We start from the raw sequence: 106,806 nt of genomic DNA, 5'->3' as shown, positions 1-106,806 counted from the left end.
TTGTTATGCTGCCTTTTTTGTGTGTTTTCATGTCTCTTGGGTATCAGTATGTTTTAATTAATTTTTCATGTTCTTTTGTTACAGGTTTTTGCCTTGTGGTTATCATGAGGATATTTATATAAAATATCTTATAATACTTTCGGGGCACCTGGGTGACTCAGTCGTTAAGCATCTGCCTTTGGCTCAAGTCATGATCACAGAGTCCTGAGATTGAGTCTAGCATCAGGATCCCTGCTCAGTGGGAAGCCTGCTTCTCCCACTCCCCGTGCTTCTGTTCCCTCTCTCACTGTCTCACTCTATCAAATAAATAAATAAAATCTTTAAAAAAATTATAATACTTTATTTTAAACTGATAATTTAGATAGCATCCCTAAACTTTATACTTTAAATTTTCTTCCCCCTTACCTTTTAAATTATTGACATTACTGTATTCATGTTTTTATGTTGTGAATCCAGTAACAGATAATTGTAGTTATACAATTAGTACAAATGTACAAATTGTACTATTCTTACATTTGTTTTTCAATTTTGAAACTGAGTTATAATAAGTGAATTATGCACCACCAATACTGTAATGCATAATCTAATATGACTATATACTTAATACCAGTGAATTTATGCTACCTTCTTATATTTTTATGATGTTAATCAGTATCCTTTTATTTCTACTCAAAGAATTCCCTTTAGCATTTCTATAAGGCAGATTTATTGGTAATGAATTCCCTCAGCTTTTGTTTGTTCAGGAAAGTTTATCTTTCCTTCATTTCTGAAGAACATCTTTGCCAGCTATAGAGTTCTTAGTTGACAGGAGGTTCCCCCCCCCTTTAAATTTTTAAAAATATCATCTCATTCTCTCCTGACCTAATAGTTACTGTTGAGGAATCCATCAATACTCTTATGGAGATTCCCTTATACGTGACTTGTCTCTTTCTTGCAGCTTTCAAAATCCTTTCTTTGTCTTTTGACAATTCAGTTATACTATGTCTTGGTGTAGCACTATTAAGATCCAACCTACTGGGGGTTCTTTAGGCCTTATGAATCTGGATGTCCATTTCTCTTCCCAGGTTCAAGTAGTTTTCAGCCATTATTGCTTTAAATATACTTTTTGTCTCTTATGCTTTTTCCTTCCAGAATTCCCATAAGGCATATATTGTTTCTTTTGGATTGTGTTCTATAAGTCCTGTAAGCTTTCTTTATTCTGTTTCACTCTATTTTCTTTTTGACCATCTAACTGGAAAATTTCAAATGTTCTGTCTTTGAGGTCACCAATTCTTTCTTCTTCATGGTCAAGTCTCCTTTTGAAGTTCTCTTCAGTCTTTCAGTTAAGTCATTACTTTTTAGCTCCAGGATTTCTGTTTGGCTCCTTTCTTTTTCTTTGATGGTTTCTATACTTCACTAAACTTCTTTAATATCATTTTGAATTCCTTGTCTGATTGTTCATAGATTTCCATTACTTTAGGGTTAGTTATTGAAGCTTTATTAGTTGCTTTGGAATTTTCATGTTTATGTGCTTTTTTATAATCCTTGATTCCTTATGTTTGTATCAGTTCATTTGAGTAAGCCATCTCCTCATCCAGACTTTACAGATTCACTATGGCAGAGACCATTCTTCACCAGTCAGCTCAGTTTGAGCTTCTGGATGTGTCCACTTATAAAGCCCTTGGGGGAAGTGGAGCTTGTTATCAGTGTCTATTTATAAGTGAGGACATTGCCCATGTTCTGAGGTGGGGGAGGTAGAGTTACTGCTGGCGGATATTGCCCATGTTCTGAGGTGGGGGAGGTAGAGTTACTGCTGGCTGAGAAGAGTTGGATAAAACTCCTGGCTTTGTTCCCTGCCCAAGCAAGGCTGTAGGACAGTCTCCACAATGGCCTGGGTTCTCTAGGTCGGGCTTACTAGATGGTCAGGATTGGGAATTATATTGAATAATAGGTGGGGATACAAATTATCCTCCCTGCCCTGGTGGGGCAGCAGAAGAGGCCCCCAAGGGCCTGCATGGCTCTTTGTTTGGGAAACTGAACCAGGCAAGATTCTGTGCTGAATTCCCTGGTATTGAGGCCACCGGTTTTGCTTGGGGAAAAATCTTGATCTGTGCTTTCTGTTCAAGTACCCATGTAAACATGGATGTTTGGTGGACTTTGCAGCTTCTGTGTGCAATATTGACATTCAGTGGTTGAGTGGGCTGAAGGCTATATTTGGCTATGAGTGGGGCTACAAATTACTTTTCCTGACTGGGCAGAGTAGGAAAATTGGTTCCAAGGCCAGAAAGGCTCTTTGTGGTCTTGACTCAAGTTGACCTGTGCCCCAAGTTCTCTGGATGACCAGGGACACTGGATTTGCTCTGTAAGCAATCAGTCTGCCTCCTGGACTCTGCTCAAGTATTGTTGGGCTATATAATGTTTGAGATGTTTTTGGCCAAGCTTTCTGGTAAACCAGTTCTAGGAGCTACACTTAGCTGTGGGTTGGGCTATGACTCAGCTCTAGGGCCAGCAAGACCTTTATTTGAAGACCCAAATCAGGCAGACATGCATCTTGTTAGATTTCCTGGTCAGACTACATGACTGTCTTGGCTCTGCAGATTAGCAGAGCTGTTGGCTGAGACTACAGCTCAGCCCCTGTATGTATGAACTTAGTCTCTCAAGATCCAAACATTGGTTAGTGCATTCTGAGAAAGGTTATTATATATATATGTGCTTATGTATGCTTTTCAATTGCCCTTGACAATAACTAAACAAAAGGCATTTTTTTGCCCAAAGTTCAAGAAAAATGACACTTCTTCAGAAAATAAGGAATAGGCCTATTAGATAAACTCTTTTGCCAAATTTGAGAAAAATCATGTTGATCTAGAACCCTGGGCTGGGACTGCAAGCCAAGTGTGTGAAGTCCTTTGCTGCTTAGTAAACAGAGTGACTGTGATTTTGATTATCCACACACTTATGCAAAAACAAAAACAAAAACAGTAACAACCACAAAAAATAGGCCTAAAATATGAAGTTAGTCTCTGAGAGATTAGATCTCAGGATTGATACTGCTGTTTCTTTGTGGAACAGTACTTTTTCCAATGTGAACCACAGTGATTTAAGTAAAAGTAAGTTCATTCTACTGATTTAGTGACATAAAGGGTAGAAACACACGGAATTACCAGAATGAAGTTAAAACTTGTATTCATGTGTGCATGATGATTTGATTAAAAAATTTATTCTTTAAAACATTATATTGTTTGATATAAAAATAGGGAGATAAATTTACTTGATTCTTAATGCCTTTATTGGATATATAAAGATTTAATCAAGCTACAATTAAGTTTATATAAAAATAGGGGTTTTTTCTTCCTAATTGTTAAAGCAACTTAAATAAGGTTTAATCATTTGGGCTCTTCCAAAACTTAAAAAATATACCTAGATATTGTTCTAAAATGCCTAGTGTCTTGATGGTTTCAGCTAATGACAAATGAACTTATTCCCATATTCTGATACTGCTAACTTTTATTTGGTGCATGTTGTGCCACATAGAAAACTGTGGTGTTTCTCATGGGGTGACTTATACATGTATATTCTAAAGAGGAGTGTAGCTAAAATATGCACATATGTATAATAACCTTTCTCAGATTGATGCTATTGAACTAATGAGCTTGAATCCTGAGGGAAGTTTGAGAATCTAGAAAGCTTCAATTGTATAGATAAACAGATGTGATTTTATTAAAACTTTGAGAAAAGATGCGATCTTCTTGCTGACTTTTGTCTTTATCAAAGAACAAAATATGCATCAAAGGCATTGGAATATTTGATATGCTATTATGATTTTAGTCCTGCAGAATATGAAATTCCTGTCCTCCTCTGCAGCTCCAGGGAAGCAACTCTTTCTGAAAAAAGTTCAGAAGCTTTTTTAATGCATGACTGTGCTCAGCCCAGTTCTGTAGGAGGTGTGGAGGAAGAAAGGAATTTGGCTAAGGGAACTGAAACATATTAAAAAACAAAACACAATAACAACATTAAAAAACAACAACAGCAACAAATCTTGTGATTTGGCTAAAGAACAGTAAAGAGATGGGTTTGTAAACCAGGGCTTAGTAATTTTCTGGTACCCTGATGGGTCTACTTCTACTCCATGTATTGGAACTAAAAATAACAACAGAGCTAATTTAAAAATTCAGTTTTAGAGTATGGATTTTTAAAGTGTGTATTGCTCTCTCTTATTACAGCTGACATATTTGAAGTGAGAATGAGCTAGGCCCCCTCCGCCCACAGTAAAAGGCCATACTACATCAAACCATACCATTTCAGAACTGGAATAGTCTTCACATCTAAGCTTTTTATCTATGGTATATGCTTCTCTAAAAAGTTGGGAACTTTCCCATGGAATGCAAATCAAGTTGTGGAAGAAAAAAAGTGTTTTACTTTTCAAGTAGAAATATAATTCTAGATGCTTGAATATTTTATATATTGCAGTACCCTCATGAACAATGTAAGAAGAGGTAGAATTCTAAAGATACATTTCATTTAACCCATTGTATCCAAAATGTTAGTTTAACATGTGCATTCTTTTTTGTATAAGCTGTGTGTGTGTGTGTTGCTCCTACTGCCCATCTCAGTTTGGACCAGCTATATTTCACGTGCTCTGTAATCACATATGGGTCATAGCTGCTGCGTTAGCACAGATCCAGTGTTGGGAAAACAGTGGATTAACATGCTAGGCTTCTTTTCCTGCCTTTCCACACTAGACACATTGCCATTTGTATGCTAGTGTGCACCATGCACACTTAGTAACGTCTGCTTAGGCAACAGCATCGGAGATACGCTGCTGTATACCTGTGGCACTCAGGGAAAACATCTTTATGCCACCGCATTTTGAAAACACGGTCAACAAATGATCTGAGGCCCTGAATTTTAGCTTTCTCTGCCACCTTACAAGTGGTCAGCATTCTACCAGATACTTAATCTTTCTTCATTTGTCTCCTTATCTGAAAAAATGGAACTTTAATCAGTAACTTTGCAGGACTCTTCTAAGGACTAAATGAAAGCATCAGTAATGCCCTGTAAATGCCTGTTACTTCAGGCGCTGAGTAGATATCATATCTATGCATTTTTAATATATACTTAACATGTTAGAGGAGATATTATCTGTAGTATATTTAAAACTATGTACAGGTTTATGGTCTTGAATGAATCTTATTACACTAGTAAAATTTTTCAAGGGACTCCGTTTGGAACTCTGTTGTTTTAAATCTACACATAGAAGTCTTAGGTGCAGAAGATTAAAGGTGGTGGTCTTAGAAGAAAGGGTCCCACTATAGTGGCTCCAAGTTTTCCCATCTAGCTTCAGTCATTAATTATTAGACTTTAGATAAGCTTCCTTTTGAAGAACAGATGCACGGTTAAAATTAATTGGTACTCTACTGTAATAGAGAATTTTGGAATGGAATAAAATGTATGCCCAAGCCTGCACAAACATTCTATTCATTAGAATTAATTAATTAATTAACTAGTTGATAGAATTAATTAAAGCTGTCTTGCTTGAGAAATGGTCACTTATATTGACAGGTATTTATCTTTTTTATTAAAAACAAATAAACAAAAAGACCTATGCTATTCTGTAGTAGAATGCTAAAAAGTGAGTCCAGCACAAATTAGATGAATGAATTTGCTGCCAGGATGGTTTGCATTCCACAGGCTACAGATTACTGATTCACATTTTCTTTCTCCATTCATCCATGGAGAAGCTTAGATTTCTTCCATCAACACTTGTTATTTCTTGTCTTTTTGATAATAACCATCATGGTTTTGATTTGCACTTCCCTGATAATTAATGATGTTGAGCACCTTTTCTCAGACCCATCGGCCATCCATATGTCATCTTCAGGAAAATATCTATTCAGATCCTCTGCCCACTTGTTTAGTTGGATTGTATTTTTGCTATTGAGCTGTAGGAGCTCTTTATTTATTTGCAAATATTTTCTCCCATTATGTAGATTGTCTTTTCTTCTTGTTGATGGTTTCCTTTGCTGTGCAGAGCTTTATAGTTGGATGTAGCCTTACCTGTCAACCTCTGCTTTTGTTGCCTTTGCTCTTGGTGTCCGATCTAAAAAGTCATTAAGGCCAAAGTCAAGTTACTTACTGCCTATGTTTTCTTCTAGGAGTTGTATGGTTTCAGTCGTACGTTCAGGTCTTTCATTCATTTTCAGTTACTTTTTGTGTATAGTGTAAAATGGTGGTTCCGTTTCATCCTTTTTGCATGTAGCTATCCAGTTTTCCCAACATTATCTATTACAGAGACTGTCCTTTCTCTGTCATGTGTTCTTGTCTCCTTTATTGTGTGTTAATTGACCATATATGTATGGGTTTATTTCTGGGCTCCCTGTTCTGTTCCTCAGATCTGTTTGTCTATTTTCATGTCAATACCACACTGTTTTGATTACTGTAGCTTTGTAATGTAGTTGGAAATTAGGCAGCATGATGCCTCCAGCTTTGTTGTTCTTTCTTAAGATTGCTTTGGCTATTTGGAGTCTTTTGTGGTTTTATGCAAATTTTAGGATTGTTCATTCTCTTTCTGTGAAAAATGCTTTTGGTATTTTGATAGGGATTGCACTGAATCTGTAGATTACTTTGGATAATCATTCTATTTATTTGAGTCTTCTTCAATTTGTTTGATCAGTGTCACAGTGTTCAGTGGGCCTCTTTGCTTCAATTTATTCCTAGGTATTTTATCCTTTTTGATGCAATTATAAATGGGATTGTTTTCTTAATTTCATTCTCATAGTTTGTTATTAGTGTATACAAATGCATAGAAATGCAACAGACTGTTGTATGATTTTGTATCCTGCAATTTTACCAAATTTATTAGTTCAATCAGGCAGCAGTTTTTAAAGTGTGAAAATATATACAGTTCTGTGGGACTACAAGTCTGAAGTCTTACTGGCCACCACAGCCAGGTGTCCAAGAGGTGTCCTCTGGGTGGCAGTGGCAAAAGTTAGGTACCAAATGACTGGATAAGCTCCTTTCCAGGAAATACTGATGACCTGGAGTGAGGCAGAAAGAGAATGCATAGAGGGACGGTCCACTGCCCTGGCTCCCTAGAGAGCAGCTCAGTAGAGCCCTAGAAGTGTGCTATATTAGGAGCCTGTCTCTTAGGCTGAGGCTTCAGGAAAAGTAAATAGGCACTTCCAGAAAGACTGTTTTTCAGTCTGTTGTTGGTGTCATACCCCGAGGGTGGTAACTAGCTGAGAACTGTTTCTCCATTTTTTTTAACTCCCATGAAACCCACGAAAGCAAGCTCTCTTGGGCTACCAGAGACAAGGAATCAAGGGGCAACCCCGGGTGACAGTCACAGAAACTGGGACACCAGACACATGTACAAGCTCCCCTCTAGAAGACTCTGTCACTCAAGAGCAAAGCAGAGAGAGAGCACAGAGACAGTGCCAGCTCTTCAGGGTCACTGGAGAGGCTTACGGCTGGCCCTCAGATGTGTGTTCAATTAGCCAGACTCTCGGGCTGGGGGTATGACGAACTAGGGGGCCTCTTTCACAGAGGTACTGAGGGCCTCAGTCTATGGCCTCGTGCAGTGCTCTAGGGGCAGTAGCCAGTTAAGAACACTTCCTCTGTTCCTCTCCTGTGTGAAGCATGAGCATAATAAGCCCCCTGGTCACCAGAGCAAGGTGTTCTGGAGCTGTTCTCTGGGCAGCAGCCATTAAAGTCAGGGCACCAGATGAGGGTATAAACTCCTTTGCAGGAGACAATAACAAGCTGGAGTGAGGCAGAGGGAGGGCACAAAGATGGTGCCTACTGGCTTCCATCTCCAGAGAGCAATTCAGTAAGATGAATGTTGACTTAGATGCCTACCCTCAGGCTGATGCTTTAAGATAAGCAAACAAGCCTCTTTCATAAAAGTCTGGGCACTTTTCAGTCAGCTGTCTGCGCACTGGGTACTGGTGGATGAGTCTGTGCACTTGAGAGCCCTTTAAGAAGTGTGTTCTCCGTTCACTATAGTCTGGTGGGTTTCATGGATGCAAGCCCCTCTGGCTTTCAAAGCTGGATGTTTCGGGGGCTCATCACTCAGGTGCAGGTGTTAGAAGTTGTGGTGCTCAATGTCAGGTTAGTTTTTCACAAAGAAGTATGGGGTTTTGAGATTTTTCCTTGTTGTGGGTAGACCTGCTAGGAATGGGTTTTATGGTGAGATTGTGACTTCATCTCTCCTACCCACTTGAGTATGGGGTATTTTCCCCTCATTCACTCAGTGTTTAGGAGTTGCACAGCTCGTTTTTGGGGTTTTACTGTTTTGTTCTGTATTTTTGTGTTTTGTTTTGAGGAAATTGTTCCATATGTAGCTATAAATTCAGTGTGTCTGTGAAAGATGAGCTCAAGATCTTCCTATGTTGCCATCATGACCTGGAACCCAGTACTATTTAATGTAATAAAAATTAAGGAGAGAATTGTCTGGAAATAGTTTTAACTTCACACCTATTTTTATTTCAAAAGTAAGGAAAGGATTGAAGCTGTACTGAGGAGTTGCACAGAAAATAATTAAAATTCGAGAGTGCCTAACATAAAATTCTAGGTAGTATCTAATCTTCCAAATGGCTTACTTTAAGACTAGCTTTACAGTGAAATTGTACAAACATCTCTCAATTTAGTAAAAATGAACTCCAAAATTGCAGATCTAATTAAAAAAAGAAAGTCCTGGTAAGATAGGGAATGCGAATATAGCGTATGCAGGAATAAAATTAATTTTAAGAATCTGTTCAAAGACACTGCCGTTGGAAGAGCTTTGGCCTTAATTCTTAGGTTATCGACAGTCCTGGTCTGTCTTACTCTGCTTTCTTTTAGGTGAGGTGCTAAGCAATCCAGAGGAAACAGCACCACTTTCTTTAAAAGTGGCACTTATCACCTGCTAAAATGGTCATCAAATCAGTCTCGATCTTCTGTACATGCTTTGCTCAACACTACTGTCTCCATTTTCATCAATGAAACCATGCATTTTTAATTTAAAGAACTGTCTCTTGGCAATGGAAGTGTTTGCACTCACTGTTGGTATGGAGCTTAGGAAGACAGCCAGTAAATCAGGGAAGCTGGAACGATCTGTCCTTCAAAATGGTCCTGAGAAGATTTATTACATGGAATGCCTGTGTCCCAGGGCGGGGCTCTTCAGCCCCGCTCTGTGTGCTGCCAGCAGCTTCCTGCCTGTGCACATTTGGGTGTTTCTGTACTTGATGAAATGTGTTTCACAACTTTTAATGTAACTAAAAAATCCAAGTAAATAATAGAAATCACAACAGACACCAAAGCAAGCGGTACTGGTTAAAGGAAAAATGCCTGGGAAACAGGCCAATGGAGTTGTGAAATCTAAAACTCGTGATATAGAAGGGCATTTTAACTATTAAGACAGGGTTTGGGAAAGCAACTAACAAGAAAAAAACTTCCCAAACTTCCCAAATCAACTTTAAAATAACCTAAATCTCTCGTATTTTTGGTTACATGAAAACAAGACGTGGATCCTGAAGTTGAATTAAAAAAAGATACATTTTCAGTCCTGCTTCACTTGTTCCAGTCTATCAATATCCATGTGAGACACTCAGAGGTTTTCACTATGAAGATGAATCACAGTGGTTATATTGCTTCTGAGGCATTTCATCCAAGGCTCATAGCAACAAGCACTGGTCAACACTGATTATGATTTTAAAGGCACCACCAAATTAAATATTCTTTATAATCAAATAACAGAGACATTGATTGTCCCGTGCCAGGCTCACTTCTCAGAGCTTCATATGCATTGTGAACTTATTAAATACTGACAACCATTAAGATTAGTGGTCTGATTAGTTAATCTCTATTTTTTTCAGGTGATAAAAAGGGAATAGATAAAGATTAAATAAATTGCCCAAGGTTACCCAAGGAATAAGAAATAGAGCCAAGATTTGAAGCCAGACTGGATGCCAGAGCCTAGGCCCCCATCACCATTCTCTACTGGCCTCTAAGAAAGCACACTGAGCAGTGAAAATAGTAACAGCTATAACATTGATGACGTTATTAATTAAATTCATTTACACAAGGCATCACGGTTGGTTCAGAAGATCATACATGAAGTAAAACATCTAAAACTGTTCATACTCTTAAGTAGCTTCAAATCTAATGAATGTTAAGATACCATAAATAGGTTGGGTATAAGATATAACAGGTATCATATTTAAGTTTTTGTTGAGATATATTTGACATATAGTATTAGTTTCAGGTATGCAATATAATTTGATATTTGTGTATATATTGTGAAATGATCACCCAATAAGTTTAGTTGACATCTATCACCTCACAGAGTTACAAAACTTTTTTCGTGATGAGAAATTTAAAGATTTACTCTCTCAGACTTTCAAATATGCAATACTGTATTCATTATCATTGTCATGCTGCACATGATCTCTCCATAACATATTTTATAACTGGAAGTTTGTACGTGTTAACTTCTTTTGCTCATTTTGCCCACCACTCTGTTCTGGCAACCACCAATCTGTTCTCTTTATCAGTGAGCTGCTTTGTTTCTCCCTCCCTTCCTTCCTTCCTTATCTTTCTTCCTCCTTTCCTTTTTTCCTTTCTTCATTTCCTCCTCTCCCCTCCCCTCTTCTCTCCTTCTTTCCTTTCTTTTAGGTTTACTTATTCATTTGAGAGGTGGGGTGAGGGGGCAGAGAAAGGGAGAGAGAGCACACGCAGGGGGAGGGGCGGAGGGAGAGAATCTCAAGCAGACTCCCTGCTGAGGGTAAAGTCCGATGCAGGGCTGGATCCTGCAACCCACCAGATCATGACCTAAGCTGAAAGGAAGAATTGGATGCTTAACTGATTGAGCCAGTGAGGGGCCCCAGTTTCTTTTTTCTTACCTTTTTATTTTTTTTAATCAACATATAAATGAGATCATATAGTATTTGGTCTTTTACTCTTATTTTACTTAGCATAGTGTTCTCAGGGTCCATCAATGTTGTTGCAAAATGCTAGATTTCATTCTTTTTATGGCTGAAAAATATTCATTATGTATATGTATGTGGATATAGATACACACATATATATACACACACACATTTTCTTGATGCACTCATCTGTTGCTAGACACTTAGATTGTTTTCATATCTTGCATATCTTGAATACTGTAAATAATGTTGCAATGAACATGGGGAGAGATATATTTATCTTTTTAATTACTGTCTTTGTTTTCTTCAGAAGTGAAATTGCTGGATGATGTTATAGCTCTATTTTTTAAATTTTTTGGAGGAACTTCTATACTTGTTCTCAATAGTGGCTGCACAAATTTACATTCTCTACCAGGAATGCACAAGTCTTCTCTTTTTTCCCCACATTCCCACCAACTCTTATTATTTCTTGTCTTTTTGATAATGGCCATTCTAACAGGTATGATGCAATAGCTTATTGTGATTTTTAATTTGCATTTTTTTCTGATCATTGGTGATGCTGAGCACATTCATGAACTTGTTGGCCAACTGTAAATTTTCTTTAAAAAAATGTCTATTTAGATCCTCTGCCCTTTTCAAAGTCAATTTGTTTGATTTTTACTATTGAGTTATAGGAATTCTATCTTTTCAATATTAACTCCTTACTAGATAGGATTTGTGAATGTATTCTCCCATTCCCTAGGTTGCCTTTTCATTTTGTTTCCTTTGTGGCACAGTATCTTTTCAGTTTGTAGTCCTACCTGTGTATTTTTGCTTTTGTTGCCTTTTAATTTTGGCATCAGATCCCAAATGCATTGCCAAGACCAATGTTAGGACGTAACCATGTTTCTTTAGTTTTCAGGTTTCATGTCTTATATCCAAGTCTTCAATCCATTCAATTTGTGTGTGTGTGTTTTAAGATAGTGGTCATTTCATTTCATTCTTTCACATATGGCTGTCCAGTTTTCCCAACACCATTTATTGAGGAATGTCCTTTCCTCTTTGTATGTTATTAGCCCTTCTGTTGTAAATTACCTGACCATAAATGCATGGGTTTCTGAATTCTCTAGTCTATTCCTCAGATCTGTGTGTCTCTTTTTATGTCAATTCCATACTATTTTGATTACTTTAACTTTGTAATATAGTTCAGGATCAGGCAGCATGATGCCTCCAGCTTTGCCCTATCTTGTGTATTTTTAATCTAAAAAAGTGTTGTGGTTCAGATAAACTCAGAAGGTTAAGAGTGGGGGCACACTATTTATACATTTTCTGGAAATAAGGTCACATTCTTAAGAGTTCTATAACAGACATGAAGTCAGAAGCCACAGAAGTTTCAAAGATTTGAAACTTTGATCTTGCTCAACCTCTCTGAGCCTTTTAACCTTATTTTTAAGCCTAATTAACCTCTCTGAGACTTTTCTGGTCTTATGGTTACTTTGCTATTCGGGTAAGAACATACACATTTTATTCAGGACTTTTTCAGTAAGTGATTGAATTCGAATGAATAAGATCAAGCATATAAGTAGTCTTTTAGAAGGGTACAGAAATGAAGGGAATTTTAGAAACCAGAACAGCTTTTAGAAACTTAGGGATGAGAACCGGGACTACAACTGGTTCATTTGGGGTCACATGCCTAGTGACAGTAAATTAGTACTGGTCAGGCTTGAGTCCATGCCATGGAGGACTGGCAACTCTACTAGAGCCATGGAGTTCTCAAAAGGGCAGATTAAAGAAGATGCCAGATGAGTCTAAAAAAAGATATCACAAACAAAAGTCCTAATAAATAAAAATAACATTAGCAGATATGAGTGAACACTTCCCATGTTCTGAACATTGTTTTAAGCATATCGCATATCTCACATTGTATGTAGACAGATGCTTGAGGGAAAAAAACCCAGGCTATGCACAAAGTACTATTAAGATGTAGCGCAAGAGAAGAGTGGAAATGTAATGAACTGGGCTCACATGATGGAAGAGCCCTGAATAGGAAGCGAAGTTAAATTTGATTTTACTGACAGGTCAGAGCCAATGCAGGTCAATGCACAGACGATAACACAGCTGCAGTTCTATATTGGGATAACTGGCCTGGGTTAGAGAAGGGAGAAATGGGAGGCCGGAAATTTAATAAGCCATTTCCTGTGGGAGTTAAGCAAAAACTTGCATTCAGTAGGAATGTAAAGAATGTAAAGATAAAGAAAAAAATAAAATCCAGTGAGGCATTAGATAAGTAGACTTGTGAGCAAGATGGTGGCTTATTAGAGATGGAGATGAGGGCTAAAAAGTTCCCCACTAAGGGATTGAATAAATGATGGTACTGAGTGGGCTACACCCGGAGGTGAGAACTAGTTTAATGGTAGAATGAAGACGGTTTGGTGCATATGGGCTTGGAGCAGGCAGTACATTCTCAGAAGGGGATATCAAGCAGGCAGTCCTAAATGTGACACCATAGTTCATGAGGAAAACTTAGGGCCCCAAAATTTACTCAAGCTTCTGGAGTAGATGAAATTGCAAAAAGATAGCAAGGACACTGGAGAAATGGACTTTCTAGAGAGATACTTAAATCCTCATGCAAAACATGTGTTTAGCCAACAGGTTTGTAAAATTTTAAAAATTTAAATTTATTAGGATTTATTAGTAACACAATTACACAGAATAAAGTTCAGGAATTCACCAATGATGGTCACCAAGATGTGCTTCTTTGTGGCTTTTTAAACAGTATTTCTCGTGATTCAAATTTATTCTTAGTACAGGTGAATCTCATACATAGCTTCACGATATGGATGTTACAGGTCTTTCATTGGTAAAATTAATGAGAACATATCTTTTGTGAAAGGCACATAAAGAATCTAAACTAACACATTTAAGAAAAGTGTGATAACTTCAAATTTCTTTACAAAGAAGAAAAACGAATCCCCAAAATAGAACAGGTGAAAATGTAGTCTGTGGTTACCCCCATACACACATACGTACACATACACGTCAAGAAATACACTCCAACAAAATGACAGCACATAACTCAACTTAGAAAGTACTTATCCACAGAGCTTACTGAAGGACTTCTTCAAGATGAAGACACAAAACAGACGGAGCGTAGGGAATGCTGTTCATGTTGTTGAAATGAGGTCACAGAGACACATTGTGAAGAATCAAAAGAAAAGGCTATCAAAATTCAATATCGAGCTGACATTTAAGACTTATTTCAGGATACATACAGTCACTGACTTTATTAAATACTACTACTCATTTTCTAAGTGTAATTGCCCATTTCAGACTCAGAAATAATAGTATAATTTTAAAAGATTAACTCAAGCAAGTGGAGGAACTCTGAATAGTCTAAGGGAAAAAAGTAATTTTAGTATAGTGTGATAATTAAATTTGAAACGAGTTATACGTATGAATTTAAAGCTTGCATTATATCAGCAGCAGAATAATCAAAGGTCTTTCTTGTTATCTTCCAAATAAGGAACTATCATGTGTTCTAGGTACAAGGGATTTCCCAAAGGAAATACACAAATGAATATCTCAAAATTCATTATGCGGACATATTTTTTACCCACAAAATGCTCTCGATAATCCACCTAAACTTAGTTATAAATAAAAATGTAGTTATTTAAAGTGTATAAAAATTAATCTGGCATCACCTTTTAAGGAAATGCATGAATACCATCCAAATATTAAAATTCAAAGTGAAAACAAACCAACTGAATAAAAATTAAGTGTTTACAGTAAGTCTAAGAGTATATCCTCAAAAATCTGAAATTTTTAGTTTTTCAAACCAAATTCAATGTAGAATCAGATCAGCATGCACTCTTAAAAGAAAAATTAAAATGCATACAATGTTTACATAACTGATCCAAAGGCAGGTATAGTCATCCTCTGAAGAACATTTCAGTAAAACACACTGAATTTAAAGAACAAATCATGTTATTAAAATAGTCTGTGCAATGTTTGTACAAATAACTTTAGAATTATAAGTATACATATAATCAAGATAAGGACTGCAATGTTTCCTATTTTTAATTACTGTACTTAAAAATTTACAGGACAGGAACATAAATAAAGCTGTTTAAAACTGGCAAACAAAATAATAGTCTGTCATTCAGTACAAAGTACCTAATATTTCTGATATTACCAAAGCCATCACGCTAGAATCTTAAGTTGCCACTCTTAAAGCCTAAAAGTAGTGTGGAAAACTAAAGTTATAAATACATGTATACATACATTTGCATATTTACACTTACGCAGAAATCATCAATACACTAGAGCCGAGCGTTAACACTGCCCTTAGTTTCACACTGCAGGACCACTTCTCACATTTAAGAAAGGTCCTTCTGCTCCTTTCAGTTAAAAAAAGACACAACAGAACAACTTTGGTCAGGTCCCAGATGCATTTGCCGTATACTACATTCCCGTGTTGCTGCAAGACTCTAGTTTAGAGAGATCCCCATATAAGCACTCATTTGGTTTGAAAATGCATTTTTCCCCCATTAACTGCAAAACTTAGAAGAGACCACAATCTTTTAGATTATTTTTTATGATGACATCTGTTACAGCATCAAAAACAAACTGCACATTCTTAGTATCTGTGGCACATGTGAAGTGGGTGTATATCTCCTTTGTGTCCTTTCTTTTATTGAGGTCTTCAAACTGACACTGAATATATGCAGCTGCCTCTTCATATGTGTTTGAGCCTGAGATAGGAAAAGGCAAGAAAAACACCAGGCGAAGAGTTAAAATGAGTGCATGCTTAAGCAAAATGGACCTGCAAATACTGAAGTCTGTTTCATACATACAAAATATGTGGATTCGGTCCCTGTATTTTTCCTTTGGGGATAAGAGAAATGATTTCTTCTAAATGAAAAATACCCAATGTTAATTACTTTTTCATGACTGTCAGCCAGCCTTTCAAAGAAACCCTACAATCAAAAGCATGGTATTCCATGCTCCCCAGGGTCTCTGTCCCTGCCAGATTCAAGCACCAGATCTCCCTTTCTTCTCCCTTATAAGCTCCATCCCAATACTGAGCCAACTCTCCCTGAGGGTGGCATGTCATTTACTTTCTAACCTAATGGTTGATCAAGGAATGTTGGCTGAATGCTGATCAGAACTTTTTATTCCCTTTTCTCTATACATATCAATTAGCTTTTCCCATTTTTCTTTATTCAAAAATTGTACATGGGTCTACAATGTGGCTTATGGCCATGAGCTTAAAGACTTCTGAGTACAAGAACTGAGGAAGTAGTCCATATCTAAAGACAATCACACACATACTCCATGAGGCAGCCATAGGATCTCAGTGTGCCCTTGACAGAGCCACAGACAAATGTTCATCAGAAGACCTGTAAAAGACTATTCATGGCAGAACCAACTTCAAGGTTAGGAAACAACCCTCAAGCTCATTAGCAGTAGACTGGCAAATAAAGCTTGTGTAGCTGCACAATGAGTTTCCAGACAGTAATGAGAATTGATAAAGTACTATTGCTATGCACAGCATGAAGGAGGTCCAGAACCACATTGCGGAACAAGCCAGACACAGAGAGTATATAACTGTACGATTCAACTGATGTTTGGAAAAAGATGGAAAACAATCAAAATTGATAAAAAATGATGAAAGTCATAATTACGTGCACGCGTGTGCATGTGTGTGTATGAAGGGTGGGGGTTGTGACTGCTTAAGACTGGGAGGAGCATGACAGGGGTTCTGGGGACCTGGTAATATTCAGTTTCTTGATCTAAATGGTGAATATATCTGCATTTTCATTTTTTAAAATCCAGTGAGCTTCACATTTATGCTAAGTGTGCACGTATGTATATATTTTATATATGTACATATATAATACCTCAAAAATGGTCCTTCTGGAAAAAAAAAAAACTCTCTTTTGCAGTAATAACAAAATTACTTGCTTGGCTTCAGGATCCCGTTAGCCTGCTTGGTAAAGCTATTCCGAGACCCTCTCTCCCCCATCTGTGGCTCACGACGTGTCAGGCAGGACCCTATACACCAACTCCCACCTGTGATACTAAGTGCTTTCCCTCCACTTTCCATATCTTGGCTTTTGTAAAGAATGCTGCAACAGATGTGGCGGTGCAAGTGTTTTCATTCTTTTTGGAAATATTCCCAGGAGTTGAATTGCCAGATCGTATTCCAATTTTTATTTTTTGTGGGACTCTCCATACTATTTACCATAGTGGCTGTACCAATTTACATTCTCACCAACAGTGCAAGAGGGTTTCCTCCTCTCTACATCCTCACCACACTTGTTTCTTTGCTAATACCTGTTCTAACAGGTGAAGTGATAGCTCACTGTGGTTTTGATTTGCATTTCCCTGATGATTAGTGATTTTAAGCCCCTCTTCAAGGACCTGCCAACCATCTATCTATATGTCTTCTTTGGAAAAATGTCTATTCAAAGCCTCTAGCCATATTTTAGTGTTTTACTATTGAGCTGAAGCTCTTGATAGGTTTTCAGTATTAATCGTTATCAGATACATGATTTGCAAATATCTTCTCCCATTCCATAGGTTGACTTTTCATTTTGTTGATGGTTTCCTGTGCTGTGTAAAAGCTCTACAGTTTGATGTGGTCCTACTTGTATATTTTTTGCTTTTGTTGTCTTTAATTTTGATATTAGATCCAAAACAGCATCACCAAGACCAATATCTCAGAGCCACTGCTTGTTTTCTTTCAGGAGTTTTATGATCTGGAGTCTTAATTTTAAGTCTTTGATCCATTTTAAGTTCATTTTTGTGTATGGTGTAATACTGTGGTCCAGTTTTCCCAGCACAATTTTTTTAAGAAACTGCCTTTTCCTCAGTGTGTGCTCTTGGCTCCTATGTTGTAAATTTTTTTTATCATATGTGTGTGGGTTTTCTTCTAGAGTTTCTATTCTGTTCCTCAGACATATGTGTCTATTTTTATACCAATGCCATATTGTGTTGATTACTACAGCTTTATAATATAGTTGAAAATCAGGGAACATGCTGACTCTGGCTCTGTTCTTTCTCAAGATTGCTTTGGCTATTTGGGTTCTTTTGTGGTTCCACACAAATTTTATGATTGTTTATACTGTTTCTGTGGGAAAACAAAATGCCATTGGAATTTTGATAGGGATTGCATTGTACCCACAGATTGCTCTGGGTTGTAGAGGTATTTTAACAGTATTTTTCCATGAACATGGAATATCTTTCCATTTATTTAGGTCTTCTTCTACTTCTCTTACCAATGTCTTGTAGTTTTCAGTGTAGAGATATTTATTTATTCCTAGGTATTAATTTATTTATTCCTCAAATTTATTCCTAGGTATTAATGCGGTTGTAAATAGTATTTTAATTTCTTTCTGATACTTCATTACTAGTGTATGGAAATGCAAAATATTTCTGTGTATATACCGTGTATCCTGCAATTTGACTGAATTCATTGATTAGTTTAATAGGTGTTTGGTAAAGTCTTTAGAGTTTCATATATATCTGTCATGTGTAAATAGTGATGGTATTCCTTCTTCCTTTCCAGTATGGATGCCTTTTATTTCTTGTCAAACTGCTCTGGGTAGCACTTCTAATACTATGTTGAATAAAAGCGCCGAGACAGGGATTCCTTGTTTTGTTCCTGATCTTAGTGGATTGCAGTTTTTCACTGTTGGAAGTATGATGTTAACTGCGGGTTTATAATGTATAACCTTTATATACTGAGGTACATTCCCTCTGCACCCACTTTGCTGAGCTTTTATCATAAGTGAATGTTGAATTTTGTCAAAGGGTTTTTCTGCATTTGAGATAAGACTTTTTAATTTTAAGGTGGTATATCATGTTGATTTGCAAATGTTAAACTACTCTTGTGTCCCTGGAATAAACCCCACTACATCAGGTGTATGATCCTTTGAACAGATTGCTGAATTCTGTTTGCTAATATTTCATTGAGGATTTCTGCATTCATGTTCATTAGGGATATTGGCCTATAATTTTCTTATGTCATCCTTGTCTGGTTTTGGTATTGGGGTTATGCTGTCCTCATAAAATGAGTGTGGAAGTGTTCCCTCCTCCTCCATTTTTTTGCAAGAGTTTTAGAAGGACTAGTATGTATTCTTCTGTAAATGGTGGTAGGATACACCAGTAAAGCCACTTGGTAATGGACTTACTTATTGGGAAGTTATGATTATGAAGTAATTGGTCTGAACAGATTTTCTATTTCTTCATGACACAGTCCTGGTAGGTTGTATGTTTCTAGGAATTTTTATACTTTTTCTAGATTGTTAAAATAAGTTTACATTTTAATGTAACTCAGGTTGCTAGTAGATACCATATACTTTACAAATCAAAATTTAATTTATTAAATCACAATAAGGTTGATATTCTGAATTCCTAAAGCAATAAACTGTGTCTTATGGATAGAAGTTAATGCAACCTGTCAATTAAAAATATGCTTTGGGAAAACAGCTTGCACTGAGTGCATAGCTCAACTTGCTGTATATATTATGGGTAGCTAGACTGCTCCGTGCCAAGAGCTACAAGATATATGAATAAACTCATGAGCACATTTCTCATCTGATTTTAATTAAGATTGGCAAGGATGTGGTGGGAAGGTGACAGAACTTTTCTCCATGCGCTAGAACCGTCATGTATAAAGGCAGGGATAGGTGATAACCTGGGTCACGAATGGAGACCTGAAGCACTGAAAGGGAGATAGAAGAGATTTGAGAAAACAAATCCCATGAGTTTAGTTTGAGTTTCAGGGGCTAAAAAGCATGTACATATTCAACAAGCAGCTGGAAATGGAAGCCTGAGGCTCTAGAGAGAAATGAGAATCGACTTTGGAATATAACATGTTGAGAATAAACAAGACTATGAAAGGAGAGTGCGCTCAAGGATCAGAGGTTGCAGATGGAATGTGGTGAAATGCCAACATATGGATATTTAAGCAGAAGAGGGGGAAAGTGGAGCAGGCAGTGGTAGAGAGAAACCAACCACATAGTTTAGAGGCCATACAGGCTTCTTCCGTGGAAAGCCAACAGTCGTGGGAATTGAACGGTGCAGCAAGCAGTGCTTGCAGTGCTGCAGCAGAATCAAAACTCAGGATTATCGTGTCAAGTCCTCATTGCACGCCCTAATCCTGGGCACATGAGGAAATTACGTGACAACATGAGAAATATTCTTGGCGGCTCTGAAATCCCTACTGGTATATGGTATTTATGGATTCATGGGAGCACTCTGGTAGTATTAGCACAGAATGGCTACTTGATAATAGAAAATGACAAAAATAAACTGGAAGATGAAAGTATAGGCAAAACTGAGGCACACTGGTTCTGGCTAACGTCAAATTTGGAGACAGAACTATAATTTTATTCCTAAGAAGCACTACAATGTTTCAGAACAAGGTGACCAGATACTATGACTTTCAAAAAGAAAAACGTTTAAAAGTAAACAACTATGTGAAATAATTATGAAGTCTAACCCTGGAGTACACATCGAAAAACCCTGTAATAATAAATAGCGTGATTCTATTTGTCAAAGAACCTTCCCCTTTGGTTCTAGTGTGGATTTAATTGTGGGGGTCTGGCTGTTAAGGGTCTGGGTGCAGGAGTGCCACAGACATGGGTCTGGACAGTCACTGAGCTCCAGGGTTCTCACCTGCAGGAGACAGATGTGAAGGCACTGCCATCACAGAACTGTTTTATCAGTGACTGTGACAGGGCAGTAAATATTCATTGTACAATGTACTCCCTGTAAGACTGAAATTGTGTTTATAATGAAACAAGTTCTTGAGACTTTAAAAAAAAAAAAAAGGTGGCACAGGTCAGGTTTCCTGTTCAGCAGGGAATCTGCTTTTCCCGCTGCTCTTCCCTTGGCTTGTACACACTCTTTCTCCCACTCTGTCTCAAGCAAAAGTAAGTAAGTAAATAAATATATAAAATCTTAAAAAAAAAAAAAGTCTTAAAAGAAAGGATGGAGTGAGGGTGAATAACTTGTATCAATTAGCTAAATGAACCAAATCCTATAAACCAGTGGTAGTCAAACTCTTTTTATTTGAGGCACAGAGTTCTCCTCACTAAAATAAAATCTTATTCAGAAACCCAAAATGTAAACCAGATTAACAACAAAGTCACTCGATTTTAATAAAAGAGATGCTGTGTGCATGTCCTGGTGGCAGAGAGAATTGTCTCCATTTCTGGGACCCACTTTTCAAATGCAGCCCAAGAGGTTCCAAGAAACACAACTAAAACCAAGTTTTAACTCAACTTCTGATTTCACAAATGGAGTACTGAGACCCAGGTAAATTAATGGCCTTGTTCAAGATCAAAGAGCTCATCATCAGAGGCCAGGACTGTCGCTCAGGCATGCGAACCATTTCCTGCCGCAGGGAAGTGACAGGACCATTAACAGTCTCATTACCAGTGCTAGGATTTCTTGCGAACCTTTGCCTGACTCCCCTGAAAAGTTAAGTAATTTCACAGATTCCTTCTTCAGATATCCCCTACAATTACGGCTCATGTTCCTTTGTAGTAACATGCTGCACTGCTTTAGGGGTATATGGGTGTTTGAGATTCGGCTGTGTGCACAGACTTGTCTTAGGGTGCGTCACACATACCTGACAGGAGATCTGGTCACTGGATAAAAAAACCAGTATTTTAAGTTTCTGAAGACTTGGAGTAATCACAGAAAACGATCTTAACAGCTTTTCCATACAACTATGCTATTTTCAATCATCTTAGTTACACCTCAAGAAACTATCTGTCCTTGAGCATAGTTTAATAATCTACCTTAAAGGTAAGAGTTATTCTCCCTTAAAGGCAAAGACTCAAAATCTATAACTGAAATTTTGCATTAGGGGGACTTTCTCTAGAGATCCATGATTTGACAAGTTATCCACAGAGAGCAGCATACCTGCATATTCTGGATAGCAAATAGTGAGAGGGCTCTTTTTGATTTTTTCTTCGAAGAGATCCTTCTTGTTTAGAAAAAGTATAATAGAAGTATCTGTAAACCATTTGTTGTTGCATATGCTGTCAAACAACTTCATGCTTTCATGCATTCGATTCTGTAACAGAAAAGAATATTATCTGTCATGAGGGCAAGGATTTGGAGAAGCACTACTTTTTAAAAAGCACTAAAATAAAACAGAGCTTAGTCAGCTGAAACCCCGCGTACCATAAAAATACATTCCTGCCATTTAGGGACAAGGACACTTGATTACAGGTGAGGTGCATGTGTTTTGCACTCCACCGGTGCTCATGGAGTGTCCACCACGGGTCACTGGGCCTGGGGACCCCTGGCTTCGGGACCCTGCAGTGTACAGCTGCCGAGTGCTAACATCTGAGGAGAGACCTCGCTGCTACGGGGGGAATCAAAGTTTCCATTAAAAGACAAGGAGAGGTTTTGTAAAGATTAATAAATTAAACTGAGCAAGCTGAGACACAATTAGCCCAATACTCTAAAGATAACGGTGTATCAGGGAAGGAAACCTCCAATCTTGTTTCCAGCCCTTCTAGTACCTGTGTTTTCTAAAAGGGCATGGATACATTTTATAGTGCCAAATTGAGAAATGGATGTATGATGGGATCGTGTACCTACTGCCCTGTAATTGTATGTGCCTGATTTTAAAACACAAAAGTGACATTGTGAGCTCTTTCCCCCACCCCCCAGTGTGTACTAACATTAATTTAAAATGACAGAATTTTAAATTTCTATTTAAAAATATTTCCTCTAACGGTATGTTGGAACACATCTGAAAATTACACATCAATAGCAAAGTATAACCTGGATCAAAGATAACCAGCTGACAGAAGTAACATTTAAGAAAAATGAGCCTTGGACTATTATGGGAACTAACTTTACTTTCAGACATTATGTAGAGAACCACATACAGGAAATGCACAGTTAAGCACAGAGGGTTGAAGTGAGATTAACTATCAGTCTTTTCATCTTTTGGGGGTCTGTGCTTCTTGAGTGAGTATACTTCCCTTTTATTACAAAAACAGAAGAGCTAGAGAGAGAGAGAGAAAAAAAAAACAAAAAAAACCCTGAACTTTCAAATAATTCATGCACTAAGAAGAATTACTCAAGAATTTTTCTCAGAAAAAATTCTTGGCAACATCTCCAGCCCTTCAGATTTCACACTTAATCTTCAACAGTAGCTCTACTTGCCATTTCTTCATCTTCAGCTAGAACCAGGTCATAGTCACTGAGCGCCACACAGAAGATGATGGCGGTCACTCCTTCAAAGCAATGGATCCATTTCTTCCGCTCAGATCTCTGTCCTCCCACATCAAACATTCTGGAAGAGAAGCAATGCATTGGACATCACATTAAATGTCCAAAAGCTCTGGGGGGTTCTATAACATCATCAAAAAAGCTCCAAATTGCAGGGAGATGTGGGATGGAAAGAAAGGAGAACATTACAGGAGGAAAATGATGTCAGAAACTGGTTTTCAAAAAGGGAAAAAAAGTCTGGTTTTTAAAAACTGTTGATTGAAAACAAAGCCCAAAATACCCTCAAAAAACAACACATTCATTAACATATGAGAACACTTAGATCGGAACATTAAAGCAGAAACGAATGAGTGGACTGCACTATGAGTAAACATTGAGAAGTCATAGGAAGCAGCCGGCAATGCGGAGATAATAGGGCATATTCAATTTGACAAAGTCACAGAACATTAGAGGCAGAGGACACAGTCCCCTCTTCCCACTACAGAATGCTTCCTCTCTCTCAGAGGCAACAAGTAGGACTCTGACATGGAGAAGAAACCTTGTTCCATAAGAAAAAGCTGAGCAACAGGGGGGGAAAAGGTTGCCTAAATTAACAAGTAAAACCATGGTATAGAAACAAAAATAAGAGATGGAATGGATCAGTGGGTTAAGACTACTAACAGTCTTAAAATTTAGAGTAAAAAAAAAGTAGTTATACAATATACCATAGTAGACCATTATAGCTTAGTGCAGGGTAGTAACACAAACTGTATATAGACAGTGATCTTTTCCTTATAAGAGTATATTAAGTTAAGCAAAAGTTGAAATTCACATATTGTTATGCAACCTAGAAATAACCACTTATATAATGGAAACACGATGCAAACTGGTACATTCTAAAAGGGTCCATTTATCTCGATGGTGCACTAATTAAAACAGTCCCTATTTAATTCTCAGGCAAAAAGAATTTCCCTGCAGAGTAGCGCTGGCCTATAAACCAAATCTGAGTGCATCAACTAATATTGTTAAGTGTCCTTCATTCTATTGGGTTAGTTAGCGAATTGTTAAGTGTGCTACATCACAAAATGATTCTACCACACAATGAATTAATATGGGTGGGACACAAAAAAGAGAGCTGGTAATAAAGATCAAATAAGAACAAAATAAAAGAACTTAAAATGATTACCCATTTGTTAAGCTGCCAAGAACACGAGTTGAAAATAAGCTTACCGAAAAGACTATTCAATAACTCCTCTGATCAAATGGCACATATATCCCGATTACTCAATGTAAAATAATAACCAAACCAAACCCATCCCATCCCACAATTTCCTTCTGTGGTGGTGAGTTTTATGTGTCAATTTGGCCATAAAGCTAGTCAAACACTGACGTAAGTGCTGCTGTGAGGGTATTTTATCACCGTAGTTAACATCTCTAATTGGTGGTCTTTCAGTAAAGAAGAGCTATCCCGGCTGATGTGGGCAGACTTCATCCAAACAGCTGGAAGGCCTTAAGAACAAAAACAGGTCTCACAGAAGGAAAAGAAATTCTACCTCAAGACTGCAGCATCAGTTCCTGTCCAAGCCTGCACCTGCCAGCCCCCATGGTCCTAGAAGTCAATTCCTTGGAAGGGACAGGAAGTGACTGTAGAATTGAGTAAGAGGGAGAGGCTAGAAGAATCTTGACTTACTCAACAGAAAAAGCCCAGATTGCTCTGAAAAGATGGTCGGTTAGAAACACAGACACAGAAGGTAATAATTTTGGAGATATTCCTATCTTAGGGGATATTTTATCATCATGAACATAATGTTGGGAGGTATTTGAATATTAAAGATGTTTTTGATGAGTTCTCAAAAGGAACTCAAAAGGAGAAAAGGTAATCATTTGCAAAGTCCCAAAATCTTCGCTAGACTGTGCTCTAGTGCTGGGTGTTAGGGGATGAACTAGAGTATTAGTTGAGGAAATTTCCAAGCAAAGTGTGCAGGGTATGGTTTTGCTTCTCTCCTTGTTGCTATAGTAAAATATAAGAGGAATGAGAGAGAAACTGACAAAGGAGCCATTAAGCCAAGAGGAACCAGAGAAGGCCATGTGACACAAGAACACCAAGGATTTCTGACCACAACCAGAAGCAGGAAGAAGCAAGAGAGGATTCTTCCCTAGAGCCTTCAGAAAAGGACAGTCCTGCTGACATGTTGTTTTCAAAGTTCTAGGCTCCAGAACTACGAAAAAATAAATTTGTTGTTTTATGCCATCTACCTTGTAGAAATTTGTTAAAGCAAGGTGGAAGGGGATATATTCATTTCCTAGGGCTGCTGTATTTTTCACTATAGCAATTACCTCCTGATAATTATATTTATTTCATCTCCCCCTGCCCCCTGCTTCCCAACAATGTAGAGACAAAGACTTTGTCGTACTTCATCAATATTTGTTGAATGAATGAATGAACTCTATCTACAGAATATTTTAAAATACCTTCAAGCAATAACAGACGAGCTTTACAAAATTCAAGATCTAGGTCTTCCAGCTATGCTGTGAAATGTTAAAGGTAAGAGAGCTTTAACTTGATGAAATCAAGTAATTTAACTACACACAAAAAAATCTCTAATTTAGAAACAAAGAACCTTTCATCTAAACCAGTACTTCTCAAACGCTAGTATAAAACAGAATCACCCGAGGGATAAAGTTGATGCTGCAGATCTGGGAACCATACTTTTGAATCACTGGTCTAATTCCTTAGCCAAGGAGCAAAAATGACTAAAATCTGATGTTACAAATGATTGTGCCTAAGGCATTATTTCTTTTTCACACATACGTTAGAATTATCTTTAAATTCTGAACTATTTTTTTAACCAAAAACTGAAGAAAATTATAATACATTCTGCTTCACATGAAGAGATTAGACTTTTTTCTAGCATCAAATAGTGGAATGAATTTGAGTTTCCTTAGGTTTTATTTTTAGGGGGAGAAGGAAAAGGTGCAGGGGAATACTGAACATTCTGAAATGTTATGACTTTCTTCAGACTGTGACCTAACAATTCTGGGACCCAGACTGACTGGTACAAAGCTAGCTGACCATATAAGTCCATCAGCCTTATAACATACTCCAAAACCCATTTCACATTTATAGTACTATAAAAAAGGAAGACACATTTGTCTTATAATTTTATAATAGAAGGGGTATTCCAATTTTGTATTTGGCAAAATTATTAGAGCAAAACTATTGATTTCTTAAAGCAAAATAATCCATGTAGACACTTTCTACAAATGCCTAGTCACAAAAGTGATAATATAGATTCTTAAATTATAATGCTTGATTGCCTCATTTTGAATTTAATTCCAATCATACCAAAACTAAGTGAAACTGTTAAAATAAAACAATGAATTACAATACTAAGACACACTTAAGAGTTCCCAGTAGACTTATTCTAAGTAGATTTCTGCCCTCATTCTTCTGAGGCTCATTTAACATACAAAAAGCAAAGTTAGAACCATATGTTAGCAATGATAGTAATTTAACAGAATTCAAATCCAAAATAAGATAAAGTTTATCTCAAGTTCCTGACAAACCTATGTTCAAGGCAGCAAGTGAAAACAGTACCTAAACACGTCCTGTGAAATTCTACCTCACCCAAGGAGACTAGAGATGAATGGACTTCCGGGGAGCAGCATGCTGCGAGCCGGCTTTACTGAATCCCAGCCCTTCTGTAATGACGAAATGACAACTCTGAGAAACCGAGGCTGGAAGGGAAGAGTATGGTCTGGCAGGTGAATGTTTAAGGTGAATCGAACCAAGACTGAAAGTGAATTTTGTACAGACTGCCTAAAGTACTGAATGACTGCACATTTCCTCATCGATAGAGCTCTTCATTTCCCATTGAGGCAATAACCTCATTTGTGTTTACACCTCTGACAACGGGCAAGATGGCAATGCTCTGTGCCAAGAACCTTAACCAAATGGCCACTTTACCTACTAGGGTAACCTGACTCAAGAAGTTGCTCTTGTTAACCCCCAACTCCATGCATTTTCTCCTCAGACTACATTTGTTAGAGCACAGTCATTGCTTGAACAATCAATATTTGCTTTTTTAAAATAAAGCATTTAAAATAAAGCAAAAAGGAAAAATATATGTACATATCAATCAAAGTAAAAAAAAAAAAAAAAAAACGAGAAAACTCTGAAGGCTCATTTTGACTGTGAGTTTCCTTAAAATTATTTTGTAACTTTACAATAAATATGACAATAGTTCCCATATCAATGCCATCTAAATCAGACTATTTAAATATTAATGTTTTACTATTCCCAGCTTTGGTCATCTAATATCCTAGAAACAGTAAACAGATTAAAAGACAGTAAATGATTTTGGTAAGAGCTATTGCTAGCAGCCAAAAAATGTCCACTGACAATTAAAAACTAGTGAAGCAGGGAAGAATTTAAAGCAGATGAAAAACTTGATCATGTATTAAAGTACAAAATTACATGGTCAGATAAAGTAGTTATAATCTATAATTCTGTATTTTAAAAAGCAGCACAATGTTTGGGGTTTTTTTGGAGAGAAGCTGCCATAGAAAATTAAAATTCAATTTCAGTTTTCTGGAAAATTCAATTACATGAACCAGTGAATATGGGATAAATTAGTGACAAATGATAGTAACAAATGTACCTAAGATACTTCTGGAAAGGGGGTGCCTGGGTGGCTCAGTCTTGATTTCAGATCAGGTTATTATTTCAGGGTTGTGAGATCAAGCCCTACTACTATTTTCTCTCTCCCTCTCCCACCCCGTCATTCACACCCATGCTCACGTGCATGTGCTTGCTCTCTCTGAAGTAGATACTCATAGAAGGAATCCTAAGTACAGTTGCATAGATGTAACTGTACTTCCACAACTTATTAACAGTGAGCTTCTTTATGAATATTTTTAATCTTCGACTAGAAATCTTTTAATGCTTTCAGAAGCTCTGCTTTATTATAACTGTTTCAAAGCATTAAACTGAAGCAAATTCCAACAGATTTTTTTCATACTTTAAAAAAAGAGTAACATAGATCTGTACATTAGTGCTTCACTGAACTTCCCTGAGTCTAGTTCATTCCAAAATGAGTGTATTAGACAAAACGAGCTCCAAGATCCCTTGCGTTTCAAAAAGTTACAATTCAGTGCTTCTCTGCTCAAACCTCAGTAATTCAATATTTGGTACACACTCCAAATTAAATGGCATTTTTCATCATGAAAAAGTGCAAACATGTTTGCATGAATAAAAATTTTCATGAAAAATTTTAAGGTACTCTTGATTTTTAGTATTTCCATAAATAAGCAGATAATCAATAAAATTCTTTTTTTAACCTAAGAATATATAACAATATTTTCTCCAAATATACAATAGCAGAACAATTATTTTCCATTAGGCCAACTATTTTATTTAAATCACTCTGAAAAATATAGACAAGAGATCTGCATGGCCATTTTTTCTTAAATATATAAATATTCCTCCTAAGAATGTTTCTTGTCCCCTTTCACTCAAAATATTTTGTCCAGTCACCTAAGAAGAATGTTTTGTAATTTCTAGCTCTGTTTTTAAAAACTTATTAATTCTACCACATTTCTTTACTAAACAAAGTGTTTGATACCTACATTTGTTAAATGATATGCTTTGAAGCTACTCACTTAAAATGAAGATCTTTGAAAGTAAAATGGGTTTCAACAATTCCTGTCGTTTTCACTCTGGTTCTGAGAACATCCTGCTGAGTTGGGATATAATTTGGTTGTGCTATTCTGTCCAAGTCATTCAAATAGCTGAGGAAATAAACAAAACAATATGCTAATAGTTAATACAGCCATTAAAGATCATCTATACCAAGGAGTAAAACATTTTGATTCATACAGGATTCTAAATTATTAGACATTTTTACATTTCTGTGTAATAATATAATATAACCAATTTGTTTATATGTTATGCAATTCCCATTGAAATGAAAATTTTTATACTTCTCCAGCCATAAAGCTCTTTTAACATTTTCTAGGTATTGTGTACTTTGCTTTCCCAGGACATGAATTAGTAATTGTCCTTGTTGGAAACAGAATAATAACTTCTTAAAAACCAGATACAACCAACTGCACACTAGGAGTTTGTTTCTCTTTATCACACTTTAAGGTAGCACTGTGTTTATTTTCCAGACATCTGTCTTTATTTTCCAGACATCGGAGGATTGAGAAAGTTTTAAGTTTTTGAGAAAGTAATGAGTAAACCTCTAGCCAAAGGCTACATTCACTTTTTTAACCAGCTTTAAGTTACACACAGGAAAACACTGCACATGCTCTTTTACTCTGCATCTTCTTGGATCCCTGAATCAATATTCACATTTTACTTCCCACTGATCTTAGTTACCCACCTATTCAATACTCTCTGCCAACAGTGACAAATATGTTGGGCTACTAAAATGTCATGGTGTCATTTTATATGGTAAATAATGTTATTAACAAAGTCCAGGTATGGAGAGATTAATATGAACCTGAGTGGTTACAGAAGCACTCCTAGACAGTGAGGGTTGTAAAAAGAAATCTGAATGATGGGATGGGAAAAACAGTGCCATCCCACATCAGGGGAAGTAGTCAAATAGTATGGAGGCAGGAATAGTCACCTTGTTTTGCAGAAAGTAAGGCCACTAGGAGGTTGTGCATAAACTCAAAGGAGAAGTCTGGAATTGATCCTAAGGTCAGCTGAGCGTGGGGAGGCATCCCTACAGTGTTTTCTGATACCAGAGTGGAGTGGTCAAAGACAAGTTAGAAATATATCTATGTCTATTACAGTGAGGCAGCAACGACTACAACTTTAATTGCTATTATCCTCTGAATCTCTTCCTTAGCCATTTAGAACAGGCCTTGCAAACAAAAAGAGCTCAATAAATATTTGATTCATAGAGATGGAGCTGAAAAGCTATCCAAACACTGAATTTGGAATCAAACGTGTTTTAGAAAGTTAAGTCTAAGTATGTGATAATGATACTAGGATTCATAGAAGATAGCTTGAGTTACACATATTGTATTTATTGAACTGAGAAATAATACTATCTTATTGTTGCACTGGTGATGATCCCCCAGTACTTTAGTGGGTGTTTTTAATTACACATATATAATGTTATACATTATCGTAAGAAAATCTAATTTAATAAACAACTAAACAGGTCATGGCAATATTTTACTAATTGTCCCTCTGAAGCAGTGTGTTACTCTTCTTTAAAATGTGCTCTGATTACTCAGATGCATTTCTTTGCTTAAAATTGCTACAGTTCTAATAGTCTCTCAAAACAATGCACGTTGTATTTCAGCAAGATAAATAAAAAAGACAGTCATCATGAAAAATTCCCAATTGTTTTAAATGATCATGAATTTAAAGCAAATAGGTGGCTAGATAGTCCTAAATTGCAACTTGGCAGCATCCCCCCACCTCTAGTCCAAAAACTCAGAAATCAAAATGCACTGTGACCACTATGGAAAAACATATTATGACTTCCTTCATTCTTGAAAAATGCTCCATTATTGCTGTCTTAAGGTCAGAACTACTACTGATGAAATACTGAGGAGCCCACATGACTTATTTATCTCAGTGTACACCCACACATGTGAGCACAGGAAACAAGTCTTGGTCATTAGCCTGCGTGGTCCAGGAAGTCGACCACATGGGGAAATTGATGTCAGTCGATTATTCCTCAGAAGCACCCCTTATTTACTGAAAAAGCTCCCCTTGCTGGGCTCAGCTCGAGCAACCTTCTCAACTAACAGTGATTCCCATTTAGATCTTTCTGCAGGTGCTGGTGGTGCCAAAGCAAATAATGTGGTCTAAGAGCTGTGTTCTTGCTGTAAATAATTTTCTTCTAATTTCTCTTCTAGCCTCTGTATAGTGTATTCATTCATTCATCATTAAACAAGGGCACAGCGAATGACAACTATGTGCCAGGCAAAAGAGAAAGAACAGAGGGTGAGAACAGACCTGACTGAATTTACAGTGTAGCGTCAGAGATAGAAAACAATCCTTTCAATACAAATACAAATCACGTTACCTCAAAATGTACAAATGTGAGGTGCTCTAAAAGAATTATTTTGTATTATTAGTATATAAAACAGGAAGACAAAGACATAGTCTGTGAGTCATGGGATATACAGCCTAAGAAACGATGATACCAGTTGGAGAGGGGAGCTACGTGCTGGGTAACACGTTACATCCACATGTATAAAATACCTACGAAATAATGTATGTGGTTTACCCACTGTAAAGCACTAAACATACAGATTAGGAAACAGCAAAATAAATATTGGTATGGGTTACACACTAAGGCGTATTACTTACTCCTTCACACGGAATCACTCACGGAACAAATGCCGAGCACTCCTGCTGTGTACCCAGTGACCTGCAGCCGCATGATCACCAGCAAGAACTGCCCCCATCTGTCTGTCTGTTCACTGTGCTCAAGTGCGTGCATTTACCAGACCGCATTACTAATCACCATCTTCTATCTTACCCTCAACGTTCCTGAACACCAATGGCTCGGTCAAGGAAAGGAGTAACATGCAAAGTAAAATGAGTGCACAGCACACGTTTTAAAACTAATTAATGCTACTCCTATCCAACATTTTTGAGTATGTATACTACATTATGGGAACAAATACATGATTTTTTTTTTTAACTGTAGCTAGATTACCAAGCAGAAAGCTCCCTGACCAGGTTTTATCACAACTTGATTTATGAGCTTTCTGTAGCCACCACCTAGAAAATCAGGGCAGATTTTTCTTACAAAATACTATACTTAGCTATCTGTAAACAAGGTCTGCTACAACAGGGCACATACAACTGACAACTTTCAAGCTTAGAGTACTTTACTCCATGAGAAAACATCTTGGGGTCAACACACACACCTTCAAAAGGGGTACATCTCATGCAAGGTGCCTGTCACTGGACAAACAACTCTTCTCAGGCATTATTAGCATAATGAAAAGAACCACACCACATACCCTCCCCTTGGGCTAGTCCCAGGCAAACTAGAGATATACCCAAATTTTCAGTGAACTTTGCAAAGTTCCAATTTCTTGGAAACACTCTGCAAATAGTCCATTCTGCATGTTTCAATGAGAGTTACATAAGCTTTGAGTCTCTTGAGACACTTCTGGACACAAAGGAAGTAGCAGCAATGCTATCTACAAACATAAAAAACATGAAAATCTTCAAATACCATCATCCAGAATATCCTGAGTTTTACAAGAACGTGTCAGCCAATTCTGCAATAACACTGACTGGGAGGTATATTTGACTTGCAAGTAATTATTCATGATAGTTTAGTTCTGAAGTTATGATTACTTACTATGCTGCAGAATCATTAAGCTGGTACTCTCGGGATCTGTTGAAACAGGCTTGTACACCACTATCTTTCCACAATCTCTTTATAACTCCAGCAAGTTCTGCAGTCATAAAGCCTTCTTCAGCAGCTCCAGCAAGCACAAAGAGTTGGCGGGCATCATCCTGAACATTCAAAGACCATTTTTTTTTTTTTTCAAAGTAGAAAGGGCAGACATTATAGATGAAAAGTACAAAGGAAGGCATTACAGATTTACCAAAAGACACAAGGCTGAAATTTCCTTCATTTCTCATTGGGGTCATGACTTTTGTTTCTCTGAAGCACCACTTAAAAAAAATTGGCTTAACTTAAAGTGCATAATCTCAAATCACGTGTCTATGTTTCGTAACATTAGTAATAGCTGTCAAGGCACTAGGAAACTGGAAGAATGACCTACACCTACACCTACAGTTCATGAGGGGATACGTGAGCCAACTCTGCACTGTCATGCAGTTTGTGGTGCACCGACAGTGATCAGTTTTGGACACAGAAGAATAGTGTATGCCCTACCCCTCCCAACCAAAATGTTTCTCAGAAGCACACTAATACCATTAGAGATTATTTTAAAATAGAATCTCATTAAATGTTGGCTTTCCGATAGTTTCTACAGAAGCAAAAGAAATTCAGAGGGGAAAAACCAACGTGGAGTAAGAAAAAGTTTCACAGAATGATCTGAAATTTTCTAGAGACCCTAAAGTGTGTGTACATTAAAATCAGTGGGCCAGGAGGTGGGAACAGGTGTTTGTTAATGCAGGCACAGGAAACAAAAAACACAGGTATGAAGCAGAAATACGACACATGTTGAAGACAGCATGCAAAATATTTTAAATGAAGGACTGCTGCATATCAAGTTAATTAAATTTTCCGTAAGTTTTGAGACTACAAATACTTAAATCATTCTGATCCATAAGTAATCAAGCACATTAGGTTAGGGCTGTCAAAGGAAATATAACATGAGACACTGATGCAATTCTAAATTTTCTACTAACCATGTATTTTTTTTAAGAAGGTAGAATGTAACAAGATACTTCAACCTATACATAAATGTTTCAAAATGTAATCAAGATAAAATTATTGAGATAATTCATATTTTTATTTATATTTCATCTTCAAAATCTGGCATTTCTTTTATACAGATAGCACATCCCAATTCTGCTTAGATACATTTTCTATTTATTTATTTAGAGATACATTTTCAATAGTCTATAAAACTACAATGCTGGATAACACAACTCCAGTTTTCAGATAAAAACATAGTTAATCCAAAAATAGGGGAGATGTGAAGTTGCTAACTTCACAGAGGTTCCCTGTACCCTAAGACTTATAACTTTATGTTAATTGGGTGGACAATCCCTCATTTTTCTCAAGGGGCGTTTTCCCAAAGTACTATGGTAAATGTTTATAAAGTGATGACACACATAATAACAAGGTATATAGTAGAGAAATTTTTGGTGACACAGGAGAGCAAAGAGTACTAGCTGATAGTATGAATTCATTCTGCTGCCAATCTGTGCAAGTTTTTTTTTCCCAGATAGAACCCATAGTGAAAAATAATTAAGTAACTCAGTATGGGAACATATTATTCAAGCATATGTTTCCCTTTTTAGTAAATCACAAGAGAAATGCATGCAAGCAAGTAACACATGTACAACAGCCTTAATTAAAAAAAACCAACATCATATAGTTTCAAGTCACTTTAGTTCCACTTACCTAACCACAGTAAACAACTATTCACTTTTTCAAATAATTACCTTATATGAGAAATTTCTAAATTTGGTCATTAACTAAATAACATCAAACATTATTTTCTCTATCCATTTCAGAGAAGTACTTTTCACTTAGTAATTTTAGGCTGAAATTTCCTTCAGCCTTATGATCTATTTATTCAATTTCAATACAATTTCTTTTTTTTTTTTAAGATTTATTTATTTATTTATTTATCAGAGAGAGAGAGGGGGAGAGAGCAAGCACAGGCAGACAGAATGGCAAGCAGAGGGAGAAGCAGGCTCCCTGCTGAGAAAGGAGCCCGATGTGGGACTTGATCCCAGGACGCTGGGATCGTGACCCAAGCCGAAGGCAGATGCTCAACCAACTGAGCCACCCAGGCATCCCTCAATACAATTTCTTGATAGAAAACACTAATGCCTTCTAGTATGGGCCATAAGATCACATTCTCTTCAATCCTTCTAGGAAGAAGCCTGAAGAAAAGACCTGAGAAACTTTGGAAGTATATTTACATACTATCTCAGTTCCATTAAAAAATTTAACTTCTTCACAAAATGTAAAATACTCTCTCTTCCTCGAAAAACTAGTTAGAATATTCACTTCCATGTCATTAGGAGGACATTATCAGACGTCTGTGGATGAGCTTTACGGTAATAAACTTAAGCAGCAAGTTACCTTAGTAATTATTCTACCTAAATTTGTGTTTGGTATAAAAAGATCCTGGGGCACAGAGAAGTTGGGCAAATTCTTTAAAAAGTTTCACAGGTGGGGCGCCTGGGTGGCTCAGTGAGTTAAAGCCTCTGCCTTCGGCTCAGGTCAGGATCTCAGGGTCCTGGGATTGAGCCCCACATGAGGTGCTCTGCTCAGCGAGAAGCCTGCTCCCTCCTCTCTCTCTGCCTGCCTCTTTGCCTACTTGTGATCTCTGTCAAATACATAAATAAATAAAATCTAAAAAAAAAATAAAAGATTTAACAAGTTTCACAGGTAATTGGTCACCCAATCACACCTACCAGCAAGCAACTAATAAGCAGCCATATCCCAAGGCAAGATAACTGTTAACAATGTACAGTAGCAATGATCCCACCTGGCCATGGGATTAGGTCTTTTCAAAATTTATGTAAAATAATGTTACTTAAGAACATTTAGAAAGCAAAAGATGAGGGTACCAAAACAACCTGATAGAGGATAGAAAAAAGATTCTGATTACTAAAGAAAAGACTGAAGCTTAATCAGAAGGGATACAGGTTAGTAAAGCAGTATAGGTAGATGGGTAGTCTCTGTTGTTGAAAGAAAAGTTGTTTGCCAGGCAATTTCTGAGTAGCAAGGAAAAATCCATGGGTGTGCCACATTAATATGTTTTCAAGCTAATAAGAATGAAAAGAAAATCAGATGGTGGGGAGAATGTACGCTCCAAGTCACATAACTGTGTGCTCTGGGAACTCAGAAAGGAGTTATGAAATGCTTGTGTGTCAGGAGACACGTCATAGGGCCTCTTTTCCCACTGATGGTCAGGAACACTTGGCATGCTGTATTTAGTGACAGCACATTTTATTCAAAGCTGACACCCACTTTATGAGAATTAGGAAGAGTCCTTCTGGGCTGGAGAAGGGAAGACGGAGGGACTGTGACAGCTGTCTTCTGACGTATTAAGTAAGGATCATTAAAGATAAGAGACTTCATTAGTAGGCATAAAGCTTCTATGAATTCTTAAGGCATCAAAGGATATCAGATTTCAATTTTTTAAGAGAACTTTTTAACAAAGCCATCCAAAGAAAACGGGGGATGGGGTGAGGGGGAGTGAGAGACTGAAATTTTTAAACAAAGACTAGATAATTATTTATGGTAATACAGCAGAGAGAATTCATGAATGAAATTCAGGGTTTAAACAGAAAACATGAGAAAGCCCTCTTAAAATACAGACTAACTAATACGATAAAGGAGTCTTAAAAATAGTGACAATTCTAAATTTCTGGCCACAAGGATGATATATTGATGTCCTGATTAATACATGTATAGGAATCTTTAGTTCCAGTGACTTAGCTCTATTTTTTAATAACATTAGTCAACAATACTGAATACCACATATGAGAACTACTCATATTTAATCTACCACATGTCTATAGGATATAATCACCCCCAAAATTTAACACACTATACCACTTTTATCAAAGTTAGTATACCTTTAAGGAAAATCTGAGAGTAGTGGAGTCACCACACCACCCCCAGGGCTCATGGTGCCAATCCCAGACATTTCAAGAATTGCACTGGGGCCACCTGGGTGGCTCAATTGTTTAAATGGCCAATGCTTGGTTTCAGCTCAGGTCATGATCTCAGGGTGGTAAGATCAAGACTCCCACGGGTCTCCACACTCAGCAGGGAGTCTACTTGAGATTCTCTCTCTCCCTCTCCTTCTGCCCCTCCCCCAACTCTCACTGGCACACATGCTTGCTCTCTCTCTCAAATAAAGATCTTAAAAAAAAAAAAGAACTGCTTTAAGAAATAAACAAATGTAAAACATTTCCCCACCTAGAAACACAAATGTAATCAAAGTTAAAATGACTGAAGCAAGGAAATAAGAAGTCATTCTTCTTTTTTCCCATAGCACTACTTAACAGGGTGCGGGGAGCCTAAAAATAAAATAATCTCAGTTAATTTTAACTAAATTGCAGAGAGCAAAATTTTACTAAATTGTAGTGAGCATGAGCTTCTTTATATCAAGAAAGGAGATTACAATAAATGTTAGACAAATATAACCTTTATACACATATTTATGAATCATAAATATGTCTACTTTTTATTTTCAAGTTAATAAAATAAACAATGTTTTAGTGTTTCTTGGATGGACAATAGAACCTGCTATCAAAAGAGATATAAAAACATGTGCTACCTAATATATGAATTGAGGGAAATAGAAAAATACAGTGCTGGAGAGGCACATATTGTATTTCAAATGAAGGTTAATTCTACTTTGCCCCATACATAAATCAGTATTCCTTAGAATGAAAAATACTATAATCCTGTAACAACCTCTTAGTTCTCAAACATAAGCCAGAACAAAAAACTAATTAAAAAATCTATCTGGAAAAATAACAAGTAGAAATAAACTAGGATAAGTATATAGAAGAACACTCTGGTATTAAAGCAGATCAATAGGGAGGAAAAAATCCCAAATCTGAACTTATTATATGATATAGGTGGCAAGATAAATTAGTAGGAAAGGGTATGATTATAAAAAAACAAAAGAAAAACAAACAAAAAAACTCTACTAACTAAATAGCCATCTGAAGACAAAAAAAGAAATAATGTAGTTCTCAACCCTATGCATAAAACATTTTGGAGTGATTATAGGATAAATACAAGAGTAATGTTAAAACTGACTCCCTAAAAACATTTAAAATGAATATTTAGTAAATCTTTGAGATTTTCTAGATTTAAACACAAGAACAAATTAAACAGAACAAGATTTAAAAACCAAACACCATTAAGATTAAAGGCAGTAAGCAAAACGTGAGAGAAAATTTCTATTAGTGGACAAAGGATTAACACATTATGTACACACAAACAACATATAAACATGTAACACATAAACAACACATACACAGATCATCAAAACAAGAAGACTCCAAGAGGTAAATGAGTAAGGCATAAAATAGGTCACTGACGCAAAGATAGAAAAATACAATTAATAAAGAGACAGAAAATTGTGCAATTTACTAAAAATTGAAAATGCAAATTAAATTGAGATAAGATTTACTAATAAATTAGCCAATATTTTTTGACGATAAGACTTCTAAATGTTGGTTTAGGGGGCTACGAAAAGGCACTCTAGTAAATGGGACAAGACAGTAAATTGACACAACTTTTCTCAAAGGCAATCTGGCAATGCAGGCAGAGAGACAGAAACTAACTAATGAAATAAACTACAAAATTAGAGAAACAGAAAAGCGGCCATTATGTGGGAGCATGCTGAAGCCTGGGGGAAAAGGGTGCTCAAAATTTCAGTCAATTCAAGCAAGGTTTTCTGCTCCTTATATCTTAAATATTAAGATATTTTATTTCAAGTAAGTACTTGAATTATTTCAAGTAAGTTCTTCTTAAACTATATGTGACAAAGGACCAGTCCTGTGTTTTATTTCCCAACTATCTCAGAACTATTAGTATTAGAAAAATAAAATTTATGCCACATAAAATATAAATCCATTTTTTTAAACTATCAAAGTTAGCATATAAATTACTCTGCCAATTACTATAAATTGAAGTGCTTACCCTTAATTTCAGAATTCATCTCATGTGCATGCTTGTGGACACGGATTCATGAACCACACTTAGAGTAGCGCTGTCTTAAATGGTGCAGCGCCCAAGAAATGCTAACAGGCCCCTCCCTAATGCCTCCCTAACTTCACATTATTAGAAACAATAATTTATCATCCACAGACACTCATTCTGAGAGTTTTGAGAGGATAATCAGCATGAAATCTGATCACTCTATGCCATCCCAGAAAACAATTTTGTTTCCTCTGATTTTAAGTAACTAATGTGTAATCTGCTTTGCAAATCTGAAAACTTCCAAATATGAAGTATTCCACAGCAAATTAGTCACCATCTCTGAAAATTTTACATCTTTTTAGTTAATTCTCATCAAATTAACCTACACACTAAAGTGTAATCCCAATCAAGATACCAACAGACTTTTTTGTTTTGCTACATCAGGGAGGTGGGGCATTAAGTTGATTCTCTAGTTCACCTGGAAGAGAAATGCATAATCACCTTCACACTTTGGTAAAAGAACAATGGGATAAGTGCTCTTACCTGCCAAATACCAATTAACCCTATGAGACAACAGGAACTAAAATAAACTGATTCTGCCAAGAATGACAGTTGCATAATAATTACAAATGGCAAAAACAGTAGCAACAAACATTTAAAGAGCATCTATTATGACAAAGGCATGTGGTAAATGCTTGATGTTTATTATGTCCTTGTGCCTCACAACCCTCTCAGCTGAATGTTATTATTTCTATATTGGTTTTTTTTTTTTTAAAGATTTTTAATTTATTATTAGAGAGTGAGTGAGAGAGATTACAAGCAGGGGGAGGGGGTAGAAGGAGAAGCACACACCCTGCTAAGCAGGGAGCCCGATGCGGAACTCAATCCCAGGAACCCCGGTATCATGACCTGAGCCAAAGGCAGACGCTTAGCCAACTGAGACACCTAGGTGCCCATTTCCAAATTATTATAATGAAAGAAACTTATAAAGGCAAAGTAATCAATAAGTGACCAATCTGGAAAAAAAAATACATCAATAAGGGAAAAATGGAGTTCAGAAACACATCCAATTTGATGCTAAAGCAGCATTTTCAAGTCACTGAGGAATGGAATATTTAATAAATGGCTATAAGGCAAGGGATGATCAGATTGTAAAATACACTTAGGTCCCACCTACCAAGAGACACAAATAACATTTCCAGATGGGTGAAGTGATAAATCTAAAGAATAAAACAATAAACATTCTAGAAAAGTAAGAATAGTTTGGAAAATAACTATAACTTGAACGAAATCTATGCTACAAACAGAGAAGTCAGAATTGATTGCAAAAAAAAATTAAGTTTTAAAACAGCATAACTACTATTTCAAAAAACTAAAAAAATATATTAAATATACAATTTTAAAATATAAATTAAATACATAAATATATTAAAGAGAATGAATGTAAAAAGAACAAGTAATTTAACAGCACTGAGAGAAAAATACTAAGAGGAATTCACAGAAGAAAGAGAGAAAGATAAAGATTTCCCATCTCACCAACAGTCAGGAAAATACAAATTAAAAAAGAAACAAAGGAAGACAATACTTTTCAGGCACGAGATATTAAAAATTAGAGTGCAGCTAATATCTAAGTTGGCGAGACTCTGGTAAACACTGATGCACAGTTGTTAGAAAAGATTATTCATGTCGCTTTCTTTCTGAAAGGACATCTGTGGTTCCCATCAAAATTAAATATACGGTTTACCTCCAATTCAGGGATAACAGTTCCAAGATCTGGTACTTTAGAAACAGAAATATATTCAGCCTTTCACTATACTGTTTCTTATTTATGGAATGCATTTTCTTTGTTTTTGTCTAGGAAAGTCTTACATGTTTCAATATCCAGCTTCATGTCCCTTCCTCAAGTCTAGGCCATGTTTAATGCATCTCTGTTACTTCTTAGCACAATTCCAAAAGTCTGCAAGTATTTTAAGGCTTAATCAGATGCAAGGCAACACAAGCAGACATGGGGCGGGTTGCCTGGGTGGCTCAGTTGGTTAAGCAACTGCCTTCGGCTCAGGTCATGATCCCAGAGTCCCAGGATCGAGTCCTGCATCAGGCTCCCAGCTCCACCTCGAGCTTTCTTCCTCTGACCTTCTCCCCTCTCATGCTCGCTCGCACTCTCTCTCTCTCAAATAAATAAATAAAATCTTTAAAGAATTAAAATGAAAACAAAAAAAGACATGGGGCAGACCATCAAAAGCAATGTGAGAGCACGAAGACATCTGTGTGAAGGAGTTAGTAACAATGGCTAAAGCAAACAGAAGGAAGAGTCTGAAGGTAGGAGGCAAACAGTTACTAGGCTACAGCCAGAGAGTCTAAGAAGAGTGACTCAAACTGCCACTAAGTGAAACAAAGAGGAGAAAAGAAGTACCACATGTAGATTTCAAAGCATCAGAAAACCAGTAAAAAATAAATAAATATATTTTTTTGAAGTCTGTGGCAACAGAGCAGTTATTCCCAGTCAATTCTGTCCTTCAGCCCTTGAGAGAAAAACAGGAAATAAAGAGACTCCACAAAATACTGCTTGCACTGGCCCTTCAGTTTCCTCAGAAAATGGGAGGCTACAAAACCGAACTAATAATCACATATAACATCTAAATGTAGAATGCCATCTATGTGTTGGGATGGACGATTTAAATCACCATAACTGAACTGGCGTGAAGTACAATCTATATCCATTTCTTCTTCAAGGTGGTAGTCCACTGTAGGATTAAGAGCTCAAAAAGCATTTGCTCAATGAATCAATGATTAGGGAATCAATCAAAGATAAAAAAAAGAAACAATTCTATGAACAGTAGATTAGGCAGAAATGTCTGAATATGATCAAATCCTCTTCCAGAAAAGAAGATTATATGGTAATGAATTCTTATTCAAAATAATCTTGAAATCTGCCTGAACATTTTAATTCAGTATACTAAGTTTTTAAATTTTTGTTTAAAAGATAAAGCTTAGGGCGCCTGGGTGGCTCAGTGGGTTAAGCCTCTGCCTTTGGCTCAGGTCATGATCTCAGGGTCCTGGGATCGAGGCCCAAGTCGGGCTCTCTGCTCAGCGGGGAGCCTGCTTCCCTCTCTCTCTCTCTGCCTGCCTCTCTGTCTACTTGTGATCTCTCTCTGTCAAATAAATAAAATCTTTAAAAAAAAAAAAAGATAAAGTTTAGTAAATTAATATGGATCAATAACTGACAAATGTTAAGAGTAACTTATATTAAAAAAAGGGTTATTTTAAATTTCCCCAATATCTTTTCTCATAATGCTTTTATTTTTTTCCTATTAAGAACAAATTGAGTCTCAAAGTTAAAAAAAAAATTTTTTTTTTCTACCAGACACTATGAAGACAAAAAGGAAAAGTTACAGTCTCAATACAGAAACTCCTCCTAGTATTAGCAGGGAGACAGCAAGCATGCACACACATGCACACATACACATACATACTGAATACATAAAATACAAGGGACTATAAAAAAAAAGTAATAGCAATAAGACACCTACTCTGTACCCCAAAAAAATCAAAATTTAAGCTAGAATTTCAGGTATGGTTTGTGGAAGGGTTAAGTTTTATTAGTTATTAAAAATAAATCAGCGAAGAAAAAAAAACCACACACAAGTAATAAAACTTTAAATAATAGATTAAGCAAACAAATGGGAGGAGTGAAATGAAGAAAAAAGTGTCAGAAGGACTAGACCAGGGAAGCTGCAATCAAATGTAAAATGAGTTACTGGACCAAATGAGGAAGTGCCAGCCTGGTGCCCCGTTCCCACTAACCATATGACAATCTTTCTGTCATGTCGGGTTCCAGTGTTTTTACTGATCAAATAAAGGGGTGGAACTAGCTTTTCTCCTAAGGTTCCCATCCCTTTAAAACTCCAAAATCCTGATCCACGTTTTCTAACAGCCAATATTTTCCTATTCAAAAGACAGGCAAGATTTTATACCATTTTCATTATAGGAGATTAGACTGCTTTTTAAGCTGGGCATAAATACAAATAATTAGATCGTTTCAGCATTTCAGATTATGAAAACAAATTCTGAAGAGTCAGCATTAAACTCAGCAGTAACTACCAAGAATCACTATGGAGATACAGGAGTACTCAGTATCACACATTACATAGAAAATACTGCACTGGTTATTGAGTTGTCCAAATCATCTGATGGATAAGAAACAATTCTAGGTATAAAGAGATTACACAATGCTATAGATTCTTGGGTTATCACTTCTAAAGCTTCTGACTCACTTCACTCACTACAAACCTTTTGACTCCTTTTATAAAATGGTCTTGACACAGTAAATAAATCTGTGTTACATAGTTTGGTATTATCATGTAAGTTATTCTGGCCACTCATCAGGCCTGTTATAATGAATTTAACAACTCACCGCCCGAGCTGAGTCACCAAAGTCGATCTTCAACCTCCCCATGGCCCTGATGATGGCAATGATCGACTGGATGGTGTTGCTGTAGACCACTGCTTTGTACTGTTTACATTCCTCCTCCGAATAACCAGCTTCGTGGATAATTCTAATGGGACAAAAGGGAAAAAAAAAAAAAAGGCAAAACACTTACTTCCTTTGATGGAAGGGTACAGTTAAACATAAAAAACAAATTTAATGTTTTCAATCTACTTACTTCATTTGCTTCACAATTGTACTTTTCCCAGATTCACCGGCACCTAAAAAAAAGTAAAATAAAGGATTTCTAACTTCATCACTTGCACATAACCAACCCCCTCAACACAGCACATTAATGAGTGTGTACACACACGCACACACACATCTTCTCTGTCTTACAGCTAAATTTTATTGTATATCAAAACAAACTTTTTTTTTTAAAGGATTTATTTATTCGTTTGAGAAAGAAAAGGAAAGGGAGAGAGAGAGGGAGAAAGAGAGAGAGAGAGAGTGTGTGTGTGTGTGTCTGTGTGTCTGTGTGCAGGGAGGGGCAGAAGGACAAAATCCTCAAGAACAATCCCCACTGAGGGGCTCCTGGGTGGCTCAGTGGTTAAGCCGCTGCCTTCGGCTCAGGTAGTGATCTCAGGGTCCTGGGATCGAGCCCCGCATCAGGCTCTCTGCTCAGCGGGGAGCCTGCTTCCTCCTCTCTCTGCCTGCCTCTCTGCCTGCTTGTGATCTCTGTCTGTCAAATAAATAAATAAAATCTTAAAAAAAAAAAAAAAAAGAACAATCCCCACTGAGTGAAGAGCCTAATACGGGGCTCAATCCCACAACCCATGAGATCATGACCTGAGCCAAAACCAAGAGCCAGACGCCCAACTGACTAAGCCACCCAGGAGTCCCTATATCAAAACAATCTTTAACATATAACATATGGAAAAACTCAAAAAGGGTCCCATCAGTTTATTACTTCACAATACTTCAACGTAACTGAAAAAAAAAAGCTTTTATTGATGTGTGCATTCTCTAAACCATTAAAAAATTCAATCTTCTATAACTTAAAGTACTATAAATTAGTTTTATTCAAAATTTTGCTCTGTCTTGAAAGATGTTCTGTTTGGTCAGTTATCCTAATTTTAACCTTTGCTTCTTCCTAAGAATGAAGTGGAGGGCAGTGGTGCCAAGAAGCCATATAACGAATAATTGAAAAATATTATGTTGCAACAGCTGTGTCTCGTGCAATATATGTCCAACCAGCATCATTAAACCTCTAACAAACAGCCAACATAACTGGCTAGCATGGGGGATGCAACGGGATGTAGGACAGAAGTGTCTCCCCCACATTCTTCTAGCCTCCCTATCACCCAAGTCATAAACCATTTTCAAAACACTCCTTCCCTTTCTACATATGCAAGGTCTCTCACAGTCTGGGTCCCTAGAATTATGCCACCATAACATAAAAATATTACCAATCAAATGGCCCTTTGTAAAGGGAGAGCCGTCCTATCCTTCACATTTAACAGTAACTAGTCTTCACGTATCACATTATATCAATTACTTGTCAGGCTCCTTCCGATAGCCAGAAGCAGAGAACATCTGAGCACAGGTCACAAAACAAAGAAAATACAACAAGTCCATCACTTGCCTTCGTGTTGTCTTTGGCCAGGGCTACTTATCATAGAGGTATTTATCACGGTTTCAGAGACACAGCCAGGATTTATATTATCTGGGCCCCATATCCAGCAGGACCGAATACCTTACAGTTCCAAGAACACCTACTGTGATCACACCACAAACCTTCAAACATTCTGTTTCCCCTGCCAAAATTTAATTTGCTCTGCTGCTGCTTCTTGCCACCCTGCTTATCCTCCATCAACCATGAATTTACCCCTTCATCAACCACCTTTTCCTGACCCACTCCCCCAAGGATCCCTGCTGCCCCTCACTCTGCACATGTTTCTTGAATTCTGCAATATTTCTTGAATTCTTGAATTCTCAGCAGCTAACTTGTGCTAGACACAAAATCAACCAGAAATGTACATAAATTTATTTAAGCTACTTGTGCCTGTTACAATCAGAAAGCAAACTTCTGGGCTTCGTTCCCTTCATCCCATCCCCTCTAGCTACACACACACAACACACACACACACACAATCCCAAATCATCAGAGGTATATGAGAACAAGTCATTGTTAAATGGCCTATTTGAAAATCTGGGGCGGGTAAAGCTGCTTAAATTTTACTTGTGACTTGATATTCAAGAAATTTTCCCAAGATACCAGCACATTAAGTAGAAAAGCAGGAGCTGAATAAACAATGAGGGCATTCTTCATTTACAGACAGCCTTTGAATGTTTCAGGGCATCTGCCAATAAAAACAATTCCAAGATAAACAACCCATTATTTATTAATCAACAACAGTGTACTTGGCTCTGTGAAAAGCACCACTGTAGCCATTGTGGCTCACACATTTCTCTCATGCAAGAGAGATCCACCCAACTAACATGTCCTAGGTAGTCTGCCGCAGGAGCTATCTTGACGAAGGCCCTCTTGGTTTCTACGGAAATGTACACTAAGTCAGTAGCAACCATGCTGTGATGATGAGACCTTCTAGATCCCTGTAACCACACACAGAAGTGGGGATTCCATTGGTATAGTGAGCTCTGATGAAAAGCCACCCAAGGATCATTCTTTCAGTGAAACAGGTCAACAACTGAAAGGCCCAGAAAGGCTCACATGATATAAGCCAGTTAGGTCTGAGAGCCAAATGGGGTAAAATCAGAAATAGTGAAAAAAAGAAAAAAAAAAAAACCCAACTACCAGTTTAACTATGTATACACAGATAAGAATTTTAATAAGAAAAGAAAATTTCCTGACATTATCTTTAAGTTCTAATACACTTCACATCTCTTAAAATAATTGATAGCAGGGACACTTAGCTTTCTTTGCAATGACCATCTTAAGTCAATGGCCTGTGATGCAAAATATCCTCAAATCTCTTTAACATTAAAGATTGAGAATGGGAGTATTATTAATTGGATTTTTACCTAATTTATTTGCTAGTCACAAGGTGCTCTTTGAGGAACAGATATCCTAGAGGCAGAAATGCTGAAGAGTTTAAAAGCTTAGCAATTTCATGTAATTAGTTTTCAATTCTCACTTCCATGCAGAGACTCCTAATAGGAAAATCAGAAATGCTACATGATCAGGGTTCCAATATACTAAATACTGGTATTCTTTCCACACAGCCTACAGGAAAGAGTTAAAGGTCATTCTCAAAAATCTCAGTATAATCATGTTTGAGACACTGACAGGAAGTAATATTATTTGAAAAAAAAGAAGAGGAGGAGGAAGAAATAATCTCAGACCTAGTGGACAGGCAGGGGAAAGGAAAAAAGTGAATTTTACTAGTAATACTCAATTAGACAGTAGTGTTTTCCCCTTAAATCCAGAAGTGGCATTAAAAAGGGTTGGAAGCACCCTTCTCTCAAGGAGAAACAAGGAATATAGAACATGTATGAAAAGAGCAAAGTGTGTGGCCACTGTGGTCACAACATCAGGCTGGTCAAGGTGACTAAATCATCTACAGAGTAACTGTGAACAAGCTGGTCACTGTCAAATGAGAAAGACTTCAGAGTACTAGGAAGGGAGATTTTACTCCCAAAGGGCAAGAATGTGTACAATATAGTCATGGTAGACTAGTAAGCTAATGCGCTATAAAGTTAAAGGTGGGATCACCAAAAAGGCCCCTTGGCCTCTCTCTTTTTAAAAATTTATTTATTTCAGAGAGAGACAGAGAGAGGGCAAGCATAAGCAGGAGGGGCAGAGAGTGAGGGAGAATCTCCAGCAGACTCTTTGCTCAGTGTGCAGCCCAACACAGGGCTTGATTTCATGACCATGAGATCATGACCTCAGCTGAAACCAAGAGTGGGATGCCCAACTGACTGCACCATCCAGGCACAACCCCCTCCCACTGCTCCTTCAGATCTCTCTCTAAGGAGGAAGTGGCTAATAGAAAACTACTTCTCTGAGGGCAAAGAGTAAGCTCAGCAGGAGTATGAAGCAGAGTTCTGATGGTAATGCACAGACAGATGGTGGAAAGTCAGAGAGCATCACCATGGTAACACCAAGAAGCAACTCCTGGCGGTTGAGGGTCAACAAAGAGATTCAGGAAAGGGAAACACATCAAGTAAGGACAAGTAGGGGGAAGGAACCAAAACACAAACAGTATCCAAGTAAAGGAAACTTGGTTAGATAGATTTTAATTCTAGACTAGAATTACATAATTTGCCATTTAAAAAATAATAATCAAATAGTGTCTGCCCCTGATTTTGTTGAGGAGCAGTATAGGAAATCTAAACTTTTAACTGCAAACAGTTTAAAAACAAAGTACCTCTGACCTCAGAAAACAAATTACCACCCCCCCAAGAAGGTTCTTCATCCAATTCTCCTGGCTTCAGGATTTCAGCTGCCCAATATCAGAGGCTATTCAGCTATTAAGATGGCAATTTCATTATCTTATTCTGAATTCCTGGGCTACCAACTCTACTTTTAAGGAATCCTAAATGTTATATGGAATTTAACAACTTCAAATTTTTACAGTGAATAAAGCTACAGCATAATTTAATTCAAACTGGAATAAAACCAAATTACATGTGAAGTCACTTTTGTTTATCACACTGCAGCCACACAATCAACAAGATTAAGGTCCTTATAAGGTCCTTATATAAGGTCCTTATATTTACGACAGAAGCAATAAAGACAGAAGCAAGTATAAATTAAAAATATGAGGCTTAATTAAACCTGTTGAAAGTAAGGGGAAAGATAACCCTCCCCTCCCTGTCCTTAGAACATTTACTTGAGAAAAATTATAATTGTAAATACTTTCCCTCTCTTTCAAATGTGTGTGTGCACATATTTTAGAAAACAAATAGGCTTTTTTTGGGGGGGGGGTCAGCTTTATAACCCAAAACATCCTTCTTAAGAGATTGGGAGCCACTTCTTTGAAATGTGAACATCAAAGAAGACAGCACCCCTATCTCCCAGCTTCTGTGGAAGGGTAGGGGTCTAACTTGGATGGGTGCCTTGCTCTAAGATGCAAAACTACCTCATGTCATAAAGATAAGAGACATGTTTCTCCTTCAGACAAGGCCAATTAGCTAACCCCAATGATCTACCCAATGAACTGTGTGCATAAGGTGTCAAGCCTCTTAAGGACTAGTTAGGTCTAACTTGAAAATATGTATATAGTACGTTGTATCGTTTAGCTGTATAAGGGGAGGAGATTCCTGTCTTTGCAAGATCTTAGTGCACTGCCTGTAATATACACCACACTCTGGTTCAATGCTTATTCAAAAACAAGTGTTTTTTTTGTTGTTGTTTTGTTTCTGTTCTTGTTTTTTTCCCCTCTGATATGTTTACAAGGAGGATTTCTAGGTTGGGAGAAGATTTTGTTTCTAATTTTATTCCTCAACAGGGGTCATAGCCTAAAAATCCTTTTTACTTACCTACAAAAAGCTCTGAATTTATTTAAGTAAATATATACATATTTATGGGGCATATCTGGCATTCTAGGATATAACGATAACTGGATAATGACTATAAACACCAAAATTTAGACTCCCCAAATGGCCAACCTTCTCATTGTTAACTCTCAATAAAACTAATTCCTAAGGCTTTCGTGCTTGTAAGAGGTTCCATAGAATGGCTCAACCAGAGGACCCTGGCTGGGATCATGACCCGAGCCAAAGGTAGTTACATAACCAACCGAGCCACCCAGGAACCCCAAGAAGGGTCACATTTTTTTCTTGATTAGTGATCAGAGTAACTGTAGTCAGTTAATTGTTGACTACCTATAAAAAACATAAACTAACTGTATCTTCCTCCTCCCCTCAAATGTGAGGTAAGCAATATTGTCTTACATTTCTGCACACAGTTTATTAAAAGGAACCTGGCTTCTCTATTCTAATATATACTTCTGCATTTAATATGGTGCAATTACTTACTACTTTGGTTGAAGTATATAAAGAAAATCTGTTTTCACATAATTGTGTAGTTAGAAAAGGAAAGAGCAATTTCATAACATGTATAGATGACTGTGGATAGTCTTCTTCGATTCTATATCAAAATTTGAAAAGGGTAGCTTAAAGACTGGTTAATAATGCATTTCTATGAAATGTTCATAGTTCTGAGAGTTTAAAGTTCACACATCTCCCTTGTACTTGGATAGGTATTTTACCCATGTCTGATTTGGAAATTAGTTCGCTGAGCTCTGCAGAACTCAACATTGATGTATTTTCAATACAAAATGGTAATGACATAGTAAGAAGAATATATATTACCTATAGTATATGTATTTATTTAATTACTTTTTTTTAAAGATTTTTATTTTTATTGAGAGAGAATGAGTGAGAGAGAGCATGAGAGAGGAGGAGGTCAGAGGGAGAAGCAGACTCCCTAGGAGCTGGGAGCCTCATGTGGGACTCGATCCCGGAAATCCGGGATCATGACCTGAGCTGAAGGCAGTCACTCAACCAACTGAGCCACCCACGCACCCTTAATTACCTTTTTAATATTACCTGTAATTTCATCAGAAAAGAGTCTAGATCTTGGGAAGAGATCAGGCTCTCAGTGCCAGGGACACATTTTTTTAATTTCAAAAAAATTTTTTGCTCAAAATCTCTAATTTTATTATTGGCAACTAACACTGTTAGCTGTTTTCTTTGAAGTGACAAACTAACTCTGCCAAATCCCAAAGTTAGGACTAACCATAATTCCTTTCAAGTCTAAGTGGTATTCCAAGAAAAGAGCAACTAGTTCAAATCACAACTCAAGCAACCACACAACTGTTTTTCCTCAAGATAATCAACATGCTTTGGAACATGGCAAAGTCCTTTGGGCACACTTCCTGTTTGGTTACACCATGTATTACACGGACATTACCTAATGGTCATGATTTCATAAAAATACTGATTTTTACAACTTTAGCATTTTTTATCACAAGTGCATAGTAGTGAAGACTACAAAGACTGCTGGTACAATTTAGGTCCACTGACTTGACTTGGTAGTCTAACTGATTAGTATTTTGGCACTATCATAGCAAAGGACAACACAATTACAAAAGCAAGCAACATCTTAGTATTATTATGAAAATGGTCTCAGAGACCTCAGGGTCCTAGAATCGCTGATTTAATGTCTCTCACAGGTACTGAACTATAAGCTATGAAGAAAGAAAGCCCTGTTTTGCTTTTAAGAGTTTATTTATTTGAGACAGTGAGCCTGAGCAGTGAGGGGACAGCAGAGAGAGGGGAAGATGTGGAGGGAGCGGCAGAGGAGGGGCAGAGGGAGAGGGAGAAGCTGACTCCCGCTGAGCAGGGAGCCTTCCCAACCCAGGCTCCCCAGACAAAGTCAGATGCTTAACCAACTGAGCCATCCAGGCACCCCCAGTGATTTTTTTTTTTTTTTTACCACAATATCCCCAAAGCTTTCTCCTATACTTAGCACATGGCAGGAATACAATAAACACATTTTCTGGCAGGCAGGAAGGAAATACACCATGAAGAAAGTATGACAAAATGTAGCAATATATCCATGAACTACGGAAAGGGAGAATTCTGGACTGCAAAGAAAAAAGAAAGTGTGGTGGGAGCTTGTGATTGCCCATTAAAACAGGTTCTCTTCTATTGTAACAGGAGTACTAGCTGAGAACATGACAGCTAAAGACCGTATTTTCCATCCTTACTTGCTGCTAGGTATAACATCACCACATTTCCCATCAGAGCATATGACGTGTATAAAAGGAAAATGCAGCCTTGGCATCTCTCTCCTGATCCTTTGTATGAGCCAGAAATTAGATATGTCTGTGGTCTTGTTCTAACTATATGGATTAAGACAATGCTGGGGCAACAAGAAAGAAGAAACTTGGGTCCCTGAATGCCTATATAAGGAGAGCACCTCAACACGACTTAACCTCAGATTTGTTACCTGGAAGGAATAAGCATCCATCTTCATTAGGCCATGGTCAGATTAGGTTTCTTTGGTACAGAGCTTGACTTTATACGGACATAAATTTTTTAAAATTTGTTTAGGTTTAAATATATAAGCAAACATATAAGTATATATATATAAACCAAACAAAGAAGTCCCCAAACCTACAAACATTTTTTTTTTAAATCACCATAATGAAGTGGAAAGGCAAAGTACAGAATAGGGAAAAATATCAGTGATAAAAGAGTATCAAAACATAGATCTAATGCATAATGAATTAAAATTAATTGACAAATAAAACAATTTATAGAGGAAAACCAAACATACCTTTTTAAGCTATATGTAAATATATATTCACGCAAAAAATGTATTTATTAGTGCCACGGTCTAACCAACTGAGCTAACTGGCCAGCTAGTGCGAAAAGAACATTTAAAGAGGTATAGCATTAAATACTTGTATCTTAGGCAATTTTATACTTCAAATATTTCTGTAATTTCCGAATTTTTATGTTGTCTATAACACTGACTTAAAATTGTGCAATTTATTTAGAAAAACTTGGTCATATCTCTCTCATGATCAAATCTGAATAAAATTATCTTTTTGAATCTCATTTGCTTCAAACCCACATTCCCTTATCATCACTCATGCATATAAATCTCACAATCTAATCACAGCAAATTACTTTTATTAACAAAACTTTCATGACCATCCCTATCTTCCCCTACTTTATCCTAACTAGAGCCCCTTACCAACATGGAGACTAAAAATGACCACATCATGTTTAGGGAGGGAAGTATCTGAGGCTGAGCCTTTCCGACCAAGGTACTTCCAATTTTCAGGAGTGTGGGAACTAAGATGACAGACACTGGGTTTACCAGATGGCCCATATGGCAGGCGGGATAACCACAACCCTAGAGAGACTTAGGTGACAGATTATCAGGCCACACTTAGAGGCAGCTCAAGCAGGAGGGCTCTCCGCAAGCCATGATTAATAGCACGAGACACTTCAACTGTGCTGCCAGGACCACCTAGGTAAGAGCCACTGTGTTCAAGACCAGAAGAGGCAGAGCATAGCACATCTAAGACTCTGGACCTGCTACAATGAGTTGGAGTAAGTCACTCTGCCCCTTCTTCCCTCTCACACACTGACCCCCCCCCCATACCAATTAGGGATAACAGCCAGGAGTGTAGGATGGCAAATGATAAAACATTTTCTTCTGGAAACTACATAAATGGGCTGTTTACTCAACCATCAAAAAGAAAGAAATTTTGCCATTTGCAACATAGATGGACCTAGAGGATGTTATGCTAAGTGAAATAAGTCAGAGAGCGAAACGCTAATATGATTTCACTTATATGAGAAATCAGAAAAACAAAAATAAAAACCAACCAAACAAAAAAACAAATAGACTCATGAATACAGAAAACAAACTGGTGGTTGCGGGGTGGGGGGAAGGGGAAGCATGGATGAAATAGGAAAAGGGCATTAAGAGATACAAACTTCCAGTTATAAAATGAGTAAGTCATGGAAATGAACAATACAGCATAAGGAATATAGTCAACAATACTGTAACAACACTGTATGATGACCACACTTATTGTGGTGACGGCCCAGCAATGTACAGAATTGACAAATCTAGGTTGTACATCTGAAACTAATGTAACATTGTATGCTAATAATAATTCAATTAAAAATAAATGGGCTATTTAAATAATCTGATTGGACTAAGGCTTAAGCAATGTTGAACATTTTGTAATTTTCTCTACTAATCAGTAGGTAGGAGTTCAGCAGGAGGTGAGTTGATTTTGGGCTAAATTAAAACAAAAATGGTGTACATTAACTCCTGTAACCCTCACTATTAATACGTAAGTAAGGTTTCTAATCATATTTAGAAGGAGACATGGATATTATACTTTCTCCTGTATCCACCCCAAATTTTACCTACCATCCACAGCCTGCTCTGAAGAATTATCAAAGGGACTTGGATGACCATGTGTTACACACCTGATGTGAACTAAGGTCATTCTCTCACCACTTTAAACACTTCCCTCAAGTAATCGGATGCATATACTACCATTCTATTTTTCTATTTTCACCAACTCAGATTAAATCATTTCTGTGTGACACCATGCTTTTGGTGGAATGGAATAGAATAGAAAAACCTAGAAATAAACCCAAAGTTATATGGTCAATTAACCTTTGACAATGGACAAATGACCACACAATAGGAAAAAGACATTCCCTTCATCAAATGGTGTTGAGAAACTAAACAGGTAAATGCCAAAGAAGGAAACTAGACAACTTCTTTCACCAAACACAAAAATAAACTCGATATGGGTTGAAGACGTAAGTGTGAGATCTGAAAACATAAAAATCCTTGAAGAGAGCACAAGCACTATTCTCTGACCATAGACCGTAGCAACATTTTTCTAGATAGGTCTCCCAAGGCAAGGGAAATAAAAGCAAATAACCTACTGGGACTACATCAAAATAAAAGTTTCTGCACAGTGAAGAAAACCATCAACGCAACTAAAAAGCAACCTACTGAATGGGAGACGATATCTGCAAATGACATATCCAATAGAGGGCTAGCATCCAAAATACACAAAGAATTTATACAACTCAATATCCAAAAAACATGTAATCCAATTAAAAAAGGGCAGAAGACGTGGACAGACATTTCTCCCAAGGAGACCTACAGATGGCCAACAGACACATGAAAAGATGCTCAACATCACTCATCATCAGGGAAATGCAAATCAACACCACAATGAGATATCATCTCTTACCTGTCAGAATGGATAAAATAAAAAAAACACAAGAAACAACAAATGTTGGTGAGGATGTGGAGAACAAAGAAGCTTTGTGCATTACTGATGGGAATGTAAACCAGTGCAGCCACTGTGGAAGAGTGTGCAGGTCCCCGCACAAAATTTTTAAAAATAAAACTACCCTATGATCCATTAATCACACTACTAGGTATTTACACTCCCCCCCCCAAAAAAAAACTAATTCAAAAGGATACAAGCACCTCTATGCTTCTTGCAGCGTTATTTACAATAGTCAAACTATGGACACAGCCTAAGCATACATCAACAGATGAATGGAGAAGAGCTGGTATGTTGGAATGGAATGGAATATTTTATTCAGCTATAGAAAAGAATAAAATCTTGCTATTTGCAACATCATGGATAGACCTAGAGAGTATAATGCTAAGCAAAATAAGTCAGAGAAAGACAAATAATTTAACTTCACTTATCTCTGGAACTGAAATGAAACAGCCACATACACATACACACACACACACATACCCTCCAAGAAATAAATTTTAAACCACAGAGAACAAACTGAAGGTTGCCATAGGGAGGTGGGTGCTTGGGGTTTAAAGTATTCCAAAATATTTTGGTTCAGGCAAAGGAAGTGATCTAAATAAGAAAAAGAATGGCACCTCTCCTTCACATAGCAGTCCAAACATAGGCAGTTCAGAGGTCACAGTCAGCGTGATAATGTTAGGAGCCCAAGTGCCTTTTCGCCTTACTACTCTGCCATCTTCACAACTTCACAGGCTTCCAACTCAGTGTGGTTGTCTGTCTGTGATCCCACCTGTACACAAACTTTGCAGACAGTGGGAGGGAGAACAAGCAAGGGAAGTGGAGGAAACACTCTTTCCTTTCAAGTGTGTTAACTCAAAAAATGTAACCATCATTTCCACTCACATCCCCAGGAGCAGAATCTAGCCTCCTGGCCTCACTTGGCTCCTTGCTGTGTGGCCATATTCTAGAAAATAAATACTGAGGGACAATGGATACTGGGGATAACCAGAAGTCTGGGCTGTACGCTTTAAGTCTATTCTTTTCTTCCCTTTATGATCCGTTTATCTTTTAAGAAATTTTTAAAAATTAAATATTATGCCAATCAACATATACAAAATAAAACATTTCAGGGTTTTTTTGTTGTTGTTGTTTTGGTTTTCTTCTAAATTTGATATTTCAGAAAGACCCAATAAAGCAAGCTCTAATCAAGGCTACTGAATCAAGTAAGCCATGAGTTACTGTTAAATGGAAGGGAAAATATTTTTAAATCTAGTAGGATTCTTCATTCAGATTCCTTTGCAGGTATCTTTAAATTCTGACTTATAAGAAATAGAAACCGGAAATAAGAGGTCTATTTCGTATATGTAAAAAGACAATTCTGAACTGTAATACTCAAAAAAAGGGCCATAATCCTTCCGTTTTTCACTACTAAGTATGATGTTGACTGTGCATTTTTCATTCAATCCTACATCAAAAGATTGCTAAATAAAAGTACACTACATATTTTTAAAAAAAAATATTCAAGGTATGTTTGCATTTTTTTAGAATTTTCCCTTAGGTAGTTTTTAGGTTTTTTTTTTTTATAAAGATTTTATTTGCCAGAGAGCACATGAGAGAGAGTACGCGTGAAAGAGAGTATGCCGACGTGGGGTAGAGGGAGAGGAGGGAGAAGAAGATTTCCCTAGAAGGAGGGAGGCGCGGTGCTGGATCCCGGGGTCAGATGCTTAACTGACTGAGCCACCCAGGCATCCCAAGACAGTCAGTTTTTGACAAATACGAATCCCATCAGTACAGAGGAAACTTCCTCCTACGTATCAACATATTCAAAACTTAATTACCCAATCTCCCAATTTTTATACTCCTTCCAAAACTGCTTTTCTCAAATATTTAAATTTGTATCAACTCTTCAATGCAAATTTCTTGGCACAGCATCCCAAAGATCCTTGGATTTTAACCCAAGGCCTTGTAGTGTCCCCTCTTTCCCATGCCTGCAACCATTTTCCAGCTGTGTCAATGTTCAAAAGAGTCTATCTTATCCATACAACCAGAATTCTAGCAACTTGGTGTCAACAAGTATGTCAAGGGTTCTGATTCTAGGAAGGTGTGAAGGAAATGAATAATCACGGTGCTTTTTCTTTCATATGTGAAGTACCCCCTATATGGCAGGCTCAGTGCTGGACATAGACGACAGAGTGAGTGGAAATAAGAGTTGTGGTCCCTGGTCTTACGAGCGGAGAGAAACAGGCTGCAGGAGACACTACAGACTGTGTGGTAAGGAACAGCTACTCAGAGGAAGTGATTAATACATGCAGTTGACTTAAAATATCAACACCTGCTACAAATGTAGCTTAACAAATTAATGTATCCAGTAATTCCCTGGAAGAACTAAATTAATAAAAAGAAAATGAGAGTAAAAAGTTACAGAAAAGTTAATACAAATAAAACATGTACAAGCACGTATAATTCCAAAATATAAGAACTATACCCTATACTTTTCCACTACTCCACTAATATCTGAAATACTTTTTAAACTACTGTTCTAGAAAGGATATTGATAAATGGGAGTATATCCAGAGAGGCATACAGGTCTATGAACTGCTTCATTCAGAAAAAGGCTGAAGAAGTTAACAGAAGAAAAACATCAAGGAAAACAGGCTGTCTGATAAATAGCTGAAGAGCCCTCATGTAGAAAGAGAAGTTACTGTGTGACACTCAAGAAGGCTGAATTAAGATCAATAACTGAAATTACATAGAAGCAAATTTGCTCAGTAAAAGTAATGATCTATTAATAATCTGATGCCAGATCTATTAAACAACATCATCTGTCAATGGGATTGTTATTCTGACCAGTTCTCTACTGTAGAAGGTATATATATATATATAAAATATGTAACATATATATAGTTTTGTTAGATGTCACTTTACATCACATACAAATTAAAAAGAAATGGGGCAACTCCACATTTCCCATAGTTAACAATACTGTATTGTCCACTTAATTATTTTGTTAAGAGAACTGATCTCATGTTAGGTATTCCTATCACAATAAAAAGACAACAGGAGGAGGGAGAGAGGAAATGGGCCACAACAGAACTCTGGATTACACGGCTGGAAATGATTAAAATTATTTGTACCATCCTGACTCATGCAGTTGTGTTAACATGTAGATTTCATATAAACAACAATAATAAATTGTTTTTAATTCTGGCTTTCTCGCTGTACACAGTTTCTGTACAGGGTCAAAGTTCCACAGAGATCAATAAAAGACAAGGAAGGCCTCACTGCTTTTTCTCATCAGCTGTCTCCACCGAATGAGGGTGAGTCTAACAATGATAAATGACCAAGCAGCTTTAACTAAATCCCTGCACTCCTTCATGCACACGGACACACAGAGATCTCAAGTTTATAAAAAAGAAAATAGGCAAAAGTCCCTGAATAAATATCAAAAAAATTAATGTTTTACAAGGAAATAGGGAATTAGTTTTTATTTAAAAATGAGGATAAATAAAGCACCAAATCACCAGCTAGAACATGATAAAATAGCTTCACAAGTACTGGCACACTAATCAGAAGGTTTAAAAAAAGTAAAAAGGCTTCACACCACGAGCTACTCAGAAATTTAATCTGATGAAGTATAAGAGAAAGAATACTTGAACCTAACTTGAGAATACTTTAGGTTCTATATGAACAAGTTGCTCCTGGACTATAGAACCATAATCAGTAAACTTCTTAAATGTCTAGATTTTCTTTTTTCAAGCTGTTTTTACTAAAGCCATATTACACTTGGTGTATGAGGCACTCATATCAAAGACATATCTGATAAAGGATTAGTAGCCAAAATCTATAAAGAACTTATCAAACTCAGCACCCCAAAAAATAATCCTTTGAAGAAATGGGCAGAAGACATGAACAGGCATTTCTCCAAAGAAGACATGCAGATGGCCAAAAGACACATGAAAAGTTGCTGAACATCACACTCATCAGTAAAATACAAATCAAAACCACAGTGAGATACCACCTCACACCTGTCAAAATAACTAAAAATAACTCAGGAAACAATAGACATTGATGGATAGGGGGAAAGGGGAACCCCCTTACACTGTTGGTGGGAATGCAAACCGGTGGACTCTGGAAAACAGTATGGAGGTTCCTCAGAAAGTTAAAAATAGAATCACCTGATGACCCAGCAATTGCACCACTAGGTAATTATCCAAAATGTATAAAAATACTGATGTGAAGGGGCACATGCACCCCAATGTTTACAGCAGCATTATCAACAACAGCCAAAGAATGGAAAGAACCCAAATGCCCACTGGCTAATGAATGGATATAGAATATGTGGTGTGCGTGTATAAATACATACACAGTGGACTAGTAGTCAGTCATCAAACAATGGAATCTTGCCATTTGCAATGGTGTAGATGGAACTAGAGTATATTATGCTAAGCGAAATAAGTCAGAGAAAGACAAATACCATGTGATTTCACTTATGTGGAATTTAAGAAACAAAACAGATGAATAAAGAGGATGAGAAGGAAAAAAAAATAAGATAAACACAGAGGGGGAAATCTTAAGAGACTCTTGACTACAGAGAACAAACTGAAGGTTGCTGGAGGGGAGGTGGGCAGGAAGATGGGTTACACTGGTGACAGACATTAAAGAGGGAACTTGTTGTACTGAGCACTGGGTGTTCTCTGTAAGTGATGAATCACTAAATTCTATTCCTGAAACTAATACTACACTATATGTTAGCTAATTTCAATTTAAATAAAATCTTGGAAGAAAAAAAAAGATGCAATGTGTATCTCTGAATTAATGAGATATGATGTGTTCCCTTGTTTCATCCTCGCCAATGGATCTAAATACCAGGTTAGGGCTTCTACTAGGGATTTCTTATACTTTAAGTTTGAAGAGTTAATAAACATGAAAAAATACTCAGCATCAATAGTTATCTGGGAAATGCATATCCAAACCACAATAAGATGCCACTTCTCACCCATCAAAATAGCTAAATCAGAGAGAGTAACAAGTATTGGGGAGGATGTAGAGAAACTGGAACCCTCATACACTAGTGGCGGGGATGTACAGTGGGGCAGCCACTTTGGAAAATACTCAGACAGTCTTCAAAATGTTAGAGAGTTATCATTTGATCCAACATTTCCACTCCTAAATACATACCCAAGAGAAATGAAACATAAGCCCAGGTATAAATCTGTACTTGAATGTTCTTGGTACCATTATTCCTTAATAGCCTAAAGACAGAAACAACCTAAATATCCATCGACTGATGAGCAGATAAACAGAATGTGGCATATCCATATATGCAAACAATAGATATTACTCCATCAGAAAAAGACATACTGATAGATGCTACAACCATGAACGAACCTTATAAACACTATTCTGAGTCAAAGGGGTCAAACGCAGGCCACATATTATGAAATTCCATTTATATGAAATGTTTGGAAATGTCAAACTTAGAGACAAAAGGAGATTAATGGTTGCTTAGGATTGAGGTGGGGTTTAGGGGAAATGGAAGGTTACTAATAGAGGATATGGGATTTCTTCTGGGTAACAAGGTTCTAAAATTGGTGATGGTAATGGCTCTACTACACTGTGACTATACTAAAAATCACTGACTCATAAAACACTTTAAATGGGCAAACTGTGTGGTTTATATCTCAGTGAAGATGTTTTTAAAAGTTAAAGAAGTTTGGTGAAAATAATTATAGATAATTTAAGAATATTTTAAAAACTTGATTACAGATATTCTATTTACTTCCTTCCCAGGAAATCATCCCAAGACTTTCAAAAACATTTTGTTCTTTGCTCAGTAAAACCAAACCTTTTCTAAATGGAACATTCATACCAATCCCCCCGCCACTTCCATTGTGTAGCATTTCTGACAGCACAATTTTCTGAAAGATTTGTGATTTTATCTAAAGTAGAAATCCAAAGATTTTATACCTAAGCATACAGGTGTCTTGTATGAGAAAATGATGTATTTCTACTACTTCAGTATGATTCTAGTACTAGCAAAATATTCCCTCAGGAGGAAATTTTAGCCTATAGGTCTTTAGACTGCTCATTTCAAACACAGTCATTCTAAAGCTTTATTAAAGAGAGGCAGGAGCCTCTCTTAATGAAACAAGTGGCTAGAAAAAGTCACCCTAAGTGCCCAATGTATGACATTGAATCTTCCTAAAATCATCATCTCTCAATTCATAATTCTTGTTCCCTATTTTTTCCTTGCTCCCTATTTTAAATCCAAGAAAAAAATATAATATACTTTAAAAAATTCTGACAATAATGAAAATAAAAATAAATGGGGAAAACAGCACAGAAAGATGGTGATGAAAAAGTTAACACTTAAAATAGATGAGATGATGGGGTACCTGGGTGGCTCAGTCAGTTAAGCATCTGCCTTCAGCTCAGGTCAAGATCCCAGGGTCCTGGGATCAAGTCCCAACAGGGCTACCTGCTCAGTGGGGAGCCTGCTTCTTCCTCTCTCTCTCTCTCTCTGACCCCCCGACCTTTGCATGTGTCAAATAAATAAAGTCTTTTTAAAAAAAATAAAACAGATAAGATGAAACCAATAAACAGAATAAGGAGAGAACAAGTAACAATAAAGAAATAAAAAACAAAGCACAGGAAGAAATTACAAGCTCTGTAAACATAAAAAAGAGTCTATCATTCAAAAAAGGGGGTAAAATATTTCTAATCAAACCAGTAGGGTGACTTTTAAGACATGGTGTGGAAGTCTGAATATGCTTATCTACTATTACTGATAATTGTTACAACCTTTCAGAAGACAACAGACAATATATTTTTTAAAACCTTTAAATATTTTTAAATTTTCTAAATCCAAACACTATGATCCTTTCTAGTCTGTCCTTAATACATGTATGCATTTTAACAATACAAAAAGAATATAGTTAACCTAAATGTGCAGGAAGAAGGAGTTTATTAAACAAGTTACGATAGAACCATATGAATATATACATTTTTCTCTTTTTTAAAGATTTTATTTATTTATTTGACAGGGAGAGAGATCACAAGTGGGCAGAGAGGGCAGGGGAATCGGGCTCCCCATCTAGCAGAGAGCCCGATGGGGGGCTCAATCCCGGGACCCTGAGATCAAGGCAGAAGCATAACCCACTTAGCCATCCAGGCCCCCCTGGATATATTTTTATATAAGCATTAAAATTTGACAATTCTACATGAATCAACATAGAAAAAAGTATAGGATACCTAATGTGGAAAAAAATACAGGCTACAAAAGTGTGTGAACAGATCAAATATATATATGAATACGTACATATCTAATCAATCAGTATCTGAAAGGATATACAATAAATTGTTATCCTTTGAGGCTAAGATTATGTATTTTATTTTTTGACTTCCTTTTACAAATTATTTTTATAATAATCACAGATCTTGTAATAAAAATAATAATCTTACAATGGAAAACATTATTGAAATGAGGTCTGTATGTATCTGGTGGCAGTAACAAAAGGTAAGAGAAAAGAATTAGGATAGTTGAAGGGAAAGTTGAAAAAGAGACAAAGCTAAAATAATTTCATAAACACACAAAAATGTGCACATCTTTAAGAATAAAAATGATGTCATAACAAATTAGAAAAATAAGCAGAATATTTTAAAAATTAAGTAGAAAAAAGTAACATGTGCAAAGGAGATTAAGACATTGAAATGGTAACATCACTGAGACTATAACAACAATTCTGAAAGTTGAAAGTTAAAAACCTAGTAAGTTAGGTATCCACATGCAAAAAAACAAAGTTGGACCATAATCTTACACCATATGCTAAGGCCACCTCAAAACATTTCAAAAGCCTAAATGCAAGGGATAAAACTATAAAACTCTTAGAAGAAAACATGGGAAAATCTTCACGACTGTGTATTTGGCAGTGGTTTCTTTGATATGACACCAAAATGACAAGCAATAAAAGAAAAGAACAGTTATATAGGATTTCTCAAAAATTAAAAACTTGTGCATCAAAAATACTAAAAGAAAAATGAAAAGACAGCCCACAAAATGGAGAAAATGTTTTCAAATTATATACCTAACAAGGGATTAATATGCAGAATACCTATATATTATATATACATTATTATACAACTATATATTATATATAATATATATTAATATGCAGAATATTTCTCTCTCCTACAACTCGATAAAAAAGATAAATAACCCAACTAAAAAAATGGACAAAGAACCTGGTTAGACATATATCCAAAGAAGATACACTTCTTATAAGTGTAATAACTTATAACTGGAGAAAGCAGAACCCTTGTACTCTGTTGGTGGGAATGTGAAACAGAACAGCCACTATGGAAAACAATCTGGCAGTTTAAAATAAAAACAGAATTTTTTATTCTAAAAAATAAAATTACTACGTGATATGATCTAACAAATTCCACTTCTGGGTACATAACCACAAGAACTAAAAACAGTCTTAAAGAGATACCTATCTATACCTGTACCACCCACATTCACAGCAGCATTAATCACCACACCCAAGAGGTGGAAAGAATTAAAATGTCCATCAATAAACAAATGGATAAACAAAATATGGTAAATATATGCAATGCAATATTAGCCCTAAAAGGGAAGGAAATTCTGATACATGCAACATGGGTGAACTCCAAAGACATTAGGCTAAGTGAAGTGAACCAGACACAAAAGAACAATTACTGAATGATTCCACTTACATGAAGGATACGAAACAGTCAAATTCATACAGACAGAAGGTAGAAGGTAGTTGCCAAGGGCTGGGAGGAGGGGGGAGTTATTGTTTAATAGGTACAGACCTTCAGTTTGGGCTGATGTAAAAAGTTCCAAAGATGCACAGTGATGGTGCTTGAACAGCAGTATGACTGCTCTTTTTTTTTTTTTTAAAGGGGGAGAGAGGAAGGGACTGAGAGAGGGAAAGAGAGAATCTTTAACAGGCTCCATGCTGATCCTGACAGCGGGCTAGATCCATCTCACCACCCCGAGGATCATGACCTGAGCCAAAATCAAGTCAGGAGGCTTAGCCAACTGAGCCACCCAGGCACCCCAACCATGTGACTATTCTTAGTGGCACTGAACTATTGCTAAAAAATTATTAGGATGGTGAATTTTATGTTATCTACATTTTTATCATAATAGAAAAAAATTTTCAAGTGTATCTAGGGTTCTGCATGTGGGCCTTTTATGCATGGGGGCTTGTTTCTAATAAATTTCACAGTAATCTTAAAATCTAGTAAATTAGTGAAAAGGGGCTAAGTAGATAATTAGAGATTTCCAGAGGACTGTCCCTATGCATTGACTTATGTTAATTAAGTTTTTTGACCTAAGGTAGCTCCTAGGCTCTAAGTTGCTACATGGTGTCCCACTGGAGTCAGCACCGGATGGTGATTCTCAAAAAGGACAGTACTGCCCACAGGCAGCGTAATGGAAATTTATGAGAGCATTTTTGGTTTTAAGAGTGGCTGGGTGCAATATACAGAACAATCCTATCAATGAAACATTGCCCTCGATGCTGCCCAATTTTCAAATGACCCTCTGGACATCTCTGTTGGTAAAACAAACAAACAAAAACACAGGGTTATAATCTGAATCTAGAACTCACTTTGCATATAAACAAAGATGATAAAGATAAATTTCTGCATGCCTTAAATATACATCAAATTTTTCCAAGAATGCAATTACTTATCCTCATCACTTAGAAGTTTCACTAGAGCTGAGCATCATTTCTGACAATGACATTCTCAGAGGCAGACCTAATGCAGATTGCATGTACAGCAAACTACGCATGATTCTACATATGGAAAAAGTATTTGAGTTTTATAATGACTTATAGTTGTAGCTGAGCATTCACACTGAAAAACGTATTATAGATTACTTTTTTACTTCTCCAATACATTAGTTAAATGCTATACTGACTGGTTTTAGTGGTATATATAGATAGGTTACAATTATCTATACATCTCATCTCAGGATATTACAGGTGACATTAAAATATTAAAATTAATATTTAATATTAAATTAATATTTAATATTAACATTAAATATTAAAATAGTTTAATATTTGCTACAAAATGGATGTATATTGCAGATACTGTAAATGTTTTCCACAGAATGTGAAGCAATGAAGGGAAGACCTTTTTTCTCTTCTATCTCTCCATATGCAGGGCTCAGAATCAGGATGAGATCTAGAATGCCAAGAGGGCGTTCTTACATTCACTCTAAGGCTGGACAAAGATTAAATCCAAGATTTGCTCCAACTCCATTAAGAGGTCTATGAAACTATCAACAGTTCTCAAGTGATTTGGGGTTATGAAACACTACCATTCATTAATCCACTCATTCCCACTGGTTATCATTATTTTTATTAACATATAATGTATTATTTGTTTCAGAGGTACAGGTCTGTGATTCATCAGTCTTACACAATTCACAGCACTGACCATAGAACACACCAATTCTACCTACCTCATCAGTTCTCACACCCAACATAATGCTCCAGGTGACATACACCAATGGTGACAAATAAACTTGTCACAAAATCTCTACAGAACACATCAACTTATAAACCTGAAGACTAAAAAAAGAATGTCATGAAGACCTGGTTGGGGTAACTATAGCAAATCACTTAAGAACCACAGGTATACATTTTTATAGAGCATTATGTGTACAAGATCCATATCCATCACTAACCAATGACATTAGGAATAATGGGGGAAATGAAACTGAATATAAGTATGTTTTTTTTTTTTTTTTAAGATTGTGTTTGTCAGAGAGAGATTGAGAAACAGTGCACAAGCAGGGAGAGCAGCAAGAAGAAGAGGGAGAAGCAGGATCCCCACTGAGCAAGAAGCCTGATGTCGAACTTGACCCCAGGACTTGGGGCTCATGACCTGAGCCAAAGGCGGATGCTTAAAAAACTGAACCACCCAGGTGTCCCTGTATTATTTTTATAAATATGCATCATTATCAGAACTCCCATAGCTTGAAAGCACTAAAATTAAATTATAATATGTACAGTTAAAGAATATTAGAATGAAAACTCAATGAGTAATCATAATGTCAATCTAGAATACTAAATTAAATCAATATGCAAATATTCACAATGGTATTCTTTGTGAGACTCTAGACTGCCGATAGATTGAGAGTCAAGCAAATGCAAAATGCATTTCTACTGCTAATCCTATGATTACTATGTTTACAAGAACAACTTATCAATATACTCTGCACACACACACACACACAAATCTGAACAGCACGTTTTTAGAAACAATTTGGAATTTCTGTTGTTCCCAACAGCAGGTAAAGTTGGGTATTATCCAACTTCACTTTCTGAAAGACTACATTTCTGTGGTCACTCTCATTATCACAATTACTAGTTTCTACCTATGTTTCCTATTTAAGTATAAGAGCTCCCCCATAGGAAAGACTGACTTTCTTCCTCTTAAGTGCTCAGTGTCTTGTATAATGCTTAGTAAATGGTGGTAAGCAAACCATATCTGTTTTTGTTAATGCATAAAAATGGCTACCTTTATAGTTCTTACTGTGTGACAAGCACTAATGCTAAGCATTTTGCATTCATTTTTATCATCAGTCTTACTAAGCACTGTGACATTCCTATGTTCTATCATAAGTGGTAAAACTGAGGCTTAATAAAAATTAAATTGCTCAAAATTTCCCTACTTGTAAACAGAGATCAGGAGCCAAAGATTTCATATTAATAAACCTTCTCTGTCTTTAATTCTCAATGAAGTAAAATGTAATGAAAGTCAAATGAGGCAACACTGTCCTAATGGTGCAGTAACTGTTACGAGAATATTTTACACAGTTACTTCAATATTTTGATTATATCTATAGCTTATTTCACTTCTAAGTTAAAAAAAAAAAATTAAGGATAATATTCCCAAATGGCATCTGTTCTTTTGGGATACATAATATGACATGCTTAAAGAATAATCTAGTTTTCTGAAAGTACTATAGTATTTCTTACTCCAGTTATAGAATAATTTAGCTAAAAGAACAAACTAGTAATGACATATTTGAAGGAGAAAATAAAAATAAATGAATGGCATATCCAATTTCACAACAGACACAAAAAATACTCTTGTCAAAGCTCTGAAGATAAATTGAAAAATAAAGTTGGTCACTAAACACAAGTACCTAGTGCCATTTAAATTAGTGAAATATTACGTGAGGTCTTTCTACTTTATATAAACATAGAGAGTTTTATTTTTACACTGAGAAGAGCACACTAAACTGCAGTCACTTTTCCATTAGCAGATACATGATGGAATGTTAACAGCACTTTAAATGACAGAGAAAGAATAAAAGTGACTCTAATGCAACAGATCTCTAGATGTGAAGTGAGATTGTGAAAAGACAAAATCACTGAGCAAGAAAGAACTTGTAAAGGTCATCGAGTATCTTTGTTAGCCTCTGGGAGCACAATAAGACTACACCATTCCTGAGAAATGAAAAAAAATCTCTCATTTCTGGACACTACGGAGAAAAAAATCTACTTCCTCCAAAAAGTCACTCCAGAGATCAACAATGTTTAGAATCCTAAAATTCCTAAGAATGCTCAATATAAACCCCTGAACTGTCCCGCCTAAATCCATTTCCTTTTGTTTGGTCTTTGTGAAATATGCACAACAGTTGACCATTACAATACAGCCTTACTTATAAAGCCTTCAGCCTTCTCTTTTGGGGGGACAAATAGGTCAGCTTTATCTTCTTCTCATAAGCTTTATTTTCTAACTGCTTATAAATCCTTTTCCCTGATGCCCTCCATTACTCTTAAAAGGCAGAATGAAGAAGCAAGTGGTACTCTAATGCTCTGAAATGTCAATCAGCTATTATTAAGCCATCCTTCTTCCTCCTCCAATTCCTGGTACTTTTGTAAAATCATCAAATGAAAACTAGGAAATCATGGAGAATGTCAGAGAAGGGATCGGCAAGGAGGGGTGGGAAAACGTGGCGAGTCTGGAATCAGTTTCTGACGGTTGTGAAAACAACTCATTAAAAGGTAAATTGTGGGCACGTAGAAAAGTCACCCGCATGAGGATGTGGCCTAGGTTCACTAAAAAAAGCCAGCCCTGTTTTGATAAGGTTATTAGAGAAAAAGGCCTGAGTACACCTGAGACTAACTTAATTTCAGCAAAGCTTTAACAATATGCCCCATAATCTATGTGTGCTCAATACAAGAATATAGGGCTGGACTTCAGTTCATTTAGGCGAGTGTGTATCTAGCATCTATTTAAAGAATACTGATTAATTACTATCAGCGTGTTAATAACATGCTACAAAATCCATTATCTTAATCATGAGGTGGGCAATAAAAACCTCTATCTGTAAATATCTTAAAATTCAGAACTAATAATTTCACATATGTTAAAATGGACATGAGAAATACAAGTTAGATGGAAAATGTCCCATTTCTCAAATGTGTTACTGGTTTGAGCTAAGGAATTACATTATTAATTTCAGAAGAACAGAATGAACCTGCCAATGGTGAAGAGTTTACCAAACACAGCAGACTGATGAAGAATCTACCGGAAACAGACCATACTGTGAAGACATCTGGAGATGACACAAGGTCTAAATATGTGCCATTGTTCAAATATACCTTGTTTTACAAAAGGCATGGGCCTACACGCAGAAGGGCTCCTAGGACACTAAGGTTATCTGGGGGGCAGGAGGTTGGTAATGTGATAAAGATAATTACAAAGCTAAAATTACTTATCTTAGATTTAAAAATGAAGAATTCTAAGATAGGGACCATTTTGTACTTCAAACATCTCAAACCCATTCAGATGCTCTGTAAAAGGGAACAGACACAAACACTGCCAGAGGGAAATGCATACAAGGACTACAAAGACAAAGGCACCTAGATGTGTCCATCTCAAGTCAGCTCTGAGCCTCCCTCAAAGCTGTAGTCAGCACTTGGCCACATTCCCTAATAAAAGTCCAGCTTCACAAATTATTTTTTAAAGTTTAAGAAAGACTTTGTGGGAAGACGAGAAATAAGAATTGGTATCACACCGTGCATCCCAGAAACCTAACAGTATTACCCCCCTCCCCAACACACACATCCATTCCTCCTTCCCCTGCCTCTCTTCACTGGAAGTCACTCCAGCTCCCTTCCACTCTGTTCTCACCTGGTGTCTCCACAACCACCCACCACACTGTCACACCAAACCCTAGTATGTGACTGAATAATGACCACTTACTTCTCTCCATCAACCTGAGGAGCTATTCAAGGTATTCATTCGACCCAAGAAGAGTTTCCAGGTGGACAGATTTCCCTAAACTACCGACCTACTGAGATGACAAAACCTCTTTGAAAACATGAAACTGAAGGGAATTCTAATGATTCTGCTTGTGCGTCAACAAAGCCAACTCAGGAAGATGTAGCACAGTTCTCTTCCTGTGGTTTGTATTAACCCTGGCATGCAGGTGTGTACACACTGTTTGAGAAGAATACATTTCCTGATTTAACTTAGCAGGAGAAGAATATCTGTTTCTTGATCTACAAAATGAGGATACGCATACACACGTCCTCACAAGTTGCTGTAGGATTTCATAAAGTACCTTAAAGATCCAGGCCAACCACCTGGCACATTAGCACACACTCAGTGAGTATTAATGAAACACACTGGTATTTCTACAGATCACTTCAGAGGCTGCCTGGCAAACGGCCAGCACCATATAAGTACCTGTTAATAAAGCAAGTGAGCACCTTTACAGTGACTTCTAATCATGCCATACACTTCCATGGTCTACTAGAAATGTTGCAGGGATAACTCCAGCTTTCTGAGAAAGAGGATGGATGAAGTAAGGGACAACAAAAATCTCTTTGGACTAAACTTCCCATCATCCTATGATTCGGTGTATTTTGGATTGTGCAGTTCACACGTTATAAAGAAACACAGCCCGCCTTAACAAACAGTAACATTATAGATTAACTTGTATTTTTAAATTAAATTTATTAAGAACCCCAGAGATGTTATATTGCAGAGCCATATAATGCATTTCTAAAAACACATGACATTCAAAGAAATTCTTTCTTGTTGACACAAACATAATTAGGGAGTGGAAAATTTCACTAGCACGCCAGTGATAAATAGTTGACATTCTTAAACTCTCATACTCTAAATCAATGTCTTCTAACAGATTTCTCTTTAATCACCAAAGCCATTCTCAATTAACTTCTCAAATGCTTCTCAAAACAACATGCTGCTGCTGATTTAAGATCTAATTTCCTTCTCAGCATAAAATAATCTCCAAGGACATTTATATGTGCCTTCATAATGTTGCCAGCCAGTTTCTCCAATGCTCCTAATACCTGCAACATTAAAACAATACCTAACAGGGTTGAGAGGATCAAATGAGGTAATAATGTAATAGCACTTTATAAACTGTGAAATACTATATATGAATGAGTTTCTCACAAACCGTAACCTTGCAACAGTGATATGATGAAGAATGCCAAGAAGTGTTCTGTGCATACCAGGCTAGTGTCATAAGTGTTTACCTTCTTTTTGAGAATTCACAATGCACATCCCAATATTAAAGATTCAAAAGTGTCCTACAGTAGAAATCTGTTAACTTGAACTTGGTACTTCTTAGATGTGGGAAGCCAATTTACCTGATGTACAAAAATTCTGTGTTCTGGAGAAAAGTGGAAGATACCATGCCATACGACATGAACTACTATGTTAGCCATCAAAGCATTTTTTTGGAAAAATAGTATTACCACATGGAAAGAATATTAAAAATGTACTTCCTGCCTTTCTTAGGAAATACTCAAATTGTTTTACCAAAATATCCTCTTTAATAGATTTTCACATTGCTCTCAAGAATATAATGTACTATAACAATTCAAGGTAATATTCTTCCTCTTAAAAGTGTTAACGGGTAAAATCACTCCAGATAACACATTGGCAAGTAACTTGAAGACTTTGATCTTCAAATGAATGTCACAGTATTCATTTTAAAATAAAAATCTCTGAAGGTCACAACCAAAAGGGGCTGGAAACTGTCTGATCAATTTCCAAACTCTGACTTCTACTGAGATTCTCCTGGACACTTAATTACTCCATGATGGGAATCCCAGAAAATATCCTTATATGAAAACCACCTTCCTAAAATACAAAATTGAGCACAGATCTTAGAGAATAACAGATTTTTTCAAACAAATTAAAGTTCTTAAAATATCACCTGGTTCATTCCTGCCATTTTTCTTAATAACTAAATTGAGGTTCAGAGAACTACAGAGGAACTGGGCTCCATGAACTCCTGTGTTTTAATCTACACTCCGCTATCATATGTTCACATCTTGTGCAAACAGTTCTAATGCTATCCCACATATTTTCAAAGAACACTGTCTGCAGTGAGCTAACCTAAAAGAGAGGCTACATATACTATATGCAAACGTCACTCGTGGAGTAATGGTGAAATCATTTAAAAAAAGAAACTGTCATCTTCCTGAGAGGCTTGCCAGGAACCAAAACGCAACAGAGCTGTCTCCAAGCATAGATCTCGGAGACAAAGAAAGGGGAGGGCAGACTTACTTACTGATGGTTAATGAGTGATCCAAACAACTCAGGGAGGTCAACATTAACTAGCAGGTAATGAGCATCTCGTGTGTGCCCAGCACTTGACACATGTCTAATCCTCATTACAATCCCTATGAGACAGATGTTTTCTGCCAATTTCACAGATGAGGAGGTTGAGTTCCCCAGAAATTTAGAAATGTGCCATGGTCACCCCACCAGTTAAAGAGCTGAAGTAGAGATTCAAACTGAATTCTGCCTGTTTGAAGACTGGAATATTTTAGTATAGAAAACTGAAAAACGGAGAGAATCTACCTGGCTATAACCACAAATAAAGATTCTTGGCCATCCAAACAGGAAACAAAGATATTTCAAAATATCGAGAGACTGCTGAAAATGAAAATAATAAATAGAAATGTCTCAAGTGTCTGTGATGAACCACCCACTGAACGTATTACCTGAACTCGAGCTGTGGTCATCTAGGATTCAGGTTTTTCTCAACACTACAAGACACTACTTCAAAAGAAACAGAGGAGTAAGGAGAAATCAAGTCACACACTCTTGGCTCAAAAACAAGGGAGACCCAGAGCTATGGTTCTTAGTGTCATTTGGCCAAGCCTATCTGGATTTGTGCCAGAACAGGGCACAAGAGCACTGTAATAAACAACCTGTAGTAAAACCTAAAAAGAACTGTTTCATAAATGTGTCTGTGGGACTGTGAGAGCACAAAGCACCAGCAGCAGTGGCCCAGAACAGTACTCTTAACTTGACCCACAGAAGACTTGGTGAGGCTACAAGACAGAAACAGCACCCTCAAGGCTGGGCATCAGCAGTCCCAGCATGTGGGGGGCGGGTGATGAGCAGTGTCAGGAGTTAGGCCACCTCTAACCTCAACAGCTCGAGAAGACCTCTCCATGGTGAGTCATGCCAAAAGCAGAAGAAAGGGACAGAGTCCATGGAAAGCCAAGAGCAAAAGCTCAAGAAGACTTCCTGACAAATCTCAGGATGGATTAGGAAGAATGTGAAAGGATAGATTTCTGAGGCTGGCAAGATCAGCTTGGTGCACACTGAGAAAATAGGCTTCACCACTGGCAATGCGACTTATATTCATTTAAGGGTCACTCTCTGAAAAAGAAAAATTTAATTAAAAGTCTAGAAAAAACTGTTAAGTATTAGCAGACTGATGAAGCATATAAACCCCTCATTAACAGTTTTGGAATCAGAAAGAAATTATTTCAAAAGTTCTCCTTTAGAGTAAGTGTTTTTTGTTTTTGTTTTTTCAGTGATTTCAGTAGGTGCATAAAATTGACTCAAAGAAGTGTAACAGTCTAGGTTCACCTACAACTTGAGTGTTCCTCTTCAGGAGATTCTGTATGTTTTCAACTTTCAACTGAAATAAACAGCGCTTTCTGTTTTGAGTAAGGGCAAAGTGCCACAGTGTGTGGTTATTCAAATGTTTGATAACTTAAAAGAAATTTCAACGTGGTTAATTCTCAAGAAGTTCTCCAGAGTTATCTATTTGCTTTGCCATTTATAATTTCATTTAGGAATTTGAGATGGATATACTTGGCTGTGGGAATATGAAAACAATGTATATTTGAGTTCTAAAACCACTGTGGATTTAATAGACTTCTAGAAAGCCAAATTAGATACTATGATCAGGTTGTCCATTCTCGTTCCCTCCTAAAATAAGATAGTTGAGTTTCCACAAAAGTATTAAGAGCCAGTTCTTGGAAAAACATAGAATCCCTGAGGAGTGATATTAATTCGCAAAAAAAAAAAAAAAAAAAAAGGTGGGGGGGGGTCAGTTAATATCACTGAATGAAGGCTCACTGATTATGTACTATAAGAAGGAACCTTAGAATTTTAATGCTTCTCAGGGCCTCAAAGGTAATTTAGATGAAGAGTTTTCAATCTTCATTTAAATATAAACCTTTTGCTTCTGATGTGGACTTTCACTGAAGTCCAATTTCCTATTTTCCCCTAGTTGGATCCATTCAAACCACAATGGTCTCCTCACTAATCCTAAATATACCAGGCATATTTCCACAGTAGGGCCTTTGCACTGGCTGCTTCTAATCCTCAGAAATTCTGTCCCAGCTGTTGGTGTAATTTACTCCATCATCTCTTTTAAGGTATATGCTCAAATGTTACCTTCTCACTGAAGCATTCCTTGAACAACTATTTAAAATTTCAACTCCCAGTCCCAATACTTATCTGCAATTCCTGCTTCATTTTTCTCCAGAGAATCTAACACCATACAGCATAATATATATTTAACTTGTGTATCTTTTTGTCAGTCTTTTTTTCCACCCTTTCTCAGCTTATTTTTATCCATTCTGTTTTTTTTAATTCAATTTATTAAAACTTAAAAAAAAAAAAAAGAAGGGAAAAGAAAACAGTTCACCCATTTCTCTGTCCTCCCCATGATGACCCAAAACCATAGCCAGACACTGAATGGACTAAGCTACCCAGGCACCCCATTTTGAATTAATTTTTGTGTATAGTTTAACACAGCAGTCCAGTTTCATTCTTTTGTATATAGGTGTCTAATATTCCCAACATCATTTATTGAAGAGACTGGCCTTTCTCCACTGTATATTTTCAGCTCCCTTATCATAATCAATCATGTATGTGTGGGTTTATATCTGAGCTCTCTATTCTGTTCCATCAATTTATGTGTCTGTTTCTATACCAATACTATACTGTTTTGATGACTATTGCTTTGTAACATAGTTGGAACTCGGAGAGCCTGATATGCCTAGCTTTGTTTTTGTTTTTCAACACTGCTTCGCTATTTGGGATCTTTTGTGCTTCCATACATATTTTAGAATCATTTTTTTCTAGTTTTGTGAAAAATGCCAGTGGAATTTTGATAGGGATGGCACTGAATCTGCAGACTGCTTTGGGTAGTATGGACATTTTAACAATCTTGATTCTGAAAATCCATGAGTACGGAGTATCTATCTGTATTCTATCTGTGTCTTCAATTTGTTTCATTAATGTCTGATAGTTTTCAATATACAAGACTGACTTTCACTTCCTTGGTTAAAGTTATTCCTAGCTATTTTATTCTTTCTGATGCAACTGTAAATGGGACTGTTTTATTAATTTACCTTTCTGATAGTTCATTATTAGTGTACAGAAATGCAACAGATTCTTTAAGTTGATTTTTTTTGTCCTGCAACTTTACTGAATTTGCTTATTAGTTATAACAGTTACATACCGGAGTCTCCAGAATTTTCTGTGTATAATATCATGTCATCTATAAATAGTGAGTTTTACTTCTTCCTTTCCAATTCAATGCCTTTGATTTCTTTTTCTTGCCTAACTACTCTGGCTAAGACCTCCAATACGATGTTGAATAAAACTGGGAAGAGTGGGCATCCTTGTCTGATTTCTGAATTTAGAAAAAAGCTTTCAGCTTTTCACCACAGCGTAAGATGTTAGCTCCTTATATGGCCTTTATTATGTTGAGGTAGAATAAGTGTACTTATAATGTATACTTGGGGATTTATTTCACCTTTAAAAGGGATACCTTAAATCCCTCACTCACCACTAGACCTAAGGTACAAGAACCTTGTCTTTTCTTGTTTTCTTTCAGTTGTTACAACAGGATACATGGCACACAATAAGCACACAATATGTGCTTACAGACTACAACATATGTATTTAAGACAGGGGAAAAGTGTTTGGGAGAATTATGCAAATGTACATGGCATCCTCAACAAGTCCTGCTCCAACAGTTCTTTGTTAAGAGATGACTAAGGACAAGCTCCAATAGACTTGCCTGCTCGTAGGTACATCAGCTTTCTAATAGTCTACTCAGTGACAGTGAATTTTTTTTTCTTAAACATCTAACTACATAATTCTGTTATCATTCTTTCTGGGATGCCATTGCTACTTAAAATTTCAAAACCTCAATTATAATCACTGATCTTTAATAATAAAGATATCAGCCTACTCACTGACTTTGACACCTTAATGACTAAGAGTGCAAAGTCTTAAAAACTAGACTACATAAATTATATTTAAGGAAGGTATGCACATAGGAGTTTTGTTTAACCCTGATGAAATCATGTGATTTCAAAATAAAAACAAATACTCCTAACAACCAAATTCTGAAATCTCTAAAACCTTTATTATAGACTTGGTGCACACACACCCCCTCAGAAATTCAGAAATTCATTTTTATACTTTATATATGTGTTACAGAAATATAGATTTGGAAATCACTTAAATTGGCAGTACTATCTAAGAAAGTTTTGTTTCCTTTTCTATGTAAGAAGAAAACAATTCAGTCATGATGAAAATATCCAAAAAGCAAAATAAGTTATATGTTTGATTAAGAGCAAACGCTGAAAGGTTTGTTATTTGTGGAAGGAGACTCAAAGCATCAAATTTTCTTTTTACCAAAGAAAGTTCAATAATTCAAAAGTTTCATAATCCTACTTACTGAGTCAGTAATTTGAAAAAAATCTCATACTTTGGTTAGAAATACAACATTTATCCATATAAAAATGAATTTTCAAAAGCAGGCTAAAATGGAATAAAAAATAACTGACCTATTTATTTTTTTTATAATAGGTAATAGGTATTCCTGCTGCAGTAATATTTCTCACTGAAGATGAAACTACATCTTATAAAAATAACCTACTTTAAAAAATACTGTATTTGTAGCTTTATAAGTTGTAAAACCACATCTTTCACAATTAGACCCCACAAATAATTCTGGAACACAGCCCAGAGAGCTATTACTGAGGTCAAAGCTCTAGTTAGAATAATTGAAATCCTTCTAAGTTCTTGCAACTGAGAGAAAATACCAATTTCAAAAGATATTTTATAGTTTTCTCCCAAATGTAAAACATACCCATCATTTGCTTTATTATAAAGATAACAACCCTAAACAATTATGTAACAGTCGAACTGTGTTACTTGTCAACCATAAACCTAAATAAAATTACTCCAATAAAGAATATAAATTATGGTAGAAGTTTATTTATCTAAGAAGTATCCAAATAAAAAAAGAAAGCCCCAGATAATTTCAGTCTGGAAATTAACAAACACACTCGAGTTCACAAAATCAGGTTTTATCACCCCATCCCTGCCACTCTGTCCAGGGCAAACACCGAAATCTTTGGAAAAGACTAAAGTTTTATTTCTAAAGTCTCTCTGCAAAGAGTTTAGGCCTACCTTACCATTAACTGCCCTAAACACAAAATTTGCTCTATTTTCACAGGGGCTTAAAAGTACACACTTAACAAAACATTTACAATCCAGAACTCAAATAAACAAAAACTTTATAATCATAAAAATAACAAAATAAAGGTGTGCTTCTTTATTGCTCTCTTTAAAAAAAAAAAAACAGTTTAGTGAGTACATAAGCCTGATTTCCATAAAGCTGGTTGCATGAAATACTTCTAGGAATTACAGTATAGGAAAGAGAATAGAAGTCACAAAAGATTAACAAAACTAGACAATTTCCTAAATGCAAGGAAAAAAAGTATTATTTTCAGCTCACAATTTTTTTTTTCCTCTCCTTCTTGCCCAAGGCACAAAAGACAGATCTCTTTTTCGTTGTTTCTGAAGTAAAGTACCCAGGGCACTGTTTAAGGATGGTAAGGTCATTTAATATGACCCCTCAAAATAAGACAACCAGAAGCCCTCCTTTGTATATTTATAATATTTTACCATTTTGGATGGAATAAGCACAGTCTATCCCAGGCACCTGTGAGTTGTTTATTAATCATCTCACTCTTTTTTTTTCAATTTTATCAGAGCGAAAATACCTCCAATATATTCCTGGTTCACTTGTAGAAAGGGAAATACTCTTAACTTCAATTTGAAGTTGAAATACTTCAACTTCAATCAGACCTATTGGTGTTCAAATATACTTCCAAAGTTATTAGAAAGATACTTTATAGGCATTAACTACAGCTTCCCATTTTTTAAGATAAACCTATTATAATCAAAACCTTAAAACAGGAATGTAAAACTGTGTATTATGTATGTATCAAAGAAAAAAAAATGCTAAATTAAAATGAATACTTGGATTCTTTCTGAAGAGTACATCAGACATGACAAGCCTGATTAATTTAATCGGCCCTCTTAGAGTCTCTGTCATCATCAAGCTGTGGCCGGCTTATGAATGATAGGGATATTTTTACATTGTGGCACAGTCTGAAAAAGTTAACATTTTAGTTACTTTGCTTAATAGGGAAGTCACTGACATAGAAAAAAAAGTATCTCTAAAATATAATGATCCAAATTTATTCTTTGGTAAGTACAGTTTTTAAGTATAATTAACTCTTTCTTCAAAGACTCAGGATATTTAACCGTACCTGTATCTTAATATATATATATATGTATATATATATGTGTGTGTGTATATGTGTGTGTGTGTGTATATATATATATATATATTTCATTTTTCATTTGAAATATTTCAGCCCTAAATAAAGAAGATGTAAGAGACGAGACTGAATCTATACTAATCCCAGACTATATCCTGAGGATGGTTTCTCTCATTTTTACAAAACAAAACACTGACACTATTTTAATATACAGGTAGGAGTTATTCTCCACTTAAAAAAATCCAGTTAAAACACCTGATCACATATTATCAGTTAATACTGGTATTCTTAGTTATAGTTATTAATTCTCTCAACATAAGATAGAACTAATTTATTCAACCAACATTTATTGAATGTCTACTCTTTACCAGGCTCTGTCCCCCTAACAGAGGGGAAATATCCTTTAATTTCACAAATGCAAAAGCCCACTTAATATAACAAGAGAACATAAGCTTACTTTAGTTCAAAGTGTAAGGAAGTACTTGGCAAGCAATATACCAAGAGGGTTAAGAACTTAGGATTTGATGAGGGGAGAGACAAGACCTAGCCTGGCCACTTACTAGTTGTATAACCTTGGACATATTACATGTCTATCTAAGCCTCAATTTCAATTTCATCCTTTGCAGCATGAAATTAATATTACCTACCCCAGTTCTAAAAAAATTGAAAAAACAGGGTCCATGAAAAAGAAATGAGAGGCAAGGAAAGAAGAATGAAGAACATAAATATAAAAGTAGAGACATCAACTCAATATAAACATATCAACATAAGATTCTTGTATGTGCACTTTAATAGCTGAAGGGCTGAATAGTTAACAGCTAGAACTTGAAATTCAAGTGCCTCTCCTTATAAGTTCCAAGCCCACTCCTAGCATTTGTTCCTCCCATAACTAATGTTTCCTTTTGCTTTACTTTGCCACTGAACTCCCTGAGAGCAGATCCATGTTTGATGCATGTTTGGATCCACACACCTGACACAGCCCACAGCTGACAGTAGCTACTTAAAGATTTATTGAATATCTGCATTAAGGTCCTGAGATATATTATCTTTATGTATAAAATCAGACTATATGGTAGGAACACCACTGAGCCTTACAATTCACGATACTCACAGATGATTCCTCAATGAGGCATTTATTCCAATGAAGGTGGGCACATCACAGGAATGAGGGTTTTACAATAGCTCAATTACAGAAAGTGGAGGAGAGAATTGAGACATCTTGTGGCATTTGGTAGTACAGGAACGCCAAATGCAAAAGCAGTCTCTATCGGATTCATATCACAATCAGCACAGAACAAGTAATGTTCGTAAGAACTGTATAGTTTGTAGACTTGCAATTTTTTTTGGCTTTATGACTGCTTAGAAGTTAGAAACATATGACTTTTACACCTAATTACATGCTGCATAATTGTATAAGTGGTATCACAATATACATAAATCAGTATTAGGAACCTCTAAGAATTGTTTCCTCCTTATTAAAGACAGATTATTCAATTTTGACAAATATTGTCCAAAACACACATGGACAGGGCTAGAAATTGGTGAGGATGGAAAGGTATTCCTAGAAAGAACAGCATGAGCAAGGGTATCAAAGATAAGAAAGCACGGGACGTCCTCAGAGATTGCCAAGGGATAGTCATGGGAAATCTGGAAGGCAGAGTGGAAGCCAAACCACAGAAGTGCTAATAAACAGGGTGAAATTCTGTAAATAACTGGAGCTACTAGAGACTTCTGAGAAATTACTGATAAGATCAAAGCTGTCATTTACGAAGATTAATTTAGAATGGAGGGCGGAAAGTGTGTAGGCAGGAAGACCAGGTAGGAGGGTATTACAGCAGACTAATTTATGTGAAAATGGGAGGAGGACGAGGATGGACAAGGGAATGGAAATGAGAGTAAACAAGGCTTGGGAAACAACCAGATGTGGGAGCAGAGTAAACAAAGATGCCAAAATTGCAATGAATTAGCATCTAACAAAACTTCTGTTTACTTATGAAATATTTCAGTCATACGAAAGTATCCAGAAAATAAGAGAACAAACATCTGTGCATTCAGCACCCTGCTTAAGATTGAAGACATTACAGCACCCTGGACACCTCTCCCTCACCTACTTCCCTTTCTCCCTTCCTTAAAATAACCAACACTCTGATTTTGATGTTTAGCCTCGCCAGGCACTTCGTTATACTTCTGTTATATATGTTCTACCTATAAACATATAACATAGTTTTTTTTTTTTAAGATTTTATTTATTTATTTGACAGAGAGAGAGATCACAAGTAGGCAGAGAGGCAGGCAGAGAGAGAGGGGGAAGCAGGCTCCCTGCTGAGCAGAGAGCCCGAAGTGAGGCTCGATCCCGGGACCCTGAGATCATGACCTGAGCCAAAGGCAGAGGCTTAACCACTGAACCACCCAGGCACCCAAACATATTATAGTTTTGAACATTTTTTTAACATTATATGAATGTGTCATAGAACATATCATTTTGCAAACTGCATATCTGACTTAACATTGCCACTAAGATTTATCACACATTTACTTTCTCTGTATAATATTTCATTTGCATAATCATCAGGTTATTTCATTTTTAAAGATATACTCTACTCATTGTTTCGCATTTATTCACACCTGATGTTGAATAATTTAGGTATTTCAAATTTGCTATTACAAGCAATATTGCAAGGAAAATTTTTCTCACTAAAACCACAGTACTTTCTCTGGAGTCTGTACCTGAGAGTGGGATTACTACATTACTACAGTGGGGTAAAGATCTGTATCTTTACCCAACATGCTTCTAACAACTAATGTTCCCACCCAAAAGGATATTAAAGTTGTCCAGGTTAGCATTTGGTATTGTCTGATTCTAAAAGGCATGAAATGGTATCTCATCTTAATTTGCATTTTCATCATAAGAGGTGGCACACAGTATGCTTTTTTGCCCCACTTTGTTCATGGTACATATGTCATCAATGTTATCATCAATGAATTAATCAATTTTGTCTTCTACAATTTGCACTTTTCCCTTGTTTTTTAAGGAAGTCTTCTCTACTGCTGATGAGAAAGCTCTCAGGCTGTATATTCTGAAGGCATATATAATTAAATTAATACCAAAAAACCATTTGTCAAAATCACTCAATGCATAGTTACTGAGCCAACAACTTAAGCAACTCTATATCTTCTTACTGAACTTGAAGTAAAACAAGCAATGTATGTCTAAAAGCAACAAAATCCAGAACCACACAACAGGGAAATTATATGCAACATATATGCAAAGTATTAAAAGGCAGGTTCTCATGAACCTCAAAATGGACCAGACTCACTTCCTTAGAACAGTCCTTCCACCACCCCTTCGCAAATTAAAGTAGATTGCAGATTACAGTAACAATGTGAAGCCATTTTTACTCATCAGTTTAGTACAGATAATTACAAGAACCCTCAATGCTAATGAAGGTGATGTTCCACCTGCAGGGGTGGAAACCAGAATGTGTGCGGAAAGCAGTCTAGCTGTACACATCATCTGCCTTAAGTCAGTTCAAGCCTTTTAACCCAATAATTTACGGAAATAGTCAGGAATACACATAATGATATATGCATAAAATACAGTCATCATGGCAGAATATCTGATTATAAAACTGAAAGGCCTCAATTTTCAACATTAGTGTGATTCAATAAATTATGCAGATCTATAAGTGGATTATTGTGTAGGCACTAAACTTGAGACATACTGGAAATACTTAATGAGAGGTTGATATATGAGCCACAAAAGTACACAGTTAAATACATATACAGTATCATGTAAACTATTCAAAATGCAGAGAGGAAAGAAACTTCTCAAAGGTTTATTTTCCCAAATGTTCAAAGAATACATGTAATAATAATTAGATGATCAGCCTTTGAAGATAATTAGATACTAGAACAAAAGGGATCAATATCTATATTTTCTTTCTATAAAACAGTAATGCTGTATATAACTAAAGATATTCAAGATACATTGAGATATTAGTAACCTCTCATGTAAAGCTTAAAACTAAACACCACAAAGCATGTAAGACAATGAACATACATGTCATTGCTGATGGAACAGTCTCATAAAAAAAGCCTCTTCTTTGTTCTTTAAGAGGTCATAAATAAACTATTTCTTTGATACTAGATGTATAAAAGCTTTGGAAGCAGCACCAAACTTTTTTGTGTAACTAAGCCTTTCTTTCCTTGGCCAAGGACCAAGCACCATGGTCCTGCCCTGCTCTCCCACCACAGCTGCCTGAACTGAAGAGGACTGTGTTTTTGACCAAAAGGTGGCCCAATCTCCACCTGCCAGAGGCTGAAGACACTACAGCAGGGGACAAAAGGTGAGATGGGCAGGATCAGAGTTCTCTCACTTTGGAAAACTAAGAATCTGATGCAGTGAGTAGTATAAACTGAGTATAAAACTTATGGAGTGAGGAAATCAGAAGGCTGGAGGGAAACCACCATGGCAAGGCCATCAGCTCCAAAGCCAAAGGCACAGTCTTGTTCCCTGTGCACCAGCTTTCAAGTTTCAGTGTTGGGTTTCCTTTGAGGTGTCTGCCTCTTAATAGACTCTGTGCTGAAGCTAGCTTGAAGAGTATCTCCCCAACACAGAAAAAGCCTTACCTATAAACAGGGGCACTCTTCACACACTTACCACGTCAAGATGCCATTTTTATAAGAGAATAACATATAAATATTAAAGATAAAATTAGAAAAACAGATAGGAAGAAAAAATTAGAAAAACAGAGATAGTGAATATTTTATGCTCAAGAAATTTGCAAAATGTATCTTTTATGAGGTCTCTGTACTGAAGTTACCACATCACTGTTGTATTAAAAATACAAAACTATCTTGGATCTACACCATACAATCCATTGTTAGAAGAAACATATTCAAAAACACAGAATCACTAGATAGTAACAGAAATGCTCCACTGAATGCTCCCCTTTAAGGGTTACACGTATCCAGTTTCAGAATCTTAATAACAAACTAAACCTTGAAAATGCAGCAAAGGTTAAATGACATCTCCATACCCTTACTCAAAATGTCCTATTTAAATGCACTGAATATCTTGGTTCTTGGTTGCAAACTTATTCATATAATATTTAATAACTAAAACTACATAAATATAAATAACTAATCTTAACTTTCAGAAACCCAGACAAACCATGATGCCAAATGATTTCTAGAATACCACACAACTCTGAAAATATTCAAGTTGAGATCTCAACTCAGCTCCTCATGTCTATGGGTTCATTCTACAAAAACTTCACAAAAGCATTTTCTACTTCTATTCAGAAAAAAACAAGTTGTTTATCTGAAAGACTCATTTTGATGTTTGAATTTTCTAACATTTCTGGTTTGTTTTTTTTTTTTTTTTTTTTAAATAACACTTGCTCACTGATGAACAAAAACATACACATGCCCAAATATATTTCAAAATCTACACAAGTCTATGAATTATAAATTTCTGCTGACTGGCTCTCCAAATATAGCCATCTAAGAGTCTGTTAAGAGTTTTCTATTCTTCAGAACTACTCTCTTTATATTGGTTACTTTTTTTTTTTTAATTTATTTGACAGATAGAGATCACAAGTAGGCAGAGAGGCAGGCAGAGAGAGAGAGGAGGAAGCAGGCTCCCTGCCAAGCAGAGAACCTGATATGGGGCCCAATCCCAGGACCCCGGGATCAGGACCTGAGCTGAAGGCAGAGGCTTTAACCCACTGAGCCACCCAGGCACCCCTATATTGGTTACATTTTGTATCTAACTTTAAGGCATCTCAAATATACTGCTAAAACTTCCATGGGCTATGTTGTTGGTTAAACTTTTCAAGAAATTAGTCTTAAAATTCTAAGCATGGCTATGTGAATGGTATAAATTACTTTGGAGTTCCTTATTTATTCCTTGATCTGGAAGTTTTTGAATAACGTTTGGCAAAAAGCAGTAAAATTCAACCTGATGTATAAAATGCAATTATCCAGGAAAGCCTGGGTGGCTCAGTGGGTTAAAGCCTCTGCCTTCGGCTCAGGTCATGATCCCAGGGTCCTGGCATGGAGACCCACATCAGGCTCTCTGCTCAGCAGGGAGCCTGCTTCCTCCTCTCTCTCTGCCTGCCTCTCTGCCTACCTGTGATCTCTGTCAAATAAACAAATAAAATCTTTATAAAAAAAAATGCAATCATCCAAAACAAAGTTAAAATGATCTACTCCAAAGACACAGTAAGACAAAAGAGAAAAAAACCAGAACCCATTTTCTTAAGCTTTAAACTTTCTAGTAAACAAGCCAAAATAACCATATTGCTTTTATTCTACATTTCCAGTATTTTAATACTTAAAACACTTGAAGAATGTTTCCTCTCTTTTAATTAATATCAGCTTCCAGAGACTGTTCCATTTCCAGATACCTAGATAATGCAAGCCATAGAGCTAGCATCTATAAATATTTATTGAATGAAGTTACACGTTTTATAAGAACCGGGTATCATAACTAACTTAGAGTTAAGCCTAACCAGCAAATTAAAAGAAGTGATAAGTCATTTATGCTATATTTAATCATAAAATGTTTCATATTTTGTAGTACTTGACAGTAATAATTAATGGAAAGAACAGTTTTCTAAGACCAGAATTGCCTTTTAAAGAAGGCAATAGAAACCATGTTGTATGTGAGGTGAGATTAGGAGAGATGAGGTTGCATAAAAATAGCATGATCAATTATTTCAAGACCAATGTCTATAAACTTTCTTAGAGTTTGCAACCATCCTTTATTTACTTCTGAGAAAGGAATGTCATCATGAATATTACTAGATGAAAATGTTCATAAAAATATATTTATAAGGTCACATTCAACCTGACTTGAATAAGCATATCATCAAAAGAAGAAATCCATTTTAAAAATACTTGCTAAATACACTGACGATTCATTATGGCTAATTACAGTTTTTGATCACTCTCCAGGAAGTGCATGTTTCCATGCAAGATCATATCAAATAGTTTTTCTCAAAATATTCTACTAAAAAACCATTTCAGGTTAACACTAACAGCTTAAATATGTAAGTGTGACAGGTGTTACATACGCATGTGAACATGCGTGTGTAAATGGTAGCTCTTTGTGCAAAGCACTGTTTTAAATACCTTAAAGATGAGGTTATGGGAGATTTCATGAACATGGCAAAAATGGTAAAAGTCTTGAAAAATGCTTATCCAGTGAATAAATGGAAAAGACCCAGGAGGATCACCAGCTCTAGAACTCTGCTTGCCAAAGTATGGAATGGCCTGGGGATCAGTGGCAAAGGCAGGCCCTGAGAGCCTGTGAGAAATGCAGAATCTCAGGTTCCATCCCAGACATAGAAAGGAAATCTACATTTTAAAAAAGATACCGACTTATTTCAGTGCATATTAAAGTTTAAATTTCAGAAGAGCTGCCTTAGGAAAATAAGGTTAGCATACTTGGACCAGCAAGAGCATACAATAATGACAAGTGTGAAAAGGCCTAACTTCAGAGCAGGAATGGAAAGAACAACAGAGGATGTAATGCTAGAAGTATTTTGAGAATTACTGATGTGTTTTTTCTTTTTTTCTCCTTTGCACTTACATGCATAATGAGAGAAGAGGCAGACGGGGTGCATTAGTGTCATCAGATGAAATGGATGGGTACAAATGCTTTACTTTCCAGGCATCGCATGGCAGAGACCGTTAGCCTGGTAACCAGAGGGTCATCCATGGCCTAGTAGCAAATGTAGGAGGCAGCTAGGGATGAGAGAGGTCGGGAGTCACCTCTATCTTGATATCCCATTTTGAGCCACAGTTTTGGAGGTGACCAGTAATGTCAGAGAAGATGAAGAGATTGCTCAAGGCAGAAGAGCCTATGTGAGATCCGGGGAGAAGAAAGCCCCTGAGGCATCTCTCCGGGGCATATCAGCACCACTGCAAAATGCATAGGACATATAATTTTCAACATGCTTGATGTGACCAGAGAAGACAGAGCACTCAAGGTAGCCACGAAAGAGCCTGGCTACCAGGACTGGCTCTGCAACAAAGGGCTACGCAGGAAAAACAGAGATCAGAAGGTCCACAGCACCCATGAGACACAAAGGAGGGGCAAGACTGTAAGAGAACTGTCCTGGCCGTGAACAAAATGAGCCATAACAGACCAATAGGCAGTGGACGCTGGCAGGCAAAGAAAAAAAACTGGCTGCCAGGAACAGGGACACCATGGGAGTTCATCATAAGTCCAGAACAGCACTGGAAGAGCCAACCAGGTTCACGGACATGCACATATACACACACGTAATCCTCACCTAAACAGAAACCACATGAGCAAAGGGTGGTTGGCGGCAAAAAAAAAAAAAAGAAAGAAAGAAAGAAAGAAAGAAAGAAAGAAAACTGCACAGGAATGGAGAGAAACCCTGAGTTTAGTGTTGCTGGATGATAAAATGTGAGATAGGAAAATAAGCAAAATATTTACAAAACAAAGTCAAATTTACAAATTTACAAAACAAAGTCAATGGAGCTTTTGACTAAATGGGTGTGAAAGCAAATAAGAAATCAAGGATCAGTGGTGCCACCAACTAAAATAGAGCCAACAGCAAGGAGGAGGAGGAGGAGGAGGAAGAAGTGGCTGGGTAAGTGGGTGAGAGATGGGGCCTTCCGTTTTAGAATATTGTGATAATAAGGTAAGTAAAGTAAATCTGCCCTCTACCCTCACCCCACAAGACTAAGAAAAAACTACAGCCAACCTGGGGTGCACAAAATTCACACAATGTGCTGGTTACCATGCGCTCACAATAAAAAATTACTAGAGCACACGATCTACCTTCTGTGAAATACAGTCAACACCCTACAAATATGTGAACTGTTAAGAACTTTACATAATAAATCTTTCACAAAGAGACTATGAAGTATGGTATGATGAAAGTGACTATTTTAAAAAGCTACAAAATATAAGAATGGAAAAAACTATTTCCAAAAGATTATTTAGAGTTCCTAGAAACACAAATATTACTAATAAAATTAAAAACAGTGTTAAAAGGCAGATTAGTTTATTGCTAAATAGATAAGGTAAACTAAAAGATATATACGTAACATAAAAAGGAGATTAAAGAAGAAAAAACTGGAGAAAAGTTAAGAGATAGGAAGTCAGAATGAGAGGCCTGACCTAATTATAGAAGGGACTAACCATAAGATAGTCTCTCTTTAAAAAAATATATTCATACAGATTACAAGAGTGCCTGTTTTATTTCTCAATATTCCTATATAGTTGAAAAACAAGTTTTTTAAATAAAAAGCAATTTAAAGAGCAAATGGAAAGTGAAAAAGTAAAAATGGAATGCAGCCTGATTATTTTGAAAAGTTTAGATGGAAAATAAGAGATTAAAAATGACTGAAGGAGAGTATGGACATCTTGCTTGGATGTTATTATTTTTAATGCTGGGCATGACTTGAGAATGTTTATGGACCAGGACGCAGGAGTCTTTAGAGAAATATGAAGATGGCAGAGAGAACCAGGATAGGATGGAAGGTTCTGGGAGGCTGAGTGGGAGCCAGTGCACCAGCTCATCAGTTCCAGACTGGCCAGACTGGCAACTGGTTACAGTCACAGCATAACCCTTGTCTATAATTCTTGATCTTGTTGCTGATTACACTGACTGCTCAGTTTGTAAAAACTCAGTAGATCAATTTTAAATTGCACTGAAATAAATTTAACTCTGGAAATTAAATTAACTTCAGAACTACCAATAAGGAGGTTTTCTTCTAATTCCTATTCTATTACATTGATCTTGGGTGCCATTTACTTACAGGTCCAATGCTTCTTAAATATCATGGAAGTCTGTCAAATAAAAGACATGAGTCCAAACAAACAAAAAAATTACAATATAGATTAGATAAGTAAATTACTAGAAAAAAATTCAGACTGTGCCTTAAAAAGGCACAATAAAAGCAGAAGGAATTCCAGGTAATTCAAGACTAAGTCTTAAGAGACTCCTCTGAAATATTATTAAAAGAGACAAATACTATCACAGAGTAAATGTTCCACTGTTTCTATATCAAGGTTACTACCACTTTCTCAAGAGATGCTACTTCTTTCTTAAAAGTATATTCATGGTAATTTTGAAATTTTATTAGGAATCTGTTTGAGTCACCAGTACAGAAAGTTTCGAAAAGGCTTTAAATTCATGGCAACTAATCATAAATTCACCAGAGAAATGGCACATTCATTTGAGTCAACTCAAATAATGTTTCAAAACTTACATTAACAGCCTTGTTTTATTTTCAAGAAAGATAAAAAGGAAAGTTTACAGGAAATTAATACATTTACTCTAAAAACAGGTAATAAAAGGGAGAAAAAATTACTTTCAAATCATCTGTAAAGTTTTCCAATTACTTAAAATCTACTCTCTCTAGAATTCCTAACAGCACAGATATTTACCTGGTCTTTTCCCAATGAAGATACTGTTAGCAGAAAGCCAAGTCCCACAAGGAAGCCATGGCTGGATCAGAAACTAGTAATTAAGATAGGCTTTATACTTCTCGATATCTTTGCTATGTACATACCGTTGGCTAAGAAGAGCCAAAAAATGATTTAATATCTACGAACATAAATGGATCAAACCGGAAGGAGAGGGAGGGCAGACTCCAAAGAATCTCTGAAGTATTTATCTTATCAGCTTATATTTACTAAGAACTGCTGCGCCATGTGTTACTCTAAGTACCCTGGATGTATTAGCTTACTTTGTCCCCCAGTGAGGTAGGTACATTTACTATCCGGAATTTATGGAAAAGAAAATTAAAGCTTCAAGAATTAGGATAACTTGACCAAGATCTCAAGAGAAACATTTTACTGCCAGGTCAACGGCCCTTCCCTGTGTAGAGAGTCTCTGCACAGAGCTAAATCTTGGAGGGCTAAAATTCCTTCTATGTGGAGACTGTAAGAAAACTACGTCATAGATAGCAAAGTCTCTTCTAGATTGCAGGTTTCTGTATAATAGAGCTTACAGCCAGGCAGAATCAAAAAAATAAGCTCAGAAATGCATGGAAATGGACAGATTTAAAACCACAGTTATTCTGAGAGGTAATTCCTGAGAGGTACATAACCTCCACCCTCATCTGTGATCAATAATGAAGACACCCAGTGTTAAAGCTCACCTCCCTAGTATCTATTATTATACCATTTCTTCCCTATTTACCATTATGAGGAACTACTTTTATGTATATATATCCCTAAGTAAATTGTAAATTCTCTTAAGGATTTGGTAAGCCTAAGGCATAACTCAAAACCTAAAATATACAAAGCACTTTGCAAATGCCCCAATGACAATTCACGCCACATAAAGATAGAAAAGACATAAAGAATAGACTGTGGTCAGTTTCTGAGCACTCTAACTTTGGCTCCAGAAAGCCAAAGTTACAATCTCATTGTCCTGCTGTGAAAGCTATGATTGTGAGAATACATCTGATGTCACGCTCTATGACTGCAGGCCTTTTAAGAAAGCGCTCAAATAACAGGAGAAATAGCAATGCAACAATCCTATTAACAACAAAGTGTCCACGAAGATAAAGAAAAAGAAAAAAAAGAAAAAATGTCCAGGATACGCAAATATAAAAATCACAATTCACTCTACACCTAATTTCCCAAGAGTCATAGTATGTTTCTGATCATGCAACAAGAATTAGGTATCCTAAATTAATTTTAGTTTTTAGAAGAGTGTGAATAATAATGTAGTAGGTTTTAGTTATAATAACCAGCAAGATATGAAAGAAATAAATGAGAATACACTGGGCCAAAACTCATTAAAAATATCCAAGGCACAAGAAAAATGTATCAACTTTTTAAAAGATTATTAATCAAAATTAATGTTCAATAATTTAACTAGTCAATCATTTAATCAGCATTTATGGAAGGACTACTCTGTGTCATTTGATGATAAAACAAGTCAGACAGGATTCACGCTCTGAGGAAGCCAACCCTAACACGAGGCGCAACAGACAATAAAAAAGTAAATGCACAAGATGATTTCAAAATGGTGTAATTAGGAAGGGAGAGGAAGGAAGACAAATTTAGACTGGATGGTCAGGAAAAACTTCACTGAAGCGGAGGCAAACAAAAATATAAGTCTTATTCTTTAACACTATGCCTGGACTGAAATATCTCGGGTTCAATATGAAGCACTAGAAACTGGTGATTTTGCTGTTACCATGATAGTCACGCAAATTGCAAAAGACTGAAAAAAATGAAGTCATAATCATTCTGCATGCTCTAAGTTATATGTGAGATATCAGTGATGCTGCCAAAAAAAAAAAACACACAACATTCGGAAATGGGTTTTGGAATCAGGCAACAGGCAGAGGCTGAATTTTGAGGAACAAGGTTGTAAAAGCCTGGATTGTCCCCAACACACTATTAGAAATACAGATGTTAACACCTATATTAAGTATCTGAACATATATTAGAGAAAACATAGGAGATCCTCAGGAAATATTTTCATTGCCATGAACATGCTGCTGACAGACATACGGACTTTAACTGTGCTGCTGGCGAGGACTTGGACAGAAAGGAAGAACGTGTTATAAACTAGCAGAAAGAGGTTCCTTGCTACCTAGTGGCAGAAAGCTTAAGTGAATTATGTCCTGTGGTTATGTGAAAACAGAACATATAAGCTATGTGCTTGGGTATTTAGATGAGAAGATTTCCAAGCAAACTGTTGGAAGGTGCAAGCTGTTTTCTTTCTTGCTGATTATTATAAAACAGTAAAGGAAAAAAGATGAGAGAGTCCAAAAACCTATCAGGTCACAAGAATTCTATAGGCAAGAAACTGGCTGATAACATTACTCAAGCTGCAAACACGGCTACCTTTCATTAAAAGGAAGAGTGGGGTCTAGAACGCTAAAGGTAGAGAGGATCAGAGGATTATTCCCAGATCTTGAAACCTAATGTAGTTTGGACAGTGCAAGGAACCGGATGACTCTTTTTTGGTTCCACTTTCTTTCTGGACAGGAAGATCTGTAACTGATACCCTGTGCCTGTCCCACCATATTATAGGAGCAGATGACAGGTTCTCAAGTTTCACAGGTTCACAGGCAGAGAGGAATTTTGTCACAAGATGGATTATACCCAGAATCTCACCCAAAATGAGTTAGATTATGAGATCTGGATGAGATTTTGGACACTGTGCTGAGGCCGTAATGGGTTGAGACTGTGGGAGATGTTGGGATTCGGTAAGTACATTTTACATAAATCTTTGGCAGCCAGAGGGCAGACTGTGGGAGGCAGAATAATAGCCCATGAGATGCCCAAAGATGTCCATGTTCCAATCCCAGGAACTTGAGAACATGTCAGCCTACATGGGAACAGAAACTATGTGGAAGGGATTAAGACAAGTCTCCTGAAGGAAGGGACTTATCCTGCATCATCCAGGTGGACCCAATGAAATCACAGGGTTCCCTGGAAGTGAAAGGACTAGTACAAGAACAATGCTACCTGAGAAAGACTCCACCAGTCACTGCTGGTTCTGAAGATGGAGAAAGTTTCCCATGTACCAAGGAGAGCAGGGATCCTCTAGATAGAGGCTGGAAAAGGCCAAGAAAAAGATTCTCCTCTGAGACCTCTAGAAGAAAATTAGCCCTGCTGACATCCTGATTCTAGCCTGGTCAACCCCATTTTGGACTTCTGACCTCCAGGAACATAAAGCTAATTACATTTTACATTGTTTAAAAGCCACTACACTTATGGAATGAACATTCACCTTAAAATGAGGTTTGCCTTATTTCTGCTAAGATTTTTAATTAGTATTTAACAAGTTATGACAGAAGGCAGTCTAAGCACTACAAGATTAGGTGCTGCTGACCTTAGTTCATACAGCTCAAATGCCATCTGGGATCTGAGCTTCACCAATGTCACACTGTGGGAACTCACACATTGGGTAACTGCATATGCCAGAACATGTGACCAAGAAATATGTGACCTAAAAGTGCAACAAATACATTCAGGTCCTCCCATGGGAATTTGTGGTAGCTTGAACTTTCCAAAGCTGAGGCATGCAAAACAAGGAGCAGTAAGATTGTGGTTGGATGCTCACTTTTTGTTTAAAAATTTCTAGCAATCATTCCCAGGTTTAAATAACATCTCCCACTAAATCCTAGAAAACGGGCATTACATTTCCAAACATCTTCTAAGTCCTATAATATTGGCACTAGATTGCCCATCACTGATAAATTTAATAAGACTTATGCTCTTTATTTATGGTTAAAAGAGGCCAAAAATAAAGATCACAAAATAAGATCTGTACAAAAGAAAAAAAAACTAAGGAATAACATAACAACTGCAACACAGCAGACTTTCCTCCATTGAATATCCACTGTCATTTTTCTTTAATTTTTTCTAATTTCTCAAATAATATAAGGACTGTGAAAAATTCACATAAAAATCAAAAAGAATTCTTAAGCGAATCTGCTTTTAGATACCATGTGTTTATTTTGGTCATCACATGCTGTTAATATTCCTTTTTGGTTTACTTTGGCTGGATAATTATTCCCATCAATACTGAAAATGGCCAAGTATATGGTTTATATTCTAGATGAAGTCCTAATTCTACATAAGGTATTAACATAATTAGTAACTAATTAAGCATATGACAAAGTAAATGGTTGTTTGGGATGCATATAAGTACCACTGACAATGATTCTGCCCCTGAAGTGCTCACACTAGTCCGAGAAACAGGCAGGGCACACAGCTAAACCAAACTAGAAACCAGAGCACAATATGCTTCACCATATGCCAACTGTTCCTGTCTGGAGGAGGAGGGTGCCCTGAGGAGAAGAGCATAAGGATGGAGGGAAGCGAGGTCTAGAAGAAAGTTTTTTTATGCAGGCAATGGAGAAGACAACAAAGGTTTCTGAGCAAGGAATTAGCACAATACCAAGAGTAGGCAAGAGGCGAAAGACCAGACGCTGGAAAGCCTTCTGCAATTAGGCTGCCAGTGGCATCAGAGAACTTGAACTATAAATTTTAAGAAGGAGAAACAGAAGATACAGAAAAATCAGCCCTTTCAAAACACACTTTAATACCACCTGTAGTGACTATCAAAGTAATCGTTAACCTCAAGGTAGGTGAGTGAGAGAGAAACATAGAACCCATGTTGAAATACAGGTCCATTTACTCAAGGAAATGGGACTCCCAACATGTAAGATCCTGAGCCAATGCTAAGGAAATAGCTAAAGCAACGCAAAATCCAACGTCCTGCAATGCCAGAATTTCCCAACGAAGGAAGTCACAGGGCAAGTATAAAGGAACAAAAAGATTAATGATGTAGCTTCTCAAAGAGCTGGTTGCTGGTAGCAATGGAAAAATATTCACCAAGCAGAAGAGATCTTATCCCTCTCCTCATTTTCACTTACCCTATAGTATTTAAAACCACCTACAGAAAGAGAAAGGGTGTGGATTTGTGTTTGTCTGAGAGGATGAGTGGAGCGGAGAGGATAATGAGATGGAGGGAAGGAGATTCAAAACTCCGCTTCAGAGTGCAATGTTATGAAGAATGCATGGAAGTTCTACTTTTGTATAATCTAATCCTTTATATCTGTGAAAATTATAATTAAGAAGTGTCCATATGCATACTATAGTCTCACTGTAAAAACAGTCAAAACCTAATGATACAGACCTTAAAAAAGGATAAATCGTAACATCCTCAAAGATATGACAATAAAAAATGTTTTCCCCTCAGGCAATTAGCCATCTATAATGGGAAGAAAACTTTCATGAAAATGGGTTTAATTAAAAAAATGGGTTTTTCTATTTAGGATTATTATTCTCATATCAATGCCTGAAAACTAAACCTAAAGACTTGAACCACTCTAATGATGACCCCATTTCCCTTAGGACAATGATTAGACTAAGTCCTCTCTTTTTTAAGTCCTAATTCACTGTTCCTAATATGGATAGTGAAATAGCTCTGATTTTTAAAAAAGTTTAAATTATAAGACACCCAGTACCTTTTTTTTCCCCAATAATGGGCATAGCATACCTAAAACTTTCAACCCAGATGTTTAAAATACAATACAGATGCACCTCAAGAAAAAAATGCAATACAATGAACTATTTATTATATTATCTCAAATATACTTTGGGAGATTTCTGGCATTTTTAAAAGGAAAAAGTTCATTTGATGAAAAAAATAATAAAATAATTGAAGAGAAAGACCTGATATAAATGGAAGTGACAGTGGTTATTGATTACCCAGAAAACCATTTTGTTTTTCTAGTTGATTCAGCTGTCGTGTTTTATATGGAATGATTTCATTGAGCTACTTACACATATGCCTTTAAACATCCATAAAAGAACCAAAGGTCAAAACTTCACTGCTAAAGACAAATTAGGGGAAAAAAGTGTTTTGAAACATTCCGAGAATAACATTTATGAAATAAGCCAGCATTTTGTTTATAGGATCTAGAATGCTGGGACCCTGAGCAAAAGGGGAGTAGGAGTAAGACAGATAAAGAGGAAGAAGAAGGAGAACTGGGCCCACAACAGGGGTGCAAAGGGATTTCTACAGAGAAAGAAGATGTAGGGGGAAAAGCAAAACACCAAAGCTAGAAAAGACAACTGAAGGAATTCAGTTACCAAAAAAATATTAAAAATCATTTTGAAATCTTTCTAACATTAGTGGTATAGAAAAACAAAATCTCATAATTTCTTCTGAAAAGCATGACTCTGCTACACCTTCCTCTAACTCTTACTGCAGCTGGTTGTAGAGGGGCAACTTTTACTTCTACATTATACAGCCACTATACCTGTCAATCTAGGTTCTCATCAGAGATTAATTTTTACTCCCCAGGGGAGTCTGGGGACTATCTGGAGACATTTTCAAGGATCAAAGGTTAAGGGGGCTGCTCTTGGCATCTAACAGGTAGATGCCAAAGAACATCCTGCAATGCTGAACATCCCACAACGTACAAGACAGCCTGCACAACAAAGGATTACCGTGCCTAAAATGCCAATAGTGCTAAGGCTGAGAAACACTGACCTCTTCTGAATATAAGCAAAAACCAACTCCTCTGACCTTTATCCTAGGCCATCTCTCTCCAATAGACATCTAATTAAAGCGTAAAACAACACCAGAGGACTCAATTTTTCAATTGCTTTAAACATGGTGGATGGCTGGCTCAAACTAGAGTCACACTAAAATACACTGAATGAATACATCAGAGCAGGAGTGCAGAAACTGCAGGAAGAGAACTTTGCAATCTTCCTTTTGTTTCATTTTTGTCTCAAGCACATCCACATCAGAAGAGAAACATCTACACGTTTCCATGTCAAGGTGTGTCTCTTCTATGTTCAAGATACTAAAAACACACTGACCCAGGCAAAATATGTTATTTCTTATTAACATAAAAACTTGGGTAAACAGTACTAATTGAGAAAGATTTATTTTGGAGGAAAGGGTGAAGAAAGTCACTCAGGTCTTTAAAATGCAAAGTTATTTCACAGTTTGCTAGCAAAATGACTCAGATCATTATTAGTTTTAGTCATGCCAACTTTGCTGCTTCTAAGCCTACTAGTAATGGAGAAAAAAACCCACCATTTTTCCTGTAGTCATTAAACCAATGAAACAGAAGCTTACTGAAAACAGGCTTGTGCAAGATTCCTTTTATTTTAACTGTTCTAAAACAAAAGCAATCGCTGGAAGCGCAAATAAAGATTCTGAAATCTTTCACCTACCTAAATAGCTATAGAGTGTGTATGTTGGGGAGGGGTGGCAAGCAAACAAAAGAAAACCCCAACTCACAGATCTACAAATCTTAAACTGTGATTATTTTCCTAATGTATTCTTCAGTCAAAACCCTGGCTTACTCTTTTTTTTGGGGGGGGGGGTCTCTCAAGAAGCTGGAAAAGACCTCCCCAGAGCGTTCCACCAAGAGAACAATACTAAGGACAAATAAAAGCCTGGCGTGTACCTGGCAAATCTCATTCATCAGAAACCGTGGCGGCTGGGAGAGAATTCGTTTTCCGCGTGACCCTTTCGCACCTTTCGCATAGGTTTCTCCCCCTCGAGTATCTGCCTTGCCTACGACCGCAGCACACGTTACCCAACTTTGATGGTTGCCACGTCTCCGCAGTAATAAAAACCAAGCATCCAGCAGAGATAGCCTACTTCCTTGAGCAAGGTAAATATAGTCGGTGCTCCCTTTACACTTACTGAGTCGTCATAGGAAGTTAACAGGAAGGACCCATCTCGATCCCACGGAACCTCACAAGAGGTGCACTGATTTCACAAAACGAGGCACTCTAGACAGGGGAAAACCACAACCACGATACGACACCTCGTAACGAAGGGTTTTCAAGGGGGGAGGGGTGGTGGGCTGTTTTCTCTTCCCCCCCCCCTCGCCGCGAAAGCCCCCTTCATCTTCCGAAGGCTGAGCGAACTTCAGAGAAACCGGGCTTACTCGCGACCCGCTCCGCGGTTCCTCGCGGGGTCCACACCAACGCCTGTCAGTGGACGGAGGCTCCCGCCGCCCGCGGGCGAGCTCTCCCCGGCCAGGGAGAAGGCAGGCAAGGGGACCAGGGACGGGAGCGCCCGCCGCGGCTCCGCACGGCACCGGCCGCGCTCTCGCCCGGAAACCATCCCCCGGCGCCACGAGACGCGCTCTCGGCCGCTCTGACACGTCCGCTCTGCGTTTCCAAACGCGAGGGGCCCGCAGCGGCCACCGCGGGGCGCCGCGCCCAGCAAGCCGCCCGACCCCAGGGCCCCCCGGGACGCGCCTGGCCGCCCTTACCGAGCAGCAGCAGCTTGACCTCGCGCGCCGCCTTCTCGCCATCCTCACGGAGGTTCCGGTCGATCATCTTACTCCGCTCCACCGCCGCCTTATCCTCGGCGCTCAGCGTACAGCCCATTGTGCCAGGAGCGAGAGCTCGCCGCCGCTCCCTCCACGTCCGACCAGCTGCCTTCAAACACAGGTGAATTCTTTCTTTCCCGGCGCGGGCGTTCCAATCCTTCCCGACGCCGGCCACGAAACACCCCCACCCACTTCCTAAGCGGAGCGAGGAAAGCGCTGTCTGCAAAGGCGCGAGCTGCACCGCGCGGCTCTTCCCCGCGGCCGGGTTCCGCTCCTGCGTCCCTCAGCGCCCCCGAAATCCTAGGTTTTCAGGCTCTGGATACCGTGGCTGCCGCCCTCCCGCTGGTGGCCGCGCCGCAGCCTCAGGAAACCCGGTGGAGCTCGGCGTCCGCGCGCCGCCGCGGCCCCGCCCCTGCCCGCCCCGCCCGCCACTCGGCGACCACTCCCCGCGCGCGCTCCCGCGCACGTGCCCTCGGACAGCGCCCCCTCGGACGGGCGCGCGCGCCCGCGCGGCCACAGAACCCCCCCACGCTGCGCAGCCCCCCAAGGGCTCGGCAACCCCGCGCCCGCCCTTTGGAAGCGCCCGCGTAACGCCGAACTGCCCGGCTCGCTCCCCTACCTCGCTTCCTCCGTGGGAGTGGGTGAATTTCTCCCCGCTTACTCACACCGAAGGATCTGTGCGGACCTGCCCCTTCGGGGTGCGGGTGGGAGAGCTGCCAAAGTTGGAAGCTGAAAAAAGCCCGTCCTGGGCGTTTGAGCATGCCCAGCTCCGGCAGCCGCGCAAGGGTTTTCGAAATGTAAACCCCTGTCGGCTGGCCTTCAGGGTTGTGGGAAATAAAGGGAGCTGGGAAGGGAATGGAGCCATGGCGAAAGCAGAGATGGGGACGGTGGGGAACAGAAAAGGGGAGGGGGCTGGGAGGTTAACTTACTTCCTTCAGGTTTTTCTTTCCTTCGTTGTTTTCCCTCCTTCCATCCATTCTCACGTTTCTTTTCACAAGCAGAGAACATTTTGATAGATTTTCTCATAACTTGAGAAAATGTGAGACAAATATTCAGAGTAGATTTTATAACGACAGGAGCAATAAAACACACGTACACAGATAAATGTGCTCCGCACCAAAACCTACCTCCTATGGAGCATCCTATAAGCTTCCACACCAAATTTTGAACCAATTTTTATCACCATGTTTGTAAATCCTAAGTCACTAGGCATGGTATTCCCTTTCACAGGCCTTACTTAGTCTCCTTGCCCATAAAATGAGTTGGGGATGATCCATAGTATGGCTCCAACCTTCTAGTGCCAACTGGTCTGGGGGTGGAATAAGCCTGTAGGACCCTCCGAGGCATTTCACCCAGAATGGAATGAATGAGCGCAGGTTTAAGCTCTGGTCTCTTCTGTCAGTTACACTACACTTTTCCCTGACGTTGCAGTAGCAAAAAGAAAAACATCCTCTTTAATGTATTAAAAAATTAGGAAATTGCTCTTTGGTTTCCACCTAGAAGTCTTACTTTCTACAAAGTGTTTGTTAAAAAAAAAAAAAAAAAAAAAAACAGAAACAAAAACCAAACTGGCTTGAATTTTCCATGAAGGTTAAGGTCGAACTGATGCTCTGGGCAGAAGTGGGTCACTGAACCCGGGCTGGGGAGCTAGCAAAGGCTGCAGTTTCCTCCTTATTGGATATGCCTTTTCCTGTCCTCCCACAATAGTCAAACCCGCTGGGCTCAAGAGATGCAATTTCAAGAACTGCCCCAACTTTTCCTATGACCTTTTGTAACATAACGACAAAAAGGTACAAGCTTTAAATTGTACTTAATCAAGTGATTAATTAATCACCATATTTCTTGGTGCTTTAAATGTTGACACTCATCAGAAACTCTGGAGTTAAATTTGATGGAGTGAACTTTCAACATAGTGTTTAAATATTAGCCATTTGGGATTATTGGCTATGAGGCCTTTCCTATAAGCTTTGGGCCATACTCAGTGTAGGGCCAACAATGGCAGGAAAGGAGGAAGCAGCCATGACTTAATACTGGAGGTAATGACCATAAAATTCATATTTTGGAAAAGGTGCAACAAAATTATTCACATTGCATCTCTCATTTGACAAACTTGTCAAGTAGGTGAGGAGTTAAAATATAGTACATAAGTGAATAAGAACTGAATATTAGCTTTATACGAAGCTAACCTTCTTTGAGAATGTAGAGTAATGGAGTAATCAGTAAGGCGGTGGGGGGGCAGGTCCAAGAGAAAGTTACAAAAAAAGTTAAAAAAAAACTTTGGAAGGAAGCCATAACTGGGATTAGTGAAGGATTTCCAGGGGCATATATTGGTCAGCTGGGGCTACCATAACAAAATAGGACAGATGGGTGACTTAAACCACAGGAATTTATTTCTCACAGTTGTGGAAGCTAAGAAGTCCAGAATCAAAGCTCTGGCCAATTCGGGTCTCCCATGAGGACTCTCTTCCTGGCTTACAGGTCGTCTCCTCCTTGCTGTGCCCTGGCATGTAGAGCTCTAATCTCTTTCTCTTCTTATAAGGACTAATTTCCCACCATTAAATTCCCATCTGTAAGCCCCAGACTTACAACCTCATCTAAACCTAATTACCTCCCAAGACTCACCTCCAAATACCATCATATTGGAGTTCGGGCTTCAACATACGAATCTGGGGGAGAGGGGAAAGGGAAGACAGTCTGTAACACAGTATATTTTGTTTGAGAGGAATATCCAGCTAAAAAGGTTAATACATAAAATACATGTTGGGAAAAGCAAGTGTTTTATCATTAAAATGTAGTCTGGCTGTGAAGAATGATAGGAAGTGTGGGGCAAAGTTGGAAAAATGCTTTAAATATTAAGGTGAAGTGTTAGACTTTATGCAATGGGTGCTAAGTGTTCCTTACATTCTCCTGAGTTGGGTAATAAGTGTTTAAAAAAAATTGTCTTTTACCCCACAAAACAAATGAGTTACAGTAAATGGATTGTGTCAGTGATCCAGATATGAGGTGGTGAGAGTCATTCAAACTAATAACTTACATAATTATGATGTTGCAAAGTGTGATTCAACAATCCTGTCAAGGAGGTGGAGTAGATATTATTAACTCATCTGTTTTATAGAATGAAATTGAAATACAGAGGTTAAGGCAATCTACAGCAGAGTACGGTTTTCCCTTCTAGACATCATATTTTTAAACAACTATATTGAGATATAATTCACACACCATATAATTTATCCATTGAAAGTGTACGATTCAATGGCTTTTAGGATATTCACAGAGTTGTATAACCATGATGGCCATCAATTATAGATTATATTCATCACCCCAAAAAGAAACCCCTTAAACCATAGCCTTATCCCCAATTTTTAAATTCCTGACCCCAAGTCTAAGCAACCACTAATATATTTTCTGTCTCTGTAGATACATTCCTTCTGGAAATTTTATATAAAAGAAACCATATAGTATGTGACCCTTGGGTCTAGCTTCTTTTCACTTCACATACGGTTTTCAAGTTTCATCCATGTTGTAGCATGGATCCGGACTTCATTTCTTTTTCGTGCTGAGTACTAATAAGCATCATATGTTGAGAGAGTTAATTATACACCCAAAACTAATAAAACATTGTTTGCCAACTACACTAGAATTTATTTTTTTAAAAAGTTAGGGACGTGTTAAGACCAATTGAGACATTCAGCTGTGGGCATCAAGGTCTTAAAGTATCTCGAAACTGTGTCATAACTCAACACTGTCTGACTTTAAGGTGGTACATTAGAGGTATTGAAAGAAAGCTATAGCAAATAAATTTTATTTGGATGTGAGGGAAAATGGTGTACAATTCCCCTAAAAGGAATAGGTGACTTTGGAAGCTTCCTCATTCTTGACTAAGATATAAACGTCTAGACTGGATGATTGCATTTAGGGAAAGATCTACAAATAGGTAAACTTTAAAGATACCTTCCAACCTTGAGATTCCGTATCATTCAGGAGTCAGATGGGATTAGTGTCAGAACTGAGAGTTAAAATTCAGAAACTCCTTCTGGCCTCCAGCCTTGTCCCTACTTATCTTGCTATATGACAAAACACTCAAAAGTGGGAAAAGGCAGTGCATCTAACAGGTGTTGGCTTGGTGTATTGACGGATTAGGCGCAGGGATAAGGAGGAACCAGAGAGGAAGACAGAGTCAAGACAAGCTGACATACACGGACACACAAAGGGAGGGAGAAAGAAATCAGAAGGGCAATGTGTATCTTTGGTTCACAAAGGTGAGAACAGACGTGGCGTGTGGATACTTTTCCATTGCCTACAGTGAGGTTATTGCTTTCTAAGTGAGAAGGGAAGAGTTTGGTTTGGGGAGGGACTAAAAAAAAAAAAAAATAGAAAAACAGAAGGGCTAGCATGGCATGTATACCCCTCTTTTGCTAGAGATAGAAAAAGCCCAAATCAAAACCATTTCTATTAGAGTAGTGGGATTCTAGGCAAAGGTTGAAAAAGAAAAACCCATTGAATTATTACTGAGAGACTTTACTGGTCAAGTCACATTCTTTGGGTGTGCAAGTTACATGTGGGCAGAGATAATGTAAAAGGAATCATCTCTGCAGGGAACATACCAAGTCCCAGGCACCTGCACACTGAGGGACTAAAACTTCTAGAAGCAGAGTGTGGGTATGGGCATTCACCTTTTCCCGACGGGCACTGTGCCAGTGGTAATCCCCAGTTTCCTTCAAGGAGCTTCACAGACGGAGGCCATGACAGAAGGAACTGAAAAAGAAGAGAAAAAAACGTGAAGGATAGTTTAAAAAAAAAAAAAAAAAGTGACTTCAACCAACAGGCTGGTCTGAGAGCACATGTGAAGGCCACCTTGGTTGGACTCTTGGAAATATTTGGGAAACATTTTTAGGAGGCTTAAATTCCTGCTAAAGCAGCAAAGGTTTGAAGTCCCTGTTGATGAGGCCAGGAGAAATTGAACAATGTAAAAGGACAGAGTGAAGGAGGGAAAGGTTTAGGGGAAAAGGGTAATATATGATTTCCAAAACATCACAAAATATCCCCCCGGACAAGTATAAAGAAAAAGAACTGGCGATAGTATACGGTAGAAGAAACTCTATGCAGATAATCAGATAAACTTAGAGCAGTTCAAAGCTCTGTTTTCAACTGTGTATTTGTCTTTGAAAGTCCCTTCGCCTCTCTAAACTGCAGCATCCCAATCTGTCAAAGTGAGTTTATGGAATTAGATCACCAGCAAGGTCCCAATAACTTTGAGTTCCTATGAGTGTATCATTTCCACAGGAAGTGGTTGACAAAGATACAAAAGCACTTTGATGTACTGTTGTGAATGGAATCCATGCTATGTAAAATTCCACGTTAAGTAAGTGCTGTGATTGCAGAGCGTAATGCGGAAACATTTAAGAATTTTAATCATGAAGAGCGGCAGACACATGGGATGGTAGATGGAGAAGTAGGTTTGAGATTTATTGTTTCATTTTAGCCATGAGTCTTCCCAGGCATTACGCAGGGGTAGGAAAGGCAGTGCTTATAAGGGAAGGAACACAGCTGCCCCACTTTTGGACCTCAGGCTCTGATTTTTTCCCCTCACTCCCGGTGATACCTTCTAGTCACCAAACTTCAATGCCATCAAGTCCTTCCATCCACTGAGCACAGTCCTTTCCCCTGTCCCTCATGAGCTGTCATGCACTAATTTCTCTCATTATGCAACTTATGTCCCATCTTCCGCCAGGATCGTCATACTTTTGCCACATACCTTCAAAACACCACCATCATTGTATTCAGTGGGGAAAACCTCCAATTTGGTTAATCAAGTCTTTGCCTGAACGTGTCTGTACCTGCACAGCTGAGCTTGACTGGAAGAAACATGGTAGTCGGCAAAGCCACCCTTCCATTTGCTCAGGCCAAAAATCAAACGTCAGCATTGCTTCCTCCCACTTCCCCAAACCCTATATATCCAGTGTGTCAGGAAATCCCCTTAACTCTGCCTTCAAATAAATCCAGAATACGACTCAGCATCAACATCCACTGGTTCAGATTGTCTACGGAATATTGCAATAGCCTGTGGCGACTTCCTCTGCTTCTCCCACTGTCTCCTGCTATCGTCTAGCTAAAAACTGGAGCCAATCCTTTAAAACTGTCAGTCAGATATCTTCACTCTACTCAGAATCATCCATTCACTTTTCGTCTTACTTAGAGAAAAATCGTATCTCAAGTCGTCATGATGACACACAAGGACTCACATAATTTATCAAGTTCACCTCCTTCACCCCTAGTATTTCCTGCCATGTTCCTTCCTGCTCTCTGTGGTTCAGCCTCACCACCTCCAGGCTCTTCCTTGAACTTGCCAAGCCCACTCCATCATGGGGCCTTCACACTTCTGTTCTCCGTGACTAGTGCACTCTCCTGCCAGATATCTTCTTGGCTCCCTCCCTTATTTCATTCACATCTCTGTGCAAATGTCACCTAATCAAGGGAATATACTCTGTCCCTCTTCATTCCCTTCCTATGCACTACCACTTCTTTGTAACTCTTAGCACATCACACACATATTTTTGTGATCGTTTATTGCCCGTCTCTCTCACTTGAACATGAATTCGGAAAAGCAGAGACTTTGTCTCTTTTGTTTACTGTTTTATCTCCAACAGCTAGAAGAGTAAATACCTATTGTAAATGGATAAATGGAGAAACTAGATTTAGAGCATAAATCTAGTCTTCTAAACCAGTCATTAATTCATTCAGCAAAATTAACTGAAGGGCTATCATTAGCCAGGCAATGTTCTTAGCACTGGGAATCAGTGAGTAAGATGTATGATCTCAGGGTGTGAATGGGGGCAGAGGCTGGAGAGACATGTTAAATAAATAGGTAAGCTGATCAATTAAACCGGATACATTCAAATGTAATTCTAAGTGCTATGAAGATAACAAAACAAACTGTTTAACAAGAAAGCTCACCAGTTCAGGTCTTTTGAGAAGGAGACACCAAGACAGAAGGAGATGTGCAAGTGGTTCATTAGGGGAAGACAGGACTGGGAAGAAGGAATGAAGAAGGACTGGGTAGGTATAGCCTCAGACTAGGGTACAATACTGAGAAAATCTTGACCAGGCCAATGGGGTCCCTTCCCCCACCTCCTAGTAAATATTGCTCATTGGAAGAGTCCTGCCTTGGGCAGAAACAGCCCAGGTCTTGTGCCTTCACCTTGCTCAGTCACAGACTCTGACCAGCGTCTGAAGGGTAAAGTCTCAGACCTACACTGAACACTGCAGTGGATCTAAAGATGGAGCAGTTGGAGTCAGTCAGTCAGCTACACTCCCCTAAAGAGTTACCTGAGGATCCACTTCCATGGTCAAAATAGGAAGCTACTCTGAGAGAAGGACTCGGTACTTGTTAGCCACCTGTTTCGAGAGAACCTTACAAGGAGGTGACACTTTTGAGCTAAGAAGTAGAAGATAAGGAAGAACCAGATTTAAGGAAGAGGATTCTGATCTCCCTCAATGACAATGTGCAGATGCGAAGTCCCTGGGGTAGAACTAAGGTTGGCCCACTCAAGGATCTCAAAGGGTGGTTTGAAGTATAAAAGTGAAGATGAAGGGGTAGGAGACAAGACAGATGAGGGCTGCAAGGTAGGCCGGGGAGCATTGGGCAGACCATTCAAAGATGGGCAGAATTTATGTTAGCTTTATTCTAAATTAGAATTTATAAGCCTCAAATTTTTCATCAAAACTGAACACATAAGCAGAAGGACTGGGATGATTAAATAACATAATGTATAACCTAATTCCTGGCACCTGTCTGCTCAGAGTTACAGTACTTTAATTTTTGCTTTGTCAGATCCAAGAGTTTAAGCGTTTCACTCTTTAGCAGACTGGGAAAGAGAAGAGATTAAGGTAGAGAAGACGATTGAGAGCTTTGAGAGCCAAGACAAGGGATTTGCATAAGATCCAAAGAGGAAAGATTAGGTCATAGTCAAATCTGTGATATAGTATCCATTTGTATCTTGATGGCCAATCCTAAATTTTTAGAATATATTTTTGTGACTCCTACCTGCTTTGACTTTTCGTGGGTCTCAGGTTTCCCACTTCTCTTTTTGAGAACAAGCCCAGGAATGGGCACCTTATCTTTTTCTTTCTCCCACATTTGTTTGACTTTACCAAAATTCCTAAAATGCTGCTCTGATAAAGAATCAACTGAACCTTGGGCCAAGCTTGAAGCAAAGGCTAGCATCTCAAGGATAGAGCTACCTAGCTTTATTAAAGTTTATGTGTTTATTTACTACATTGGATTTTAAAAGATCTCTATTGACACCTCCCCCTCAGTTTATGCTCCCTGCTGGCTCAGCTGTTTTTTCTTTCACTCTAGCTCTCTGTTTCAGCTATGAAACTGACATGTGTGTCTCTTGTTCTGCTCAGCAGGAAATGCAACAGAAGGATTGATCAGGACTGGGAGTAGGAGCCAGGCCAAAGAGATTCAGGGAAGCACTGAATGCCTTTTTGTCCTAATTACAGTTATTGGCAATATTATTCCAAATAAAGGCAGTAAGGAGTTTTGCAAGCATTTGTTCAATATCGCCACCTTATTAGGTTATGTATGGATTAGGGACTAAATAGGACAAAATAAGCTTCATATTAAGTTATTAAGAAAGGAGCTTTTTGTATGAGTTCAGGGTCACTGAATGGGGCAAGAAATCACACGAGGGACTTTAAGACATGAAACTCTCCAGATTTTCCATGTACCCAATTATAGCAGCAGGCAAATTGGAGAGTTTATTAGTCAGATGCTGAAGATCAAGTCCTAAATGTCCTGAGAAAAGAAGGGCATAAAATATGTGTATTGGCTTAAAGCCTGCCTAGGGTACACTGTTTTTTTCACAATTAAGCCTGAGCATATTGGCCCATGAATTGTTTTGTTTGTTGTTGTTATTCTTTTTTTTTTAAGATTTTATATATTTATATAAATAAATACTTATATATTTGTTTGACAGATCACAAGTAGGCAGAGAGGCAGGCAGAGAGAGAGATGAGGAAACAGACTCCCCGCTGAGCAGAGAGCCCGATGCGGGGCTCAAATCCAGGACACTGGGATCATGACCTGAGCCAAAGACAGAGGTTTTAACAGGCACCCTGTTGTTGTTGTCTTTAAGTAGGCTCTACTCCTAGCATGCACTGTGGGGCTCGAACTTACTACCCTCAGATCAATACTTGAGCTGAGATCCAGAGTCAGATGCTTAACCCACTGAGCCATGCAGGTTCCCCCAACGCACCAACCCCCTCAGATTTTTTAATATGTATTCACTGGGAGGTGCTGCTGACCCTCGAGCTTCAGCCCCAGTTCAACCTCCTCCTTTTACAAAGCTCTACTTGGGATATAGAGGCTGCAGGGCTACTGACAGTGTGGGACTTTGATTCAAAGTGCTCCTACTCCTTTTCGAATTAGCTCTTTGAGTAAAGTTTCTATTGCCAGGTCACTTTCAAGCATTTCTAGGTCCTAGAAAGTAAAATTTCAAATAATTTCAAAGCTTTACCCTAATCTCTAGCAATTCTCAAAGCAGAGATGGACAACCGACCTACACTGTGTTGAGCCATTAACAATTGCTTTTCCTCAAGAAAAAGATTATTCGGACACAGAGCCAGACTATTGAGAAAGGTAAAGTAGGGCATCGGCTTCTTTTCAGAAGTTTGGCTTCCATAAAATTGTTGACACTTCTAACAGAAAGTGACTCACTAAAGAGCATTTTGGATAGCACAGGAAAACACTGAAAAGAAAATGTAACAAAAGTACTGTGAGTGCAGTGTGGTCAGTGTTCATGTTGATAATTTTATTTGTCCTGACTTCATGGAACTATGATATAATCCATGTGTAGGATTCACATGGATTTAACATAATCACAAGGATTGTGCATCATTACCCCTAATTTCAGGACATTTTCATCACTCCAAGAAAGAAACCTTCTGTCTCCTTTAGCAATCATTCCCAATTCCCTACTCACCCCAGCCCTTGGCAACCACTCATCTGTGTTCCATCTCTATGGATTTGCCTTTTCTAGACATTTCTAGAACATGAATTTCCATTCATGTAATTCATTTAAATGGAATCATACAATGTGTATTTTGTATCTTAGCATAATGTTTTCAAGTCTCATCCATGCGGTACAGTACTTCATTTCCTTTTATTGCTCAATATTATCCCATTGTATAAATACACCGCATGGTTTAGTTTACCGTTCATCTGCTGGTGCATATTTGGGTTAGTTCCACTTTGAGTTTCCATTTATTGCAAAATGGGCTGATATGTATATGTATGTGCACGTATTTGTTTAAATACCTGGTTTTTCTTTCTTGGGCATATACCTAGGAGTAGGATTGCTAGGTCCTATGGTAACTCTATAGTGAAGTTTTGAGAAAACTGCCAAGCTGTTTCCAAAATGGCTGCACCCTCGTATTCCTAGCAGCAGCAGATGAGGGCTGATGTGTTTAGTATGAGATTTTTAACTGTTTGGGTCTGCTGCTGAAACCAGACCAGACTTTGTGTGGCACTGCAATTTCAAAGAAAACACACACACACAATCAAGAACATTGAGAATTGCATTGGTCCTTTAATCAATTTGCATTGATCTATTTGGTCATTTTCTTTCTCAGTTTTGTTTTTTTTTTTAAAGATTTTATTTATTTATTTATTTATTATTGAGAGAAAGAGAGAAAGAGAGAGCAAGTGCACCCAAGCAGGCAGAGTGGTAGGCAGAAGCGGAGAGAGAAGCAGCTTCCCTGCCAAGCAAGGAGCCCAAAGTGGGACTCCATCCCAGGACCCTGGACCATGACCTGAACCAAAGGCAGCAGCCCAACCAACTGAGCCACCCAGGCGTCCCTTCTTTCTCAGTTTTAAGATTCATTTTGGTCAAGCTATTTTTACTCATAATAAAGAACTATCACAGGGTACCTGGGTGGCTAACTGGGTTAAGCCTCTGCCTTCAGGTCAGGTCATGGTCTCAGGGTCCTGGGATCGAGCCCTACATCGGGCTCTCTGCTCAGTGAGGAGCCTGCTTTCCCACTCTGTCTGCCTCTCTCTCTACCTCCTTGTGATCTCTCTCTCTGTGTCAAATAAATAAATAAAATGTTTGTGTGTGTGTGTGTGGTTTTTTTTAAAGAATTATCACATATCACAAAGCTGGTCACAGAATAGGAATTCAACAAACACCTATTAGATGAGTGGAGAAGAGGTAATCTTAGTGGTTTCATTAAAAAGCATTAAAAAGCATGAAAAGCATTTCATTAAAAAGAATGTCTTCTTTTCTGGTCCATAAAGTGTGTTACCACTGTTCTGTTGTCATAACATCT

The 106,806-nt window shown here is 37.5% G+C and overlaps 1 protein-coding gene across 3 annotated transcripts; it reads right to left on the bottom strand.

The window, feature by feature from the left end:
* Nucleotides 1–13,519: 13,519 nt before the first annotated feature.
* On the bottom strand, nucleotides 13,520–96,224 carry GNAI1 (G protein subunit alpha i1). 3 transcript variants are annotated; one of them, XM_004739610.3, is made up of 9 exons: nucleotides 96,095–96,224; nucleotides 95,416–95,584; nucleotides 43,144–43,186; nucleotides 42,894–43,035; nucleotides 32,456–32,613; nucleotides 28,767–28,895; nucleotides 23,061–23,190; nucleotides 21,801–21,954; nucleotides 13,520–15,613 (listed from the first exon to the last, which is right to left on the bottom strand). In XM_004739610.3, exons 2-9 carry the CDS (start codon nucleotides 95,531–95,533, stop codon nucleotides 15,423–15,425), a joined length of 1,065 nt encoding a protein of 354 aa, XP_004739667.1. In that variant the 5' UTR covers nucleotides 95,534–95,584; nucleotides 96,095–96,224; the 3' UTR covers nucleotides 13,520–15,422. The 3 variants fall into 3 exon arrangements, with proteins under 3 accessions (XP_004739667.1, XP_004739668.1, XP_044945656.1); XM_004739611.3 differs by lacking the exons at nucleotides 95,416–95,584; nucleotides 96,095–96,224 and adding an exon at nucleotides 94,839–95,356; XM_045089721.1 differs by lacking the exons at nucleotides 95,416–95,584; nucleotides 96,095–96,224 and adding an exon at nucleotides 94,597–94,739.
* Between the last annotated feature and the right edge of the window lie 10,582 nt (nucleotides 96,225–106,806).

Source organism: Mustela putorius, unplaced genomic scaffold, assembly GCF_011764305.1.
Source record: "Mustela putorius furo isolate JIRA1106 unplaced genomic scaffold, ASM1176430v1.1 tig00003845_pilon_pilon_pilon, whole genome shotgun sequence".
Lineage (NCBI taxonomy): Eukaryota > Metazoa > Chordata > Mammalia > Carnivora > Mustelidae > Mustela > Mustela putorius.
Note: the sequence above shows the minus strand (reverse complement) of the source record. Positions and strands in the feature narration are given on the sequence as shown.

Coding starts and splice junctions, on each gene's coding strand:
- GNAI1 (XM_004739610.3), bottom strand. CDS start 95,533: ATGGGCTGTACGCTGAGCGCCGAGGATAAGGCGGCGGTGGAGCGGAGT. Junction 21,955..23,060: donor TAGCTGAAGATGAAGAAATG/GCAAGTAGAGCT, acceptor TTTCTGTTACAG/AATCGAATGCATGAAAGCAT. Junction 15,614..21,800: donor TTGCTATCCAGAATATGCAG/GTATGCTGCTCT, acceptor TTCCTATCTCAG/GCTCAAACACATATGAAGAG.